At 42.2% G+C, this 108,919-nt stretch overlaps 2 protein-coding genes across 5 annotated transcripts; both read left to right on the top strand.

Moving 5' to 3' along the window:
• Positions 1-23,076: 23,076 nt before the first annotated feature.
• On the top strand, positions 23,077-53,671 carry FSD1L (fibronectin type III and SPRY domain containing 1 like; the record flags this gene model as incomplete). 2 transcript variants are annotated; one of them, XM_080361951.1, is made up of 14 exons in its annotated part: positions 23,077-23,116; positions 27,111-27,206; positions 28,108-28,239; positions 31,607-31,708; positions 34,950-34,972; positions 37,829-37,950; positions 40,571-40,780; positions 41,102-41,200; positions 42,929-43,055; positions 45,170-45,202; positions 48,962-49,059; positions 49,505-49,756; positions 50,081-50,169; positions 53,552-53,671. In XM_080361951.1, the coding sequence occupies exons 1-14, from the start codon at positions 23,102-23,104 to the stop codon at positions 53,669-53,671; spliced, it is 1,518 nt and encodes a 505-aa protein (XP_080218077.1). In that variant the 5' UTR covers positions 23,077-23,101. The 2 variants fall into 2 exon arrangements, with proteins under 2 accessions (XP_080218077.1, XP_080218078.1); XM_080361952.1 differs by lacking the exon at positions 45,170-45,202.
• Positions 53,672-58,240: 4,569 nt separating this feature from the next.
• FKTN (fukutin) lies at positions 58,241-78,102 on the top strand (the record flags this gene model as incomplete). 3 transcript variants are annotated; one of them, XM_080362874.1, is made up of 9 exons in its annotated part: positions 58,241-58,345; positions 59,525-59,584; positions 61,174-61,377; positions 67,047-67,324; positions 68,747-68,879; positions 70,295-70,424; positions 71,535-71,668; positions 72,586-72,713; positions 76,623-78,102. In XM_080362874.1, 9 exons carry the CDS (start codon positions 58,241-58,243, stop codon positions 76,834-76,836), a joined length of 1,386 nt encoding a protein of 461 aa, XP_080219000.1. In that variant the 3' UTR covers positions 76,837-78,102. The 3 variants fall into 3 exon arrangements, with proteins under 3 accessions (XP_080219000.1, XP_080218998.1, XP_080218999.1); XM_080362872.1 differs by lacking the exon at positions 58,241-58,345 and adding an exon at positions 59,073-59,093; XM_080362873.1 differs by lacking the exon at positions 58,241-58,345 and adding an exon at positions 59,073-59,093 and having other exon boundaries at positions 72,586-72,757; positions 76,623-76,716.
• Positions 78,103-108,919: the final 30,817 nt, after the last annotated feature.

The raw sequence follows: 108,919 nt of genomic DNA, 5'->3' as shown, positions 1-108,919 counted from the left end.
ACCTTCTGTCCTTGTATCAAAGCACAAGAAAAAAAAAGTCTTTTCACACTTCTTTCTTTATGGTTTCCAGTGACACCTTTGACTCAATTTCTCCTTGTTCTTTGGCATTTATCTAAGACTGTACTGTATGACTTTGTTTTCTAGGCCTCTGGAGCAAGTTCATCTTGAAACTAGCCAGCCATATTGGAACCCATTGACATTCCAAAACAGTATATATATATACATATATACATACATATATATATATATATAAATAAACAGCCAAAATCAGAGAAAAGGAACAGGGATTTAATACTTTTTTTAACAATTATTTTTGTGAAACATGTACTCTTTTCATACGGGTGGCTTTTACAAGCAGCTTTATCGTTGTTCCTTTTTTTAAAATTATTCATTGTGATCATGGAAATGTTGATTCTTATTTGCTAGGTATTTTACAATCTGGAGGAGTTATCATTGTAAAGATAATCTGAAATGGTGACTGGGTTTAGAGACAGATTTCCCGTGACACTGCTAATCTGCTGAGAGTTTTACTTGTTTAGTTTGTTTAAATTTGCATTAAATTCAGGACATTTACGTGTGAGGAAGACCTTCCAGTCAAGAAAAGGTTCCAATTTATTTTTTTCAAAGGTTATTTTGAATGAGAGTTCATTCAGTTCAAATGGGTTTGTAAGTAGTTATTTTACTTTAGAGGCCTGGCAGGGCACAGTTTTGTTTGTCAGTATCAGATATCACAATAACCAGCTCCTCAGGTATTCAAGTGTGTGGGAACCTTTGCATCTCCTATTAAACAGAAACTACAAAATGGGGACAGATAATTTTTATATGCAATTAACTTCCCGTTTTACCCTACTTATCCCTTGTACCTGTTGCCCTTGATCCTCCCCTTGAGTTCAGGAGCCTCCTTCATACTTCAGCAGTGCTCCTTCAAACAGTATGGATTCTCCATATGAGCAATGGAAATGACAGATTGTTAAAGTTCAGTCTTAGCCATACTTGTGATTAATTCATGCCTGGATATAAAGATGCTGAGGATGGGAAGAGAAATGAACTGTACTACTGTCGAAAAAAGTACTGTATGCTTAATTTCATTTAATGCCAGAGAGCTCTGGGAGGTGGAAGGGACCATTCCTTGCCTGTTGTTTCATCCATATTTGTATGTACTGTTGCGGGTAGCTAAGACAGGAAAGGGCAGAGAAACATTTCTTTGGAAGTGTAACTGCCAGGAGAGTTATCTAAAGTTGTCAAATAATGACAAGAGAACGTGCTTTATTATTAGATACTTACATTTCTTTTCCATCTGGAAGCTCACCAGATATGAATGCTAATGTTGTTCAGCATATTGTAATGGTAAATGCTTAAAAGTGTATTTGCTAAGAATTCATGATCTGTCTATGCTATATACTCCTTTTGTTACAATTTTTTTAAGAAAACTATTTTTGTTAATGTAAAGTTAATATTTCAGAGCAGAATTTTTAAACTTATTGCACTAAATACAAGCTCTGTACAAATAAATAATGCCTCAATGGTTCAGTCACTCCATTCAAGAAAATCTTTTGCAAGAATAAAGCCCTTCTACAGAAGCTTTGTGATGGAGTGGAGAGGTATGTCTAGGTAGAGACATACACAGCTGATTTTATGAAGACTTAATACATAAGCGGTTATCTATGCTTCCTTTCAAAGGATCAGACTTTTAAATTGCTGCCAAAGGTTCAAAAACCCCCATGTAGTACTGTGTAACTAACCAGTGCTCTGACCTTTTGGCAATAGTGAAATATTCACTTCTGTTTCTAGAAGTAATTTGATAAGTTAAATTTGTTTAGTTTTCTTTTGGTAAGCCAATTAAAAGGATTTACTCTTTTCATCTCACAGAACCCAAACTAAATGAAAGGTATGAAAATAAAAATGCATTTAGAAATGATAGCTGCTGGGGAGGCAGGAAGACAGAGTTATCCAGTCATTTAACTGAACTGTATTGGTAGCTCCACCAGCATCAGAAGGGCTCTGAAATTGTGGAAGTTGTAAGTGCTAACTGGACTAGAGCTTCAACCTAGAGATTCAAACTGGTGCGCTGGCGAGGCCTCTCAGTGCAAGGAAGGGGTCAGACTATCTAGAAGTAGCTCTGGAGCAGCCTGAAATTCGTGGAGAGTACCAGTGTCTAAGACAGCAGTGGCACCAAACACTGATATTTTGTCGATCAGTGGGGTTTAGCAACTGAAATTTAAAAACTGGCTTAGAGGAATCCTAGAAACTAGATTCCAAGGCTAAGAGACTTACCAGGTACCCACTTGCTTCCAGATAAACTAATCTTGTTTGGAGGCTATTGGAGGTGCTTTGATTGAAGCCTTGTATTCTGTTAATTTTGACAACAAATTTCTGCCGTGACCAGTTCTGCAAGTTTGTGTTCTCAGCTACTGGAAGTCCTGGGTTGGGGCTTTTCTCTGTAATTGCAAATAGGACTGCAGTTGGAAACAAATTTTTTATTTTTGTATTACTTGACTGTGCACCATTTTTATAGCAGTTTATCCTATTTTAAAAATAAATTTGTTTTATTTACATGGTGTTTAAAAGATACAGGCAACACTTTTCTATGGGTAGTTGTAATGTTTAAGTGACAAATCTATATAATTACAAGGTCCTTAATAAAATCATGTGCGCCATTCTCGAGTGTGTATCCGGCATGCAGAGCTTTTCAGTCATGCCAAAATGGCTTTTCGTCCACATGCAGGCTTTCCAGTGGCCCCTTAAAGCTTTTTCATGTCCTTTGAAGTTCATTTGCAGCTGAACTACAAGCTGCCCTCTTCCAGCTCAGTCTTGTTCAAGGAGATAAGCAGAAGACCTGAAGACACAACTTTTCAGGACAAATTTAGAGTCCACTTTCCTTCCTTAGTGGGGATGGTGGAGTGGGAGAACACTTGACATGTAAGTCCCAGGTTGGCAGTAGAGGTGCTGGGGTCTGCCAGTTGTGATGGATTAAATACTTTTTTTGCCAGCTGATTATTAAAGCCAGTATATGGAGTGCTTTGTGGGAAGCAATCTAGACTAGAGAGTAATGCTGCACTGAGAATAATGCTGCAGGAGGAGGAGATGAGACAGTTGAGGCAGAAATCATCTTGAAAAGTGCACTGAACCAAATAGTGCTTGAGGACTTGAGATTTCACGTGGGACAGTTTGGGTTTAAAAATCAAGCCAATGGGGATTAATAGTTCCCAGCATTTGGTTTCTGCAGATGGTTTGCATCATAGCCTCTGATCAGCTGGGTTTCGAAGGAAAAAAGCATGCCATTCTTTAAATGGTTTGATTCCGCCCCCGCCCCCCCCCCGCCCCCGACATTATTTTACTCTCTGTTTTATTTGGAAGTTGAGCAGCAGTGTGTTGTCTTTACTGTGTCTTCTAGCTCTAGAGAATTTTTGGGGTTTTTTTCTCTCATTTCTATATTGCTTTTTCAGCAAAGGAGTGCCAAGTGGCAGTGTCTGCTCCCATTTGTCCCACTGATCTTAGCTCATTCTTTCCCAAGGCAATGATTCAGGATGTCACCTGGAGTGAATGCAAGGGGGAGCATGTGCTGATCTGAAGTTCTGAGGTGTTTGGTTTTTTTTATGTGTGTGTATTTCTCCATCACTGTACTTGCTGTGGTTAGGAGTGCAGCCCATCACTTCAGTAGTTTCAGTGCTGCTCCACAGACTAAACAAGTGGTATGACCAGCTCAGAATTGTGACGTCACCTGTCCGGTAGCTTGTGTTCATGCTTCCAGCTGCCAAAACCAGGGTGGGGTTTTACATGTGGCCTTAGCTTGGCATGATAACCCAAGGACTTTCTGTATTAGCAAAGCGTGTCCTAAAAGGGAGAACTTGGAAGTGAAAAACCTAGTTGCACATTGTGGTGGTGGGTTGAACCTTGCTGGCAGGTAAGCCCCTACTCTGTAGCTTGCTCAGTCTACCCAGGAGGTTGGAAAAACAAAAGCATCAAGATAAAGACAGTTCATTGAGTGGCAATCACCACCTCCCACCAGCAGACCAATGCCCAGCCAGTCTCAAAACAATGGCTACTTTGGAGCCACACACGTGCAATTTTAGTGCTGAGCATGACATTATATGGTATGGAATATTTCTTCAGTCTGTTCAGGTGAGCTGTCCTGGCTGTGTGCCCTCGTACCCTTGTGCCCAACCGCAGCCTGCTCTGCTGGGGTGGCCGAGTGAGAGGCAGAGAAGGCCTTGACCCTGTGCAAGCACTGCTCAGCAACAGGTAAAATGTGTTAGCAATGTTATTTTGGTAACAAATCTAAAACACAGCACCATGTGGGCTGCTGTGAAGAAAATTTAACTCCATCCCACCCTCACAGAGTACACAGGTCCGCTTACTCAAGTCTTAATCCAAGAGTCACTCCCTGCATTTCTGTACAGCACCTTCTCAGGGTGGTTACTTCTTTCTGAAAGGGCTTTTTTCACAGCAGGCAATTAGCCTGCTCCATAGTGCTCCCTTTCATGGAGGGAGCAGGGGATGCTAGCTCTTACTCTTTCAGCACAAAATGGGGATATAAAGCAAAAATGAGCCCTTTCTGTATCAGTGTTCTGGCAATTGAGCAGCCAGTGTTGGAGACAGCTTACTTAATGTGCCCTCAGGGCATGCACTTTAGTGGTTTGCTCTGAGTGGATATGATGTATTCTATGAATGTATGTTATAGAGTCAGAATAAAATGCATGTAACAGACATATACTCATCATCACTATCCAGTGATCATTTGGTTCTAAGTGCATATTACATGCTCTATTGGAGATGGCACAGTCATTTTAAGAAACACTCTAAGATTTAGAAGTAGATACTTAACAGCATCCCTGTTTTTTAAATCATGGCTTTGCCTGTGCAGATACTGTTACTAAATCTAAACATCACTAGTCCATTGATTCTTGAACAGCTTGTGTGTCACATTATCGCCACAGAAATCCTGTTTCATCTTTGTGGAAAAAAAACCCGTGGTGTTTCCTGAAACAAAACGCGACAGACTTATTTGAAGCATTTCTTGCACTCAGCTTGCTTGTTGGGATAATGGAAGTTTACTCTAAATATTTCATTTTTAAATGCTTTTTCAACTATTTCATCTCTGCTGTTATTTCCATCGCATAAAAAGAGATATGGAGACGAGTAAATTTGTATTTCTTGTGTTCTGTAGCAAATACTGTTCTCAAGGTATTTTTTTTTCTTTTATATTTAGAAAGATGAGAGATTAAACTTGTCTCTGGTGAGGTGAGTCATGTATAAAAGGCAGAATTTCTGGTCTGGGATGGAGCTGTGATGTGTCTTGCAGTGTTTACAAGCTGAGGCAATCAAGCCAAAGCTCTTCAGAGATAGCAGGATTACAAAAATATTTTTAGGGACAATAATTAGCATGAATCCATCTGAAAATACCCATTTGGAGGCTAAACTATCTGGCATTCATTTGAGAGAGATGTGTTAAAACAGGACTAGTAGAAACACCGTCAGATTCTCTCTGCTGTCTCACTGAGGTCAAGTCATCATAAGTGACTACAATGAGCAGAATTGGGTGTTTTAAGCATTTGGTGCTTTTCTATAGGAACATAGGATTCCCTTAGAACCAAAGTTGCAAAAATTCAGAGCAAAAGTACCAGCTGACTTTCGCAGAACTAGCCTGATTTTAGTGACTTTAAAGACAGCTCTGGCCTCTCTATGCATGTGAGCGAAGATGCTGGCTGGATGTTCCTCAAGCGCACCACCGCTTACCCTCCCCTGGCATGAGTGAAGTAGGGGCAGGTGGGGAGTATTTCGGAAAGGCTTTGTGAGTTAGGAAGCTGGTTACTCCTGAAACGTAGCAGAAGTTGGGGATGGACTGGAGTTCTTATGAAAGTAATAATTTTTAACTCTCAGATAAATACTGTGTGTGCTCCAGTGTTAGTATTGCTTGGGTCCCTCCCTACTCAAACTGAAAAGGGAGAATATCTCTCATGAGAAAAAGAGTGCTGCAGGAAATGTGATAGTGTCTCCTAGGGGAGCGAGGGAGGAGAAAACAGAAAGGTGGTTTTATTTCTCATGTAGGCCAGAAAGCAGCTGCCGGAGGTTAGGCGGAGCCATGGAGAACAGGGTTTCACAGGTGGAAAATATTCCACAAGATCATCACAGTAGTTAATAACATTCACATTCCGATTCACAGACATCTCACAGCAACGTCCCCTGTGCCCTGCTTTTGTTTTGCTCTGGAGCTCTTCAGAGCAAGCAAGAAAGTGGAATCCTGTATCTATAGAAAGGAAGGGTGGATTGTGTTGCTGATCATAGCAACTGCCCAGAGGAAAAAGGAAAGTCTTCTGAACAGGTTGTAAAGGCTTCACAGCACATGCATTGTCATCAAAGCTTCATCTGGAAACAAATTTTTCATCATCTTTCACTCATACTTCTAACAAGGCAATCAAACCCCTGGACTGGCTTAGTGATTTGCATTGAATCAAGATCAACTGACACATGCTCCTTTTTCCAGTGGAATGCCACCTCCTTTGGGAATGGGAAAAGTAAATGTGACACTGTTTATTGTTGTCTTGAGAATGTGAAATGTTTTACATTGCAAGCTTCGAATGCAGGAAGAGAAGGGAAATTAACAATGCTGATCTAATCTTAGATTTTCTGTGTAAACTGACATTGTGCCAGAATACTGATGCAAAACTGTATTTTAGTCTAAGAAATGTATAGATTTTTTAATGTATCAAAATAAAGTTTTTCTTTTTAAGTAAGAAATAAATTTATCTGTCTTCCCTGCAGGGTGCTGAGCCCTGCTCTTCTTAGGAATACTGTTTCACATCCCTGAAACCAAGCAGAACCCATCTAAATCTTTGCTCAAGCTTTGCTTTGCTCTGTGCCTGCCCTTTAGCCAAGTAGCTGAAGTAGTGCTGGGCATGCCTTCTTGGCCCTCTCATTGTCTTGGTGCCAACAAGTGCATTGTGATATTAATATTTCACTGAGCTGGATAGGGTGAATGGAGTTTTGTAGAGCAAAGGTGGGGTTTTTGCTGTCTTCTCTCTAACCTTTTGCTCCTCGGCTTCTGTCCTGAGGATAGGAAGCTGCCCCTTTAACTTTTTGCCCACAGTTTCACTCATCACCACGTTCCTTGACCTCCCTGATACTAAGGCTAAGGCTGTGTTGAAACATCAGTCCTACACAAAAGAGGTTGCTAAGGCCTTCACCGTAGAAATCGAGGTTGCCATCACACATGGTATACGCAGAGAGTCTCCTGCTTTTACCCAGGATGCAGGACTCTCAGGACTGCGAAGGCTGTCTGGAACTGACTGGCTAATAACATGTGCTTTGCCTTACAGGAGCAGCTATGGGAGGATGCAGAGTTGGGAGGGATGAAGGAAATGTTGTTATGTATTATGAGCCATGCAAACTGCACATCCCAGCTCAGCACTTCTTGTGGGAACACCTCCTTGTTCTGCAAGGTCCTTTAAGTGCTCTCTGCTCCCTAAGCAGGGTTGCTGTTCTGCAGAGCTTCTCTAGCAAGATTGGATAGCTGAAGGTATATGGTGAATAGAAGCAATTAATAAGAGCACCAGTATAATCTTACTAGCAGAGGTATGCGCACTTGCAAAGATTCCTTTGCTTCTCCTCTCTCTCCCATGGGCACAGCAAATTTATGTTTTCTTTACTGCCAGATTTTTAATACACTAATAAGCCAAGCTGAACCATGTTTTCTTGCTTGTAATATTCTTTGCTGCAAACCACTTCAGCACTGCGTTTGCCTAAGATGGTTTACTTTATCTGGGACCCACTGCCACTTCTGAACCCAAGGCTAACGCCATTGTGGCAAATGACTAAATGGAGGTAGGTTGAAAAGGACCAGCGAACCATCAGGCAGGACACCATGCTGTGAAACCAAGTGTTTTGCTGCACGTCTCAGCATTTTGCAGATCCTCTGAAGGTATGTCCCCTTGACTCAGAGTGTCTTTTTCATGGTTGGTTAAGGGTGAAGCCGTTTGGCTAGATGTGTTTAGTTGCGTGGAGCAAAAGAGACCGCCCTTCATCAGCAGAGTGTTGGGGGCAGGAGACACGGTGCATGCAGGTTATGAAAACCCTCTCTGGTTTCCACTGGGTTTTGCCTGTGTCGGAACTGCAGAACAGGAGCTCTTTGGCCCTCCTTACCCTCTCCAGCAGTGAGGGAATGAAGCATTGTCTGGGGAGAGGAATGCCAGTTGCCCCAACTCCGAAACAAAAAGTTTTGTGGCTTCCAGGAAAAAAAAAGGGGGCTAAAGGTGGGCAGTGGAGGGCTAGTGAGAGAAGTGTGTGCAGGGAGAACAGAATGGGACATGGGACTTGAAGTGGAAGGAAAATCTGAGAGAACTGGGGTGGGGTGTGCAAGAAAACCCAGGAAGCTATTAGTGGGTGCAAGAACAGGGACCTGGGGAGAGAGGACTGGAACTGCAAAAGCAGGATTTGTCCTTCAGCCACACAGTGGTTCCCACTGCCAAGACACTGCACGCAGTGAGCACGTACTCCTGGACATGAGCCTCGGGACCCGCTCCCTGGCACTGGCAACTGCAGAGCGGTGTGGGCAGACGCCTTCTCAAATCCCTGTTTCCTGACCTACCCTGCTGCCCCACCACAGCTGACAGTCTCCTTGCCTGCAGGACAGCACAGCTCCTTGGAGCTCTGCTCCCTCACATGGGGGACCGGGCCCCTGCGTGCACCCTCATCCTGCAGCAAACAGGATCCTTCTCCCAGCCAGTGGGGCCGGATGCTGCACTGCTGGTTTGGCATGGTTCCTTCCTCCACCGGGGCCACTAAGGAGCTGGCCTAGTTGTAGTTGTTGGTGTTTAGATGTTTAATGGAGATGAGCTAGTTCCCAGGGAGAGATTACTTAGAATATCTAATTACTGTTTGAAGTATGAATGTGTGACATAGATGGAGCTTATACTCACACACACAGAGCACCTAAAAAAGCTATTTTTTGGACACCCACTGCCATAATCTCCATCTAACGTTCAGTACTTGTTTACCTTATATATGCTGAAATTGAGGTGGAAGAAAATCCAGCACCAGAGCAGATTTTCTGAGATCCCTGCTAGAGCACTCAAAGCTAGAAATTGTGCCTATGACAGAAGCTGCTCTACCTCAGCTGACAGTAACCAAGTAGAAGACAAATAAATGGGTGAGCAAGTGTTTCACACTGCAATGCTTTGAAGAAGAAACCACAGGCCTGGACCCTTAAAAAAAAAAAAAAAAAAAAGGTAAAACCCTGCCACAGTACCAGAAACATTAATAGTGATAAGATGGCTCTTGACTTAATTACTTTTCTGACAGCTCTTAGCTGTATTGTAGTTTTAAATGTTACATCCTGGAAGGAATACAAACCTTGGCCAAAAAACATTCAGTAGGCATTGGCGATGTCAGAAGGAGCAGGGTGGTCTGGCCACCTCTCCTGATTGTGGAGCCCTCCATGTACCCCTGTCTTTGTTCCAGAGGCTTTCAGGTAAGAGGGGCAGGTCAAAGATGTTGACACCTCCCTGGGGCCAAGACACTGCTGCTGCACCACAGAACTCCTCTGTAGCCTGAGGTTCATCACGTGCTGTCTTTGTGCCTCTCTTTCCCCCCTTTAATGGGGATGCTGTGAAGGTGAGTACATTGAAGATCAGTAGGCACTCAGATACTGCAGCAAAATGGGCAAATGAATGAAACAGGGGCAGGTACGGCTATGTGAGAAATTGGGATATGAAAACGCCTCTCTGCAGCTGCAAGAGGCAGTGAATTGGGCAGAAAGTTGCAAGCAAATGATACAGACATGGACACCTGAGACTCATCCGGTTCTGATGCTTAAATATCTAAAAATTAATTCCTCCATTAGCAAACATGCTCCAGTCCTTTAGTGGGTCTTGGTAGCTCATTGGATTCATGAAGTCATCCTGACGTCCTTTCACCATAAGTCATCTACTGATTTGTTTCCAGCACTTCTGGTTTCAGTGAAAGCTTTCCTGGCACAGGATGCCATTCAGTTATCCCATGTTTTTGTGTTGGGATTGCCCTCACTTTTCATCAACGCAAGGATGGAGCAACAAGAACAGTAAATATGTCAGTCCCACAGAAGGGGAACGGATGGCTCAGAACAGAACCCAGGTGTTTATTTTGGTTTTTAAGCCTCTGATAACGGGAAGCAAACCATGCACAAAGCACTCTATGATAGAACTGGACTGAAACAAGATCTCTCAGATCCCAGGCCAGGAACGCTCTGCTTCCTGCAAGAAGAAAAATACACTTGTTTGAAGGCATTGCTGGATCCTTTCAAACATCTTCAAATTGCTCTACTCCTAATGACAACAACAAAAGTTGACTTTAATACCTAACATTGGAACATGCTAGAGAAAGTGAAGGAATTTCAAAGTGTGAGTTTGCTGCCCATTTTATAAGACCTGGTAGGAGGTCTGTGGAGGACTGCCTCATGAGCATAGAAGTCCTGCTGCCTCCAGGCAAGGAGCACCACAGCTTGCCTTTGAAAGCTCTGGTGTTAAATCCATTCATGGTGAGACAATACGAGGACAAGAAACCTCAGAAGGGCTTGTATTGCATCACAGCAGGAGGCCAGCGTGCCATAAGAGCATTTGAGTTTCACTCTGTTTATGATGAAGAGGAAGCTTGAGAGCTTTATCAAAATAGAATTTGCTTCCCAAAAAACCCAGCACAAGAGTGTGTAGGTCTGAATTTCCCAGAAGATGCACAGCTTGAAAAGCTATTAAGTTTCATAAAGAAATAATAAGGAAGCAAATCTCGAATGAAGGATGTAGGAGAACTACACACAAACCTGACATTTATGTTCACATCACTGCATTCATGGGCCAGGGCCCTCAACCTTACCGTAATCTTAATCTGGTTTTAATTTAGGACTAGCACATAACAAGACAAGTAAAAAGTACACATCAAGTTTTTGAGCCACGAGGGCAAGACAGCTGTTGTTAGTAACAAGCTGAACATTTGATATATTGCCACAAACTGTGCTTGGGCTCTGGAAGGGCCTAAGCCATGACATGGTGAGGGAAGTGGGATGAAGGAAGGAATGGACTGATCACCTGCCAAGTCAGAGGCAAGACATCAACTGGGGTAAGTCCCAGCAATGGCAAAGCCTTGCTCGTTGTCTAGGCTGCAGAGTGCCGATTTGCACCTTGTAGCTATGCCCTCACCCATTGAGCTTTTGGAGATATTTTCCAGCTAGCCCTTCTGGAGGGATCAGGCTAGAAAAGCAGTAAGTAGTGAAAAGGCAGTGGAAAAGCCAATAAATATGGAAAAGGCTATAAGCAGTAAGTGAGATACCAGAATACAAAGACCCTCTTCAGAAGCAGGCTGCAGGAAACCTCAGAGAAGATCCAAGAGCACTACTTGTGCCTCAGTTACTGGAGGGATGGCAGCAGTGCATTTCTTTGCACAGTGACTATTTGTGCTTGCCTCTACCAATTACAGCTACCCTGGGCGAATAAAACTGCTGCTCCTGTTGGCAATTAAAAAGAATTAGGTCGTCTTTGGCTAGAATTAAGCATTTTCATGGGTGTGTCTGGCAAAACTGTATGAAGACAGATGAGCCCCTGTAGCCTGAAGATCATCAGATTTGCAGCAGACATAAGGAGCTACTGGAGAGACCATCTCCTGAGTGTCTTACTTTTGCAAGGGGGCAAAGATGTCACTGCCTGTTCTGATAGAAAAACTGTTAAGAATGCTTGGTAAGAAACTGTGCACCACTGCAGTCCAGGACACATAGCATCTTGCTGTGGTAGTGGTAACACAGCAGGTAAGTGGTACTGTGCATGTCACATACATGCAGGCATACCTATGGTGAGCTTGTGCATGTTACCTGGTTGAAACTATTCTAAATGAGAAGCAATTCACGCTGAAGTAGTCTCATCTTACAACAATAACAAAAGAGCAGCTTCCCTGAGCAAAAGGGTTAATTTTTTTGTAATAAAAAAGCCTAGACAAATAAAAGATTTGTGTTTTCACTCTTCCAGATGAGTCCTGCCAACTTGCTCAGCCTAAGGGCACAGCTCAGTACAAGGCACAGGCAGCATGATGAGCCTAAACAGCAACAGCTTCATCTGCTATTCTCTTCCATCCTCTGCAGCCACAATAATGAAATCCAGAGGGAATTAGAAGTATTCTGCCTGCAGAGCCCATCAGCCAACCATTATGATTTGGCCATGAAATGCACAACCATAGACTAGCAAGCACAATTAGCTAAGAAGATTGGTGCTTCATCATAATCCTATTTTAAATAGGCTGCTGATAGAGTAATTTTGACACCAAAATAGCATCACAGGAAACGCATATTCCCTGAAACTCATTGTGCGTTCAATTAAACAATGTTACAAACAAGTGATTTTCATCATGGGCCGTCAGAGGGCAGAATGTATCTGCAGAATGCTGTGCTCAGATCTGTGCTGGCACGCAAATTTTGTGTGTCATACCCTTCACCCGAGCATGGCCAGAAGAGCATGGTGAGGAGTGCTTGCTGCAGTGGTTTTAGGCTGCCCACAGCTCCACACACAGACCTCAGCTGCTACAGGCACTGTGGCTGCCCCGCTGTGCGCTCAGCTCTGCAGTATCGTCCATAAATAACTCCATTCAGTTCAACTCTGCTCACACAGACGTATTTATTTCTCTGGGGTACTGCAGGCTTGCTCTTTCCCCTCTGCCTGAGGATCAGGTAACCAAAACAGATGTGCTCATTTAACTGCAGACTATTTCAGGAAGCTCCTAGAAAATGGCATTTGCTGGGGCTGCCAGATCACCCTAGCAGCTCAGAGCTCATTAGGGCACCTAATATAATGCCCCAGCAATGCACAACTGTTTCCCACAGCATGCATGGATGCACAGTGCTCCCTGGGTTTGGAAGCCCCTCAGCAATGGTATTTCCACTGTCCCAACTGGGAGATGTGAGCACAGCTTTCTGAAAGGAATTTGCAGCATTTTCTTTCTCCTCTAGTTTCTACTGCAAGAGAAAATTGCTCCCTTTTATATATATTCTAGGCCCCTAACAAACCAGCAAAGGGCAATTTGTATCCTGAGAGCCTGTTCCTCATCTTTCCCCCTTTCCTCTGTCCTTCGTCATATCAAATTTGTCTGTCTCAGTTCCAACACCTCTTGGGGAATTTAACTGTCCTCATCCTGCAACTCTGTCTTGCCCTGATAACTTCACTGAAGGTAGGCAGATGGACAACAGCTTCAAATCTCTGCCCTGACTTTACAAGATCAGTTGATGACCATGCAGGTCGGCTGCTATTTTAAGCTCTAATCTCCTTGCTTTGGAGCTAAATGCTGGCAACAGAGAACACAGATGTGTATCTACTTCCTTGTACCTCCATGCTGTGGTTCCTGTCTCTGTGTAAGTGGGTAATTGTGCATTGCTTGGTAAACCAGCAGTCCCCACTCTAATACAAAATGTAACTAGTGGAATTTCAATTGCACTTGGCTCTGTCCCCCCTTAATTTCACTACAAGCAAAGTGGAGGACAGAAATGCAGTTTGAAGTGCTTTTAAACATCTTACCCTAAAATGATTCAAACAAGGACCGAGAGGCCTTGTTTTCAACTTCATTCTTCAAGCACCATTGAAGTGAAAGTGTGGGATGCAGTGTGCCTTGTTGGCACAGCACTCTGCAAATGGCAACAAAACCATAAATACAGGCAGCAATCTGTTTACATTTCACTCAGATGGCCTAAACTGAGATCTAAACAACTTTAAAGATTTGTTTTAGAGTGTGTTTTGCCTTTGGTCTGGTTATAATTTAAATACCATGATTTATTTCAAATACTATGATTTATTTCTCTGAGAAGACAACAGGAAGTTATGCGCCCCGCACCAGCTCCTGTTTGGAAAACACGGGAAGACTTGTCTTGATTTCTGCATGATTTTACTGCACTTTACAACTGAAACCCCAGAGCACCCTAAAGTGATCAGTGTCTTTTAAACTTCCTTCAGTTAGTGACAATTTTAGGCCGTAGTGCCACATGTTCTTATCTACCCCTCCTCCGAGAGACCACAGCTGGCGGGCAGTAGACCCACATGATCCTGAGCATGCAGACCACCCATACCTGCAAGTTCTTTTAATGACAGTGGTCCTATGGTGTCCTTTTCTGTGAGGACCCTTGGCATCCCCTGGTGAATGAGGGCTGTGGGGCACAGGGCCAGGCAGGTACCTGCAAAAGCAGGGACTGAGGGAACCTGGGACATGGGTGGGGACAGAGAATGCTGCAAGGTGCTACTGATACCTGGGTCTGGGGGTGCTTGTAGGGATGCAGCACAAGCCCTGGGATAATGCAAGCCACGGCAAAGCCAGTGGAAGTGCTTGCAAATTTGCACTTCCCATCCCTCTGCCTTGTCTTTGCTCTTTAAATCTCTTACAGAGTTCTTCATGTGGCCCCAACAGCTGTAGTAAACTGTTTGCATGAGCAAAACTGCAGCTACTTCAGAAGAAGACATGCCCCAAGGAGGATCCAGTAAAAAACTCTGTTAATTATAAATGCCTGTCAGTGAGCTGGAGCTGCCGGTTTGACCAACTGGCCAGCAAATGGCAGGCACTTCAAGCCAGGCACATCAAAATTGCATTAGCAGCAGGCAGCTGTTTCTGGAAGAAAGGCATGCACAATGCATAGATGTTTTCTTGAGGAGAACAGTCTGTTTTCCATTGCAAGTCCCTGGCAACAACTGCACTCCCAGAATCAAAGAACCATAGAATGGTTTGGGTTGGAAGGGACCTTCAAGAGTTACCTAGTTCAAACCCCTGCAATGAGCAGGGACATTTTCAACCAGATAAGGTTACTCAGAGCCCCATCCAGCCTGGCCTTGAATGTTTCCAGGAATGGGGCATCTACCACTTCTCTGGGCAACCTGTGCCAGTGTTTCACCACCCTCATTGTAAAAAGTCTCTTCCTCATGTCCAGCCTGAATCTCCCCTCCTTTGTTTTAAAACCATTACCCCTTGTCCTACCACTACAGGCCCTGATAAAAAGTCTGTCCCCATCTTTCTTATAGGCCCCTTTTAAGTACTGAAAGGCTGCAATAAGGTCTCCCTCGAACCTTCTGTTCTCCAGGCTGAACAACCCCAACTCTCTCAGCCTGTCCTCACAGCAGAGCTGTTCCACCCCTCTGATCATCTTGGTGGCCTCCTCTGGCCCCTCTCCAACAGGTCCATGTCTTTCCTGTACTGAGGGCTCCAGAGCTGGACACAGGACTCCAGATGGTGTCTCACCAGAGCAGAGTAAAGGGGCAGAATCACCTCCCTCGACCTGCTGGCCACGCTCCTTTTGATGTAACCCAAGACACAACTGGCCTTCTGGGCTGTAAGTGGACATTGTCGGCTCATGTCCAACTTTTCACACACCGATACCGTCAAGTCCTTCTCATCAGGGCTGCTCTCAATCCCTTCATCCCCCAGCCTGTACTGATACTGGGGGTTGCACTGACCCAGGTGCAGGACCTTGCATTTGGCCTTGTTGAACCTCATGATGTTCTCATGAGCCCACTTCTCAAGCTTGTCCACATCCCTCTGGATGGCATCCCATCCCTCAGGTGTGTCAGCCGCACCACTCAGCATGGAGTCATCCACAAACTTGCTGAGGGTGCACTCAATCCCAATGTCTATGTCATTGATGAAGATATTAAACAGTACTGGTCCCAAGATGGATCCCTGAGGGATACCACTTGTCACCGATGTCCACCCAGACATTGTGCCATTGACCCCTATCCTCTGGATGTGACCTTTCAACCAGTTTCTCATCCACCAAGCAGTCTAGCCATCAAATCCAAACCTCTGCAATTTAGAGAGAAGGATGTTGCGGGGGACTGTGTCAAAGGCTTTACAGAATTCCAGACAGACGACATCCATAGGTCTTCCTTTGTCCACTGCTGTAGTTATTCCACCATGGAAGGCCACTGGGTTGGTCAGGCAGGACTTGTCCTTGGTGACACCATGCTGGCTGTTTTGAATCACCTCCCCATCCTCCATGTGCCGTGGCATAGCTTCTAGGAGGATCTGTTCCATTAGTTTCCCAAGCACAGAGGTGAGGCTGATGGGTTGATAGTTCCAAGGTTTCTCCTTTCTGCCTTTTTTCCAGTCACCGAGAACTTCACCTGACTGCCATGACTTCTCAAATACCATGGAGAGTGGCTTGGCAACTACATCAGCCAATTTCCTCAGGCTTCTGGGATGAATCTCATCAGGTCCCATAGATTTATAAATGTTCAGATTTCTCAAGTGTTGATGAACCTGATCTTCACTTTGCTCCCCCAGTCCTCATCTTGCAGTTCAATCACTCAAGAATTCTGGGAAGAGAGCTTGCCAATGAAGACTAAGGTAAAGAAGTTGTTGAGTAACTCAGCCTTCTCCTTGTCTGTTGTTACCTATTTGCCAGTCTTGGTCATCAGGGAGGTATGCTTCCTCTGACCTTCCTTTTCTGGTTGACATACCTGTAGAAGCCCTTCTTGTTATTCTTTGCATCTCTTGCCAAGTTCAGCTCCAGCTGTGCCTTGGCCTTCCTGACCCCATCTCTGCACAACCGGGCAGTGTCCTTATACTCCTCCAGGATCCCTGTCCCTGCTTCCACTGCCTGTGCATTTCCTTCTTGCCCTTTAGTTTGACCAGCAGGTCTCAACTCAGCCATGCAGGCTTCTTGCTCTCCTTACTTGGTTTCTTACCAGAAATCTGGGGACTGCAAGCTCTTGTGCTTGCTGGAAATTGTCCTTGAAGATCTGCCAGCTCTGTTCAGTTCCCTTGTCCCCGAGGGCAGTTTACCAGGGGTACCTGTTGACTGACTCCTTGAAGAGCTGCAGGTTGGCCTTCCTAAATTTCAGGGTCCTGACTTCACTCTTCAGCTGTCCCACATCCCTCAGGACTGTGAATTCCACAGCACATTTTCCTTCAGGGAAGATCAGAAGGCAGAATAAACCTGCAGAGCTTCACTGATCTGGGGGGCCATCCCACCCTGCAGAGGCAGCTGGCAGACCACAATGGGCACAGGATATCTCCAGTGTCTCAGGCTTTCAGACCACCTGCAGCACCAAGAAGAGATGCAGGATTGACATCCATGCCACAGCCTCCAACTCCATCACTCCCAGTCTATGCTCTCCATGTGCGCAAGAGCTTCCTCCTGTGCAAAGAGCTGCAGATCCTACCACCCTGCCCAGCAGACTAACTGTAACTAGCAGATAAAACCAACGGGTCATGCACCATGTTTTGGAGCTACAGCATTCCTGCTAGACACTGGTAATCCGCACTCTCCTGTGGCCTGGCAGACAGATGAAGAGACAATGCCATCATCTGGGTGTTTGTGGCCACCTACCCGTTACCAGAACCCAGGTGACTTTCCCAGCAGAAGGCAGGGACTTCATTTAACCCGATCTTTCGTGTCTGACAATCACTTTGCAGGGGACAACAGAGCATACAGAACATGTGCCTACCCTAGGCAAGGAGTGCAAACTTGCCTGCAGCACAAAAACAGGATTAGGAGGTCTTGAGCCCATTAAGAGGAGAGAGGCTAATCCTAGGGAGCCTTGTGTCCTTCATGGCACACCAGCCCCTACCCACTGCCTGAACGTGGACACCATGGCAAGGGTGGCCCTGGCACTAGCAGCAGTCTGCCGGTGATTTGTTTTAGGAACGTCTGATAAGGAGAGGGGAGGTCCTGGTGGCAAGCTGAAAAAGTACTGTTCCTTTACTTGTAATGGCCAGAGGAATGCTGCCGATTGTACTGCCCAGCAAGGTGCAGCCAACCTTGAAAATCTTACTAATTATGCTCCCTCTCTTCCAAACCACAACTGGTCTCTCCACTGAAGTATGTTGGCACTTCTCTCCCTGAAGGTTAGAGCTCATATTTCCTCATGTCTTACTTCCCCCTCTCTCCCTCTGCTGGAAAAATAGTCAGCAGCAGACCTTTTTTCCCAGGTGTACTTGCTTTTATGCCACGTGAATAAGCTCTGCTTCTCTGCTCTTTTTCCTGCTGCGGCCTGTGCTCCTCCCTTGTTTATCTCCTCACTCTGCCTGTCTTCTTTCTGCTTCTGGCTGGCTCCAGGGCTTCTCAAAATCTGCTTTTAAAATGTTAAATGACTTCTGGACTGTGTGGCTCTGGGCCAAGCCTTCATAGGTGATAGCTAAGAAAATGTACTTATTCACTGCTTCTCAACACGGGTCAAAGGTTCTTCCAAGAGGCGCATCACCATGAGAGAAGCAACTCCAGAAAAATTATGTGATTTGAAGAACTCAGCCTTCATCTTCATGGATGGGTGAATTCTGAGCAATAAAAGTAACTTCGTTTTCACATAATGGGTCATATGTTCATTTCCAGCAGCTCTCATGAAATCCCTTGGATCTGCTTTATTTAAGTGATGTATATGGGTATATCCTACCTATACAGATATTTCCTGTGTCCTGAAGAGTTCCTCTCTGTCTCTGGAGGAAAAAAGAAAGAAAGAAAAAAAAAGAAAACAAACAAACAAACAATTAAAAAATAAGAGATTCACAATAGTTGAGTTAAATTAAAGGCCAAACTCAACCAAGGTGGGTTCTTTTGAAACTTACCTCAACCAACAGAAAGATTCAGTGGTAGGAGAACAAAACTAAAAGGAGGGCAGGGCTGCAGAGATGGCACAACTGTCTGTGCCAGGTTGAGGTGCAGATGTGCTATGAGAGAGCAGGTACCAGCACAGGGCAAAGACCTGGCATTAGCAGAACTAGTTTTACTGGGCTCATGTATTTTAGTGTAAGGCCAGTTGCCTGGGATGGAGATTGGCTGTTTTCTTTCAGTCCTAGTTATCATGGGCTCTGTGACAATTTGTGTCACTGAAGGGGTATTTTCTGTAGGCTTAAGTGTACCCAAAATGTGCACAAACCATCTCTGTTTAGTTTCCTCTCCAGCCACATAACAGTTTTTATTATTGCCCTTCTGATCTGAACAAGACTGTGACCCAGGGCACAGCTGTGAGGATGTCTGTGATTCCTCTGACACCACAACATGTGCTAGGAGCCAGGGGCTTTAGAAGCCTGCCCCAAGGGAAATATGGTCCAAGAGTGATGCATGGAGGAGCTCACTTAAAATACAGGTGTGCGATGGTATGTGGTCTATGTCAGAGAGTCACATACAGCAGCAATATAGGGTGTATGAAACATACTGATATGGAAATAAGAAGTGAGAGAGGAAAGAAATGTGGAATTTGATAGTAAAAGGTACTCCGGAGAAGGTGTTTAACAGATTAGCTGAGCTATGATTTTCTCTTGTGTCTGCAAAAATGTTTTAAAGCATATTTTGGGGCACGTGCAGATAACAACCTTTGTAAGAACATGTGGAGCATGTGAAGCATGTATAGGCCCTTTCACTGAAACCCCAAAATTAATCTGCATGGTGCAGGATGCCTTGGTCTTTGGGAAGAGTCTGTGGTTCATGAGCAGGCTGGCAACAATCCCCTCCCCAAGCTACAGAACCACCTGCTGGGGAGCCTGTTGTGCATCCATCACCTTCTCAGCTAACTGTGCTCACAGAAGTCAGGTTTCCACACAGGCAAACACTAAAATCTCCAAATCCAGAAGCTGCAGCTGATCAAGATGCTCCATGCTGCAATGAGGAGGAATGATGCATACAGACCCAGACAGATGCACAGACACAGAGTTCTTGTTAGCAGTGAGAGCAGAACTAGGCAGAGCTGAGCAGAGCTGACCCAGGCTGAACTCACTTTTATTAACAGTTCTCAATTTATAAGTTTACAGATATAGGCCTGGACCAAGAGGTTAGACAGGGTGTTTTTTCAAAAAATGCTATCCCAAACACACCACACTGATGTTGTGACTGTTCTCAGTCACATTCCCATGCATATCTTGTGAGTGGCATTCTGATCCTCTCATTCACACACCCAGGCTCAACAGTCACATTTCATACACACAGGGGCAGTTTTCTAGCCTGAGATATCATTCTCACTGACCTGGGCTACCACTCCTTACACTCAGAAAAAACATACTTCTCTATAACCTGTCCAAGGCCCTTTAGCTGGAACTGCACATCCTGCTATTCCCACACCATGCCATATTTCATCTTTTTTCTTTTCCTTTCTTTCCCCCTTCCTTTCCTTTCCTTCCTTTCCTTCCCTTCCTTCCTTCCTTCCTTCCTTCCTTCCTTCCTTCCTTCCTTTCCTTCCTTCCTTCCTTCCTTCCTCCCTCCCTCCCTCCCTCCCTCCCTCCCTCCCTTCCTCTCCTTTCTTTTCTTTCTTTCCCCACCCCTCAGAAATATCCAAGGCTTACATTCCAGGTTGCATGGAGCAAGGCAGAGGGAGCCAGCACAGCCACTGTGCTACCTGGTGCAGGATTGTCCCTGATGGATTCAGGCTCCAAGCTTTTCTTTAGCAGTGATGATGTCAAGTTGAATCTGGGGTGAAAACTATTTCATTCCTCCTATCATGATTTTTTGTGTGCGAAGTGACAATGGTGGTCTTTTACACAGTCACACTAACTCCTTTCCTCCCTCCAGTTCAGTGGGAGGTAGGAGGTGTTGTTCAGTTTTGTTTGTTTGTTGTTTGTTTGGGGTTTTTGGTGTTTTGTTTGTTTGGGTTTTGTTTTGTTTTGTGAGTGCTTTAACATGTATACAACCACCAATGCAGCAGATTTTAATGTGCATTCCAGGGGAAGAAAAATCTGTTGTTCAAGTCTCAGAATGCACTTTACTCTTCTCCCTTTCTAATTGGAAGACTATGAGACTACAAAGAAAATTCATCAAAAATCAAAGCCCTGCTATACTAAGTATACATATATAACATACAGTTCTTATCTCAAAGCAATATTTGTCTGTATATTTTAATTATATGGTTGCAGATCCTGATGAAACAATGAAGCCTCTGATAGCCACAGCCTTTTCAGCATGTGCATAAATAAAACTTCACTTGTGTTTCCTTCCGTGCAGTGGCTAACTGATGAAAGAACAGTGGGAAAGCCTGTTTTCCTCTGCCCACTGTCCTCTGTTCTTGATATGAAGCAAGACACTCTGAGAAAGGAGCACCTCTACCAGTTTTGCAATACCAGGGGGCATTTTAATAAAAATTTCTCAGTTGGATTCTTTAACTGCAGCTAATATTGTTAGTGGGGAGAAGGAAATTGCACAAATCTTATTTTCTTGACTCATCATAGAAGCACTACAGTAATTACATTTAATATAATGAGCCATCACCAGACTGACTTCTGAGGCTTTTGTGTCCACCAAAGTAATGAAGCAATAATCAAGAACTGGAAAAGCAGCGCTGTCATGATCTCTCAGTCCATTCACAGTGACTCCTAGGAAGTCCTGGGCACAGCCCGCCTAAACCCTCCTGTTGAGCTCTGCTATCTGCAGCTAGCTTGCTGGGAACAAAGCCAGGAATATTTTTATTGTTCTTAGATTAAGGTGTCCAACCCATACCCTATCTAAGTCTTGTTTAAATTACTGGGGTGGTCCCTCTGCTTTTCTGCCTGACATCTGGTTGCATACTGTGTCTCCTTCAGGCAGACTAGGTCCCACACCAGGGTGTCCAGGCTTCACGAGACAGTTTAACCCCCCACGGCAATACCCTGCACAGGGCTTCAGAGCCAATGTGCCCCTTCCTGAGGCTGGCATTACTGGCACCAGGCACATCCCCAGCAGCTGCAGGTTGCTGATTTCTGTAGTGGCTGCCATGCTCCATGCTCCAAAGTGTTAAAAATCATTCCATGGTATTTATGGGGGCTTGTCAAACCAAAGGCTGTTGAGGTTTTCCATTCAGGACTGCTAAAATCAGCAGACATGCAAGGCACAGCCAAGCTGTCTGCTGCGGGTAGCCAGCTGCTCAGTGTTTTTCCAGCGGGTGTAAGACTCCTTGCTTCTCATCACCCTGAGACGTGGCACAACCAGATATGATTTTTCTTCCTCTGCTTTCAAATGGAAACAGGAAACAGGTCGTCGGTGTACATTTGAACAAATAAGATATCAGGTACCTGGGAGACACAATAAAAGTTCAAACCACGGCCAAGGCCCAGCCCACACCAGGTAACAGCCCCAGGAGACCTCTGGACAGAGCTGGGAAGACAGGAGCTATGCCTCTTGGCAGGTAACGGGGCCTTGCTGCTTCTGCATTTCCTCTTGCCCTGTTAGTACAGTGCTGCCAATGGAGCACTTAAAACCATGGGGAGATAGAGCTCACAAAGACACAAATATCTTTAGAGATACCTTGACTGGTAGGTGGCAAAATCTCCCACTGTGATAACTTTCCACGCTAGGAGTGTGCTGCCATTGCTGTGCACCTGCTGTGAAAAGCATATTTTTTTTCAACATCAGCACAGCACTCAAAGCCGTTATAAAGCCATAAAGCTATATTTCGGGCCACTGGCTGTTTTACGGGTGTATCTCTACAAAATGTCATATTTATGAAATCACTATTTCTTTCCAACACTGCAGTGACACAATTTTTTTTTAATTTAAAATTTGGATTAGTAAGCTGTGAGATAAAGCAAAGCTGCCTTACAGGGTACCCAACCTAATATAGAACATGAAAATATGATACAAAATTTATAATAAAACATGTTGTTGCAACTGTTGCGGTCCTACACGGCGCGCAGGCCGAGCGCGGGCTCCCGGCCGCACGGCACCGCCTCCCCGCAGCGCGCAGCACGGGGCGCACCGCGGGCTGCGCGGGGTCTGGGGCCCGCAGCTGCCCTGGAGGCCACCGAGGGTTCCGAAGTGCCCGCATCCGGAGCTCGGCACCCGCACCGGCACCGGCACCGGAGTAAGGACACCCCGCTCCCTCCTGCCGCCCAGGGCGCAGCGACATGCGCGTCCCGCCTCACGGGACCGCCGCAGACACTCGGCAGCCCGACCCCGGGCACCCACCTGCCGCCCCCTGCGAGTCCCCGCTCCGGGTGTCAGCTCCGACTGCGCATGCCCAGACGCCCCTCCCCGGGACGGGGGCGCGGCACCCGTGCCGCTGGCGTGCGCGGGGGCAGGACAGGGCAGGAGGCAACGGGGCGCAGCGTGCTTGCGCGGGCGGCTGAGCGCATCCCGGCGCGCATGCGCTGTGGCGCGGGGGCGGGGCGGGGGACGTTGTAGCGGTTCTGCCCCGGTACTGGCTGTGCTTCTTCCCTCATCATGGACGAGCAGAGAGTGAGTGCTGGTGGCGGCGGGTTGGGTTGAAAGGTGGGCAGCTGGCGGTGTCGCCGGGCTGCGGCGCGGGGGCTGCGGCCAGGAGCCGCCGACGAGGCAAGTGAGGCATTTTGCCGGGTTGTCGGCGTCGCTCGGTGCTCGGCCTGGCTGCCTGAGGAGAGAGGCGGCGGGGGAAGAGTTAAACGTTTCACGCTGCCTTGTCTGCTAGCAGCAGAGGGGGAAAGGCGCCAGCCTCCCTGGGCTGCCATAAGAGTTCGGGGAACTGCCTTGAGTGGAGCGGCACCGGAGCTGCGAGAGACCCCTCCGTGTCCGCTAGCTTCGTGTTACCCCTGCAGTTGCTGCCTCTTAATGAAGTGCGGCCCTGGTGTAGAGCTCCTTCACACTGTGTATTCCTGTCATAAGTAATTACGGTGTATACATAGGCCCTTCTGTTTCCCATTGATGTAATCCTGTGTGGAAGGGAACTAATTAATAAAAGGTTTTTTGTGTTTTGTTTTGTTTTGTTTTTTTTTCCCCTCTCTCTCCCTGTGCCTGCTGTGCTATAATTATCTCCTTCATTTACTTGTTATCTGCTCCCTCAGGGGAATCACTGAGGAGCAGACATGTGTCAAGCCAAGTGCAGGGCTTTCTAAAAATGATACTCTCTCCAAAAAGTTCTGACTCAGCCTTTCGGCTTTCAGTCTGTCATCCAAAAGGGCTTCTGTTACTGTCTCTGTGAAGGCTATCCTTAGCTTGGAAGCTGGTTTGGGAATAGGGTCTGGGTAACTACTGCTGCTCATGGCTTGAAAGGTGTAGATCACAGATGCTTGCTCTTTTAGTTGTTTGTGCACTGCCACTCCATATGCATCTAGGCTTTGGAAGATGAGATGTGAAATGCCAAAAGATTGTGCTTCTAGTAGATACTATGTGAAATTGAGTCAGTCTGCCTTTGCCTGCTTTGTGTAAGATTAGTCTCAGAGAAGGAGTAAATGAGGACTGTAGTTGTTGTGGGTGCTCTGAGTGGATGTTCTTGGGTTGCATCATTGATGATACTTGAATTTCAGTGCTGCTCAGAGGTTCAGAATACAATAATAAAATTACAGTTGATCTCATATTTTAAAATACTTTGTTAATTTGCTGTTGACACTGGTAGTGTTTTAAGTACTCCTTCAAACTCTGGCAACTTCAATTTGTGGACAAGTGCAGAAGATCAAATTAATGGAGGCTAAGTAAGTCCTCTTGCTTGAAATTCGGTCTGCACATGAAGGTTTGTCTGACACAGGATTTTGTCCTAGGCCTGAGGCTGGTTCAGAAACTCTATTTTGCATCTAATCATGTAATAAGACTTCAGTGTGATCCTGAGCAAGTTGATAACTTGTTTCTTAAACAGAACTCATGTAATTATTTCGTTTATCCAAGTTTATTCTTTTAACTTTTATGAGGTGCCTGTCTGTTTCAACAGGTGCTATGCGATGTTAGTTACTAGCTATTCAAAGAGGGGTATATTGTCTACTTGCATGCTCCTGACAAGACTAGAAGCCACCACATGTGGGAGGGCTTCTTTTTCCATATCCTTCTATGTTCTTCATCCCATGTATATCCACAGTTACTTTACAAATGCCATATATTATTTTTTTTTTCTGCAAAGAGCGTATTCGATTCAGAGAACGAGAACAGTAAAGAGCAGTATTAAGCTTACTGACAGCAGCAAAAACAACTTCTGTAATGAATGTGCCATGATGTTTTTAGAACTAATTTGAAACTGACCTCAATATGTGCTAGCCAGAGAGAAAATAATGAAAAAATTGTTCATAATAGAATTCTATGAAGTACCGTGTCTGTCAATGTGCCATAGATGTAAATTTTCTACAGTGTAGAAATACCAATAAGCTTTAATGAGCTTGAAGTAACTTAGAATGTAAGCCTCAGCTGCTGCTTATGTTGGTAGTTTTTCTAGCATGCTTTTAATTACATATAGTTGTAGTGACTTCTCAGAAAGTCCAATTAAAGGGAGAAATGGCAACAGTGCATTGCTTTGAATTTGGTACGTGTCTTGGTATGTTCAGAAGGAAATCTATTTGTTATGTATTAGTGATTAGAAAAATACATTAGAAAATATTATGTAGTGGTTCCTAAAAGCTGATTTGTGCATTGGTGTTGAAGAAAAATTCTGTCTACAGCTGGTTGATATTTATAGGACTCTTTCATCTGCATTTGTAGAAGTCATCTAATCTTGTTCATGTTTGACCAACACTGGTGAAACTTCTGTTTAGAGAAATTTATAGCATGCTTTGTAACAGCCCTGCTAATCCCTGTTTGGTTGGTTGGCTTTACCTTTAGTTGTAGTACAAAACCTTGTTTGACAGCTGTCTTCTAGTTGCTGCCATATATTTGGCTCTGTAAAGGCTTTCTGAGCATTGTAGATCTTCACATGTAGATCTCTTCCTTTAATCATATATAACTATAAAAACCAAAAGCATTGTTTTTCAGTAATATGTACAAGAAGGCTTATTTTTTTCCTTGTGGTGGAACAGACTAAGGACTAAAATCCTAGTTGAAAGAGGATTGAGAGTTTTCTTGTTCATCCAAATTGACAGTTATGTTTATAGGATCTAAGGCTTAACTGTGGGCTGTCTGACATGCAAAAACAATTGCCTGTGGTCAGTAGTGAATGCAGAAGCAGCTGGTTGGACAATGGTGTTTCATCTGCCAGTCTAATATGCACAAAATTGTCCTCAAACATGTTCAGTTTTAGCCAGGCAATGAAAAGATTCTGTAATGAAGTGATCAAAACTGGCTATACTCTTTCTGAAACAAGCCAGTCGGATCCTATTTTTCTTTCTTAGAATTCAAATTTCTGTCATTGCTCACCGATGCATTATATCTTTACATAACACTGTCACAATGCCTGTGGTAAAAGCAGTAAAATTTCACTTTCCTCTGCTAGTGGTTTAACTTTGTGAGCATGACACTATGCAAACAGGCAATGAGCTGGAGTACCAGATTCCTTACACAGGACGTAGTGTCAACGTTTACTGTGGATGTTGTGAAAGGATAAAGAATTTTTCTTGCTTTTTAGCAAACAAATATGGTCTAAGTACTAAAGTGTTATTAAGAAATTGCTTATGGGAGGGACCTCTGCAGCATTTTTTTGGTAGTCTGGCTGTTTTTAAGGTGTGCTTATTAGCTCCCCATGCCTCAATTTCCTAAATATTGTCAAGTAACAATGTGAAACTCAGCAGCTTGAAACTCTGAGTCCAACTGATTAATAATGTCTCAGTTGTAATTAAGCTAGCTTTTACTTTTTTCTAAGAGCCAAATATAGCAGTTTAGGGTCAGCTTTGTTTTTAGAACTTATTATCAAGCAACCTGAATTAAATAACAGAAGCTTTTTAATTCCCTCCTGAACTGGTTCTTTAATTGGAATATATAAATTATTCACTAAAATATTTTAACACTTATTCTATAAGTTTGTGATTCTGTGGTAAGTTTACAAATCACTGTGACAGATTTATTCTGTATATAGAAAAAAAAGTCAGATTAACTATTTAATGTGAGCTTCTTTTTGACAGTGATAGTTTTTCTTCTGTGTTAATTTTTACCAGTTTTTTTTTTTTTTTTTTAAAGTCGATTCTCTATTTGGTTGCACAGGCACTAGCTTTCTCATCTGGAGAATTATATATGGCAGAGTGTGATGCCAGTAGGTAGTCTGGTTTAGATGACATGGGAGTTGTAGTAACATTGGTAGCAAAGCATGTGAAAGAGTGGTGTATCACAAATCATTTTGATTTCACTTAAACAAATAACTGGAGATTTTTAAGTTGGTGGAATGCTTCTTAGACCTTTGATGCTCTCTTTTCTGACATAATGTATTTCCTGATCCCATCTGAATAAGAGCTGAATTCACCACAACTGGAATGTGTGCAATGAGTTTCTATGTATGTTGAAATGGTGATAGTTCAAAAAAGTTAAAAGGTTCTTTTACAACTTATGTAACTTCTTTTTGTAATTCTAGGAGACCCTGCAGAGGATTGTCTCTACTCTAGCGAACAAAAATGATGAAATTCACAACTTCATTGACATGCTGAACCATACAATAAAAAATGTTCAGGTATATATATATTAAGACTCATTGGTTGTAGCTGGGAGGGGAACAGCTTTCCAGTTTTGTCAATTTTGTACTATTTGGTTAGTATATAAGGCATGGGCTGTAAGAATCCAGTTTAAAATATATTATCATGTTGGAACCAGATAGAAAAGCATTTTATTTTTGAGTTTGTCTCTAATTGAAAGGTATGATGTTCTTGCTTTTCATGCCAAAAGCTGTTGTAGGATTTAATTTGTATGGATGAGAGAATCTGGATTTTTATGCCAGATCTCAAACTCCTGTTAGGTGGAAGTAGTCTCTTTTTTAGATTTTTAGTCTGCTTGGCAGACCAAAAAATGATACCATTTCTGATACTTGCGAGAAAATGTTTTGCTTTTTCTTTTTTTGGTAGTTGTAAATTGTGAAGCTTATGTTAGACCTATTTTTTTAGAGTATCTACACTAGGATGAGGTTTATGTTCCTTTAGCCCATCAATAACCCTTAAGTTGTTTGTTATGGGTTAAAGCTGAGCTAAGTTAACTGCAGAAATGGAAGTTATCTAGCAGATCTTTAAGCTGGCTTTTTGAGTGCAGTTTTTGATGTCAAATGAAATAAATTTTATATGGAGCTGGATAACTATCTCCTTACAAACATCTAGCAATCCATATATAATTTTGAGAGGGAACAAGTTTGAATATAACGGAATTTTCATGGATTTCAGTTTTCAGGGTGCTGATGTGAAGTCTGCTTAGGAGGTGTCCATCATTCTTATTTTTTTTCCTCCCTTGATAAGATGAGAAACAGTAACAAGGAATATAATGGTAATAGTAAAGTATGTTTGGACAAACAACGTGATTTTTCAGTCTAAAAAACTAGTCTGCATTTTTTCCAATACAAATTGCAGCAATTTCAATTCTCTTCTTAGATAAACTCTTCTAATGCAATCAGCGAGCTGGATGAAGAATTTGATGGTCTGTATTCTGTTTTGGATGAGATGAAGGGGAGTATGACCAACACTATTCAGCAAGAAGAGGCTTCTAAAATTCGAGCCCTACAGGTAACTGTGTAACTACCTCTGTAAATTTTTGCAGCTAAGTGGAAACAATTTTAAACTGCTATTTTAAATCTCAGCTGAAAGTAGGATTTTGGTAGTGTTGCAAGAAATGCAGGAAGTGCAAGGTAAATGTGTTCTTTGATATAAGTACTCCTCTGCTCCCTTCTTCTAGGGTACTTTATAGTCTCTAGCATAAGTATATAAATAATGTTCATAAATATATAAATATATGTTCTCAACCTTGTTATGTAAAAAGAAAGTGATATTATCTGTAGAACTTCCAGGTGGCAAGTGACTGCATAGGAGCAAGATTTGGATATGTTTACTACCTTCAAACTTGTGAATATCTTCTGGACTGAAACTGGTTTCTTTCTCCAGTTTGGAATACGAGCATCTGATCCTGTAAACATGCCTAAGTGATTTGCTCAGGCTTGAATTTGGAGTCAAGAATGATACTAGGTATCCTAAGCACAGAGGCTAGTCTCCTATTGACAGAACTGACCATCCTCCACCTGTTAATATCAAGCAAATTGTATATGCACACTGGAAGACATATGGGAATTGCTTGGGCGCAGGTTACCGTGGAGCCTGCTACTAAACCTACTACATGAACTTCACCGGTTTGTAGTTGTACAATTTCATGCCGGTGAATCTTTCCAATCAGTTTCAGAAAAATAGAAACAAACATACCTTTCTGTATAAAGTCTGTTTTTCCAGTAGCCTGTGTCAGGTTGGCTCTAGCTTTCAGAAAGATGGGTTGTATGGCACCAAAGGACAGTTAAATCTTTTAAGCAGAAGCTCTTCCTCCAGCTATTTTCTTTATATGATCCTAGTTGCAACGTTCTTCTGTCTAGTTCTTCTTGCTTATGCAAAGCAAAAAGGAAGATGTTTGTTTCTGAAAAACTTCACCTTCTCATGTCTAGTCAGCTTAAAGAAGTTCTAGGAGCAGTGTCTGGAAACAAATCCCACAGACTTCTTTAAGGACTGTTTTATATTCATACTTAAAGACTGAGTGTAAAACATTCCAGAACTTCTGGGTGCACAACTTAAGTTAAACACGTATGTGCACTTTTCTGTCTCCAGTTTCCCAGATGTCTGTCTTAAGTCCTTCTGAAGCTTCTCAACAGACAGAGGTCTACCCACATCCAGGGACACTGAGGACTTAAATGCTTAAAGAAAGTGCTTCTAAATGACCACCTCACAGAAGAAATTCAACTGTGGCATCTATCAATTATGCTATCTTCTAGTGAAGGAAAAGTAAACTTAATCTTGGAAGTAATGATTCTATAGCTGAAAACTGGTTTGATAGTTACTCATCTGGCAGTTTGACTTGAACATTTAAGTTTTCTTTTAATTCTGTTACTATCTGTTAATTTTCTGATAATTAATCTGATTTGATCAAGCTTGGGTGTTGCTGAAGCGAGTTCTTCTGAAAGTTTGTTAGAGTGGTACGGCTCTATCAAGAATTGTTGCCTGGTGTCTGTGTTGAACAACTGAGTTGCTGCTTGGTCAGAAGAAGATGAAGCCAAGTGGAATGTTACAGGTCACTGACACAGATATTAACTGCCCTAATTATCTTTTGGTTGAGGCTGTTCTCTAGCCACAGGCCCAAGGACATTCTCTTTACTTGATGACAGACTAGGGTTCCTCTGTAACTGAGGCACTGCAGGAGTGCTTTTCGTAACACTCAATCTACCAAACCAAACTAACAGATGAAAACTATTGCACTGAATGTATTAGTCCAAGCTGTTATCTTTTACTGGAACTGGAAATTAACTTTGTATGAAGGAAATAAGGAACTTCAGTGAGGTATAAACATCCTGTTTAAAGGAATTTACTTGCTTAATTTATTATCCTCTTGAAGTGCTTGTACTGTAATTAGCCTTTTGTAGTTGACTAGATGTCCTTGTTGAGAATAAGTTTTAACTTAAAATACTGGGGCTACATAACGAGTGAAAAGGCTGAGGATTTAATTTTTAGACTGATTCCTCCCAAATAAATTATTTGGAAGTTAAGGCTGAAAATTAGAAATTCTCCTTAAACTCTTGCTTTGAAAAATATATCGCTACATTTTGGGGCAGTGTATTTTAATGACACTGAAGTATTGATTTTCAGCTTCCAAATGTTGATGCTTCTCAGTGAGATGCTAATGTTCATAATTCAGTTACCATGCCATTTCTGCAAAGCTGTTTAAAAATGCCTCTGACCATTTGCTTTTCTCTTTTGAGGTGTTTGCCTGGGATGTTTTGACAGTATCATTGTATATCTGAGTTTGTGAGTGCTGGATCTCGCTCAAAGAGGAGAGCAGCTGTTTTAGATGAATGTCAGCTTGCATTAATGGCATGCTTCAGAAAACTCCGTACAAACTTCTAGCTGTTGAACTGTTCCCTTATTGCTGTTTTATTCTTATCAGTAAATCCAAGAAGTAGCTGGCCCAAGTCAACTTGCCACACTTGCCAAAACTAGTTACACTTCCAAAGTGCTTGAGAGTGGTCTGGTCTGAAAGTTGATGCAACTGTTGGTTGCGTTTGAGACAGTGACTGCTTTAGAGCAAGCTGTCTTTCCTGAAGTGTTTGAAGAAAAAATAATTACTTGCTCTTGGCTTGTTCCGAGATATTACAGTGAATGTCACATGAGTAGAAAAACAGCTGTAGTTTGAATGGCACTGCAAAAGCTGCTGTCAGGTTTGAAATGTGCATATTGTTTAATCTACAGTATGTTTAAGATCCTTCAGTGTAGTCAAAAACTAGGTCTTTCTAGAGGTATATCCATACTATGTAATACTGGAAGTTCTTTGTGGTCTGTTTTACATACTGGAAATGGTAGTTTAGTAATGACAGAGTTTTAGGTAATCTGAAAGAAATTTCTGCCCTTCTTCCTCTACTATACCCATTTGTTATGCAGCAATATTGATTTTCAGGATTGTCTTGTGAAAATTTTAGAGCTGATTGGGAATAAAATAATTGCTTTTTTCAAGGCTACTGCTACATTAAACAATATCAGTTCATTGAAGTGCAGGTCTGTAAATAGAAATTGTAGTCCACACAGAGGTAAGCATTTATTTGCTTCTGAAATCCTGATGTTGGGAGAACCAGGTCTTAAAAGGAAATCTGGTTTTTAAGTCAGACTTCATCTCCTGTCTGACTTTTCCTTCTTTTGGATTTATAGGATATGCCATGTATCTCTGTACACTTTCCAAGCACAGTGAAGTTCTACTTATCATGATGTGACAGAGGTAGTAGCCTTCATTAGATAAGGTAACAAGTTGTTAAAAATGGATGACAAAGCCACAAGGTTCAAGTACAGCTAGTTTATAAACCACTTTTAAAAATGTGAATACGTCAAATTATTCTTTCTGTTTTTACTTCAGGATCAGCTTAGCCAGTGTAATGATGCCCTAGAGAGTTCTGAAGAGCTGCTGGAACTTGCTGTGCAGTCACTGGACATAAAGGACCCTGAGGAATTCTTGAAGGTAGAAAACATGATGTGCATAAGGCAGATGTTGGTATTTGTCTCAGCTGGAAGTATCCTTTGCGTTACTGTACTGGACCTTGCAAACTTAGCAGAAATACTGAGAGTAAAGATAGAGAGACATGTAAAAATAGTTAATGCTCTGTTGAGAAGGCCAAGTCAAGGACTACAGTCTTGAATTCTTATGCAATCTCTAATAAAATTAATTTTTCTTATTTAGAGTGAGGGGGGAGGGAAAGGAATGCCTTCTCCTGGACAGCTGTCTGTGTTAAATGAATCTGCACAGATGCTAGCTAAGTGAGCCCAGAAAGTGAGGGTAAAATAAATCTCTATAAAACTGAACCGAGACTTACAAAATGTGTGATGGCCATTGCTCAGAACTGTGGCAAGTGACCCATCAGTTGCCCAGTACTATTAGAATATACCTGCAGAGAGCCTCTATATTCTAGCTGCAGCCATCTGTGGATGATAAGGTGTTTCTTTTGCAAAACTTAGTGCAAACTTTAGTTTGCAATCCTGAACTCTAAAGCTCTCCTGAAACCATCCTGTGAAACTGAATTCAGGGCAACTCTTCCTCTATTCCCCAAAACCTTCTAATGGATTTGTATATTGTGTAGGCAAGTGCCTGATTTGGACCTCACATTATGATTCCAATACAAATAATAATGTACTTTACTACAGCAGACTTGCAAATAAGGTGACATGTATCTACCTGGAAGAATATGCTTACAAATTAATAAAACAGTTCTACATATACACACTCAGTATACTAGGCTTGCTGTTATCCTCATGTTAGTAGTGGGGTCAGCCACACCAAATCCAAGACCTTATTGCTTTTGCCGTTCTGCATTTTAACAGGAACAAGGACACAAAGTATTCCACATATGCATATTCCACATATATTCCACAAAGAGCAAGCAGGAAAGCCATTTTACTCTGCCAGTTATACCTTTTGGCATCATGTTTATGTGCTGTTGTGCTTCCAGAGTGTCAACTTTGACTTATTTTTCTTGAACAGTGAAAGCTGCTAAACAGAGTATTTTTCTTAGTATTTCAGTTTGAGTTGTCCCTTCTGTCTTGCCATAGTGATATGTAAAGATGAAGTTAGCTCTTGAGCATTATGCAGAATGTTGCTTTGAATTAACTGCAAGTTGCTCCTTTTCAGATGTCTCTAGTGCTTTTTTAAATTAAATATACTAAGGAAAGATATTTGAGTGTTTTCTGGGGAGAAAGTCTCTTTAAATTTGGGGTCTGAGCCTTAAGACACTGAAATCCAATTCAGTGAACTCTAATATCCAGGATTTGAAACTTGTATTACAGTAGCTTGCACTTGTAAATGTGCCTTTGGGTATGGCACTTAAGGCGTATTGCTATTCGCTAGCTAAATCTATTGCTCTGCTACTAAGAATACCAAGCATTCCTGAAAGGGCAGCTCCAGCTCTGACTGTCTTTTATTGTCACAGGTTTTCTTTGGATCCTCTAGTAAATCAGTTCAGGAGAAACTAGCATAACACTAAACTACGATTATTGGAGTAATGAGTTACTCCTGTGGAGATTCCAATTGGACTTAAGAGGGAAATTGTTCATCGTGAGAACAATCAGCTATTGGAATCATCTCCCCAGGGAAGTGGTGTGTTCACCAACATTGAACACTTTTCAAATTCAGCTGGACAGGGTGCTGTGCCATCCTGTCTAGACTCTTTTTTTTTCAAGAAAGGTTGGACCAGATAATCTTTGTGTTCCCAACCTTGTGTTCTGTGATTTTTTTTTTTTTTTTTAAAAACGTTTTTTCAATATTAGATTTTTGGTGGCTTTATTTACTAAACTGGCTTACCTGGAAGTCAAAAGAACATGAATGCCAGCACACAAGAGGGTTCAGTGGTTAAATAGGATGTGATTTGACACTGCTAGGCAGCTCATCTGGGATGGGCTGATATCCTTCTTTGGTAATAGCCTGGAAACAAACTAAATTCAAATGAGTTAATCCAGGACGGTCTTGCAGAAGACGGTTCATTGAGTGCTGGGTACCACATGTTCTGCAAGATGTAGAGGTTATGAAGAAGGCTTTTGTTTTTCAGTAGCTCTTTTTCCTCTACAGTTGTAGAAAACTACAGTTTCCTCTACATGTAGGAAAATCAGTCAGTAGTTTTTGCAGTAACTTTGGTTTGAGGTAAAACAAATCTATCTCTTAGGCTAAATTATTTCTAAACACTTTTTTCCACTTCCTACTTTGTGAATACAAAATTGGTTTTACAGCAGGGACAACTGTGATATGTTGGTGGTGAGTATGTGTTCACCCCTATCCATTGAGTGTGCAGTATGTTCAATGAAAAAATTGGAAGTCCTCCACTTCTGTTTGATTTTAAACTGAGAAGTTGCCTAATGTTTCTTGTCTCCTCTTTGGAAGGGAAAGTAGTTCAACTGAATGGCAACTAGATCAAGTAGGAACATGAACTCCAAACATGGATTCAACACATCTAACTAAGCCATCTCTGCTTCAATAAGATTTTGTCTTAGGTATGGAGTTCCTCTTGGTGAAGGACAGAGATTTTGTCTTTCCAAATGCCAGTTAATGTTTATCTTTGAAATATGCCATCACCACTTTTGCATCTGCTTCTGTGGTGTCATTTAAATTCTGTGAAAAACTACATTCTGTGTTTTTGAGCAGGGCTGTACGGAGAGAGCCTTTTAGGAAGCTTTGCTGAAATAGTACGGTGACTTTCAGAGGAAAAGTTAAAGCAAGTCCTATTTTTTTTTCTTCTCTGTTAGAGTATACATACTATTATGTATAGCCAAACAAGTTGGGTATAATTGAGTATACATACTATTATGTATAGCCAAACAAGTTTGGTATAGTTATGTGCCACTAATAAGCACTCTATAGTTTCACAGAAAATACTGTGGTATTACTGACTTGGTCATGTAGCTTTTAAAATGTTGTGGAGAGTAACTTAACTGATAAGAGAAATTAGAAGAGACAAAGTCACACCCGGAAAGTTGAGTAATTTGGAATTGGTTTGGTGTGGTTTTTGAGATCATTTTTTCCCAGGTTACAGTTCTAACCTATACTATTAACATGCTCTATAGGAAAATGTAGTTTGATACAATTGTTAAATTCATTTTAGTCTTCAAATCTGACAAATACAGCTGAGATTGTCATAGACTTCTTGCATGCTGCTGCCGTTGATATTTGCATGGAAATACTAACTACTTTCTTTCTCTTCTCCCTGACATGCATCAAGACTGCCAGACAGATCAAAGATAGGTACAGTACAAAGTCTATCACTTTTGTGTCTTGGAATTAATCTTAAAATGCTTAAAAATGCCTTTATTTTGAAAGGGTCATAGTCAGCATATATAAATTCATTGACTCTTTCCCAAGTGTTTGTTGTGACAATACGACTTTTGAAAGAGAACTAAAATCTTTTATGCTTCTCCTGTAGTGTTTTTCCTTGCAGGCTGGTGACCTTTCATACCTTAATAAAGAGAGGGCTTTTTTTAACACAGGGAAGTAGAGCCCTGCAGCAACAATGATGATGATGATTATCATTATTTTTTCTTTAAGTACATATAAGTATATCATTAATACACTATATAATTACTTACTAAACTTCTGGTTTATTATTAATACCTGATGGCTGAAATTTAATAATGTGTCAAGCTGATTCTGTCCCTTTAAATTATGAGAAAATCTAGTTGTTTAAGTACTTACTAACGTTTGCTAACTAATATTCTTTTTGAATATAAAAAGTCTTGTAGCTGTTGAAATATTTCCAGTGACACCACTGACTGATGTCAGTGAAATTGCTATTTCTGGTAGCTTTTCTTTGAACTGTGTCTTCAAACTATTGTTTTACTGTTTCAAAATAAATGCTAGGACCATTTTTCTTCGCTTGGAAGAATAACTACCTTCTGAGAGTGTGACCTTCTCATTCAGAAAACTTCATGTGATTATGCTAATATTTTGGAAGATGGCTCACATGGTGTTTCCAGCATATGTTGCTTTTATGGATCAAATGTGTTGGTTTTCAGGGAAGGATCTGGTTGTCTAAATTCTACGAAGTTTTGTGTAAAATGAGTAATTGCTAGAAAAATTAATCTTTTCCAAGGTGTATGGGGATATAGCGGAAGATTTGGTGAGGAGATTAGTTGAATGTAAATACGCTCAAATGACTTGCAGCTGTCTGTAGAAAAAAAGCACATATATCACACTAATTGTTTTACTGACCATGTGTGCTTCATGAGTAGAACCTCTGTGTTAGATAACATAGGCCTGTGAGAAACTCTAGGCACCTTATCACTATGTCTGAGATTCCTACTTTGTTGTGAGAAAGAGTGGGAGGCTGCGCCTGCCTGAAGCCTTGAAATACAGGAGGCCTCAGCAGGCCCAGTGATCTTCCAGCAGGGTTGAATTTACCAGCACCTGCATCCCTGCTGGTGTCACCTTTGTCTGGGAGCTCAGGTGTGGCTTTGGAGATCCCCCAGTAGAGAGGTAACTAAAATAAAAATTGCTCTTTGCAATGCATTCGTGGCCTCTGGCTCTCTTTGCAGTGTGCCTGTGTATGTGTACACATAAGGGTAAAGATTTAGTGTCCTTAACAGATCAGAGGGATAGTGGCAATTATAGGAATCTTAACACTTTATCTGTAATAAGCATCATCCTACTCTTTTAGTTTCTTGGAATGCTGTGTCATCTAATCCTTTTTAGTCAATTGTGGCTGGTTCTCTGAGATTGGTGCCTAAGCAGAATTTAATAAGCTTTCTGAAGCTGGCTACTCAGTGTTCTCTTACTGCTAACCTGAAGATTGTTATTCCTTAAGAGGTTTACTCTACCTGTCTGTCTGGCGATGGATTCTGCTAGGCAACCCATACTGAATTTCAGAACATCAACTCTGTTGCGTGAAATGAATTGATCTCTTTTATGAGTTCATTTCACTGCCATAACTGTCTTATATCCCCAAACTGTTAAGCTTGTCACTCTTGACATGCTTATATCTTTAATACTCAACTTCATACTTCCTCTTCCTTATTCGCTACCTAATTTGGGGGTTTTTTTTGCCATTCTTTAATGTACCTGTAGTTAGCACACAATCTCTCATATGTACTAGTGAAGTACTTAATGCGTATCACTACCTGTGAGCTATTAGGTGTTTTGAAAGTTCCACCTTTACGGTGTAAATTGAATAAAAGTATTTTACAGTTGACTTTTTTTTGTGGTGTGTATATTACTTTCTAGTTAAAAATCTCTTTTTTTTTTAAAGCAGGAATTAGGACCTGTGTGGTCTGAATCAAGATTATTCAAATTCTGTGTGGCCTGTTGTCTTCAAAGTTGCAGAACTATACGAGAGACTTGTCCTCCTCTTTTTTTAGCCGTCTAGTTGATGGAGTACAGGAGTGTCTTAGGACTATTCAGAATAAATACTAAGTTAAGACTTCAAAAGTGGAAGTGAGAGCTATGCTTCGGTGTCTCTTGTAAGACTGATCTGATACTTGGATCTTCCAAAATAAGGTGGTGTTCTTCCTCCCCTGATGAGATCAGAGATAGATATGAAATCAGAATATTCACCTTGTTCACTGCTATTTATAAATATCTCTAAGCAATATTTAACAAGTGAAAACATGTTCCCTGTTGGAGCTAACAAGTGGCTCTCATCCAGAAGAAAAGTATTTGGACTGTCTTAAACCAAAGCTTTAAGTTTCATAGTTCTTTGTATATAAAATGTGATGCTGATTCTGTGGTGCTTTAGATTTTTCGCACTTCTTGATTTTGTGTAAAGTGATGAGTTTTGTGTTGTCTCCTATCTAAGTTTTTTCACTAGTAAAAGAAGTTTTAAGCTCTTCTCTAGTTGCTTCTTGTGTTGCTTTACCTAGTAATATGGAACAACTAGGATGTTGCACAATATTCTCTTTGAGACAGTCACACTAGCAAAACTTTCTATTTTGGAGTCTGTGATGAATGGTAAACAGTTATCTATTAGAAAAATGTTATGCTCTTTGATCAGTATTTTGGCTAACAGTTTGAAATTAACAATACAGATTATCTGATTGCTGTTTTTGAAAATGGCTATAAGACTTAACCAATGCAAAACACATTTTGCTAATGATACTTTCTTGACTTCAGAGTCACAATGGCTTCAGCGTTCCGCATTTCTCTGAAACCAACGGTCAGTGATAGTATGTCTCATTTGATGGTGGACTTCACTCTGGAAAGGCGCATGCTCCAGGCTGTAAAGTTTTTGCCAGGTAAAAACTGTACACAGTGAGTTTAGTTTGTTACTACATTAAAAACTTATATTTACAAAAACAAGCAAAACAAAACCACACCTCTTGCACCCTAATAAGCAAATTTTTCAGAGTACCTAAACTCATTCTTATTCATTGGATGTTAAGCTGGATACGTATGGATAAAAGAGTTTTCAAGCTTGATTGTGTTAATTTCTGCATAGTATAGCATTTCAGAAAATAGCATTGATCTCAGAATTGAGAATGAGTCTTCCAGACTGTTTTTTTTTTTTTTCTTGAGTTGTCAGTTCCTCTTCCTGAAGTTATCTTAAATTTCTCAAGGCTGTACATGCTAGCTTGATGTTTAGTGATACTCTGAAGTCCTAGTTGTCTGCAGTAGTGTTATGCATGGAACTGTAAGCTAATATGTCACAAGAGTGTAGATAGGGTCTGAAATGCAAGAGAGGGCTAATCTACTAGGGCAGCGATATTACCACAATACAAAATGTGTATTGATGCATTTATTTGTTTCTGTTGGAAAGTAAAGTGCAGTATTCCAGTATATATCTTTTACAGCTTTTTATTCATATTGCTTTCCTATTTGAACCACTTTGCCCTTGACTGATACCAGGAGTATATTCACAAGAATACTACTAGCAGAGGTGTAAATTGTTTTGTCTCTAGGTCACTAATCCAAATCTGTTATGGACTTGGCAGCATCAGTTTACATTTCTACCCATTTGTCTTGCATGCTGTAGATACAGTATGTGGTAGCAGGTGTAGTAAATTACCGATGTTATTCTTGGTGGGCAGCTAGCAGTGTCTTGGCAGATATTCACACTTTAGTCTTAAACTCTGCGTGGCAATCATTGCTCTGTACTTCACAGGTAAGGGAACAGGCTAGATAAGCTGATCATAGTGCACCTATTTAACAGGAATGAAAGTGTTAAGATCTAATAGCAAGCATGAACAAAATCTTGTATCTACATGAAGGTACTATTTAGTATGGCCCTTCTTATACATGCATTTTCCTTATCAAATATGTAGAAATTTAAATTGTTTGTGCCTTTGATTTGTAAACAGGAACACTAATTCTCTGGGTATTAATTTGTATCAATCTTGCTTTCTTCTACTGTAGTGCTGAGCTATCAATGACACCAAATATGGATAGTTCGAACTGTTGCAAGTGAAATTGCATTGAGCACTAGTAGAACTCCATACATCAGGAAATACTCATGTCCTGTTAGGGGAAGTTGAAAACAGGTTTGGTGTTGTGGTAACACAGGCATTTGAACACTGCTTGCCAGAATTAAATTGAAGATTTGGTCATTCCAAACACATGTGAGACTATCTGGTAGCTTATATTATACCACGACAAAAATAATTGGGGCAGTTAGCTAAATTTACGGGTACTTGTCCTCATCTTTTGTCTAAGAAGAGATTTACAGGCTTGTGTTCTGAAATACTTGTCTTCATCTTAATTTTTCTTTTGCCTTAGAAGAGATCTTACTGATGTTATTCTGAAATTATTGTTGGATGACTTTGAAATTTGATGGAAATATGTGTGATTAACAACTTGAGAATTTATCATGGCTTAACTCTGGCAAGCAGGTAAGCACTGCACAGCTGCTTGCTCAGTCCCCCCTGCTGCAGGAGGATGGGGAGGAAAATCAGAAGGGTAAAAGTGACAACTTGTAGCTTGAGACAAAGGCAGTTTAATAGGTAAAGCAAAAGCTGCACATGTAAGTGAATTCATTCACTACTTCTCATTGTCTGGCAGGCGTTCAGCCATCTCCAGTAAAACACAGTTCTGTCACATGTAAGAGTTACTTGGGAAGACAAAATGCTATCACTCCAAACATCCCCCCCACTTCTTCTTTCTGCAGCTTGTATTGGTGAGCATGATGTCATAGGGTGTGGAATATCCCTTTAGTCTGTTGGGTTCAGCTATCCCAGCTATACCCTTTCCCAGTTTCCTGTGTACCCCCAGCCTACTTGCTGATGTGGTGGTGTGAGAAGCAAAAAAGTTCTCAATGCTGCTTAGCAACAACTAAAACACATCTGTTATCAAAACTGTTTAAATCACAAATTCAAAGAACAGCACCATGCAAGCCTCTATGAAGAAATGTAACTCTGTCCCAGCCAAAACCAGTACAGACTTGAATATTTTTGCTTTCAGTCTCTGCTGTTCTCAAGTTTTTTATACCTATACCACTAGTTTCAGTGTAATTCCTGCTTGGCTTCAACTGCAGGGATGTGAAGGGAAAAATGGTGTGTTTCAGTAGTGCTAGGTTAGAATATTCTTCCTGTGTAGTGTTTTTCTAAATGTAGGTTCATAATTCTAAGTCCACTCCAGCATGCCATTTTTACTGCTTCCAGAAGGGGAGCAGGTGAACTTATTGACAAACATCTAGAAAATGTGATGCAAATGTTTGCTCTAGAGCTAATGCCTATTTGTTTTGTAAAATGCTTGTTAAGTTAATATGATATGCATGTGCTTTGCTAATGGAATAGATTCTCTAAAAGGAATGAGTGTTCCTGGGCCAAGGGCAACTTCTGAGCTCTATAAATCCAAGGAGAACAAATTAGTATTTAGTCCATTAACTTCTTTAAACTGAACTGTATATTTATCTTTCTGCAGTCCCTAAAGCTCCAGAGATAGATCTAGCAGCATGTCTGGTTGCTGATAACTGCATAACAGTAGCATGGAGAATGCCTGAAGAAGACAGTAGAGTTGATCATTTTATTCTAGAGTATAAGAAAACCAACTTTGATGGGCTTCCACGAGTAAAAGATGAACAACGTTGGGAACTCATAGACTATATTAAAGCCACTGAATATACGTTATCAGGTAAAGGTTTTTTATACCTCAGACCCAAGAATATTTATTAAACTCTTTATGCTTGGAACAAAATACCCATTTTCCGGTATGTAATGTAGCTTCCATTGTTTCATATTAGTCTTTAATGATTGGTACAATAATGGCTCTGCCTTTTATTTTGACTTTGAGGTTTTGTAAGAAGTTGTGTATTAAATGAAGTTCACACTGATATTTAAGCTTGCTTTTTGCAGACTGAGAGAAATGGAAGACAGTTACATGATATAGATTTTAGTCTTGTAAAATGTGTCAGTAATTAATCTCAAGTCAAGTTTCTAAACATTTACTTTTTAGGACTGAAATTTGATACAAAATACATTAACCTGAGAGTACAAGCTTGCAACAAAGCTGTGGCAGGGGAATACTCTGATCCTGTGACTCTGGAAACCAAAGGTAAAATTTGAAAGACTCTAACCTTAGATGTAGTCAAAACACTGCTCTTACTGTTTTGCCTTCATATAGGAACTTCTATGTTCAGTCTGCTTCTGTATGAGCCTGCTGAAAGGTGTCATAAGTGAAAAGCAAAGCAAGCAGTTTGGCAAAGGATTGAGAAGCTCCTTGGCACAAAGCTGGCCTTTTAGCATTCAGACACTAAAAATAAGGAAGTGATGTAACTTTCTCCAACAGGGATTGACACTGGTTGTTTTGAACTGTAGATTGACAGTATTATGTGCCACTACATCATGCCAACACATAGCAGGAGAAGATGGATGTTTTGACTGAGCACTGATAGGACTCTTAGAGCATCTAAACAGTTGGTGTGTAGTTGGCTGGTTATTGATGCTTAACATTTGGCAGGTAATAGCTCTCTGTAAACAGAAAGTGCTAAAGAGGACTTTTTTTGACTTTGTAGTTGTAGATTCCAGCCATGGTCAATATTAAAAAAAATAGGCAGCTCTAAATTGCTGAAGTTAGAAATCAGTTGGTCTGAGGATGGTGGCTTCCTAAGATGGTTTTGTAAATAAACTAGATGAAAAATTTCTTGGAAGTGATGTTTTGTTACAGAACACAAATCTTAACTATTATGGTGGAAATAATGATCCTGAGATTTTAATTATAGCCAGGTCTGTAATGTAAAGGGCAAAATGCCTGATATGAACGGGATAATTAAAATACACAGTTTGACTTGTGAATGTTACTTCATAAAAGCAAAGCTATATGCAATTTGAAAGTGCTGATGTGCATTCCGGTAACTTGTATAGAACACTTCTAATATTCAGAAACAACAGTCATTGTCAGATATCTAATATCGATTTAATAGTCACTTACATACCTTATTCTAGTACCAGAAAAATAATTCTGATTTTGATTGTTTGGGCAGTTACCTTGCTTCCCATGTAATTTTTGTTATTTGTGTGAACATTTTGTTCACTCTTTTTAATAATCAGCACACAGAAACTCAGTATCCTTTTACATGTGCATACCTTACTGTTTTTTTAAACTTGTGTACTGTTGAGCTCTACTCTCTTGAAATCGCAAGTATACTTTCAGAGTCAGACTATATCTGATGGTATTAGGACACAGAATAGTCCATAAGTAAACAACTTTAGGGCACTTGGCATGTTGTGTTAGTTTTGTTTTCTTGGATGAAGGGCTTGGCTGTAGCAAATACCGAGTCTCTTCTAGTTGCACACATCCTCTACTGTACTTGTACCTGCAAGTGACTTCACAGTTCATGTCTGTCTGTATGTGGTACCCTGTTGATTCAGTTTTCTCCAATTTGCAAGTCTTATTAATCATAAACACCTTGTTGGAAAATCAGTGCTGCAGAGCATGGAAAACAAGCATAGTATTTTGTGTCATTCAGGATTGTAAGAATCTATGGAGTAGACTGTAGCTAGCAGAAAGCACTAGCTGAATGAAATTACTGATACTGCAGCATTATCAAGATGAAAAAACTTACTTTGATGTAACCTGTACTCTGAAGGTAGATACTTGGGCTCTATTTAAATGTCTTTACCTTGACTACGAGCATCAGACTAAAAAGCTGATGTTTCTATTAAGTCAAATACTGCTCTGGTACAGTTTTACTAGTGCTTCTGTAACTTTTTGTGAATAGCCACTGTTCTGTTGGGAGATAACGTTATACCATTTCACTGTTTTGCATTTTGTCTTGACCAGCTTTTGTGTTCAGTTTGGACAGTACTTCATCTCATCTGAACTTGAAAGTTGAAGATACCTATGTTGAATGGGATCCTACAGGAGGCAAAGGCCAAGAAAAAATAAAAGGGAAAGAAAATAAAAGCAGGTAAGAACTTAATTTCATAAACGTTTACATTGCCTGGGATGTCTCATCTGGCAATTAAGAGAAGAGGGTGGGGGGAATTAAAGCGCTTGAGGACAGTGGGACACAAAAGGAATTTTCACTTTGAAATCTTTCTCTGGAAGAAATGCTATTTTTTTCATTTCTCTCCCCCTTCATACATATATAGAGCCTGTTTGTGGAAGCTATTAGAAATGTGTCTTAATCATTTAAAAGAATTTAAGTGTTTTTAAAATACACTTCTTAGGCTTACATTCAAGGGACTAAAATAAATTGTAGATGTGGGAGCTGACCTTGGCTTGCATCCAGGTGCCTGCTAAGCTGCTCTATTGCTTCAACTGCATAGTGGGAAGAAAAATACAATGGAAGGCTCATGGGTTGAGATAAAGACAGGGAGATCACTTCACAATTACTGTCATGGGCAAAATAGATTTGACTTGGGAAAATTTACATTATTGTCTATCAAAAGTCAGAGTAGGATGAGAAATAACAACAAATCTTAAAATACTGCCCCCCCACCTCCATTCTTCCCAGACCCCACTTTACTCGCAACTTACCTACCTACTCCCCTGTGTAGTGCAGGGGGATGGAGAACAGGAGTTGTGGTCAGTTCATATCTCTGCTCCTTCTTCCTCATGTTATTCCCCTTCTCCAGCTTGGAGTCTCACCAATGGGAGACAGTCCACAAACTGCTCCAGCAAACCTGCTCCAGTGTGGGCTCTCCTTAAGCTGCAAATTCGTTCAGGGCACATCCACCTGTTCCAATGTGGGGTCCTCCATGGGCTGCAGGGTGGCTATATTCTCATTCTTCTTGCCCAGCTGCTCTTGTGTAGCAGTTTTTACCCATCATTAAATATGTTATCACAGGCACTACCACCATCATTGATGTGAGCAGCTTCTGGCTTCCTCTCACAGAAGCCACCCCTGTTGTCTCTGTGCTACCAAAACCTTGCCATGCCAGCCCAATACAGTAGATAAGGTAAATGTCAGTAAGCAGTGATGTAATTGTATGTTTAATAGTGTTGCAGGTCAGCGCTCGTGGATAGACAGCTTTTATACTATAAAAAAAGAGCTGGCTGCTGTGTCCTTTTAAAAAAGCTAATGTTAAATAAAATTGGTACTTACAGGTGATGTTTGAATTTTTTATCTCATAACCCTCACCGGTAAGGAAAAGGTACCAATAAAACAAACTAGATAGCAAAAGATAATGGATAGCGGAATATAATTATTGTAAAGGTAGCAGCCCTAAACATATTTACCAGCTAATTCAATCTAGGAAAAGTTCTTAAGTAACTTCAACAGAATTCTTAGTAGGTTGAGTGTTAGGCCCTTGGATGTGTGCTGTTCAGGATCACTGAATAAATACAATTGGGTGAACATCACTACATCAGCCTACTCTGGCTGAGCCTTCAGTATGTCCAAGGATGAAGAATGTGTTAACCCTCTGGCCTCTATTCCAGACCACTTTAATGGGAGGGGAGGGATATCCCGATATCTGACTGGAACTTCCTGTGGTGCAATGAGTACCAGGTGCCCCTCAGCTGTCAGTGTATGCCTTGATCAAGCCTGGCTCGATCTTCTCTGTGCCTTCCGGTTATGTCATTGAAGACAGCAATTAGCCCTTGTCTTCTTGAGGCTGAGCAAACCTGATTGTTTTTCTGTGCACCGGTCCCTTAATTGTGTTGTTGACACTTCACTGGACTTGCTCTAGTATGTCATTGTATAGTTATGAGAAGCCGAGACCCAGACACTGGACTTCAGGTTCAGTCTGACAAGTGCCAAATTAAGAGGAACAGTTGCTTGCCTTGGTCTCCTGGTTATTGTCTTGCTCCTGCGGCCTGGGTTGTGGTTGGCCAACCCTTCAACAAGGGCACTGTACACTGTGGTGTCTGCTGTTGTACGCCTCGAAGACAATTAATGGATTTCCAGCATGCGCTTTTCAGTATAAAGAGCACTGATAATTTGTGAAGAAATACCTTCCCTGTAGGCATACGCTGCCAGAAGCATGGTAGAATAAGTTTTAGTGGTGTCTTAAAAATGGCGATAACTTACTGTAGTAATAGAACAGTTGCTTAATGACTACTTATTTCTGTCAACAGTGGCCAGAATCCTCTGCTGAAGAGCAATAGAAGGTGATAATATACCTTTTTTACCTAGGATCTAGCACCTAGTTTTGCTGGGAGTCTTTGCTACTTCCCTTTGCTTGATGTAGTGAAAAACAAATCTAATAGCCTTTATCAGTAACAGTATGCACATGCTTCTAAAAATTAGTTAGAAGATTAATTTGAATTCATAGAGATTATGTATATAATCAGTCCAGTGACTGAAAAACAGTCTTCTTTGGAGGATGTGTCCTAGTGCATGGGAGGCCTGATATGAAGTGATTGGAAGTGCTTTCTTTAGTGTTGGTGCGAAGATTCCTGTTATTTACAGATATTTTGATTCTTACTTAACCTTCTGGAACATCACGGCAGTCTGAATTTTTTACAAATGCAGGAAAGAGTTCCTTTCTGAGAACTTCAAATTTTTTTTGTTTTCTTTAATTCCAAAAATCTTTTTGTCTCTGGAGTTCTGCTGCAGTTGTTGCTGGACATCAGAGGAAAAGAAATAAGTGTTTTTACACTTTCAAAGATGATGTTTAGCCTGATGGCACGTGTAAAAAGCTTCATGGCAGAACAATTGTTCGAATTAGTCTTTTCTGATTTGTAAAGGCAGCAAAAATATTCTTCTGTTCCCTGTGCAACTGTGTTTTTAGTGTTAATTTTTTCATTCTTTTTCTAATAAAGCACCTGTTTGAGAAATTACTACTTCTTCTGTTTTTGTTCTCTTGGTGTTTTTCACTGGTTTAGAAGTTCTGTGACCTAACCAAATGCATGGGTTTCTAATTTCTTGTAGGTTTCAAACAGTACCAATTTCTGCCAAGCTAAGTTGTCTTGTCTCCACTGTCTTGGAGATACAGCTACTTCCTCAATAAGCTGGGAGTCTTACAGCCTAATCTCTCTGTAGTTGTCAGTAAAGAATTTCCCTAATTCTGGCCTTTGCTTTGCTAGAAGGACATGGTCACATGTTTAACTTTGCATCTCAGGCTGACCTTTATTAGCAGGAGATTTAGACGAGCTTTGGTTCTTGCAGGAGGCTTTTGTTCCAAGTTAAGAGTATCTGTAATGGTGTCTGCATTAAAAGGAAAATTTGAAGCTACCTCCATAGTTGGGAAAAGTTGCAATATAGTTGTTTTAAACATGAAATGTGCAGCTTTCAAGGGTTGGAAAGATACAATAGCAATAAAATGCTTAATGATCTTTAACATATTTATTAGACTAGAATAAAGCCTCTGGATAACTTTTGCTGTCCCTCCGTGGACAACTTCTGATATTGGTCTTTGGCCTTTCTTCTCCAAAAGAGTATACATATGGCTTGGAATATGTTTATTTGTTGGGATGGATGAGAAAATGGAGACTAATGCAGTTCTGTAGGCAACAGTCCTAACCCTGAGATGAGAGTATCTGGTCAGTGAATGGTAGAAGAAATGCAGCAGGTACTACATGAGCTAATGAAGACTGCTGTATTGGAAAACAGGCCCCAAACTGACATTTTGCTATAAAATTTACTGCCTTTCCCTATTGAAAGGGAGACATCCTCCAGGGCAGAAACAAACAAGCAAACAAAACCAACCACACACAAACAAAAACTCCCAACCAACTGTATTTTCAAACTTTTATACCAAATATTTAATGTCATTGTCTGGACTGTTAAAGGCTGTTAGATTTTGAGTGGACAAAGCACATGCAGTGGCCATTTATAGAAGACTTGAACAGTATAAATGTTATTGAGGACTTTTAATTGTCTTTCTAATTTTGAGAAAATACTAGCAAAGGTCCTGCATGTTTTTTATGGTGGTTCTCTAAATGGCCACATTGCTTTCTGCGTAACTGATACAGAATCTGATAGAAAAATTTCAGCAGCTTTTGTTGGAAGTGTGACTGAATAATCTCTGATACACTTGAAGCAGGATGGAATCTGAAAAGGGCGATGGTTCCCACTGAAATTCTGCTTTAATTCTTGGCTTTGTCTTTTTTTTCATGCTATCACTTGCTACCTTTTTCTTTGGTAAGTAAGCTACAGCTTCCTCCATGTTAACAAAATTCAAAAGCATTTGATGTGGTTCACGTACACAATATACAATTACCTCCTTCATGTAACTCTTCCAAGCAATTTAGAAACTTTGCTGTTTTCTGCTCAGTACTGACAAACTTATATGCTAAATGGTGATGCTAAAGTTAACAACTTTTCATCACTGATTTCTTGTAGACCTCTGTAACTGGAATAAAAGCAAACATAGAAGATGAATCAGAGATTCTTGCACACTTATGTATGACAGCTTAATCGCAGTCAGCTTTTGATTCCCATGTGACTTTGTTTTAATGAAAATATTAGGCAAAAAGGACATTTTTCTAGCCCTTTATGAAATGGTATTTGAGAAAAATTCCAGAAAACTTTAAATCAGTGTTGAATGACTCAGAAAGGAAACAAGCTAAACTTCACTGTATTAGTGGACATTTAAGTAGCAATTAGCTTTACCAAATTGTGGTTGAAGGAAAAGTTGGAGAGAGAACTTTCCCTTCTGTGTGGTAACTCCAAGGCTAATATATGGTAGACTATGGAGGATAAAGATTTGAAAATCACTTATCACACGTGTATTTTTGTCGATGAAATTAAAATGTAAACTGTATAGCTAATTCTGAGAATTTAAAATTCTTTACTACTGATTGCATTTAAAATAATAACCATACGTGATCCTCTGGCTACTGAGGTTTAAAATTCACTGTAATTTGCAAATAGCTTTCATTTTATTTAATGGTTAGTTGCTAGGAATTATTTTTAAGGGCACAAGAGGAAAAATCAAATGTTTGAAAACCTCATTAGGTTAAAATTATTCTTTTATGCAACTGATTGGTCATTAGAATATTCTCCAGAGCAAAGTGTCTTCATTTATTTTGCTATTGCTTCCTGAGAATGCTTTTGAAAAGTATGATTAGAAAAATCTAAGCTTTTCTTGAATTAGACTCTTAAATGTTATAATGATTCTTGAGGAGCTGCTGTGTGCTTCTCAGCACAATGTGTTGTGACAGAATTTTATTTTCTGTAGTTTTTGATAGAGCTAATGTAGTCAAATAAAACCCCCACCCTTCAGTACACTTTTTGGTGGTGGTCGTTTTTTTTTTTTTTTGAGGAGACTTGTGATACATTAAACTCTGCAAATCTCACTACATCTTTTTGAATATAAGTTGAGTTTAGATTTGATGCTGTTTTGTATCATCTTCAGTGTGTATCTTGAAGTAAAATCATCAACATTTTTCTCATTTCATTGGGTTGCACTTTTTCCAGGCATTTCAGTCATTGTACAAGTCAAACATGCTGGAAAACCTACCTATAGCACAACTGATGTTATTTTCCCATTCACCAATCTTTAAATTGTAATGAAAATTACGCATTTCAGCATTGAATATCAGCAGTGTAGTCATACTTACCTGACTGTTGTAGCTGGTTCTTGCTAGAAGTCTTATCCAAAATATCAGAAACATGAATTCTCTAAGGTTCTGTGTAGTACTGTTTTGTACAGCATTCTTCCAAAACACGTGCCACACATCTGCTTTTTCCCCCTCCTGTCTTAGCTGACACTGAATTTGTTTGTTACAATGCCATGCATTTTTTTTCTGGCTGTCATCTCTTCAGTTATTGTGCATGCATACTGTTAGAGGTGTTAAATGGCAGAACTAATGTGTCATTTCGGTAGCTTATAGATGTTTATTGCACCCTAATTAACTCAGGAAAATATGAGTGTGCATTTCTGTAATTGCATCCAAATCTTAAATGGTTCTCTTTTTTCTTAGAAGTAGTACATCGTCTCCAAAGAGGACATCTATTAGCTCAAGATTCTCAGCGAGGGGCAGCAGAGATCGTTTTATTGGTGAATCGTACACAGTGTTGGGTAAAGTGAACTTCTTACTTCTCTCCCAAGTGTGGAAGGGCAGATTAAGTAAGAATTTGAGGGAAAAATTGTGGTTGTTCAAGGCTGTGTACTTGTTGCTTTCCTGGATAGAGGTAGTTTTGCCTGTGTAACACTAGAATTTTGTGCTACAGCAGGTGTCTTCAAATCTTTTGAAGATTTTTATCACAAAGCTCTTAGTGGCTGACATCCACTGTTATTAGATGATATTAAATATCTCTGTGAGTATAGGTCAAACCTGTCTGCTTCTATTTTATATTTATATCCTGTGTTCTTGTACATTAACTTTTTCTTCTTTATAGTTCAGATTTCTTTTTATTTGTAAGCCTTCACCTTAAATAAAACAGAAGCCACCACTGATGCATGTAAGAAAGGAAGCGTTGCAAGGTACCCTTAGTTACAGTGGCTAAATGTATTTTTTTGGTAGGAGATACTGCTATTGAAAGTGGACAGCATTACTGGGAAGTGAGAGTTCAGAAGGACTGCAAATCCTACAGTGTGGGAGTAACTTACAGAAACCTGGGGAAATTTGACCAACTGGGAAAGACTAATTCAAGCTGGTGCATTCATATCAACAACTGGCTGCAAACCACGTTTTCAGCAAAACATAATAATAAGACCAAGATTCTCGATATACCTGTTCCAGACAGAATAGGAGTATATTGCGACTTTGATGGAGGTAAATTACAGTCTTATGAAATTTAGCTAAAAGCTTACTTAGTTATCTGTGTGAAGTCGAACCAGTACAAAGCTAAAGTAATACATTACTTCCAGATTAATATAGTATTTTATGAAAATAAAGCCCAGAGCAGTTTGTGCAGTAGTGCTTGTAATGTCAAATGATTTTGGTTCATCTATATGACAGAGCTACTGAGAATTTTTCACTTATGTGGACTGTATTTAGTGTATTCTGGAAACTCTTCCCTCAAAAAGAATCCGTTTTACAAAAAGGTATACAGCAATAGCATTTAAACCTGTATTTCAACTTGTTTTCTTCTTTTAGGTCACCTTGCATTTTATAATGCAAACTCAAAGGAGCTGTTACACACCTTCAGAACAAAGTTTACCCAGCCGTTACTACCAGGCTTCATGGTCAGTATCTATAAAACTCTGTTCATTTTCTAGCACTGAATTCAGTTTACTGAAGACTTCATTGTTTTTTAAAGGAGGGAACTTGGAGCACTGTTTTTGGCTGATTAATGTTTTCTTAAAAAAAGAAGTATTTTCTTTTTTATTTTATATGGTACTTATAATAGCACTCCAATAGGAGAACTCTTCACCGGGATGTCTTGGCTATGTAAATAAAGTAATTACATTTTTGTAGGGTAAATTAATAGCATGTCCTGGTAGCTGAAGAGCCTGCTACAGTAATTGACTCAAACTGATGCAGATAGGTGCCCATATGCTGCAAGTTGTCAGAGCAGGTGTCATGAGACAGAACAACTCCAGGTGCTTCCCTCTAAGATACAAGATTCTGCCTTTCAAATCTGAAAAGCTCAGTGGGATTTTCCTGCCAGTCATTTCACTGGCCTTCATAACTTTTTTCTGTCTCTAATCAATAAAAACTTGCAGCGATTCTGAAGACTCAAACCTTGCAAAAATGTGCAGGAAAAGGAGTAGTAACTATGTATTTTTTTGTTTGAGGATTTAAGTAATTTTTTTAAAAGTAACTAAATTTGGAGGCTTCAGCTGTGTTGAAAGATTCCATTGCATGAATAGTTACTTGGGAGCAGGGCATAGGCCTGGAAAAACTTAGGAATCTGGAAGAGGCTAGCATGCTAGTTCATATTAACAACTCAGCTGCCTAGGCACTGATCTCTAGCCTCTTTTAATTCTTCTCATAGAAAAACACAGCATGGCAATGTTAAAGTGTGATTAGACCAGTTAATAAAGTTATTCTACTTTTGGGCATGGAGGAGGAACGGAAAAGAAGTAACTTACACAGGAAACCTTATAGCTAGCCTTTCCAAACACCTGATTTTTCACTTGTATCGAATAGAATTCCTTTTTTGTAATTTCTGTTTCTGGTTAGATGTACTGACAATAGGGGTCTAGATTTTCAATAGCTGTTTATTGGGAGGTGGCTAAGCAAGTTGCCTTACTGATCCTTCTCAATATTCAGGGAACAGAATAGCTTCAGAAATGTTGGGGTGCATGTGTTAGTCATCCCTCTAGCTCTTGAACATATGCATTGCAAAGGCTGACAAATTTAGTTCCTAAAGCGTCCAAGGAAACATTTCCTTGCTGTACTTCAGCCTGTTAGTCTGCATCTCATATAGCCCCTAGTACTTAGTGATAGCAGTCTTACACTACTTGTGTTAGCATGAACAGTTAAAATAGAATTGACAGCAGTAATTAAGTAGTTTGTCATATTTATTCATAAACATGGAGATACATTCTTTCATGTAATTCAGTTGTAAAATAGAAATCACTGGCACCTGTGCTTCTGAAGCTTCTCAAAACTCAATTATTTTGTACTATGTTTACATTGGCATAATTCTGCAATGTCATACTAAAACTAGGTACTGCTTTCAGACACTGGAGCGTAGTGAACCTGTTGCTTTTCGTTGTCATTTTAAGTACTTGCTGCTAGTGCATTGGCCTTCAAATAAGTTTTCCTTGGGGGAGCAAGTCTTTTAGTATTAGATCTTTAGGGAGCAGTTATGCAATCTGGACATCCATAAATCCATGGGTCCGGATGGGATGCACCCGCGGGTGCTGAGGGAGCTGGCTGAGGTCATTGCTGGACCGCTCTCCATCATCTTTGCCAAGTCTTGGGAAATGGGAGAGGTGCCTGAGGACTGGAGGAAAGCAAATGTTACTCCAGTCTTCAAAAAGGGCAAGAAGGGGAGGACCTGGGTAACTATAGACCAGTCAACCTCACCTCCATCCCTGCAAAACTGATGGAATGACTTATGCCTTGAGATGGCACCAAGGATATTAGGGATAAGAGGGTCATTAGGGCCAGTCAACATGGCTTCACCAAAGGGAAGTTGTGCTTGACCAACCTCATTGACTTTTATGAGGACATAACAAGAGGGATGGATGATGGCAGAGCAGTGGACGTGGTCTACCTTGACTTCTGTAAAGCATTTGACACAGTCTCCCACAGCATCCTCACAGCTAAATTGAGGGAGTGTGGTCTGGATGAACGGGTAGTGAGGTGGACTGTGAACTGGCTGAAGGGAAGAAGCCAGAGAGTCATGGTCAATGGGGCAGAGTCCAGTTGGAGGCCTGTATCTAGTGGAGTGCCTCAAGGGTCAGTATTGGGGCCTGTGTTATTCCATGTATTCATCAATGATTTGGATGAGGGAATAGAGTGTACTATCAGCAAGTTTGCTGATGACACTAAACTGGGAGGAGTGGCTGACATGCCAGAAAGCTGTGCTGCCATCCAGCGGGACCTGGACAGGCTGGAGAGTTGGGCAGGGAATAACCTGATGAAATTTAACAAGGGAAAGTGTAGCGTCCTGCATCTGGGTAGGAACAACCCCAGGTTCCAGTATAAGTTGAGGAATGACCTGTTAGAGAGCAGTGTAGGGGAAAGGGACCTGGGGGTCCTGGTGAACAGCAGGATGACCATGAGCCAGCACTGTGCCCTTGTGGCCAGGAAGGCCAATGGCATCCTGGGGTGTATCAGAAGCGGGGTGGTTAGTAGGTCGAGAGAGGTTCTCCTCCCCCTCTGCTCTGCCCTGGTGAGACCACACATGGAATGTTGTGTCCAGTTCTGGGCCCCTCAGTTCAAGAAGGACAGGGAACTGCTGGCGAGGGTCCGGCATAGGGCAACGAAGATGATTAAGGGAGTGGAGCACCTCCCTTATGAAGAAAGGCTGAGGGAGCTGGGTCTCTTTAGTTTGGATAAGAGGGGATTGAGGGCTGACCTCGTTAATGTTTACAGATATATCAAGGGTGAGTGTCACAAGGACAGAGCCAGGCTCTTCTCAGTGACAACCAATGATAGGACAAGAGGTAATGGGTACAAACTGGAACACAGGAGGTTCCACTTAAATTTGAGAAGAAACTTCTCAGTGAGGGTAACAGAACACTGGAACAGGCTGCCCAGGGGGATTGTGGAGTCTCCTACTCTGGAGGCATTCAAGACCTGCCTGGACGCCTTCCTGTGTGACCTCATCTAGGTGTTCCTGCTCCAGCAGGGGGATTGGACTAGATGATCTTTCAAGGTCCCTTCCAATCCCTAATATTCTGTGATTCTGTGATCTTAGACTTGTTTATAAACAACTTAGTCATAAAGCATAGCATGTGAAGCATGTTAGACTTTATGGTCTTAAAAACTAGCTGTGTGTGATTAGAATGTTTTACAGAGTGCTGTGACTAGAGAGCAAGTGAGAAGACAAATGGAGCTGCAGGATAAGTTTCATATTATTTCCATTGTGGGGTAGGAGAAGAGAGATGTAGATGCTTCATAGTGTTCAGAATATTGATTCCTCTCCCCCCTCTCCCACTTCTTTCTTAGATCTGGTGTGGTGGGCTTACTGTGAATACTGGATTGCAGGTGCCAAGCCCTGTGAAAACACTCCAGAAAAATGAAAATGGATTGAGTGGTTCAACAAGCAGCCTAAACAATATCGCCTAGTAACCTCTATTAAAGTCTTCTGTTACTGAATGTTTCTTTTTTTCTGTTTAGCTGCTACAGAAGCTTGTGAGTATTGGATTGAAGTGGGTTTGCTACCTGTTGCTGTAGTAAGGCCTGGGTACTGATAGTGCAAATGTTTGGGGCTGAAGAGTTAGGAACCTACTGACTATTCTGAGAGAAGATGGAACTGTTGCCTATTTGAAAAGTAAGTGGGAAAATCAAGAGCTGTAACTATGTACTTTTCTACTACTGTATTTAAGTATTTTATTATGGACTTGAATATTAATTTTGTTACAAATATTATTTCTCTATAAAGAATATAACAAATATAATTTCCTTAGCTCTCCTAAAATGAATTACTTGACTGTGTATTTTGTTACTGAGCTTCCCATTAGAACTTGTGATATCAAACGTGCATTTCAGAATAGTATTGATTTGCTCTCCTAGCCTTGCAAAATATCAGAGCATATATGCTTTCGAAAGAATATCATAAGAAGTTTTAGTCCTGATATAAAGAAATACTAAAAACAGTCTTTGATTTTTCTTCTGATACAAAATCATCCCATTTCTGGTGAGTAACTCATTTCATAGAATCCTAGAATACCAGGTTTTCAGTTATGTGGCTTTATTCTAATTAGATTCTTATAATCAGTAATTCACATTGTTCATCAGATTTGAATGACAAATGTGAATGAGAAGTTGAATCTTTGTCTGCAGGTAGCAAAGTTGCAATGCAGTTGAAGCTGGGAACAAGTGTATGAGAGCTTCAGTTCAGATGCATGTCCATGGAGAAGGTATGGGGGTAGGGGAGCTATTGCTAAAACGTCTTACAGCTTTTTCTTAAGCCATCTTCAGAGCTGGCTAAGACTTCTCAAACATCTGTGTCAATATCTAAGCCGGCTTTGAGCAGAGGCAGCACTGAATTCCTGGTGATAGGGCGGTACTGTGTGGGCCCAGGCACACATTTTTGCTAGCTGTTTTGACTAGCCTAGTGAGGATTCCTGGAACTTTCTGGTTAACCAGAGAAGTCAAAAAATTGCATGATTTCTGTATCCAGCAGAAATGTAGCTTATATATAGAGCATCCACTTTTAACTTGGTAGCCTTGTACTGTATGCCACGTATATGTAGCTATGAGACTACCTTTCAGCAGATTATATTCTAAAGGATCTCTTTATGGGCTCCAACTTAACCCTTTCTCCCTTTTAAGGGCAAGGAAAAAGTAGAAAGTGAGAAAATGGTTTGCCAGGTAACATACAGTCTACTTTTGGATCTGTCGTTATAGATTTTCATTCACAAATCAAATGAAATGTTGAGCCTGGCTGTTCCTTCATCTCAGCTCTTAGTTGGAAGCTTAGTAATAATCATTTAATGACTCAAATTAGTGGGAGAGCTAAAAAAAAATCATGTTATATTCTTTATGGAAAAATCTTACTTTTCAGTGGGAATTACTTGTGTATTATAGACTGTTGAAATCTGCTTTCTCTCTTCTAATGAAGTCCAGGAGCCTAGAAGTAATTTTCAGATAATACTTGAATCAACTGTTTCTTAACTGGGGATTTTTTTTTCCTATTATCACCTGAAAACTTTCAAATTCACACTAATAGGGTCTATCATGAATTGGCTCCTTTCCTACAGCGCCAAGGTACTTTTTCTTCTGCACATCTCTTAGTCTGTAAAGACATGACCATCTAATCATGTTATATCTTGTTAGTATCAGTGGGTCCTTTGTCTCCATCAAGGTTTCTCAAGAGAAGGAGAAATTCCTTGAAACAACTCATAATAAACTGGTTATGATGTTCAGTGGAAAACTTAAATTTTCTTCATAATTTCAGTACCTGCTCTAGAAAGTTTTGTTTCTCTTGAGAAATTGTGAAGTTGACAGGATGGTTAGCCCTTAATGTTCATTTAATATTGGAACTTAAGCATCTTTAAATATTTGTATTGTGAACAACAGTAGCTGTAATCTGTTTTGCAGAGGAAAGTGCAAAGCTATTCCCAGTTTAACTGTACCTTCCTTGGCCAGTTTAGTGTTTTGGGTCTTGAAACAAAGATACTGGAAGGTAACATGTTTTTTAAATGAACAGCATCTGAATCTGTTTCACGTATAATTTATGGAATGTTATTATCCAAGTAGTCTGTGTAGTAATCTTGAGTTTTTCTTCCTCACTTCTTCCCTTTGTACTGCAGTGAACATGTCTGGCATTTCTAGGGGCTCAGCTACTGGAGTTCAGTTGTATGTGAGAGAGTGAGACCTGCGTGCTTGGAACCTGGTGGTATTTAGCGAGAGAAGGGTTAATGAGAGAGAGGAGTGTTGGATGCTGCTTGCTTTGGGACTTGTTCTATTGAAGGATAGGGGTAAGCAGACATCTAAATAGGGTAGTGCCAGTTCCCACTGCCCAGTCATCAGCTTGATCTTGGCTGTTCAGCTACAGTTTGTATTTAAATTTCCCTGTTTGGAGAGAAAGGGAATGTTTACAATAAGCTAATGTGTAGCGAGAAAAAAACATGAGTAATCTCCAACTCTATATAAAAGCATTTAAATTATGAAGTGTGTTAGCAAGATGTAGTGCAACCTGTGAGATAAATCTGATATGCACAGTGTAAAAATGTAATTTTTCTCTAACACTTTGAAGAAATTCTGGAGTATTTCGTAATGTGACTTGTGACTTACAAGTTTTAGTTTAACTGATGTTCTACATAAGCTTGTGACTTTTTACCCTTAAAGGATGAATTTGTAATAGTTTGCACAGATGTCAATTTTTCAGCTGCTAACAGCTAGTCCTTTTTTTTTTCTTTTTTTTTTTTAGTAAATGGGGATATGAAGAATTGCCTTAAGCACTTTAGATTTTTTTCAGACTCTTTTTTCTGAGCTAGTATCTGTCCGGTACCAATGATATTTTGTTGCAGGTGGTGCACTGTTTATACCTGCAGCTAGAAAGGGATACATGCAGCCTGTGAAGTTACTTTTTCCTTGGGGAATCTACTTCAGAGGTTGGAAGGGTTGTTCTTTGGCAATGAATTTGACCTTTTGAGGGTCTGTGATTTTGCCCAGTTGTTAACACTATTTCATATTATACTCCTGGAGCCTCTCTGCTCTGAAGTTGATCCTGTTTAGTGGCTAGACACGAGTAATCTTCTGTATGACCAAAATGAGATTTTTTTTTTTTTTTAAACTGAGAACTGGTAGTCTTTCAGAGTTTAAATAACTTCAGACTAACTTGTAAGGAACAGAAGGCTTCCCTTAAGTTCTTAGTACGTCAGAAAACTGTAGCTTTCATTGTTTCTGTGGGAAGCTGTATGAACTGCAGCTAGATGTGTTAATTTCAGAAAGGATGCTTTAAAAGCATCCTGGTGATAGGTGCTTCTCCAAATATCAAATATGGATGGTAGAGGGTGACAGGTTTATTTCTTTAGCCATCCTCTGAGCAGAAAAAGGAGAGACTAATGTACAAATGCTGTTTCCACCCCTCCTCACACTCTCCCGTGTTACTTCTGTTTCATTCAAAGACAGACTGAGGAAACTTAACAGGTTGCCTCAGGGAGAACATCTGACTCAGCAATATCTTACCCTGATAAGGATCACGAGTTATGAACGTGATGCATAGTTTGACATACACTGGTAAGAAGTTCTGTTGATCATCTCCCCCCTGCCTGAGCCTCGCTTGAATTCGAATATTGTAAATGCCCTGCTAGAAGGGGAAGCCTGGCTGGGGATTTCCCTCTCGGGGTGAAGGCTGGTGCTGGGCCCAGCAGGGTGATGCTCCGTTGCGTGCTGCCCCACCGCCGTCGTCCAGGGTTCCGCACCGCCTCCCCACGCCGCTGCACCACTCGCTGGGGTCTGCTGCGGGGGTGCCCCATCCTCCCCCGGCCACACCTCAGGGATTCGCCGCCAGCGCGTCGCCCCTCGCCCCTGCGGGGCGCCCCCGAGGACGGGGCCTCCACTGCTCACAGGAAGCGGCGGAGCGGCCTTAGAGCCCGCGCGGTGTTTTCATGTCTTTGACTTGTGTGTGACGCGAGCTTTTTGTATTAATACAGAAATTTGAAATCTGACGTGCCTGAGTTTTCCTCCTTTCATCTCCTTCCGGGGAGGGCTCGGCGGCCGGGGGAAGCAGGGAGGTGTTGGGTCCCCCGGTGGGGCGGGGCCGAGAGACCTTCGGTGCCGGCCGGCCTTGAGCCCGAGCTCCGGCACGGCCCCAGGGTTCGGGCCCCGCCGCGCATGCGCACGTGGGGCGGGCGGTGCCTTGGGGCCGCTGCGGAGCGCTGTGGGCTGTGGGGGCACTGCATCGCGGGTGGGGGCGGGCAGGCCCAGAGGAGGCCGCGTTGCCCCGGCGCCGCGGCCGCTGAGTGTGAGCGCGGAGAGGGTCGGCGGTACGAGTGAGGATCCCCCGCGGCGGGTCCGCAGGGCTCCCGTGGGCTGCCGTGGCGTCCGGTGGCGGGCCTGGGGCTGCAGCTGGCGCCGCGGCCTGCTCAGCGTCCCGTGCGCTGCCAGCGCGCAGGGAGGAGCTGCGGAACCGGAGAAGATGAGCGACGCCGCGCTGCTGCTGGGCGGTGAGCACCCCCGACACTGATGCAGAAAATCAATAAGAACGTGGTCCTGGCGCTCCTTTCTCTGACCAGCCTGGTTTTCCTCCTCTTCCAGCTGTACTATTACAAGTTCTACCTATCGCACAAGGTATGAGAGAGCTGCCCTGTATAGGCTAGCCGAGTATGATGCTTATTCTTTTCCGACCGTTTAGCGGCATTAATACTATGCCCGAATTTCTCTCATATGGGTAGCGATTCCTATAATACTGGCATATTGCCCGGGCAACTTCTGGTGGCAGGCGTGCAATACTTCCTACTTGTGCTGATAAGTGACTTTTACTGATGGCAAGGTCAAACCAAGCATTATCTTAGGCTTTTTCTGAAGAAACAAGGAAAGCAGTATTTATTGGTTGCATGTTTTTCAAAGAGGTGTTTTTAAAATAAATTCCTGCCTTTTCTGCAGTTGTCTTAGTGCTTTGTGATTCAGCTTTCACACTTCTCTAAAAGTTATAGATCAAATCCTGCTTTTATACCACCCATGGAATATTTAGCTGAGTGTGTTTTTTCTGTAGCAGAGGTAAATGTTACTACACCAAAAACCAGTGCTTTTCATTTGGCTTCACAGTTGCAATGCAGATTTGACAAAGGAACTCCTTGCAACTGTAAGTCTTCATTTTATTTTTAGAGAAGAACCACGTAGGTATCATATTTCCTGAATTTGTTTTCTTTTGATGAGGACATTCTTAATAAATGCAGGCAGCCTTTGTGCTGGGTAGTACCACAATCTTTTACTTCTTTCTTATAGTTTTGTATTGTAAACGACAAGGCTGTGAATGAGAAATTCTGCATACTTATGAAAAGCTAAAAGCTGAGCCACCAACTACCTTGGCTTTATGGTAGGGATATACTCTTATTTCACATTTAATTCTCTAAGATTACATCTGGAGAGACTGATATAGGGTCCTGCTGTCTTTCCCACAGGGGTATTTGCCTAGCTCTGTTTGTCACTTTCCTATTTTACATTTGCTGGGACATTGACTTAGAAACTTAAGGCCTGATCATGCAGCATTTGCATGTCTCTAAGTCCTCAATGCTTGTTTTGTCCTAAATACACTAAGCTAGAGTAGTTGTTAATGGCTTCACATTCAGTGTGTTGAGTGACCAGAGGCATATAACCAAAGCCTGAACTATAAAGTGCTATCTGCATAAATGCCCCTGAATGTCTTCTTAAGAAATCCTAAGTAGGGATTCAACTGAAATTGACTTCTTCTTTTTTTTTTTAAATTTTCTTTCTTCTTTTTCCTCTCTCATTTTTTGGTTTTGATAGAATGGAACGGTTTTTTCCAAAGTCAGAGGGAGCCAGTCAGGCCAAGACATCACTAGATGGGTATGTACAATGTCACTGCTTCATACAGTTCTTCTGCAAGTCTCAGAGAACTCTTGGAATTGCAAACTTGGGGTCCAGTTCTCTTTCCTCTGCACTGGGAATTTTCTGGTATTAAGGACGAAGAGATAGTCTCCTCCCTGAATAAAGTTATGAAGTGTTTCAAAGCATCAGTTTAAAATAGAGAAGCAGTTACAGCTTAGCAGCCTTTGTTATTAGTATTTTAAGCAGAAAAAGTTGTTCTTTCTGATACAGAACTTCTGTGTTCTTTCAGACTGGGTATGGAAAAGATTGGCTTATTTGACATGCAGCTCATTTGATAGTCAGTACCATGGTAAAAGAATTGGCTGCAGGTCACAGGATACCTGTTTGGTTCTGCTGGGTCATAAAACTCTTCACAAGCAGGAAAACGTTACATTTCAGCATTCACAGTTGCTGTATTCCAGTGTTCAGGAGCACCATTAGGAGTGCCATTAGAAAATTGAAATTGGGTGGTTTTTGTTGTGTCTCACTTAAAGTTTGCAAGATGGGGTACAACCAAAATATGATGTTGTCCTCAGGGAATCAGAAGCTCAGTTATGATATTTGTAGTTAGCATTTGTTTGAAAACACTTTTACAGAAGTATTTAACAGATCACCCAGCAAAAGAACAGCACAGATGGTTAAAGAGAACAGTGCCCTGGTAACTGGCTGCTGTTCTCTTTAGATGCAATATGATAATGTTCCTAGTTAGCAAAACAGCTATTTAATGCCTTGTTCCTGCTTAGCAAGACGAAAGGTGCTGTGGTTAAGAGTTGTTGGGCATAATCCAAACCAACTGCTCTGTGGGCTGCTTGGTTGCTCTAGGAACATGTCACTATAATTGGAGGTGGCGCCCCTTGGACCTACCTACTAGGTGTTAGCTGACATGATCAAAGTGGGCTTCTAATATGCCAGTCTGTGGACAGAGTTTTCATTAAGCTTTAAATCGATCTTACAGAATCACTAGTAACAAAGCAAAGTGCTCCACAATCCTGCCGGGGACCTGGTGCACTCCAGGCTTTCTTCAGAGTCCCTTTGTGATGCATCCAGAATTCTCTATTTGAATGCATTTCTGTTAGCTGCTTGACATCATCACAGTCTCTTTCTACCAGTTATTTAAGTTTTAGTTAAAAGCACCTTTTCCTCTGGAGAAGTGATGGGGCTGGGAAAGGAAGCACATTTTTTTGCACAGATTTGCTTCCTGTTTATTAGTCTGTTCTGCTGTTTTTAGTCACAGAAATAATGCTAGCACATCCCTTACCTTTCAGCATCCACTTGAAATCACTAAGACAGTTGTCTTGTCTCTGCATGTACAGGACTTGTAGTGTTGCTGCCTAAATTCTGTTTGTTGATCTACATTCTGTCTTAATTCATGTTTTGTGCCTCTCTGAAGCCAAAGACCCATGCCAGAACTGGAGGTTGGCCTGTGGAACCTTGTTGAACAGACTCATTGCTGGTCAGGAGTAAGGTTAGAGCTTCAATCGGAAGGCCAGGGTCAGCTTGCTGAGCAGGTAGCTTGGGCAGTAAGCCGTGGTGTTTCTAACTTGTGATTTTTATCCTCTGTCAAACAGCATGTGGTTAGGAAATTCCTAGGCTTAGCAGCCAGTTACAATATACCAGTGTATCTGATCGATCCTTTCATTCTGGGACTGGTTGCTAAAGACATTGAACAGATCAGAAGTTCTCCTGAAGGTCCTAGTCCGGAATGCAAGTACTTTTGTGCTCCAAGAGACTTTACTACATTTGCACTACTGGACAAAACATGGAAATATGAAGTAAGTGCCTTTTATTCAGCTCACATTTGTGTGTTTTAGTGAATTCATCTGTTCAATGATTTTGTGACATGATGCTTTCATGTTTATAGTAAGGACTCTGCATTCATTGTGTGGAAGTCTCCTAAAGGTATTGGTAAAGGAAATTTGAGAGTCATTTACAGATAATCAGAAGTTTTTAGAAGCTGTCTGCAATATTCATAAATGCTTGTAGTAAGACGTCATACCAAAAAGAGAAACGTCAAGGTTTAAGGCAAGGCAGCGATAAACCGTGCCAGATGCTCCCTGTTACCCTGTTACTTCCCACCACCCCTTTCCTTTTTATCGGAAAGATGATAGGAAATGAAGAGAGACTTAGACTTCAAGTTGGAAGGTTTTAAAGGGTTTACTAATGCTACTAATAAATAGAGGATATATATACAAAATATACAAAACCGATCTTGAATGCTCGATGTGGAGCTGGCGTCACTCCAGCAGCAGGAGCTGGGCGTGCGGAGCTGGCGGCTCCAGCAGCTGCAGCTCAGGGCCCTGGAAGTCATGGGCGGGACTGCACAGCAAACCAGAAACTGGTTGCAGGGATGCAGGGCCTGAGGCCTGTAGATCGCAGGCAGACAGACAGGGTCCTCTCTAGATGCCGGCCATGGTCAAAGAGAGCGTGACCCTCGTGATCACCCTTTTATATAGGGGGTATGACAATTATGGGATGGAATACTTAATTGACCCTCAGTTGGTCAGTTCTAGTCACCTGTTCCATTCACCCCTCCTCAAACACACCCCTCTCGCAACGGAACGTGGGCAAACTTACTGGTCTTTCTTGGCTACTCCTGCACTCTGCTGCTACAGGAAAAATGCATTAGCAATGTCAATTGTAGCATACCACTGAGCTGCCTTTGACTCCAGTTCAAATTGCAGTTCTAGCATGTCAGGCACAGCAGCACTCAGTGGTGGTGTAACTTCATTCAGGCCACGATAGTCCACAGTTAGTCTCCACTCATCACTAGCCTTACGCACTGGCCAGATTGGGCTGTTAAAAGGTGAGCGAGTCTTACCGATCACACTCTGGCTTTCCAATTGACGGATCAACTTCTGGATAGGAATCAAAGAGTCTCAGTTGGTGCGATATTGCCAGCGATGCACCGTCGTGGTAGCAATTGGCACCTGCTGATCATCAGCTATCAGCAGTCCTACAACAGAAGGGTCGTCTGAAAGACCAGGCAAATCAGACAGCTGTTCAATTTTCTCAGTGTCCACAGCTGCTATACCAAATGCCCACCTATACCCTTTTGGGTCCTTAAAATACCCTCTCTTGAGGTGGTCTATGCCAAGAATGCATGGAGCATCTGGACCAGTCACAATGGGATGCTTTTGCCAGTTTTTTCCAGTTAGGCTCATTTCAGCCTCTACAACAGTCAGTTCCTGGGATCCCCCAGTCACTCCAACAATATTGATGTTCCTTTATCACTAGAAGGAATTATTGTGCACCAAGCACCAGTGTCCACTAAAGCTTTGTACTCCTGGGGGTGTGTTGTACCAGGCCATCGTATTTGTACAGTCCAATAAACTCTGTTATCCCTTTCCTCCACCTGGTTGGAGGCAGGGCACCTCTAATTTCTGTTTTGCACAGTCTCTGGGTGTGAATTAGAGGTTCCTTCAAGAGCATCAGAATCTCTTCTGCTCCTTTTGTAAACTGGAGCAGCCACCTTCTTAGGAGTTTTTCCTTTTATCTCACGTACTCGTTCTTGAAGTTCTGAGGTAGGTCTTCCATGCCACTTATTCATGTTTTCTCCCTGCTTATGTAGGAAGAACCACAGTGAACCTCTTTCTGTGGACTGCCTTTGTCCTCTCTCTTGAGATTGGAAACGCCTTTTCCTAATAGCTGAAGCATAGGTTTGTGCAGGTCGTGAATGGTATGTGTCTTCTCTGAGTTCTTTGATTTCTTGCAACAGCTTTTCAAACCGGTCATCAGATTTTTCACACAGTCTCTCCACAGCAGAGACACAAGGTCGTAGAGAACCAGCAAGGCTGTCCTCAAAGTCACGGAGCTGCTCAATCACTTCAGTAATATCTTGTACACCTCTAGCTGACCAGACCATTCCTGCCAATGACTTAGCATATGCAGGCGGTGCGCTTTGCTCAAATTTGCACCACAGAGGTCGTGTACAATTGATTCTATCTGGGTCCGTCCCCTCTTGGCTGTTTGGTTCAAAATAGATGATCTCTCGCACAGCTAATTCTCTCAGGAACTGGATACCTCTCTCCACAGTATTCCATTTCCCTAACTTGGATATACAATCTTCCTTGTAGGGAAATCTTTCATAGCTGCCAGGAGTCGGGTCCAGAGAGTAGTGGCATTAGACTCTCTTGAAATTGCCCTATCAATGGTGGAATGTTTTGACAGAGATCCCAGCTGCCTGGCTTCACCACCTTCTAATTCAATTGTATCTGCCCCATTGTCCCAGCATCGGAGCAACCAGGTTAAAATATTCTCGCCTTCACGATGACTAAAGTCTTTTTGCAGATCTCTCAGCTCACGTAGAGAAAAGGACCGAGTGGTGGTCACTTCATCTCCTCCCTGTCCTGATGATGCCCCTTGGGTTGATGTTGGCCCTGTGCCATCATCTGCTGCACGGGTAGTCTTTCTAGTGACTTTCTTACAACCAGCAACTGATGCTAATATGGGTTTACCATCATTTGATTCATTTCCAGCGTCTGAATGACTGTCACAGTGATCGCTGTGGTTACAGCAGCAACAGTGCCCAGTGTGTGAGGAAGGGGGGGCTGCCTTGTTAGCCTTTGAGGCTGGAGAAGTAATGTTATCTGCAGCGACCTTGGCAGAGGAGCTCTGCGGAGGAGCTGTAGCTTCAGCCTGTGAAGCCGCGGTTGCGGGGGCAGTGGCTGCAGCGGCAGCTTTTGCTGTTTTGCTCTTTCCTCGAGCGGCCAGGAGTGCTTTTTGCTAAAGCTTCTGAAGGTGAACTGCAAATCTCAGGACTAAAAAGAGACGCAAGCCTTCTATTGAACCCCATTTCTCTTAACAGTAACACAAACTGACACACATTCAGCAAACCAGATAACACCATCACAGTTCTATCAAAGCTCCAAGGATATTCAAAATTCTCTAAAACATTTGTGAACTGTCTTAGCAAAAAAAAGAAAGTATTGTTAGTCAGCTTTTCTAAAGATTCGCTTGACCAATTAGCAAACACAGAGCCGTACTGCTCTTTAATCTCTCCTGGAGGCTTTTCAAGGTAAAGCAGAAGTGAGCAGAAATTCATTAGCGGCTGCAATATAATGAAATAAACCAGTGACGAACCACACAACATCGTCAGAACCATTGTCCAGTTTCTTGTTGTTATATAGTGAATACTTCAATTCAAAAAGAAACTCCAACACAGATATGGAATCAGTGAGCACAATGTTGAAAATTACTGATGCAACTTATGCCATAACATCTTTAAATCAGTGTAATTCGCTTTGCCTTAATACCACTAAATAATGTCCGAAGCAAACAGACACACGAGTATCACAACTCTATGAGCTGGCACCATGCCAAGGAAATTGAAAGGTACGTCAGAGCAGTAGAAAAGCCAAAAATCTACAAATTTACCCCTTTCTCTTGCCCCACGTTGGGTGCCAATTATCTGTCAAGGGTTAGATTGTGGGGTGACAGTAAAACCCTGGCAGATGTATTGTTAACCTCCTCTCCCCCCGCTTCCCCCTTTTTGCCCCTCCCTCTCCCTTTTTCCCACTCAGGACAGGTGATCTGGAGGGAAAGAAGAACAGAGAGAAGAGAGTTGGAAAAATTAACAATGTTTTACTAATGCTACTAATAAGAACAGAGAAAATAATACAAAATATACAAAACCAATCTTGAAAGTCCCAGCAACTATAGAGCTGGCAACCAAAGTCCTGGATTAGACTCTGCAGCCAACTGGAGCTGGATTCAGTCTGTCACTAGGCCTCAGTTCACAGGGACGACTAGCAAGGTCCTCTCCTAATGTCGGCCATAAGCAGAAAGGAAAAGCGAAAGGGAAAATGGACAAGGTCCTCTTGATATCCCACTTCTATATGCAGTTTTCACGTGAATGGAATGTTATACACAGTTGGTCAGTTTCTTGGTCACGGGTTTCTCATTGCCCTCTTGCGAGATGCCCATCCATGGTTATCAATAAGTTTGCATTCCATTGCTAGGTTTACCAAAACATGTGTCTGGTTCTCCAGGAAATTGCAGCTAATATGAAGGCTTTAGCTGAGGGACAAATTCACTAAAAGAGAAACTTGTTTTTAACAAAACCAGGACAGCTACCATAGTAATAAATCTAAACATGAGCTTCTTCAGCGTTCTATTGGTCTTCTTATCAGCACCGAGTACAGCATCCGAGGAAAAAATATGCAGGCAAAAACTCAGAAAAGTACAGACACCTAGAAGAACTTAGCTAAAAAAAAAAAATCACTAAAAGAGAACTGGTCTTGTTTTTAACAAAACCAGGACAAGAAAAGAAAGTGGCCTGTTAGAAAGAAAGAAGGAAAACCTTAAGCCTGCAATGGAAGTACAGCCATAATAAATTGCAACCTTAGGTATCTGTCAGGACGGAAATGTAGGTATTGATGTGGCAAGGCTAGATAGATTATAATAGCTGGTGGACATTTCATTTAGTATGTCCTTGTACTTACTATAGTTTTATTTTTGTCACTTAGTGTATTGGTATCTGTGCTTTTCTTGAGAGTTCTGAGATTTTTAAATGGATGTGTCAAAAATAGAGATGTAGCATGTGATAAAGGGCAAAACAGAGTACAAGATTATTTCCTCAATTAAATGTCATCTGGAAATATTTTTTAGATTAATTTATACAGACTAAAGGTACCAGTGACAAGCAGCTTTTTTTTTTTTTCTATTTTTCATTTTTTAAGAAAAAGCACAAGATATTAAAATGATCTGTGACTGTTTTACTGAGAGAGTCCCACTCAAGTGAAGACTGGTGGCATTCTTGATCTGATCTGGCAGCTGTTTTACCCTTAGCTGTAAAGGAATTGAAGAAACTGAGCATAAGGTTTTGTGGCAGCACACTACATTCCTTTATGGCTCCTAGACAGTATCTGTAGCATGCACAGGAGAAGCTGGTATGTCTGCATAGGACACTTCATGGCGGGTAATTGAAAGCATCTTCAAATGCTGATTGATTCTTTTATCAGCTGGAATTTCATTCCCCTTTTCTATATAAATAAACAAACCTGATACCTACTGCCATGTTCAGAGTTTGGTGAGATTTAGATGCATATTTATGTACATGATAAAATAAGATTTTACAGTAGTTGTTTTTGTATTAGTGATATAATTATTCAGGGATTTACAGACACCAAGTTCAGCACAAGAATAACTTTACAGAACCCTTTGAGGATGCAGAGAAGGGTGCTGTGGGAAGGCGAAAACCTAGTCCAGGCATGGCTTACAACATTTATTTGTTGTTTTATTGAATAGTTTGAGGGACATAATTCTTTGTGGTTACTGATCTTTAAGGTCTTAGAAATTCTGGAATATTTTGTGCTTAAGTCTGATTATTAAATGAAAATTGGGAATAAAGTCAGTTAATTACAAGCATTTAGCATTCAGTTTTGGTTTCTCTAATCTTTAGCTTCTCTCTCTCTTTCCGTCTCTCCCTTTCTCTCATTTTTAGGTGGGACTTTTTAAAACTGCTGAGAAAATGGGGTTCCAATGGCTAAAGATTATAAACAAGGACCCCCGCTTAGATGGGATGGATGACCTATCTGGGATTGAAATACCCTTGCACTACATATTTAAACTGGCATCTCATGCCATTCACCTGGTGGTCTTCTATGAGAGGAGTGGTAATTATCTCTGGCATGGCCCCCTGAGGCTCAAACAACACATGGACAGAAAGTTTGTGCCTTTCCGGAAACTCCACTTTGGTCGCTACCCTGGAGCATATGAAAAGTGAGTTCAAAACAGAGGAGGCAAAAAGTCATTATGGCACTTCCAGAATAACTTATTCATCCTGTATATAAAATAAATCACTTTTCTAAAGTTAAGTTGTGAAATTTAGCTCATGTATAGTTCAGATCTCAAAGTGCTGGTAGATTAAGGTATGAAGGTATGTCCAATTCTGCTTACCTGAAAACAAGAGCTTCCCACCAGTTATACGTTACAAACTATGACTTAGAGGAAGTTGCTGTGTAGCTAGATGGGAGCAGGTGGGAAGCTGAGAGAATAAGTCATGACTACAGTCGAGTGTACCAGAGGATCTCCTGCTGGAGTCTGTGGTTTACTGTTAATATATTTAAAAGTTTGAAATCTGTTGGTAGCCATCTGTGCTGTCAACACGGGTGAAGTGAAAGTGGCAGGAGATTTGGTACTACCTAGTATTTGGTGTTCTTTCTTTAAGGATATGTACACAAAAGTTGAATACAGGTGTGGAACATTAGATGAAAAGGGGAAGCAACAAAAATCCTTTCAGTAATTGTCCAAATAATCAGTGTTAACTCAAATGAAGAGTAGTGACATTTGTAACACAAAGACATGTGCCAACCATTGCATCTAACCCATACTGCTAACATGTTGAGGGGACTCCTTTCTTGCATAAATGTTTGAAATGGTGATGTTACTTTTCCATAGTCTTATGCTTAAACTTTGCATTACATTGGTAAAATTACTATAAAAGTCTGCCTTTTGTTACAATGCTTTCAATAGCAGTATTTCAGGAAAAACAGGTCATTGCAAATCTTGACATTGTGTTTGAAGCCACGCACATGCCAATAGGCTCTGAGAACAGTATTCCTGTAGGATGTGTGTATACAGGTCAAGATGAATCTGTTTAACTTTTTATTTTAAAATGGCACCATTCTTTCTTCCCTTTAAAATGTGGAATCTGTACCAGTTGTGTGCCTAAACATTTGAAATCGGCTGTGTAAGCTGCTGAATATCACATTTCATTCATTGTGAAGGCTGAACAGTTTCTAAATTTTAAATGCAAATAGCCTTGAAAGTACAGGGTAAAATTTGGCTCTTAAATGCATACGATACTTTAGACAACCAAATAAATAGTCTAAATTTTCAAATGCACCAAACAACAGCTCTGAACAAATATAGTGCAAGTCATGAGCCAGTAAAGGAATCTGTGATCTCACAAACTAACTATAGACTTAAAGGCATCAAATGTCTTTTTGAACAAATTTGGAAGTACACGGGGAATTTGTTGACGCTCTTGTTGCTCTTCTGTTATGATGTTTGGGTGTATTTGGACAGAAGAATCACTGCCAGCATTATATATTAAGATTTTAACCTGAGCTAGAGGAAAAAGTGTCTTGTAGTTTGTAAAGGATTTGAATGGGGTAATGTATCAGCTTTCTTTCTTTGCAGGCCAGAACTTCTCCTTGTTTCCATTGATGACTTAAAAGTTCAAATTCCAAAAAATCCATCCAGTTTTCTAGAGGAGATGTTACACTCTAGATTTCTTGAATGTAGGTACAGAGAAGCTCGGTCTTTCTTTCAGGTTAGTGGTAATCAGGTAGTGTCTCTGAGATGTAACATTCTTTTTCACTGATTGACCAGTTCATTGTTTTTTACTTACATGGGACTGTTCACGTACATAAAGCTAAATACAGCCTCTGAGACTCAATCCACAGAGTTTAGTAAGTGGTAATAAAACTAAAACTTAACTGAAAATCATGGTCTGTCTTTCTTACTTTTATGGACATTTTTTGCCACTTTCCAAAACTTTGAAAAAGAAGAGGTAGCCAATATGTCCATAGTTGTCACACATTTTTACTTTTAAATAGATTCTGTGTAAATAAGATTAAGATCTTTTGTGTGTTTGTGGCTGAAATTTTTCCTTTTGGCAATTCTCAGGTTTCTGAGTAATATTTCATTTTATGTTCTTTTGAACTGTGCACTGCTCTCCCACATTTCCAGTTTGTTTTATTTGAAATGGTATATTAATTCTGAAATTACTTATTTAATTGCTTTTTGACCAAGCTAATGTTTTCACCACTATTCAAAGCATTATTTTTAGAATATTGGTACCTGATTTAGCAGATGGTGGAAAATTTTCTTCTGCAGTATGGGGAGCATTTTGTCCTAGCTTGAAAATGGCAGAGACACAAAATTCTTATGTGTTACCACCGTTAAGATTGTGGAGTCATAATCAAATCACTGAATTTCAGCCATCTCTTGATTTCATGAAAAGGGAAAAGAGAGGACACTAGAGTTTCCATTCTTCAGACATTTGAGGGGCTCTAATATTGAAATGAGCAGCTAGCATCTGTTTTGAAAATGAAGTATTCGTTTCAGCTGCTTGATGCCTGAGAGCTCTTAATGAAATCAGTTGTCAAACTGAATGGTGCATTGCTCCAGTGTTTGATTTGGTAATTTTTGCCCAGACTGCCGTGTTGGTTTTGGCTTTGCATTGCAGATTTTGCCACAGTTTTATCTGGAAGATTGGCATGATTTTCTGTTCATGTTGTTTCTGCTACATAGCAGAACTTGTCGAGATCCAGTTGTAACACGTGGTGGCGCCAAGTAAACTGATGTGCTGGAAGAAACTCTGATTCTGTCCCCGTTCTCCCCCACGGGCTCTGGGTATCAGCTTCACCGTGTTCAGAACTGGGGTTCCTCTGTGTTTTTGCCAAGTGCTGAGAATCAGTGTCTAATACATGATTTCTTATTCTACTTTACTGAGACTTTACATTCTGCTAGTTTGAAAAAACTGAAGATTGATGTTTCAGAGTTAAAATTTTAACTTGTCATTCTAGTACATGTTCTCAAACTGGTTTTTATATATGAAAACAGATACTGCCCAGATATTAGTTAAGTAAAATTTTAAAGATCATTTTTTCTTAGGACACTGAAAAATTAAGGGATGAGTTTACTCGCAGACAACAGCTCTCTTATTCTTCCTTTGCCTTCCAGCTGTATCCTGATGATGCCTCTCTTGACGCAGTGGAGTTCAGAAAAAAAGCAAAATCCTTGCTCCATCTGGCTGCCCTGACACTGAATAACTTAGGAGTAAAGTTCTGGCTGAGCAGTGGAACATGCCTCGGTAAAACGTTTGTGTTGTGTTGCACTTTTAAACACATCTGAAATTTTAAACTTTTCATCCTCTAGTGCTTGTGATGTCAGCTGATGTTAGCAACTAAATGTACCAGGTTGCAAGGTAATAACGTGGCATTAGCGATATTGAAATAGGCCTTTTTGCTCCAGACAAAGTGCTTTTTCTTTAGAAGCTTGAACCTTGGATATGCGGAGGAAATTTCCAGTGAAGCATTTAATATTATTAGCAGTTATCTGTGTAGTGCTGATCACTGCTTAGAAAGTATTCAGTAATCTAAATTGTGTGGCTTAGATTTACTGAAACGCAAGTGGGAAGGCACAGTGATGGGCACATATTTCTACTGTCCATGTAATCTCTCACGTAATTTTTCTTCCCATCCAGTTTGGTGCTTATCACTGACTTTTAAGATACAATTCACATTTATTTATTTTAAAACATGTCCTTTTAATTAAATATCAGCCTGTTAGAGGAGGTACTGCAAATTTTCAGTTCTGCTGAAGATGGAAGTAGGTTATCACAGATTCTCGTGTTATTGAAATAGGTTTTGAAAGCTCATGTGTGTGCATTTGACTTGTATTTGTTTTGTCCTAGAGAATATAATTAATTTTCTGAATGAACAGCTACTAAAAGCTGCTTTAATGAAACAGACAAAATGATGTCCCACTTCTTGTCCTACTGCTTTGCAGTAGTGCTTGAAAGATGATTAACACCTCAGATACTATTTAAATAATAGTTTCAAATCAAAAGCACATCTGTAGCCCTGTAACTGTTCATTACTGATCAGATTTGGACCCAAATAAAGAACACATTTTTTAAAAAGACATTTGGATTAGGAAACTGAAGATATTTTATCATTCAAAGAGTTAGGGTTTTTTCTCTCAGTCTTGGCTTTCTCGAGGAAAGAGCTAACTATAAGTGCAGTAATACTAGTTTTCATTGATGTGGTTTATTTCATACTAGAGAAAGGCAGAAGTCTTGTTTATGGCCTCATTCAAAGATCTTTGCCTAAGTTCATTTTTATATTGCTTTTGTTCTGTTTATATATTTCTTATGTTCCTCAATTAACTAGGTTTGGTTTGGGTTTTTTTCTAAACTCAGGCTGGTATAGACAGTGCAATGTCATTCCTCACAGCAAAGATGTGGATTTAGGAGTCTTCATAAGGGACTACAAAGCAGATATCATTCCGGCCTTTCAGAAAGCAGGATTACCACTGAAGCACAAATTTGGCAAGGTACACAGATAATGAACAATTTATTTCATTTGACTTTGTGTAGATTCACAAGTTGGAGTACAGCTGCAGATTACTATGTAGAAGTGGTATCTTGAGTCTCCTCAGCAGACATTTACTTATTAGGGTTTTACCTAAACATATAATTTTACTGATTTTTGTATGTTGGACACTGTGTGAGTAAACACTTTTCTTATTAGGTTTAATCCTGTTTGGGGAGTGCGAATTCCACCTCAGAATAAATTTTTCTTAAGTTTTAAAGAGGTATGATCTGTGAGAGTAATGCTAGGGAAACTTCAAAATCAAGGTAGAATTTAGAGTTTGAGATTGGATGGGCCTCATCATATGGGAGGACTGGTGATAGCTCTCAGATTATCTGTAGCCCTGTTTGTAAAACTAGCAGAAAGGAAAGGTTGGCTTGAGGTGGGCACTGAGCTTGTTCATCGTTAGCTTATGTGGATATTTCTTTATAATAGCTTTTTCAGAGTGTGGACTGCAGAATGGTAGCGAGAGGAAACAAAATTACAGGGGCATGAAGGTTCAGCAACAGTTCAAGGGATACCTCATTACTGGTGCTACGGAGTGTTTTATCATAGAGGAAATCTGTTAAATGAAGACACCTACTAATCACGTGTTTATTCACTGAGATGATTTTGCTTGTCACAGAGGACAAGGAGATGGTGCTGAAGCTTTTGGGGCTAAAGGGAGGAAAGATAAGGTAGTTCCACTGGGATGCAGATTTCCAATGTTCTCAAGGCATCAAAAAAACCCCCAAAATTGCAGAATTAGTGTATTTTCTTCAGTTAGGATAGGAGTCACTCTGCATACCTGACCAAAAAAAAAAATCTATTTTCTGAAACCTGCTAGCAAGTAGCCTTGAATTTTTCTGAGTATATACAGTATGTATTTTTGTCTTACAGGTAGAAGACAGCTTGGAACTCTCTTTCCAGGGAGATGATGATGTGAAACTTGATATTTTTTTCTTCTATGAAGAGGATGACCACATATGGAATGGAGGAACTCAGGCCAAATCGGGCAAGAAATTTAAGTATGAACTGGATTTGTACCTCCAATAGCAAAGAAATGGAACAAGTTAGTGCTTAGTGTTGGCATTTTATGCATTGTATGTTGTTGCCTGGCAAAGGCCGTGGTCTTTGTGGGGAAGGCAGTTAACAGAAGAGAATCAGTGGAGATTTTGCACTTCGAGACCGGAGAAGCAGAAGAACAGTACTATGCGTTACTAGATATATACTGGGCTTGTCAAATGTCAGTTCTCTTGTGAAATATAAAGGAAACCTGATATGTCATATATCAAGCAGATCTTATCTGGGCTGTGACAAGCTCTGAGTTAAATAAACAGAAAAGAAGAAAACAGAAAGTAGTCTCTAAAACTGTGTTTGTTTCATAGACTAATTTTGCAGTAAAAAATGAATTTTTAGACATCTGTTTTGATGGCAGAGCATTATGGCAGAAAGTCTCAACTATCCTTGCAAAGTAAACTCCATAGTTTAGGATTTTGTGGTGATGATTTGGAATACTTTATTGACTGTAATGTGCCAGCAATGCAGATGACCTTGTTGTTATTCATGTTCTGAAAACAGAATTTTAAATAGGATCCCACATTTCTTGCCTCATACTTTTCAGTGTTAAATCAACAAATAAGTACAACAGCTTCCTGATCTGCTCACCAAACTGCATGTAGGTTTTGAAAATTAGATTTATTTCTTTCCGTCACCCACCTTAACTCAGAAAAAGATAGTTGCAGGCTAGTTGAAAACCTTGTTGACTTCTGTAGGATTTAATGATTGTTGATATTTTGCCTGAACAGTGTTTGCCTATGTTTAGCTAATGGGAACTCAGTGAACACTGTCATCCAGGCGGTGATAACGTCTGAGCCCTTGTCTTAGTTATCTTTCTTCTGAAAGGATAAACAAAGATTGGGGAAGGTATTTTGATGACTAGACTCAAAAGGCACTCAAGGAAGAATCCTTGAAATATACCCCCAGAAAATGTGGTATGTTGTGGAGTGTTTTTCTTAGAATACAGCAACAATTTATAGTTTCCCAAACTGGGCTTAACGTCTTTTTTTTTTCCATATAAGATTTTAGAGGATCTTGTATAATGCATTCAGAGGAAGAAGCCGACCAATTAATTCCTTTCCTTTCTTTGTGCTTCTCTTGTGTCTAAATTGCTATATATGTTTCCATGCCTGTGGAGCTGACATGCTCTTTCACAATTCTCTTGTAGCATCAGATCTGGGGTACTTGAGACCTGTTTTTTTTCTCCTTTTAGATATGACTGGTCCAATGCATGAGAATAGAAGGCAGATGTGAAACAGTGCTATGCTCCAGCTCCTGTATTCTAGGATATCACAGGTCTTTGGGAACTCCAGCTTTCATATAAATGCTTTCCTTTTCTTGTAGCCTACTACTTATTTTTGGTGGTAATCTTTTTCAGGGTTTACAAACATGGCTTTCTAGTTCAATAAGAACTAATTTTCTTCGACACAGTAGCACAGTAGCCTCTGATTCTGAACCGGTGTTTCTTAGGCATACTTTACTGTACTTAACATATACAGAAATGGAGCAAGGGAACTGCTTGTTTATTATTATAAAGGCCCAAATCCTGACAGAACATGCTTTTCAGAATGCTTAGCTGAATAACTCAATATATGTATTATCCAAAATACCTTCTCAGAAAGAGGAAAAAGATCACAGCTTTTTATCTGTCAGACATGATGATTTAACATGCTTGATCTGAATGCCTGCAACACCAGAATGACCCTCAATTTTGCTTAGTCTTTCACCCTTCCAAAATTTTGGGGGAAGGTAAAATGAGGAGGGCAGCCAAAAGAGAAGTGATCATTTGATGATGCAGAATCCTAAATCCACTTTAACAATTTTAAAGGAATCTCACCAGCTGTTTATGTGTATCAGAAGATATATTGGTTACTACTAGATCATCATAGGTAAGGGTGGGAGTTCTATTCCGAGATATGTATGTCTTTTAAAAATAAAGGGTAAAAGACAGTTTCTTCAGAAAGCTAAATATTTCCACAGGCATATTTTCTATACATCTTGCTAAATAAAAGTAGAAAGAGTGAAAGTATTTCTCATTTAGTCTCTAAAATACTTTTCTTTAGTCTCCGTTTCCTTTGAGATCTGGTTTCTAAACCTTACAAGTCTGACTGTATGGACTGAATTTTCATCTACATTAAATACTCGCTCAGCATTGCATACACAAGCAAGCATGTATATCATCCTTATTTTGTCTTGGAGTTACAGCAATTGAGACGGTCTGTTTGTTTACAAAATTAGTGCTAGGCAGTTGCATGTTGCATTCTTCAGCAGAGAATAAGTATTTACAACAACTGAATCTGGGAATCAAATCTATACTATATGCACTAATCCTTAAAATCCGTTAATTCTGTAGGTTCTTAACATAGAGGACTTTGCATAAGCATAAAACCTTTTCAGTACTTTTGTATCCAAAGATTGATGAGACTAAAATTGGAAGGAAAAATGGTGAGCAGTGCCTATGTACAGGCAGTATGTAGCCTTATCCCAGCCACTTGGAAGGAGCAAACCATAAGCAAGGATTCCAGGAGTGTGAAGCATCACTGAAAGCTACATTTTTTCATCAATGAACGTGAATGTTTGATTTTAATAACAAATTGTTATTTTGGTGAAATTTCCAACTGACTTTTTGATTTCCAGATTAGTTTATATAAATTATCTGTTGGTTCGCCTTAGAATTCTTATTCAGAGTTCATTCTCCAGAGACTATATTATTTCAGTTTTAAAGTTCATTTACCTGTTTTCCCTTTGGTAACTGGCTTTTTTAAATTTACTTTTTGGTTTAGTTTAGAGCTAATCAGTAGTCTCTGCATATGTATCCAGAAGTGCTTGATCCAAATCTTTCTCTCCTTCCATTTAAAGTATAAAAGCAAGGTTGTTTTACTTTCTGAAAGTGTTTGCGCAGTGCTTAGAAATAAAACTAACTTGATTCTTAGAGGAACAATTGAGGTTTCTACTTCATGCAAATGCACAAATGTTTCAACCTTATTTTTCAAAAAGTGTAAGTCCTCATAGTTTCATTTAACCTGCAAAAAGGCATTTTAACATTACTTTTTTTAGTGGAAGAATTCACAGCTTCAGAAGTGTAATTGATCCACTGCAGAAATAGTACAGTCTTTTGGTATTTCTTTGTTTAACACATCATCTCTGACATTGGGCTCCTGTAGAATGTCATTCTGATCAAACTGTAAAATTACCCGTGAAGTTCCACTGGTGTAAGCATACTTATAGGTAGAGCTTGTGTTGGCACTCCTACAGAAAAAAAACAGATAAAGAACAAGGTCAGTTTGGTAGAATAAATGATTTCTGAAATTTGAATGGGCAGAGATTATTTCAGAAAGTACAGGGTGGCAGCTGTATCTTAATTATGCATCTGCTGCAAGCCTGGCACCATGTTTAAACAACAGTACTGAAGGGGAATTGGATGCCTTTATTAGGTAAGATTGAAGAAAAGTAAAAAGGCCCGATTCGTAGTAAAGTATTTAATGCTGCTTTTCTCAATATCTCCCCTACCAAATAACATTGATCATCCTCTTGACACCCTTCTAGATGAGGTAACTGTTAAATCCAGTTAAGCAGAGAAGTAGAGACAGAAACTAAGTGATTTCTTGTAGGCAGCAGAATGATATGAGACTAAGCAGGAAAAGAATTAGAAATGCTCCTTCCTAAGAACATGTGGCAAATGCTATCTGGTTACTATTGGTAAGAACCCCCCAGTCCAGTATGTAAATAGTATTTCATAGACAGGAAGCTATGAAATAAGAAAAAATATTATAAATGTGACAGGGGCACTTGCTGCAGTTTCTTGCTTTCTCCAGGAACTTATTTGGGGGTGCATTTCAGTCTTCTGCCAGTAACCATGTTCTTTTGTTGTGACACAGGTATCTCTTTCCAAAGTTTACTCTATGTTGGACTGAATTTGTAGAACTCAAGGTACATGTGCCCTGTGAAACCCGTCAGTATGTTGAAGCCAACTATGGCCCAGACTGGAAGGTTCCTGTGAAGATGTGGGACTGGAAGAGCTCACCGTCCAACGTGCAGTACAACGGTGTCTGGCCTGTCGATGAATGGGACGATGTAATTCAAATCTACTGACCACCTGCCTGCTAATAGAACATGCCTGCTGTCCTTGAAACTGTCAGTCTGTAATTTCCCAGAAGCGTCAAGATCTGTTCCTTTTGTAACTTCTCATCTGTTTCCTTAGGGATCGTTTACCTTTATTTGCTTAAGAGGTATTTTTTTCATCTTCGTTGTCCATTTTCCCGTTAGCTAAAGGAAAAGATTAAAGGCAGGATGTGGCAACTAAAGAGAAGGGAAGCTGAAAGAAAAGCTTCACCAAGAGACTAGAGAAGAAATGTTGTAGCGAACTTATGGGCCGTTGACTGTTTAAATGTCAACGGTGTCCAGGTGGCTTAGACGTTCCTGGGATCATGAAAACCTTGAGACTGTTCGCTTCTCAAGCTGGAGACAGGGATAGGATGGAAAAATCCCAGAGAAAATCCCTCTTTTTTTCAGAGGAGATCCTGTGAATATTTAACTTTTAAAGACCAGAGTTATGAGTGCCTCAAATGGGCTTGATTTGAGACTGATACATCCATCCCTACAATAGGTACCATGTTGCTGTTGGGAGTGGAGCTTTTCTGTTACACAGAACCTGTGTGACTCACCTGCTTTATGTGGAGGAGGTAATGGTATAATACTAAATGAATGGAAAGAGAAACTGTCCATATCAGAGATCTTCCAAAAACAGTTGGGTTTTTTGTGAACTAACCACTGCAGGCAATTATGACAGGGAATGTTATCTTCTTTTTATTTTTCTTCTTTTTTTTTCCTTTTTTTTTTTTTTTTTTTTTTTTAAGAGCAGGAAGGTGCATGCCACAGGGATGTCTTTCCCATGAAAAAAACAAATATTCTGGATTTGATATTTCAATTTTAGAAAATTATAGCTATCCTTGCTTTCTTACAGATGGATAGAAATGGGGGTATGCATAGTTTTCCGTTTAATATGTGCTCACAGAACAGAGATCTCAGGGAATCACAGCTCTTTTCTCTAAGTGTAAGTAGAAGCATGTGCAAATACCATCTATTCTATCAAATTTGCAGTAGCATAATTGCCAATGAAGTGTTAGTGTAGCATTAGGCTTTGGATGAGAAGAAGGTGGAAGCTTGACAGCTCTTTCCTTTTCCTTCTGCTTGTGCTTTGGTCAAAGAAGCAAGCTTGCTTCAATGCTGTGTAGAGGCATAATAAATTTCCAACGTGTTTGTTCCAGTTCTGCTGTGCAGGGAAGACAAGGGCGCTAGAGCTACTAGTTAGTATTGCTGTAATACATGGTACAGACCGAGGAGTACTTGCGAACCAGTTTCGAGGTACTGAATAGAGCACATCTTGACTTGCATCAAACCTGTATCTATTCTTTCCTTGCTCAAGCAGAAAGGTTACCTGTGGATCGGGGCTTTTCCACCTTTCACTGGGTAGAGGTAGGTTGAGTCTGTGGTTTGTGTTGTTCGTGGATTTGCAGTTTTCAGCTGTCTGTTCAAATGTGTGGATTTCTGGAGAGATGAAATGGCTCCCATGTGATGATTTTACTAGTCTGTCATTCCAGGTACACTCTGGGGCTTCCCTGCTGGTTTTGTCCTGGAGTGTGCTGCTTGCTGCCAGTCCTCCCAGTTCAGCAGTCTCCTGTCACTGAAGCCCTAAAGTAAATGGTTATACTTCTGGCAACAACTTGTCAGGTTGGCTCTTCTGTTGGTGTGGTAACTTTATTAACTTTGCCCAATTGAGAAGAGAGAGATGTGAAATCCTGCTAATGCAGTTTACTTGGTAACCATTACGTCATAAGGGATAATTTTTCAGGTAGAATTCTTTCGTCTTTTTCCTTAAAATAAAAGAAAGCTCATGTCCTTCTGGTTTTTGTGTACATAACTCTGTTCTTGTGAACTTTTTTGTTTAGTAATGTACAGTGAGCCTGTAAGTTTTTCAAGTGTGATAGATGTTTAAGAGTGAAAGAAAAGCTACTATCAGAAAATGATAATCCTATCAGATTGTTAACTTTGTAGATAGAAGACTAATGGAAAAAAAACGCATGTCCCTGAAAGGGAGGATGTCTTAAATATTTGATTATACCTGTAAGTTATTCTTCAGGTTAAAATATTTTCTCTTCAGAACGTACAAGTGCATATTTAACACTGATTAAGAAGAAGAGTCTAATTTGCAACTCAAGATGTTGTTTCATCCTTTGTTCGGTAATCTTGGGCAGCAATTAACACACTTCATTCTGGTTACTGTGACATAACACGCAGAGAAAAACTTCAAATTGTTTTTTTTACACTGTTTATTGACTGTCTGTCTTGAGTGTTTGTGTCCAAGCATCTCTATTAAAAAACAACAAAGATACTTTGAATAAAGCGGGTGCCCATATGTAGAAAAAAGGATCCTTGAATTGCACGAACACATTGCAACTTCTGCATGTCACCTGTCATGCCTTGTGCAGTGCCCTGGCTGCACATTTTCTGCTTGAGGATTGCATCCTAAGGAGCGGTGTAAACATTGCGGAACTGGTGCTCTTTGAAGGCGTGCTCTGAGGCTGCAACCTTATGATTGCCCACAGAAATACACAGATTTAGGCATTTGTTTCCTGTTAGCTCTCCTGGATTTCTGCATCTGAAGTGGATTCTTAATTCTGTGTTACTTTCCTAAACACTAAATACCTTCATTTTTAAAGTGCTCTGGAGTACAGGGCAATTTCTGAATTTACCGGTGTGCATTTATGGTCTTAAGCAACAACACACAAAGTACCTTGACTTTCAGGTGACAAACAAAGCACATTCCATATGTGTAACTGCTAAAGACAGCAGAGCCTATTCAAGCAATGCCCGTGAGTTGAGAAGATGATAGCAAGATGTTCAAAGCTCTGAAATAACTACAAAGTTTGAAGAAATAGTGTTGCCTGAAGAGAAGGGACCATGAAGAGTCTTATTTTCACTTTCCTTTTCCCTTTTCCTTTCCTCCCGTAATGATGGAATGACTTTCAGGAGCTTAGATCTGTGCTTTCTTACTGGTGGATAGAATTCTGTTGAGTTCATGCAGCAGTTCAAGAAGTTCAGGGGCAGCTACCTCACTGCTAAGGCACGTTTTCTTTCTCTCCATGCCATTCTACCACATTGTTGCAGAACAAAATGCGGTAACTTGGAAAACTGCACACAAACCCTTCAAAGACTAGCACTTGTATCTAATATCTACATCCTCTGTTTTAGTAAATAGGCACCAGCAGCTGGTTTACGTCAGCTGAAAATCTTGTTTAATAGCATTAGATTGCCTAATGGTAAATTCTCTACTGATGCTTGTGTCATACATAGATACGCTCTTGATTTAGACTGCAGCAAAGCACATGAGTTATGAGTTGAATTAGTCTTTTGAAATCCAAGACACTGCTGTATTTAAGGGGCATGGGTGAGAACTTTCACTTTGGGAAAAAAAAAATGGACAATTAAAGTTTTGTTCTTAAAGAAAGGAAACTAACCCTGTTGTGGTTGGGCCTGTTGTCCTGAAAAAATAAAACTTTCCTGCAGGTTACTGGAGAAGTCACAAAATTTACAAGGTGAAATATTATGCCTGATGCTTCACAGATCATACTGCGATCTCACAGCATTCTTCTTCCAGCCCTAAAACTTCTGAATACCTTCTTTTATCAAAATAATTAGCTTGAGCATGGTGGCTACAATGTTCCTGTATTTCAGACTGCAGGAACATGAAACATTGGTGTCACTCAGGGCAGTAACATGTTGGAGGCAGTACTCGATGTGCAAAGATTCAGGTTAGTTCTGAAACAGAAAGCAATTTAGACCTGTGGTTGATAGCAAGCTGAATACCTGGTTACACAGGATGGTGGTGTAAGCAAATGAAATGGATGTGGGGAAGAGCGCTGGCATCTGCAGGAAGAGTGAAATGACACTTACGTAACTACGTTCAGCATTTCAGCTAGTGTATGAAGATCAGCGCAGCCTTGCCTATTAAGGTGGTAGATCAGCTGGGGAGTGTTTAGAGGAAAATAGTGGGCTATAGAAAACCACCTAGAAGGAAATGTTGAAAGAAGTGTGGTTGTTTGGGCTGAGAAGGATGTAGCAGATACTACATCGTGTTCGCTTGGTTGACAATGCAGGAATGAAGAACCCTAAATTTCACCAAGGAAGATCAGACTGGACTGTAGGGAAAGTTTTGGCATTTAATGCTATAATGAGAGGTTAATAGCTTGGGGAAGGACATAGTATCTCTACCCTTGGAGGCCTTCAAGAATGTTGTTGGTCCATAAACATCTGGAAGAAACTGATTGTGTGTGTTCTTGCTGTCACCTGGAAGAGGGCCTGACTGAATTTAGGAAGTTTTTTCATTATTTCTTTCATTGTTGTGTTTGAGTTTTGTTTGGTTGTTTTTTGTTTTGTTTTTTAATTTTTGTGTGTATGTGATCTAAACAGTATTCCAATATTTGGCCTGTACAATTCAGCCTCCTGAGGGAGCTGGTGGAATAGCTTTATCCCAAGAAATAAGAGGTAGTGTTAGCAGACTCGGGGTGCTGTTCTCTGAAGATTAGATTGTAATCCTAAGAGTGATTTATAGTGCATATTTCATAAAGTCCAGGTTTGCCAGGTAGCATCAGGGTAAAAATGTTATGGGTATGTATGGATCTCTGACTTGAGACAAAATCCCAGAATAAGAGAGTGGTGGGACCACTGGAGGTCATCTGGCCCAACCCTTGTTTTCCAACAGGGCCACATACAGCTGCTTGCCTAGGACTGTGTCCAGCTGGCTTATGCATATTTCCAAGGATAACAAATCCACAGTTCCTCTGTATCTGGGCAGCCTTTACTGATGCTTAGTCATCCTCACAATGAAGAAGTGTGTCTGATGATAAGGAACCTCCTGTGTTTCAGGTTTTGCCTGTTGCCTCTTGTCCTGTCAATGAGCAACACTCAAAAGAACTTGGATCCTTCTGTTTTGCACCCTCCCTTCAAGTATTTATATACATTGATGAGCCTTTGGTCAGAAAAGGAAGGCTGAAGAAAACGTTCTGGCCACCCTGATAAATCACAGAACTATAGAATGGTTTGGGTTTGAAGGGATCTTAAAGATCATCTAGTTCCAGCTTCCCTGCCATAGGCAGGGACGCCTTCCACTAGAGCAGATTGCTCAGAGCTCATCCAGCCTGGCCTTGAAGACTTCCAGGGATGGGGCATCCACAACTTCTCTAGGTAACCTGTTACAGTGCCTCACCACCCAAATTTCTTCCAAATATCTAATGTACTCTCTTTCGGTTTAAAACTGTTACCCTTCCTCCTATCGCTACTCTCCCTGATAACACATCACTCCCCATCTTTCCTGTAGGTACTGGAAATTTGCTATAGGGTCTCCCTGGAACCTTCTCATCACCACCAACTCTCTCAGCCTATCCTCATAGCAGAGGTGTTCCACCTCTCTGATCATCTTCATGGCCCTACTCTGGACCCTCTCCAACAGGTCCATATCTTCCTTATGCTGAGTGCTCTGGAGCTGAACATTGTACTCCAAGTGGGGTCTCACAAGGGCAGAGTAGAGGAGTAGAATCACCTCCATCAACCTGCTGGTCACACTTTTTATGCAGCCCAGCATATAGTTGGTTTTTGAGGCTGGAAGCACATATTGCTGGCTCATGTCCAGCTTTTGCTTCACTACTACCATCAAGTCCTTGTCTGCAGGGCTGCTCTTAATCCACTCATTGCCCAGCCACTGTCCATGTTTGGTATTGCCCTGACCCATGTGCAAGACCTTGCTCTTGGTCTTGTTGAACTTCATTGGGTTGACACAATCCCACTGTCTGTGTTCCCAACAAAGATGTGAAATAACATGGGTCCCAATACAGACCTCTGAGGGACAACAATCATCACTGGTCTCCACCCAGACATTGAGCAGTTGACCACAACTCTTTGAGTGTGACCATCCAGACAGTTCCTCAGCTACCAGAGCATCCACCCATCAAATCCATATCTCTCCAGTTCAGAGACAAGGATGTTTTGTGGGAGAGTAACAGTCCCCTGAGCAGCAATTGCGCACACTAGACCACAGCTCGTGCTTGAACACACACCAAAACCCCCACCCCAGAAAAACAGAGATCCAGACAGCAGCTCACGCTCAAATACAATCACGCGCTCTACCACTGCAGAAAATGAAGAGGAAACTGGATCACACTTTGAATCCCCAAGCAGTGAGTCCCTCTTCCCATCTCCCCCCGCATTTTTATAGGGAGCATGACCTCATATGGGATTGAATATCCCTTTGGTGAGTTTGGGTCAGCTGTCCTGGCTGTGTCCCCTCCCAGCCTCCTTTGAAAATTAACCCTATCCCAGTTGACCCAGCACACTGTCCTGAATGCACTGCTTAGGAACAAGAAAGAACTGGTCAGGGCTGTGATAGTGGATAGGAGCCATGACTGTAATGACTGTGATACAGAGAAGTTCAAGATCCTGGTGGGGGTTAGGAAGGTGAGTAGCCCTGGACCTCATGAGGGAAACCTGTGGCTGGTTCAGGGAAGAAGTAGGTTGGAGGCAGTTCTTGTGGGAGCCCACTCTGAAGAACAAAGGAGGTCAAAATGGCTATCAGGCCTTTAGAGATAATCTCCAAGCACAAGGGAAGTCCTTGTTGGTGCTCAAAAAGAAAACACAACAGATAGCTCAGGAGACTAGCATAGCTGCAGGACAGTCATCGACACTTCTGCTCCCAGGGAAAGTATGGACCAAGTCCTCTTGGTGGCCATTTCTGGCCACATGAGAAACCAATACAAGAGGTGACGGCAACGCCAACCTCATTGTTAGAAACACCAAGCCTATCTCTGTAGTTTTCATACATTTATTGTACTATTTGATCATCAGTTTCCTAGTCCCCTTGGGGGCTGGTGGGTGCTCCAGCTGCTGGTCCAGCCCTGGTTTCACCAGCTCCTGGGGCACCCTCCTACTGTCGCCGGTGGGGTGGCCTCTTGTTTGGCGGTGAAGTGAGATTAGGGCTGCTGGCCCTCCTCTTCGGGGCTCTCCGGGCCCTCCCAGGGGAGCACTGGCTGCCCTGGATGGGAGTGGAGGCCGTGGGCCCAGCCTCCTCTGGGTCCTCCCGCGGCTCCTCTGGGTCCCCGTGGGTGGGGACGGGGACAGAGCGGGTGCTGCTGGGACCCCCACGAAGGGCAGCCGAGGAGGTGCTGGGGAGCTCTTCTGCCTCCGATCTGTCAGGGCTGCTGGAAGGGGCTGGACTGGGGGCAGGAGAGCCCCTTTGGGAGGCAGCAGGGCCAGGGGCAGCTTCGGGGCTGCCCTCCCGCTCCTCGGCAGCCCAGTTGTGCCCCAGGCGCATCCAGCGTTGGGCCTCGTTGCTGCACCGCGCCACCACGGTGTCAACCAGCTGGCGCACAAAGCTGACTGTGTGCAGGCCCAGGGCAGCCCGCAGCAGCTGGCACAGGGCTTCCTCATCTGGGCCAAAGAGTCTCAGGTTGGACATGACCAGCCTCTGCACTGATGCTGCTTCCTGGCGGGCACCCTCGAAGATCAGCCGCAGCTGGTATCGCAGCCAGAGCACCAGGTGCCGCAACAGAACCGGGTGCTGTCGGAAGAGCGACGCCCAGACGTGGGGTTGGAGGCCGCCCACAGGGCCCCTGGGTACCGGCCTCACAGCTGATGGCTGGGATGCTGCAGGGCCATGGAGATTGCGGGCGTCTTGATGTCCAGGAGCTCCTGTCATGTGGGTGACAACGGATAGTGCTGCAGGTGGAGAGATGACATGCTCCTGAAAGTTGTCGTCCCCTTGCACCGAGTGTATGATGGAGTGGATCCCCCTCTTGCAGAGGGGGCACTCAGGCTTGCTCTGTGCCCACTGCAGGATGCACCCGTAACAGAATTGGTGGAGGCATGGCATCACGTAGCTGGCCTCCTCCCAGCTGTCCAGGCAGATGGGACAACGGTTGTCCAGCTCCATGGCCATGCTGTCCACTTGCTGCGGTGGGCTCGGGGGAGCTGGGGATGTGGAGCTGCTCCCTCGCACCGGTGCTGCAGCAGCCGCTGTTGTGCTGGAAAAGGAAGAGAGGCCATGGTCACTGGCTGGCCCGGGGAGGGGTGGAAGGAATGCCCAGGTTCCTCCAGAAGGAAACTCTCCCAGCTCCCCGGGGTGAGGTGTCCCTGCCCAGCTCACCTCTGCTGCTGCGAGCTGTCTCCTGGGTGCCCCGGCTGCCTGAACCTGGCAGGGCCGGGGAAAATCCTCCAGTGGCTCTGGGGTTGTGCACTGAGAGCTGCAAGAACAACTGCCCAAGCACAGCACCAGCACCGACAACAGCCTCGCTCAACACTCCAAACCTCGCAGACTCGCTTGGCTGGAGTGCGGTCACAAGACGGCTGGGTGAGACTCAACGCCCGGATATAAGCAGTGAGGGACGCCTGGTCACAATTGATTGCTCGGGAATGTCATAGTCCATCACTAGGTGACATCAGAACTCACCACTGAGGACTGTCACTTGGGGACACCATGACAGACCATCCTTGCCCACAGCACTCACCCAGCAGCACTGAGGCCCCAGCACACGTGTCTGGAGTTTCCACAGAGCCACTGCCCACTCTGTTCCCCCAGCTCTTGTCTTGTGCTCGGGATCTGTGTTTCACACCAGTCACCGAGGCCTTGGCCGTGTCTTCCCAGGGCCCGATCAGGGCCCTGGCTGGGACAGGCATCTCCAGGTCCATAAGGCAGGAGGATTCACTCACTGACACCTTGTGCCTCCCTGGGAGGCTGCAAGACAAAGTCCACAGGTTGGATATCAGAAATAAACAACATGCTAGCTGAAGATTTGACTCTGAAGTGCGCAGTGTGACATTTTCCACCAGACTGTCCTTCATGGCTTTGGGAGACAGAAAAGGTCCCTTCGAGCTACGAGAGTTTTCTGAATTTTTTTCTCCTAAGGATGGCAAGTGGAGGGAACAATCTGTTCATCTGTTTTGCATTTCAGCCTTTCACAGCTCTGGAATTATTACTTCTGCCCTAGTTGAATTGCTTGCTGAACACTGGATTTTGGAGGTGTCGAGGGTCAAGATTGCGGAGTGACAATAAAACCCTGGCAGATGTATTGTTAACCTCCTCTCCCACCCCCCGCTTCCCCCTTTTGCCCCTCCCTCTCCCCTTTTCCCACTCAGGACAGGCGGTCGGGAGGGAAAGAAGAACAGAGAGAAGAGAGTTGGAAAAATTAACAATGTTTTACTAATGCTACTGATAAGAATAGAGAAAATAATACAAAATATACAAAACCAATCTTGAAAGTCTCAGCAACTGCAGAGCCGGCACCCAAAGTCCTGGATTAGACTCTGCAGCCAACCGGAGCTGGATTCAGTCTGTCACTAGGCCTCAGTTCACAGGGACGACTAGCAAGGTCCTCTCCTAATGTCAGCCGTAAGCAAAAGGCAAAGGGAAAAGGCAAAGGGATGAGATCCTCGTGATCTCCCACTTTTATATGAAGTATTCACGTGAATGGAATGTTATACACAGTTGGTCAGTTTCTTGGTCACTTGTTTCTCGTCGCTCCTCTCGCGAGATGTCCATCCGTGCTTATCAATAAGAAGTTTGCATTCCATTGCTATGTTTACCAAAACATGTGTCTGGTTCTCCAGGAAAATGCAGTTAATATGAAGGCTTTAGCTGACAGGCAAATTCACTAAAAGAGAAACTTGTTTTTAACAAAACCAGCACAGGAGATGATTGTCCCGCTCTGCTCTGCACTGGTGCGGCCTCACCTGGAGCACTGTGTGCAGTTCTGGGCATCACAGGATAAAAAGGATATAAAGCTACGGGAGAGTGTCCAGAGGAGGGCCATGACGTTGGTGAAAGGTTGAGAGAAGAAGCTGTATGAGGAGCAGCTAAAGTCACTTGGTTTGTTCAGCCTGGAGGAGACTGCGGGGAGACCTCATGGCGGCTACAGCTTCCTCACAAGGGGAGGAGGAGGGGCAGGCGCTGATCTCTTCTCTCTGGTGACCAATGACACAACCCAAGGGAATGTCAGGAAGATGTGCCAGGAAGGTTTAGGTTGGACATTAGGAAAAGGTTCTTCACCCAGAGGGTGGTGGAGCACTGGAACAGGCTCCCCAGGGAGGTGTCACGGCCCCAAGCCTGACAGTGTTCAAGAAGTGAATGGATGACGCCCTCAGACACATGGTGTGAACTGTGGGGTTGTCCTGTGCAGGGACAGGAGTTGGACTTGGTGATTCTTGTGCTTCCCTTCCATCTCAGAAGGTTCTATGATTGCTGGAGTCATGAGGAAGAAAAAAAAACCTGAACCAAATAACAAGAACAAAAGCACCTTACTTTGTTGTAAGATGTTTCTAGCTAATATGGAGCCATATTTGATCTCAGGATCCAGGGTGGACTGGAGAGGGATTTAACCTGAATTGCTCTGTGATACCTGAATAACACCCAGGATCTGAGCAGAAATGGGCATCTACCTCCTGGACAGGCAGCACTGTCCAAATGGAACAGTCCTGGGTCTGGTACATTCCCTGCTAATGCTGAAATTGCTGAGAAGAAAAAGGGGAAAGGGGAAGTACAAGGGGCTTTTCTGTCCTGTATCAAAAATAGCATGGTCAGCAGGACAAGGGAAGTGATCCTTCCCCTGTACTCTGCATTGGTGAGGCCACACCTGGAGTATTGTGTTCAGTTCTGGGCCTCTCAGCTGGGGAAAGACATTGAAGTGCTGGAGCGGGTCCAGAGAAGAGCAACACGACTGGTGAAGGGACTTGAACATAAGACCTATGGGGAGAGGCTGAGGGAGCTGGGGTTGTTTAGTCTGGAGAAGAGGAGGCTTAGAGGTGACTCCATCACTCTCTATAACTACCTGAAGGGAAGTTATAGCCAGGTGAGGATCGGTCTCTTCTCCCAGGCAGTCAGCAATAGGACAAGGGGGCATGGGCTTCAACTCTGCCAGGGGAAATTTAGGCTGGATATTAGAAAGAAATTCTTTACAGAGAGAGTGGTCAGGCATTGGAACGGCCTGCCCAGGGAGGTGGTGGACTCACCTTCCCTGGAGGTTTTTTAAACTGAGATTGGACATGGCACTTAGTGCCATGGTCTAGTAAAGAGACTAGAGTTGGACCAAGGGTTAGACTCGATGATCTCTGAGGTCTTTTCCAACCCAGTCGATTCTGTGATTCTATAATAGTCTTCCATTATTCAGCAAGTCTAGCTTACAGAAAAATGCCTGACTTAGGCCATTTTGTAGAGGGAAGACTGCCAGGAGTTTGGGATTCCCCAGTACTTTGCATGCCAGGGGCCTTTTTTTTTTTTAATATGTGCGGAAAGAGGAAGACATGAAGTAGAGGGAAACATGTATAAACAACTCCTTGCTGATCTGATGCTTAGCTAGTACAAAGAGAGAGGGCTGCTGATGTCAGCCCAGCTGCCATAGTTTACACCAGAAGTGGCAAATCCAAACCACCCACCAGGTGGGAATTGCAGTCCTCCCACATAGGGCAGATGAGGACCATGGCTCTAACAGTGAGCAGTCGCAGCTGGGATGTTTCAGGCTATTCTTCCTTGTCCTCTCTGGCCCTCCTCCACTAATTCTCATCCTCAGTCTGTGCTCCATCTGAGAGATCTGGGACTCAAGCAGAGACTGTTCTTTACAGGGGAAAAAAAAATTGTCATCATGGGCATGCAGAGAGGTGTGAGTGGAAATGAGTTGTGCTGATAAGCCTTCTGACTCTATTTTATTTTACTGAGGTTCTTAACAAATAATCTTTATGCAGTGCAAACCTGGCTTATCAGTCTAATGCAGATAGTCTGTAATCCTTATCTCCACCAGCCAGTTAGCTGGAGTGATCCCCTTTTCATGATGAATAGAGAATGAAGAGCTGCACACAAGCTGACCCCTCCCTCCTTCCAATCATTGCCATTTACTGGCAGTGAACTGAATGGCTCTGATTTCCAAACTCATAAATAACAAGGGGGCTTTAGAGCTGAGCTGCTCTGTGTTTAGAAACAGTTCAGCTGTGCAGGGGGCCTGAGTGGGCTGGGAGGGGCATACAGGCAGGACAGCAGGGATGGGAAAGGAAAAAAGGAAGAAGTCCCTGTTTTGTTACATCTTTGTGAGAAGAACAGTCTAAGTTCAAGCGACCTCTTAATGCTAGAGGTAGTGCAATCTCCTCACATGCACAGATGCATCTTTTCCTTTAATGATTGTCAGCAGAGCCTGTCCCTGACATTTGAATGTTTCCTTGGCATGCTTTTTGCTCCATAACTTTGCCTGCTGTGTGCTGGGGAGAAGCTGCTGCTATTTGTAAGTTGAAGATTTACAGTGAGAAATCTGCCTGCTGCTTGGGAGAAGGTTTATTCTTAATTCTGTTCATGCTGTATATGTACTTTCTGTAACTCCTTTGAGTCAAGTTTGTATACATGGGAAATGGATGCCAGCTAAATAGCTCTGCTGCCTTTTCTGGGGACAGAAGCATGGAAAAAGTAATAGCAGCTGTGAGGAAGATTTGTTGTTCTGGCTGTTGAACTATTGGGCATATACATAAAAGTTCATCTCTGGGAATGCATGATGGAGAAAACAGATGCTGCTGTTTTTTCTTTGGTGGGGCACCATGAGATGCCACGTGATCTGCACCAGGTCCTAGCCTTTTAATTCCAAAATATAGAACAAGCCTGTACTAAAGCAACAATAGTGAAGAACTGGACGGAATTTTATCCACCAACACGTGCAAGTTCCCTCGCTTCTGTTTTGCCTCTTTCCCTTTTGAGTGTTTTACTGCTCAAAAGGTGAGGGCCTAGATTCAGCATTTGGTGCAAGGGGACCTCACTAAGCTACAGTTGTGCAGAGAAATGAGGCTTTGTAGGAAATAGGTTTCCCACAACATGCGACATGGAAAAAAGCTGATGATGTTGCTGTTGGTTCCTTCCTCCTCTTGGTATCTGGGCAGATGCCAGTGTGAAAGATTAGTTTAGCAAGAGAGGTGAGCTTTCTTGAAGCAGGAGAGCTTTGATAGCACAGGATGCAGTTTATGCCTTTGTATTTATACTAGTTAACTGCTAAATCTAGGAATAAGAATTACTCCAAAGCATGGAAATATCTTGGCAGTATTTCTACTGTGGAGTATGGAGATATTGTTACCATATGGTACACTGGGCACCTTACACGACATGCTATATCCCACAGGTGCAATTGCTGCAAGGTTTTGCACATTATGCAAGCCAAATCACATCAGCCAGCAACTGGCAGGAGTTGTTGTTTCCAGGTAGCACTAAGGTTTGAGCCCTGGTCTCTGCATAACATACGTCGAGAGGGCACATCTCTCAAAAAAAACCAAACAAACCACCAGTGGAGATGACTGTGCATGTGCTGTCAGCAGACACAAAGTCTCATTTGGTGTCTGCTTCTCAAATTTGTTCTTGTGCTTTTTCCCAAAAAGTCAGAAGTGGTTTCACCTTCTTGCTTCAGAAGATGAGAAGAAATAAGAAAAACAAATGGACAGGATGACTTCATGATACTTTGCAATATTTCTATTTAATTAGACTGCTATGTAACATTATTTATTCACAATGCTGTTGGCAGGAATAAGAAAGACACATTGCACTGCAAATCTGTTCAGGTAGTACCTGTGAATGGCAGCTGTCACACAGATCTTCAGAGAACCCCCAGACAAATTACAGCAGGCATGATTGAATACGTAAAGCAACACCATCTCCAGACCTAGCTGTGAGGATGGAGTATGCTCCTGGAAACAAAGACTTAAAATTAGCCTTGAGTGATAATATTGCAGCATTTCTACCGGAGAATTAAATTTAATCGTGTCTCTTTTCTTATCTAAAGTCCAGTTGGTGTTTCCTTGCAAGTCTCAAAAACCTCTTATGGGTGCCTAGACTTACAGATGTCCCGCTGTAGAATGGAAAAAATGTCCAAATTCTTCCTCTTTCCCTAGCTTTGATGTGAACGTCTGTTGGAGGGTCCAGCTCATACTACCTGCTAATTCCCCTAATCTGGACATCTGTGTCCCCAGTTCCTTCCATTCTCCAGTTAACATGTTTCTCTGCTTGGAGTCTCACCTCTTCATCATGGGTGGACATTTGGGATGTAGGTCTGGTTCTGTTGAAACCAGCAGCTGAAATTTTCTTGTCTTGCCAGGGTCTGAACTTCATCACTTTCCCCATCTTCTTCTGGGAGTCCTTGACTCAGCCCAAGTTGATGCCCTTATTTGCTGATAGGTTTTGAAGTATGTCCAAGGAGCTATGGCATTTGCCTTCCCTTCTCTTCAGCTTTTTTTCAGCTGGCCCACTGATTCATTACAGGAGAATTAGCTGCTCTCCTGTATAGGAGGCCATGGACTGTGTTTGTGGGAGAGTTGTTTTGTGGGCTTATTCCTTCTCTCCTAAGCCTACAGCTGGGTTCATCTGGTCAGTCCTGCTGCCCTTCCCACAGCTTGTGGGTAGCTTGGCACCTCAGCCAAGTCCCTGGATAACTGGACCATGTGGCAGCATGTGAGCAATAAAAAGATAACATGTCACTGCGTTTTTTCTGAAGAAAAAGGTGTGGGCTACACCCTGAGAAGGTCTCTAGTGATGTTAGAGGAAGAGCTGGGTCTGATTTGCTCCCAGCTGAGCAGGGTACTGGTGAGCACAGAGGAAACTTCGCTTTTGGTTCTTACATGTGCGGGACCCTTCTACCCAGATCCTTTCTGTGGCAGATCTGGGTGAGTCCCACTGAACTACCCACAAGGAAACCAGCAGGACCCACACAGGCTGGCCCTTTTCAAGGGTGATGGCCGTTCCTGATAATGTCAAACCGGCTCAGCTTTCTTTTCAGCTTCCTGAAGACTAATGCAGACAAATCAGTTAGGGACTGCACACAAGAAGCTGCAGCTCCTCAACCCTCCCCCAGATAATAATATATAATATGTCCCCGCTTTTCTCCTTCCTTGAAGTCCCCAGGAGAGAATTAGCTGGTGCTGCAGGTGCAGCCATCCTGCAGGGTGGTGAGAGCAATGAATAATAAGGTTTTTAGCTCAAGCACACTAAGGCTGTTCAGCAGCCATTGGATAATCCTCTGTTAATCAGATTATGTAAATTACTACTTCAGCATCCCTATCCCATCTCTTGTCTTCCTGCTCTCCAAGCCCGAAATAAAAGGCACTCTAAGAAGGAACATCTAAACTGCAAAAAGGCAGCACTGCTGAAAGGGGTTGGGCAGAGGGTGCTGAGACGAGGAGCAGCAGAGCCAGGCTTTGTTTCTCTGCAGACAGGCACAGGCGTTTCTGCCCTGCAAAACAGCGGGAGACACCCGCAAACCAAAGGTCAGGAGTAGGCACTGCCAGTGTATTAATGGTGTCTCCAACCAAAGGGGTTGAGGAGGGCAATGTTGATACGTTCCCAGAGGCCAGTGCATTGTCCTGGGATGTTACTTCTGGTACACTGAAAGAGCATCCCTGACCTCCTTCCAGCAAAGTGACTTCCCACCCTTTCTTTTGCACTCATGATGTGTTATGAGTTTGTTCATTCATAGTGTAAAGCCCAGCACGCCAAACAAGGTTAGGGTTGAGAGGCATTCTGTCAGCATTCTGGCCTTAGTCACTGACTGCAGTGACCAAACTGAATGAAAGGATGGATTACCAAAAATGGCCATGGAAGCTGTGTCTGCAAAGCCTGTACACGCAGGCACTCTGTCACCTAAAACCTGTATTGTGCTTCAGCACATGCAAGGTAATAACATCCTCTGACTCTGGGTTTCATACAGGATTACATCTTCCTGAAACACCTGCCAGAAGCCCAGGCAATCACAACAGCATCTTTCTCAAGTTTCGCCAGTACTCAAAATGTAACTTATGGCACTTAATTTGTCTCTGAGGTTACTGCATTTTCATCTAGCTAGGACTGGTGGTTGTTGGTTTTGTGTGTCTGTGTATTGTTTTTTTCGTTTTTCCTTTTTTTTTTTTTTTTTTTTTTTTTGGTGTGTATGTCTGTGTGTTTTTTTGTTTTTGTGTTTGTTTGTTTGTTTTGTGTGTGTGGTTTGTTTTGTTTTGTTTTACAAACTGGAATAGGAAGCTGAGGAATGTGAGAGAGGTCAATTACAACTAAAACAGAGGAGATGAGAGCTTATTTATTTGGCAATTCCTTTTGTTTGTGACAAAGATGAGGCTGCCTCTCTTATGGCAGATGGAACGCACCGGACATGAGGTTTTACACCCAAGATAGGGTTTTCCACTGGCCTTTTGATATTCACTGATCATCAAGTGAATTTGTTCCCAAGTCCTTCTCTACACTGTTGAATCCTCATATTTACATCTTGTTCGCAGTGAGTAGGCAAACCTGTCTGAAGGGCTACTTACAGGCTACTAAAAATATTGCACACACAGATTTCAGAGCCTGCTGCTCTGATGGGTCAAGCTAATAATGGGTCGTGTCTTGGTTTAATAAGCTCAGGTGACACAGTGGGGCTGAAAACATGCTAATGAGTACAGGAAGGACTTTATTGGTGTTAATGGAACTGCTTCCCTGTGTTGTGATGTGAGAGGCTAGGACATCAGCTCTGCGGGAATAATACTTACTATCAGGCAGGGAATGGACACCCTGGTCCAAACAGTTGGGAGCTTCTGGCTGACCTTGCAAAATTATTTGAAAATGCAAGTGGTCAAATATACAGATCGCACAGTTGTCACCTTGAGGAATTTTGCCAAAAATTTATCTTCCTTCCTCTATCTCCTTTTGGCTTTTGTAGAGCCAAAGGAAAGTACAGAAATGTATAGCACAGTCATATGATGGAATACAGGTGTACAGAAATGTATAGCACAGTCATATGATGGAGTACAGGAGTAAAGGAGTGATTTCTGCATTTTGTGGCTCAGTGCTGTTCTACAGTAACCAATGAAAGTACATCAGTTTACAACAGCTGAGCATCTGAAACATGGGCATGTATTTAAAAACAACGGAAACAGAGCAATTGAAAATGAAGTTTGAAATTAATTGTACCATCTCTCTACCATCAAGGCAGCAATAAGGGCATACATTCATGACTGACAAAAGATAGGATGGCAGAACTTTAAAAGTAGAGGAAGAAAGCTACCTTTCAGAGTCAGAATAGTGAGCAGGTCTGGGGTTTTTATGTGAAATAGCATATACGATCATAATGAATCACTGAGAGGCTATGCTTCTTAAGTTTCTCTTTGCACACACATGCCCTGCTGTTCTTCCAGGTGAAGCAGTCTCAGGCACCAAATATGGATTTCAACCTCAGCCATTCCCAAGCAGCAATCTGTACTATGAAGATATATCTGGGAGAATGTGAGCAAATTCCCTTGTTCTTTGCAAGGGGTCATCTCAAAAAGCAAGCCACATGGTTTCATATGAAGAAAGAGAACTTGGCAGACTGCAAAATCCTGGCAACTCCCAATGCATTGAATGAACATGACTGGGCATTGAGTGTTTTGCTTGAAGTCATACTGGAAATTTAATCTCTCAGTACCTGCTTTTTGTCATTAGTTGAAGGACTGTTGTAGGAGGCACAAATACACCTGTGGCAAAGACACTTCAGGGCTTATAATCTGCCCAGGAAGGTTTTCTTATATTTGACTCTGCATTTCTTTGAATTCTTGTTTTGAGTGATGCTTATGTGGTGGCCTTATTGCTGCATGCAACCTGACTGAGGTCAGTCCTGTGTGTCAGTGAAAATGGCAGCTGCTGATTCCCTGAGATGACTGCCTTATTTCTTTCTGGTTTAAGTGATTTCCAAAGACCTTCTAATGTCTAGATATGTCCGTGGCAGAGGGAAAGTGAGCTGCTTGTTTCTTCTCTCTTGCTGCCAGAGGAAGGTTTACAGAAATGTTAGGTTTTCAGTTTCTTCTGTGGCTAAACATTTTCTTCAATGTTATCAGCAAGTTTCAGCATTAAAAAGGAGAAGATTCTTGGCTTCTGGAATTAAGTTGAAAAGTGTGGCCAGAATTCGTAGCACCCCCTGATGTGAGTGTTTTGTTATCACTATTGAGACATTCAAAATGTTTCAAAAAGCTTCGTATGACGGAAATTGAATATTTCAGCAGTCTGCATGCAGCTGCTGTTCTGAACCTCAAGCAGCCTCCTCCAGTTCACTATATCCAAAATCCATTGATCTAAATTTTTATTTTAAAGGGAAAGAGTCCAGATGTGTATAATTGATTCTTATTGTTCCCATCTGCAGAGCGTGGCTCTGAATTCACATTGAGAATGTGGCTGTGTGTTTGCAGCCTCCTGCTGTCCTTTTTCTGTCCATCAATTTTTGTGTGCTGCTTTCATCAAACTGAATGGGGTCACCCCACAAAGGGGAAAAATAATTTGAACTCAGGCCCATCTTCTGAAATCTCTGTCCATATTTGGGCAGGATTCTCTTTGATTTCCTGCTCATCTGCAGTTACAATTTTGCTGGAGAAAGACATGGTTTGAAGCGAAAAAAAATTTTTTTTTTTTTTTCCCCCCATCTGCGCATTACTCTGTCTTGGAGAGGCTTCTGTTGTCCCTGGAAGCTGTGTAGCAGCAGGATAAAACCTTTTGCTCCCACTTGAATACCACACAGCCACATATGCCAGGAACAGCTTTTCTCCTTTAGGAAAGAGGAATAACTAGGCTAACTCCCCTAGGATATTTCATAGGCTGGAATTTAAATGCTGGCATGCCCAATTTCAGAAAGGGAAATGGGAAACCCTGTTTTGAGGATGTTCACACTTTGCAAACACCCTCATGCTCTTGACATCTTCAAAGTGGCCAAGTGTCACATCTTCTGCTTTGCAGATGCACGTATGTAAATGCTGTTGTGTTAATGACTGACAATGAACGCAGTCTGTTGCTTCATCCAGGTTTAGCTGTTACTGCTATCTGTGGTAGTGAGACAAGTTGATATGCTGACTCTAGTGTGTCTCTTCAGAAAGTGAATGCACTAAATATGAGTTTAGCACTGCCTCTGGTGGGAGAGCATGCCTGTGGTGATAGCAGAAATAGGGAAAAAACATGTCCTCTGGAGGAGGGCCACACCCATTCTCCTCTCCAGCCTCAGTTCTTACCCATGACAGGGCTGAGACTACATTTTCTTGTCTTTCCCTGCTGTTGTTTCATCAAACTTGCCGTGGAATGTCTCTCTTCTAGGAAGAATGAGTACCTGCCTGGCAGAGTGGGTCTGCACTTCAGTAAGGGCCCATGAGCACTGCCTGAATAAAACAGCAGTTTCTGAAACTGCAGACACCACAGCTGTATGTCCTTAGTTACCCTGCTTGCAGATGGAATGTTCCCCACACTCCTCATTGGTGCTGTAGGAGCACTGGGAGAGCACTTTATGAGAGAAGTGGCTATATTACACCAGCAAACATACTAATTCCAGCTGCAGTCTGGAGGCAGACTGCAAGCTGCAAAACATATTCTGTTCCCCCTTGACTTTTCACTAACTGATAATGGGTGTCTACTAAAAACCAGACTGATTGCAGGTAAAGAATTCTCCCACACCCCAAGGAAACTGTCAGGATGGATTGCGGCAGAAATTTTTGTGAGGAAGAGAGTGCCCAGGGTGCAATATTGCTTTTACAGCTCTTGTTCCCCTTTCTTTGCCCCTGACTAAGCTATACTATCTTGGCAGCTATGAATTGCTCTAGAGAAAAGTAATCCCAGGACTGCAGGGATGGATTGATAGTGTGTTCCCCCTGCTGCCATGTGACTGCCACATATGGAGAGGAAGCTGAATGAGACTGTTGTGCTTCATCACTGTCAAGAGTCATAGTTCAACAGGAAGTTTAATAAAGAGACAGTGAAGCAGACACTCATGTAGGACCCATTTGGAGCAATTTGAAAGGGTGGAAAAGACCCTTAAAGTAGGTGTAAAAGTCAGCATCCCTGTGCCATCAGTATTCTCAATGACTTGACACCAATGCTGGCTGAGCACTTGGGCCTACCTGCCTAGGGCCTGACAGTGGGTTGGTGTGTCCCATCAGTGCAGGAGAAAGTGCCACTGTACTTGCAGCAGATGCAAGTTTTGCTGTGGTGGACTCTCAGAGGAGGTAAGAAGTTGGACTTGCAGGGTTCCAGGGGACAGTGGGGAGCAGGAGAGTGAGGGGGAGGTGAGAATCTCCCAGGTGCTGCAGGTTGCACAGCCTCAGCTGGGCTGGCATAGGTGTTCAAGACGAATATTTCCCTCATGCAACAGGAGGCAGATGAGGAGACCTTGGAATGGGGCTGTACCACTGAAGAATCATAGAATCATTTCAGTTGGAAGAGACCCTCAAGATCATCAAGTCCAGCCATAACCTAACTCTAGCACTAAACCACATCCCTAAGAACCTAGTCTATGTGCCTTTTAGACACCTCCAGGGATGGTGACTCCAACACTTCCCTGGGCAGCCTGTTCCAGTGCTTCACTACCCTTTCTGTGAAGAATTTTTTCCTAATATCCAATCTGAACTTTCCCTGGTGCAACTTGAAGCTATTTCCTCTTGTTCTATCACTTGTTACTTGGGAGAAGAGACCAACACCATCCATGCTACAACCTCGTTTCAGGTAGTTGTAGAGAGCAATGGGGTCTCCCCTCAGCCTTCTTTCCACCAGCCTAAACAGCTCCATTTCCCTCAACCGGTACGCGTAAGACTTGTGCTCCAGACCTCTCACCAGCTACATCGCCCTCCTGTGAACTCTTTCTAGTACCTCAAAGTCTTTCCTATAGTGAGAAGCCCAAAACTGAACACAGTATTCAAGGTGGGGCCTCACCAGCACTGAGTACAGGGTGATGATCACTTCCCTAGTCCTGCTGTCCATACTATTTCTGATACAAGCCGTGATTCTGTTGGCCTTTTTACCCACCTGGGCACACTGCTGGCTCATGTTTGGTCAGCTGTCAATCAACATCCCAAACGCCTTTCAGCCAGGCAGCTTTTCAGCCACTCTTCCCCAAACCTGTAGCGCTGCCTGGCGTTGTTGTGACCCAAGTGCAGGACCCAGCACCAGCACTTGGCCTTGTGGAACCTCATGCAATTGGCCTCAGCCCAATGATCCAGCCAGTCCAGATCCCTCTATATGGCCTTCCTGCCCTCAAGCAGATCTACACTCCCACCTAACTTGGTGTCGTCTGCAATCTTACTGAGGGTGCATTTGATCCCCTTGTCCAGATCATTGATAAAGAGATTAAACAGAACTAGCCCCAGTGCTGTGCCCTGGGGAGCACCACTCACGACCAGCTGCCAACTGGATTTGACTCCATTTACCACAACTCTTTGGTTCCGGCCATTTGACCAGTTCGTTATCCAGTGAAGAGTACACCTGTCCATTCCATGAGCTGCCAGTTTCTCCAGGAGAATGCTGTGAGATACCATGTCAAAGACCTTACTGAAGTGTAGGTGGACAACATCTGCAGCATTTCCTTCATCCACTAAGTCGGTCACCTTGTCATAGAAGGAGATCAGGTTGGTCAAAGGACCTGCCTTTCATAAACCCATGCTGACTGGGCCTGATCGCTCAGTTGTCTTGTATGTGCTGTGTGATTTCACCTAGGACGATCTGCTCCATGGCCTTCCCCGGCACTGAAGGTCAGACTTCAATTTACTGCATCCTCTTTCTGGCCTTTCTTGTAGATGGGTGTCACTTTTGCCAACTTCCAGTCAACTGGGACCTCCTCAGTTAGCCAGGATTGCTGATAGATAATAGAAATTGGCTCAGTGATCACCTCTACCAGCTCCATCAGCACCCTTGTATCCTATCTGGCCCCATAGACCTATGGGTGTCTAAGTGGTGTAGCAAGTCACTAACCATTTCCCCTTGGATTATTTGGGCTTCATTTTATTCCTTGTCCTTGTCGCTCAGGTGGCTGGTTATCTGGAGCACAACTGTTCTGACTATTAAAGACTGAGGCAAAGAAGGCATTTAGTACCTCAGCCTTTCCTTCATCCTCTGTCACTATGTTTCCCCTGCATCCATCAGGGGATGGAGATTCTCCTTAGCCCTCCTTTTGTTGCTGATATATTTATAGAAACTTTTCTTGCTACCTTTTACAGTAATAGCCAGGCTCACATCTAGTGCGGCTTTGGCCCTTCTAATTTTCTTCCTGCATAACTTCATGGTATTCTTGTATTCCTCTTGAGTAGCCTGCCCCTCCTTCCAAAGGTTATAAATTCTCTTTTAATTCCTAAGTTCCAGCCGCAACTCTCTATTGAGCCAGGCCAGCCTTGTGTTTCAGCACATGCAATGTGGTGGGGCTTTTCTGAAGTACTTGGAAGGGGCTATAATGTCCCTTGTTTTCCCAGTGAGACAGGTTTCTTGCCATGAACCTGCCCCTGGAGAAGGCATGGGTGAAACCCATATCTGACAGCAACAGGGGCAGGATCCAGCTTTCTTCCATGGATACGTGAGAATGCATAGCAGCCCATCCAGCCTCTCTCCCTGCAAGGACAGACACTTTCCTGGCTGCATATTTTATAGTCCTTCATCTGGCCAGGTTTTGAAAACCCTAGGCAGTGAAATATCCAAGCAGTAAGCAATAAAGAGCTTTAGCTCCCTCCCATTTCTGGACTGGCAAGCCCCCTTCCCTACTGTTGTCTGAGGGCAAATTGTGGTTAAATAATGGGTTGGTGTGACAAAGTGCACTCTGCAACTTTCCAATGTAAATTACATGGAAATTAGGCTTTTGTGAGGCCAAAGGCCCCTCCGGAATAGGGCCTTTAGTTAACATAACACTTGTGGTAAATGGAGCAGTTGACACAGCTTTCAGGCAGTAGTGCTGCTCTTAATTTACTGTGCAAAAGCACTGAACCTCCAGTCAAGCTCTGTGGGGAATGACTTGCCCCGGCAGGGACCAGGGGCTCATTCTCTCCAGAGAGCAGCCACATTATTCCACCACTGGTTTGTTAATATTTATGGGGAAAATCCTGTTAAACAAAACATTTGCAGTGCTTTTAAAAATCTGGTAGGTGAGCCCTACCTAGCAGCTTACTGTTCTGGATGGGGTAGTATGGGCAAGAGCTGAACATTATTGAGGCTTGGCAGAGGAAAGTGGTGGAGTGTGCTTAAAGCTGCCTTATCCTGGATGTAGGCATTTTCCTGCCCTTTGATTTTAGTGGGGTAATTAGCTGGGGCTCCTCCTTCCCCATTCCTTCCTCTCCTTTAGTATCCTGTTGCTCCCAGTGTGTAAATCGATATCTTGTTCTGGTTCTCCCTATTTACTCTTACATCCACCCAAGGCAAACTTCCAGCACCTGAGGAAGAAGTGGTTGGAGGTGCAGATGAGGTCCTATAGGTCCCAAAGTATTTTTATGTTTGTAAGAAAGTTATGCCCTTATTGGCTTGTGCCTGGGACAATTTTGTGACTATTTTCCTGTGGAGACAGTTGTCATCCAGGGGAAGCGTGAGGCTGGATGGACCAGTCTCTCCCATGGATGAAGAGATGTGCGCTCAGCTGATGGAGATAATGTTAGCCTTCTTTTTTTTTTTTTTTTTTTCTTTCTTTTCTTCTCCCCCAGTCAGATGTCAGCTCGGTTGTCTGTTGTCCCTGAGTTTTGGGGCCACCCTAGCAGTGCAGAAAGAAGTCTCTGTTTCACTGACCCTGCATCCTAGACACAGTGCTATGGAGCTGGCTCACCTTTGCTGTAAAACCACGAAATAAACCTACCCTTAGTGCACTGGGTGGGCCCCAAAGTGAAGGACAAGCTGACAGATGTGCAAATTAATACCTGCAGCCTCCTGTTGTCATGCAGACTTAGGCAGACTTTGGGGCAGCTCTGAGACTGTAGCAGCTCTAGCTGTCCTCCAGGCTGCAGAAGGTGCTAGCTGTGACCCTAAGCACAAGGAACCTTCCCCAAAAAAGGCAGTGCAGGATCAATTTGCCTGTGCATGGTCACCCCCACAACCTCAGCACACTTACTGTCAGAGCAGAGAGGGAATCTCCTGCTTAGGGATACATTAAATACACTAGCCTGTTCCTCAGTACTGAGTTATGTTAAAGCTAGCTTTTGAATGAGCACTGCATCTCTGTTTCTGGAAACACTTACAAGCTCAGAGCTGACTAATAAATTCATTAAAAAATCCCCTGAAAAAAAAAAAAAAAAAGAAGATGACAAAAAAAATTAGATTCTTGCCACAAGCAGCTTCCATCCCTGTCCACAAAGTGCACCTGACCTAGCCGGAGCTGCTCTAAGGCTAGTAAGCACAGGCTCAGCTACCACCCCATACCAGCCCCAGAAAAGGGCAGAGGGCATATGGTGAGAAAAGAAAAGGCAGGATAGAGAGAATCTCCTGGGAGATGCAAAACAAGCTCCTTGGATTGCCAGGACTAGTGGTGACACGCGCCAGACAAAGGACCTGCTACTCTATAAATGAGGCGGCCAGGACCGGTGCTAGGCTGACTCCAGGGAGAGCGAGCTCTGTGACCGGGCACTGCGAAAGCAGTCAGGAAAGAAAAATAGGAAGCATCCGATTTTACTGTCCATTGGTGCAGGTTTCAAGAGCTGCAAGTACCTGTGACCAGAAAAGTAAGTGACAACAGCCTCTTTATAGTGTTGCCTCACCCTCTTTGGGTTTTTCTTGCGACTTTCTTAATAATGCCCCAGTTTCCTCTGGGAGCAGGGAATATTCTTAAAAGAAGGAATTTCTGCAATAGCCTTTTACCATCCATTGGATTTTTCTTTCTTATCACGGCATCTCTGGACCTTGTAATCAAAAAGTTAAGGGTGAAGCACCTCATCTAGCAAACAGAATAGTTACAGAAAGAGCCGCTTACAGGTAGCTACATTTAATCAAGCAAGGTAACCATGTTGCCTCATTTTTGTGTGTGGACTTTTCAAAATTTTAGTATCCTCAGAGACTCTGTGAATCACACCTTATGCCAGGAGAAATTATTAATCGGTTTTACTACTTTTGAAAGAAATGTTGATGTTTATACTGTCATCATGGAGTAAACTAATGAGATTTTAAAATCACTGTTCCTAGTATTACCAGATTTTCTTACATCATAATTGTATAATTACAGAGTAGGCAAACTCATTTATACCACTGCAAATTGCTGTAAATCAAAGTTATTGCACTGGTACAAAATGATTACATGGAGAATCATATACTTTGAGCTTAGAACTAAAATTTAACAGAATTCTCCAATGGTGCTTCATACTTTAAACAAATTATTCGCAAAACCAGACATAATAATGCATTCGTTGGACTTTATTGTATGCTTATGCACTAGACTGTGTGGAAATCCTATTACAGTGTCAACAGGTGAAGATGTAAAGAATGAGTTTTAAATTTCAGTCTTCAAAGATTTAAAAATATCCCCACTACTTTATTGGTTGTCTGTCTTACAGCTGATGTGTGTGTAAAATACATAGACCTTTGAATTTTGCTCAGTTCAGTAGTTTGTTTAGGAGGAAAAGATCAGAAATTTTATTCATTGCATTTCTGCTGGTAAATATTAATAATTCTCAGAAGTGTAAAAAAAAAAAAAAAAAAAAAAAGTTGAAACTGCCAATCTAGAACATGTTTTATTTCCAGGGGTAATCTGCATAAAGCTGCATTTGCCCAAGCAAGTTAATAAAAAAATAAAACAAGCATTTTTCTGAAGCAGCTCTCTCTATGCTTCCTGATTTCCATATAACAGTATAGAATGATATATGATTTTTAGAACCTTTTTCCAGCATGTGTTTCTGTATCATTTCACAAAAATAACTAAAATAAATGCAGCTTGTTTTTATTGCCTGTTTACATAAATCACTAAAGAAGTTGTGATATGAGCAGCTGATCCAAGAAATTAGGTGCTCACAGACACAGCATGCCAAATAGGAGGCTTGGGGACTAAATGCAGGTGCCCCTGAGAGTGTGGTTGAGGCAGGGATGATCTTTCTATTGATCTTTCCATCAGGCGTAGCCTCACAGAGGTTAACAGCATGACATTTAGGGGAAAACAGGGTTGTGGTCCTTGCCTTGCAGTGGTTTGTATCACACTTATGGAAGCTGACATTTGACATGGTAGTTCTGTTTTTCTGGGCTTATGGTGACATCTAGTCTTATGCACAGCAGGTCAAATTATTTCCTGTGGTGATGCCATGTTGGTTAGTAGACTGGTTTTAACTTCTGTTTGGTAGGAACTGCACTGCATACAGCTATTGGGATGCTGTCAAACTTACAGTCTTGCTTTTGTTGTCACAGAGAGATTTGCTATCAGCCTCAGAGCAGACCTGGATAAAAAGCAAAAGCAAATATTTGCTGGGTGTCATATCCAAACATAATACACGATCAACCTTCCCCCTGATGCTAATATCCTTACAGCACTGATTTTCCTCTCTCTGCTCCTAGCAACTCGTGTAGCAGCATGAGTTGCTGCAGACAGTCTTTTAAGTCATGCAGCATCTGGTCCCCCCCTTTACATGACAGACTTTCAGTAAGAGAGATGTGGACTTTCCTACATATGCAGGCAAGGCATGGAAGTTAAGGCAAATGGACATGTTTCTGCTATTAATAGCTACCTTACTGCCTCGTAGTGGCAGATGCAGAGAAGAGGCATGCTGAAGGAAGCGCTGTAATGAGGTGGGAGCAAGTATCTTTGTGGAAGAGGGTTTTGCTCACTGGGTCTGGAAAAAATGAGTCCCTGAAGAACTCCCAGAAGACCACCAAGCTGTTTTTCTTCTCTGTATTAACCTGAAGCACAGAGGTAGTATTTGTATGTGGTATTTGGTAAGTTAATTTGACAGAGACTGTATTTAAAGGAAACACACTGGAACTCTAGTTCAGACCTTGAAACAACAGTTTTTCACTGGAGATGGGACGAAGAGGACAGAGAAGTGCTTTCCCAAGAAAGACTCTTGGATTTTCTTGAACAGAAAATAACACAAGTGCAAGTTTAGCCAATAAAGGCTAAACCTCCTGGAAGAGTGTTCCTTTCTCAGCTTTGCAAGCTGCCATGTCCATATCAATATGCTGGACCTTCATTTAGCATAAGATGTTGCAGCCTATGAGTGGGCTCTTTGTTTTGTGCAGAGCTGTGGTATAATTTGACCTAACTGCAAAAGAACATGAAAAGCATTCACAAGAGGGCAGTCACGGGCAAAAAGAAAACAAAACAAAAAACAGCAACAACCCTCTCCCAAACCCAAAATCACTCCCATGTGCAGAGGAAGCCTTTCCTTGAGTAAACCTCGTCATCACTATTGGCAAGTTCTTAACCGCACATTATGTGCTCCCCCAAATGCCTGCTGTGTGGTAGCACATTTATGGACCTACCTTTCCCGAGGCAGCCTTAGGGGGCATGATTCCAGGGCCTCCAGGTTATCAAGCCTGCAGGCCAGGCTGATTTCTCAGAAAGCAGCAAGCTCTCTCCACAGCTGGAAATCTGCACTGTCTAGGAAGGCAACAAGGTTACAAAGTTAAGCAACCCAGGGGCAACAATGGGTCAGGCAAAAGACTTGCCTTTTGTAACTGTGATCACACATAGACTAGTATTCCCAAGCATGAAGGCTGGCTTAAGCCTGAGACCTTTATACACACACACACACACACACACACACACAGACAGCTGAGATAAACTAATTACAGGCAGAAGGGACATGGAAGTGCAACAACAAAAACCAAACCAAAGACAGCAACAAAAACCACACACACATATGCACACAAATAATTTGCCTGGGGCAAAGGAACAGCAGAAGTGAGGACAGAAGATCAATCCCCTGATTGCCAGACCAGCATTCAGCTCATTGCACTGCACTCACTCCCTGCCCTTGTCCACCAGTGCACCTGTGGGATTTTGGATGGGAGACACTTGGGGAGGAGTATAGTGTCGAGATACAGGGATGTGTTGATGGTGAGAGGGACTGAGGAAAGCTGAGAGGGAAGAGCTGGTACCTAGAGATACGGTGCTCACTTGCAAGCTGTCAAGCTGGGATGTATTGTTCACGCCTTCCCTTCCCTTCCTTCCCTTCACAAATCAAAGGAAGTCCTTGCATTTTTATTCCTTCTTGGGAATGGTGGAAAAGAAAAATGAAAAACAACCCTCACACATTACAAATAGGCAGTGTAACGTCACGTGACAACCATGCTCCATCTTACCCTCTGTGTGGAGCTGAGTCCCATGCTCTGAGGCTCACATGAAACTGAAGAGGGAAACAATGAGCTTCCTCTTTTTCCTCTTCTCCAGATCACACTGATGCAAAGTGAGCAAAGCACAGCAGTGAGGAGTGATAGCTGGGAAATCTTGGCTCCCTGTGGCAGATCAGGCTCACAAGCACCTGCCTGATATGGGAAACAGGCACCATCTGCTCTTCTGTTGCCATTTATTTAAGAGTTGAGGGGACTTAAAATCCAAGGTAATGTGTTAAATAACCAATTTTAGCAAGCAACAAGTTTCGCCCGTGGAGCAACAGTGTGGCCACTGTAGGTTTACTAGAAATACTCCAATTCTTGCTGGCAGCAGGCATCTGAAGTCTGATTAAGATTTGCAGGAGTAGGTCTCCAGTGGCCAGTTTCAACATGAATTTAATTTCACTGAGGTCAAAGGTATAACTTGAGGGAGGAACTTTCTTATCCAAGCTCTTTATTTAATAGCAGCCTGCTAATTATGACTGAGTGCTGGTCTTCTGGTGAGGCCCTCAGACATGAACTACTGGCTCGGGCACCGTTTACCGGGGAATGTCCTAGCAGAGATGGTGCTTTGTGCCTAAGGTGCTCTGCTGCTGCCTGAATTGCTTTTGCATAGAGGGGCTGTGAGAACTGCTGCTACCGAGGCAGAGATCTTCATCTTTTCTATTGTTTAGTCTTTTGTCTGGTGACACTTGTGACTACATTAACCACAACCAGTATTTCCAGCCCTCCTGCCCCCTGCCATCTGCAGCTGCATTAACCCTAGCCAGGCTTTTTTTTTTTATTATTTTTTCAAAGTGGGAGGCACGGGGGTGTAAAGAGCTTCAGTCGTCTGTTTGGTAGGTGGCGGTGATTTGTTTTTTTCTCATTCTGGCTGTTGGAGCAGATTCACTGCTGGGCTGGGGTCATTTCCTTGCACAATTCTCTTTACACACTGCTGATGTGAATCTTAGCCCATGAAACTGTACTTACCCACTACTTCTGGATGTATCTTCTTGATCTAGGCTAAATCCTGCCCTCAGTGGCGACATTTTGCTCTTCAGAGTAATTGCCTCAGTGAAAATGTTGTAACCTTCTGGATTTACATTCCTAAAAGCCGAATTTAAGAATTATAACTTAAACTGCTGTCTTCCTGGAGTTCTTTTATTGCCAGCTAAATGTGGGGCTGTTAACCTGTGGTTAGGGGAGGTGACCAGAAAGCATAAAATCCAGGCTTGCAAGTTAATGCAATTTATCTGTCTGTGATATATAAACCCAGCTGATTTCTGCACAGATTTAAAATGCATCAGTGGGATGTAAGCTGTACACAGCCACTAGACCATACATATTTTGCATAGTGCACCAGAGAAAGCTAAAGAATACATTGCTCAGATGTGCAACATTAGCAAAGACCTGAAGCTGCAAGCTACATCTTCTCGAAAGCCAGGCTTGATGGAGAGGGTTGGAGAGAACAGGAAGGAGGAAGAGGAGGAAGGGAATTAGACAAAAGGAATGGAAATCAGATCCCTTGTCAGTAAACTGGCTGTAATTTAACTGTAAGGTGCCGTGGTTGCAGAGAACTTGAGGGATGTGTAGGTGACAAAAAGAGAAAAGAAGCTGTGCTTAAACATTACTATTACTGCAGGATTAGACCGGGCTCGTTTTTCTCTTATGTTTCTGTCTGAAACTCTGAGGACAACAACGGGAAACCCACAACAGCAAAGGGAAAAAAGATAAAGGAATTTAAGGTGGAGAGGTGGATTACGCCTGAAACGAAGCTCCCATAGAGCTACCAGCACAAGAAGAGGCACTGGGGGAAGAGCTGTTGTTTACTGATCTTGCATAAATGTCAGAAATTCAAACACACGTTTTTGAAGTGTAAAGCAGGAGTTGGTCTCACAAAGGCATCTGTTTTCTGACAAGGCTTGTGACCACAAACGTTGTATTGTCCTTTACAAAGGCAAGGGGAGAGAGACAAAGAAAGCATGGTATGAAGTAGGCTGGGGTTATTTTTCCACCAATAAAACTGCTAACAGCGCAAGATGACATGTTCACAGCATCAGGGCTGGACGATAACCTGATTTCCTGAAGTGATGCACTGGGGACTGTCTGCAGCAGGAGAAAGGAAAGGAGCTGACTGTCTGTTGGTATTTGTAGCTGAGATATAAAGAGACATCCAGCAAACCCAGACCCATATACTAGAAGTACAGTGCAGAGACTGAAAGGCCTGGCAAAATGCAGTCCCCTCAACCCATTAGAAGAAAAAAAGGAATGCCAAATAACTTTCCCTATGTTATAAAAAATAACTGCCTTTGTGCATGGATTAATTTGTCTTAAAAGCAACAAGCCAACCAAGCAACCAACCAGACAAAAAAAACTCAACAAACACCAAAAACAGAAGAGAGAGGAGCAGGTGTCACTCTGAATTTCACATGGATCCAAGCATCTGCTTGGAAGAATAAAACTATAAAAAGCAAAAGTTTTGCCCTGGGGAGGGAACATGCTGCAGTACAGAGGATCACTGGAAAACAGTGTTTATAATCCATATCACTGATGCAGCAGCATTCTTGCCATAAGGGTACATGATAGCTGTTTTAGTTAGGTGCAAAGCACCAAGTGGATTTGTTCCCATAGCATGAACTAAAAGAAATACACAGACTAGGAGAACAATAATAATAATAATAATAATAATAAAGGAGAGAGACAATACCCATCTGGATCAATCAATGGGTCTCATTTTAAGTCTACAATAATGTGAAAAACTCTCAGTAACCTGAAATATGAGGGTTTGTTTTTCAAATGAGCCTCTCATGAAGCAAGAACATTTTGATGAGACAGTTTTCTCATTCCCTAAAGGCAGCATAGACAACTGGGCCTGACAGTAATTTGAGATGTCTACCAAAATAGAAATATGTTAGCTCTGTAAAGGCTACGGCTGAGAGGAGCCTATGAGGTATGGATGGTATGAGCGGAGCCATATATAGTATACATGGGTGCACCTGTATTACCTGCATCTCTGACTGAGGTCTCTGAACACAGCCCTGACACAATTTACGACACGGTAACTGTATTTCCCTGGTGATTTGTAATCAGCACTGGACTGGGACTTGAAGGATCTGGGAGGGAACTTCTCTGTCTGCCGTGTATGTCTTGTCTCCCTGCCAGGGCACACCAATTAACTTCTGAGTCATGGTGGGACTTCTTTATTCACCCAGGCTATTACCACATACTTAGGTGAACTCTGAGTGTCTTGCATGGTGAGAGGCTGCTTCATATGGACATAGGATCACAGCTGGGCTGTCACCCTAATGTTTCCTCTTTCTAGGGGTAAAGGGTGTTATCCCCCAGTTCTCCAGTCCCCTATGACACTGCTGTAATGAATATAAATTGCCAATGAATATAAAAAGCTGAGGTTTTCACATGCATAAGAGGGTAAGTGGAAACATTTGTCCTTTAGTCTCTTGGCTTCCCCCCCCCCCCCCCCCCCCCCCCCCAACTGTGTGTGTGCCATTAGCATGAAAAAGCAGCTTCAGAAATGGAGAAATGTCTCCAGGAGGGCTGCAAGAGAGAAGGGAAGACCTTTCCAATGGTGGTGGCAGCAGGGTTAGGGCAATCCCAGGAGCTTTTAGTGACTTTTCTAGTAAATGGCATTTAAAATTACTGTGCACCCCTTGTACAGCACTCTTCTGCTCGGGATGCCTGCAAGTTTTGTTGGAATCGCACTTTCCCTCTGTAGCCTGCACTCATGACACTTGTGGCTTAGTCTTGGCAGCTCTCAAAAGCTAAAGCAGAAACCTGGATGGATCTGACTGAAGAGTCTCTGCCACCAGCAGTAAGCAGTCAGTGTGGGCTTGGGCAGGGAACCAGACTGTTGCTTCCCTGAATAAGTCTCCTGAAATAACCATAATGACATATGTCTGTAGTGTTGGCTGTCTGCTCACTGAAGACTCATGATGAAGGTTCCCCTGGCTTAGCTCCAGCCATGAGTCACCAAGCTTGGGCCAGTTGGGAGCAGACCCCTAGAAAGTGTGAACTGGACCTGGGAAAGCATGGATGAGTTCTGCCCTGGGCCTGCCCCCACAAAAAGTGCCTGGGTGTCCCTCACGTGGCCTGGTGGGA

This window comes from Nesoenas mayeri (assembly GCF_963082525.1).
Source record: "Nesoenas mayeri genome assembly, chromosome: Z".
Classification (NCBI taxonomy): domain Eukaryota; kingdom Metazoa; phylum Chordata; class Aves; order Columbiformes; family Columbidae; genus Nesoenas; species Nesoenas mayeri.
Note: the sequence above shows the minus strand (reverse complement) of the source record. Positions and strands in the feature narration are given on the sequence as shown.